The 142283-nt window shown below is 30.9% G+C and overlaps 16 protein-coding genes, 1 long non-coding RNA gene, 1 other non-coding gene and 3 pseudogenes across 25 annotated transcripts; 14 read left to right on the forward strand and 7 right to left on the reverse strand.

The window, feature by feature from the left end:
* The first annotated feature begins 404 nt into the window (after positions 1-404).
* On the forward strand, positions 405-4939 carry LOC111310242 (metal tolerance protein 11-like). 2 transcript variants are annotated; one of them, XM_022909495.2, is made up of 6 exons: positions 405-758; positions 2222-2331; positions 2427-2672; positions 3636-3716; positions 3836-4069; positions 4426-4939. In XM_022909495.2, the coding sequence occupies exons 1-6, from the start codon at positions 596-598 to the stop codon at positions 4774-4776; spliced, it is 1185 nt and encodes a 394-aa protein (XP_022765230.2). In that variant the 5' UTR covers positions 405-595; the 3' UTR covers positions 4777-4939. The 2 variants fall into 2 exon arrangements, with proteins under 2 accessions (XP_022765230.2, XP_089604473.1); XM_089748347.1 differs by lacking the exon at positions 405-758 and adding an exon at positions 1230-1378.
* A 3936-nt stretch (positions 4940-8875) lies between these two features.
* On the forward strand, positions 8876-16587 carry LOC111310243 (putative sulfate transporter 4.2). Of its 5 annotated transcripts, XM_022909502.2 has the most exons (18): positions 8876-9317; positions 10400-10435; positions 10537-10677; positions 10853-11054; positions 11653-11821; positions 12365-12430; positions 12546-12653; positions 12833-12940; positions 13035-13100; positions 13687-13747; positions 13909-14036; positions 14271-14312; positions 14524-14640; positions 14932-14983; positions 15151-15289; positions 15436-15524; positions 15770-15846; positions 15934-16587. In XM_022909502.2, the coding sequence occupies exons 3-18, from the start codon at positions 10632-10634 to the stop codon at positions 16249-16251; spliced, it is 1788 nt and encodes a 595-aa protein (XP_022765237.2). In that variant the 5' UTR covers positions 8876-9317; positions 10400-10435; positions 10537-10631; the 3' UTR covers positions 16252-16587. The 5 variants fall into 5 exon arrangements, with proteins under 5 accessions (XP_022765237.2, XP_022765236.2, XP_022765231.2 ...); XM_022909501.2 differs by lacking the exon at positions 10400-10435; XM_022909496.2 differs by lacking the exon at positions 10400-10435 and having other exon boundaries at positions 10629-10677.
* Positions 16588-16781: 194 nt separating this feature from the next.
* On the forward strand, positions 16782-16939 carry LOC149513339 (U12 minor spliceosomal RNA). Its single transcript, XR_016330533.1, has one exon. It is a non-coding gene; the product is annotated as a U12 minor spliceosomal RNA (small nuclear RNA).
* A 5494-nt stretch (positions 16940-22433) lies between these two features.
* LOC149513340 (uncharacterized) lies at positions 22434-23856 on the forward strand. The gene is made up of 3 exons (XM_089748991.1): positions 22434-22608; positions 22719-22824; positions 23578-23856. The coding sequence occupies exons 1-3, from the start codon at positions 22576-22578 to the stop codon at positions 23721-23723; spliced, it is 285 nt and encodes a 94-aa protein (XP_089605117.1). The 5' UTR covers positions 22434-22575; the 3' UTR covers positions 23724-23856.
* A 1603-nt stretch (positions 23857-25459) lies between these two features.
* Positions 25460-28765, reverse strand: LOC111310245 (glutathione S-transferase DHAR2-like). Its single transcript, XM_022909506.2, has 6 exons — positions 28574-28765; positions 28346-28436; positions 27995-28138; positions 27361-27478; positions 27118-27258; positions 25460-25719 (listed from the first exon to the last, which is right to left on the reverse strand). Exons 1-6 carry the CDS (start codon positions 28629-28631, stop codon positions 25633-25635), a joined length of 639 nt encoding a protein of 212 aa, XP_022765241.2. The 5' UTR covers positions 28632-28765; the 3' UTR covers positions 25460-25632.
* Positions 28766-30410: 1645 nt separating this feature from the next.
* Positions 30411-35298, forward strand: LOC111310244 (uncharacterized). The gene is made up of 5 exons (XM_022909503.2): positions 30411-30536; positions 31325-31404; positions 31529-33245; positions 33945-34113; positions 34201-35298. The coding sequence occupies exons 3-5, from the start codon at positions 31602-31604 to the stop codon at positions 34848-34850; spliced, it is 2463 nt and encodes an 820-aa protein (XP_022765238.2). The 5' UTR covers positions 30411-30536; positions 31325-31404; positions 31529-31601; the 3' UTR covers positions 34851-35298.
* A 490-nt stretch (positions 35299-35788) lies between these two features.
* Positions 35789-36915, forward strand: LOC111309821 (dirigent protein 25-like). Its single transcript, XM_022908823.2, has one exon. It carries the CDS (start codon positions 36478-36480, stop codon positions 36829-36831), a length of 354 nt encoding a protein of 117 aa, XP_022764558.2. The 5' UTR covers positions 35789-36477; the 3' UTR covers positions 36832-36915.
* A 1033-nt stretch (positions 36916-37948) lies between these two features.
* Positions 37949-39810, reverse strand: LOC111309822 (dirigent protein 9 pseudogene; annotated as a pseudogene).
* Positions 39811-41010: 1200 nt separating this feature from the next.
* LOC111309519 (dirigent protein 25-like) lies at positions 41011-41829 on the reverse strand. The gene has a single exon (XM_022908555.2). It carries the CDS (start codon positions 41802-41804, stop codon positions 41091-41093), a length of 714 nt encoding a protein of 237 aa, XP_022764290.2. The 5' UTR covers positions 41805-41829; the 3' UTR covers positions 41011-41090.
* Positions 41830-42303: 474 nt separating this feature from the next.
* On the forward strand, positions 42304-47515 carry LOC111310246 (spliceosome-associated protein 130 A-like). The gene is made up of 4 exons (XM_022909509.2): positions 42304-45404; positions 45703-46194; positions 46671-46833; positions 47141-47515. Exons 1-3 carry the CDS (start codon positions 42390-42392, stop codon positions 46806-46808), a joined length of 3645 nt encoding a protein of 1214 aa, XP_022765244.2. The 5' UTR covers positions 42304-42389; the 3' UTR covers positions 46809-46833; positions 47141-47515.
* Positions 47516-52378: 4863 nt separating this feature from the next.
* On the forward strand, positions 52379-54477 carry LOC111310248 (prefoldin subunit 2 pseudogene; annotated as a pseudogene). Its single transcript, XR_016330326.1, has 2 exons — positions 52379-52512; positions 53839-54477. The product of XR_016330326.1 is annotated as a prefoldin subunit 2 pseudogene (transcript).
* A 4335-nt stretch (positions 54478-58812) lies between these two features.
* On the reverse strand, positions 58813-62034 carry LOC111310247 (caffeoylshikimate esterase-like). Its single transcript, XM_022909510.2, has 8 exons — positions 61777-62034; positions 61644-61676; positions 61402-61528; positions 61177-61323; positions 60884-61014; positions 59647-59784; positions 59349-59447; positions 58813-59202 (listed from the first exon to the last, which is right to left on the reverse strand). The coding sequence occupies exons 1-8, from the start codon at positions 61777-61779 to the stop codon at positions 58909-58911; spliced, it is 972 nt and encodes a 323-aa protein (XP_022765245.2). The 5' UTR covers positions 61780-62034; the 3' UTR covers positions 58813-58908.
* A 5175-nt stretch (positions 62035-67209) lies between these two features.
* Positions 67210-69107, forward strand: LOC111309824 (large ribosomal subunit protein uL29-like). Its single transcript, XM_022908825.2, has 4 exons — positions 67210-67305; positions 67447-67582; positions 68349-68505; positions 68858-69107. Exons 1-4 carry the CDS (start codon positions 67302-67304, stop codon positions 68930-68932), a joined length of 372 nt encoding a protein of 123 aa, XP_022764560.1. The 5' UTR covers positions 67210-67301; the 3' UTR covers positions 68933-69107.
* Positions 69108-74086: 4979 nt separating this feature from the next.
* Positions 74087-77241, forward strand: LOC111309520 (exocyst complex component EXO70H1-like). Its single transcript, XM_022908556.2, has one exon. It carries the CDS (start codon positions 74363-74365, stop codon positions 76097-76099), a length of 1737 nt encoding a protein of 578 aa, XP_022764291.2. The 5' UTR covers positions 74087-74362; the 3' UTR covers positions 76100-77241.
* A 2264-nt stretch (positions 77242-79505) lies between these two features.
* On the forward strand, positions 79506-80554 carry LOC149513341 (uncharacterized). The gene is made up of 2 exons (XR_016330506.1): positions 79506-79967; positions 80145-80554. It is a non-coding gene; the product is annotated as an uncharacterized LOC149513341 (long non-coding RNA).
* Positions 80555-81864: 1310 nt separating this feature from the next.
* LOC111309521 (ankyrin repeat-containing protein BDA1-like) lies at positions 81865-83940 on the reverse strand. The gene is made up of 3 exons (XM_089748639.1): positions 83347-83940; positions 82575-83135; positions 81865-81945 (listed from the first exon to the last, which is right to left on the reverse strand). Exons 1-3 carry the CDS (start codon positions 83938-83940, stop codon positions 81865-81867), a joined length of 1236 nt encoding a protein of 411 aa, XP_089604765.1.
* A 13892-nt stretch (positions 83941-97832) lies between these two features.
* On the forward strand, positions 97833-99638 carry LOC111309825 (3-ketoacyl-CoA synthase 19 pseudogene; annotated as a pseudogene). Its single transcript, XR_016330507.1, has one exon. The product of XR_016330507.1 is annotated as a 3-ketoacyl-CoA synthase 19 pseudogene (transcript).
* A 9560-nt stretch (positions 99639-109198) lies between these two features.
* Positions 109199-113779, forward strand: LOC111310249 (ankyrin repeat-containing protein ITN1-like). The gene is made up of 4 exons (XM_022909512.2): positions 109199-109249; positions 109895-110770; positions 111292-111701; positions 112282-113779. The coding sequence occupies exons 1-4, from the start codon at positions 109225-109227 to the stop codon at positions 113110-113112; spliced, it is 2142 nt and encodes a 713-aa protein (XP_022765247.2). The 5' UTR covers positions 109199-109224; the 3' UTR covers positions 113113-113779.
* Positions 113780-118842: 5063 nt separating this feature from the next.
* On the reverse strand, positions 118843-120314 carry MAKR4 (membrane-associated kinase regulator). The gene has a single exon (XM_022908827.2). It carries the CDS (start codon positions 120082-120084, stop codon positions 118990-118992), a length of 1095 nt encoding a protein of 364 aa, XP_022764562.2. The 5' UTR covers positions 120085-120314; the 3' UTR covers positions 118843-118989.
* A 2992-nt stretch (positions 120315-123306) lies between these two features.
* Positions 123307-133404, reverse strand: LOC111310250 (uncharacterized). Its single transcript, XM_022909513.2, has 18 exons — positions 133088-133404; positions 132253-132474; positions 131781-131876; positions 130697-130749; positions 130292-130388; positions 130108-130181; positions 129545-129662; positions 128463-128573; positions 128144-128220; positions 127194-127260; positions 125975-126040; positions 125324-125431; positions 125081-125211; positions 124816-124882; positions 124631-124698; positions 124451-124544; positions 124001-124071; positions 123307-123901 (listed from the first exon to the last, which is right to left on the reverse strand). The coding sequence occupies exons 1-18, from the start codon at positions 133235-133237 to the stop codon at positions 123547-123549; spliced, it is 2025 nt and encodes a 674-aa protein (XP_022765248.2). The 5' UTR covers positions 133238-133404; the 3' UTR covers positions 123307-123546.
* A 2961-nt stretch (positions 133405-136365) lies between these two features.
* Positions 136366-139060, forward strand: LOC111309827 (chalcone--flavanone isomerase). Its single transcript, XM_022908829.2, has 4 exons — positions 136366-136511; positions 136608-136766; positions 137876-138099; positions 138616-139060. The coding sequence occupies exons 1-4, from the start codon at positions 136406-136408 to the stop codon at positions 138823-138825; spliced, it is 699 nt and encodes a 232-aa protein (XP_022764564.2). The 5' UTR covers positions 136366-136405; the 3' UTR covers positions 138826-139060.
* The last annotated feature ends 3223 nt before the right edge of the window (positions 139061-142283 follow it).

The following is a 142283-nucleotide window of genomic DNA, read 5'->3' on the forward strand; positions in this document are numbered from 1 at the left end:
TAAATATTATCGCTTATAATTTTTTTTTTTTAAGTTTCAGTTTTTATATAAAAATGAAAACAATAATTAACGATTAATTCATTAATTAACGAAAGGGTATTACATGACGTGGTACGTTTTTATTGGTTACTGTGGACGCTTGGACCAATAATGAATTGACAACTCATCACAACATTGAGAATTTAGGTGCGTTTACTGTGTACTATCATTTTCAGTGGATAAAACTATTGGGCCCACCAAACGAATTTCATCAGGAAGACGGCAAAGAATCTCGAGGCTCAGATCATTTACCCTAGATTCACTTCTCTAATACGATATATAGCTTTGATCTCATCTCAACCGTTCACGTGTCCTTCAAGTCCCACCCGTAAACCAAACTTTTATAAATCTTCCATTCACCCTCCAACTTTCCCGGTCTCATGAAGCGGGTGAAAAGATTATCACATTCCCAAAATACCCTCGTCTGTCAATCAAATTTGCAACCTCTGCCCCTCTGCTAAATTGAATAAAAAAGAAAAACCAAATTACACTCAACAAATCTCAAGCTTCTCTTTTTTTTTTTGTTCTTTTTTCTTTGGAAGGGTTGATTGGGAAAATGGTAGATACGGGGGCGTGTGAAAGCGAAGAAGAGCTGTCACTGTTGCCTCATCAGAACAATGGTGACCGGTCATGGCGGTTGAACTTCGATGGTTTCCAGTTATCTCCTGAACACAAAGACAAAAAGCCTCTTCGTAGCCATGATTGCCTTGGGGTTTTAGGTAATTCTCACTACTTGTTTTTCTTATTCAACTAAAAAATATTTTTAATTTATTAATAATGTTCTTCATTTTTGTTGGATATCTGGGATTTTATTCATTTTGTTTTAATTAGCAATATTCTATTCTTTTTTGTGCATGGTAATGAATTTACTTAAATGGGAACAAATTTTTTGTTTATTTCTTTGTTAAAGTTTTGTTTTTTAATTTATTGTCTGTGGATTGCTTGGCGTTTAGCTAAAAATCACATTTTTATTTTTATTTTTCCTTTTTGTTTTTTATATTGAAGTTAAAAACTTTTTTTGGTTCTTTACTTTTTTCGGGTATATGGGATTTTATTTATTTAGCTTTAATTTGCAATATTTGATTCTTTGTTATGCTTGGTTATGAATTTGCTCAAATGGGTATCTCTTTATTATTATTATTCTCCGTGAATGGTTATTACGAGTTTGAGTTATTCTTCAGTGTTTTTGAGCATCAAAACTTTAATAAATTTAAGAAAAGAGTGGTTCATTGTGAATGGAAACATTGTGTTTTTTGCTCTTTAAATCTGAGCTCTAGCTTGGTTTTATGAAGCAAAAGAGTGATTAAAGCTTGCTGGGTATTTTTCTTGGCTTGAGGAGGTATTTGAATTCTTGTTTTTTATGTTGTTTTTATCATGGAGTGTGCTTTTGAAGTTTGAGGTTTTGCAAGGAAATTAAGGTGAAATGGTTACTAATTTTATAGATCAAATGAAAATTGACAGTTGGGTTTGCTTTAGTTTGAGGTTAAAATTATGTGAATTCTTGTTGTTTTTGTCATTTTCTGCAGTTAGAAGTTTGCTTTAGTTTGAAATTTTGCGAGGAAAGTTTGGTAAAAGATTGCTAGTTTTATTGATCAAGTGAAAGTGAAGTTTGTCAGTTGTGCTCTTACTCCCTTTATATACATACATACACACACACACACACATACATACATACATACATTATTAAACTGCATGTATGTGTGCATATAAATGACATGTTTGTCGATTTACTTTAAATTGTATATATTGAAGTTATGAAATGTCTAGGAGTTTGATTTCGTTAGCTCTACTTTGGAAAGCATAGAGATATTTAGCTCTTTAGGATTAAACATGCATATGGGGTTTATATCAGGTTTCTTTTGCTTTTGAAGTTATTAAGCATTCTTTGGTCATTTTCCCATTTTCTTATACTCTGCATAGGTTGTGTTTAACTAGCACGTTCTATACCTTTTTGTACATAATAGTTTTTCTGTACTTGGAAAACCAAATGAGTGGACAAAATCATTTAGTTGGGATCAAAGATTTTATGCGTAGCTTATTTTGTAGTCTAAGGGTCTATTTGGCAATGCTCTTTGGTGAATGTACCACAGATGCTACATTATTCTTGAAGTGACAGACCTCTTACAAATGAACATAAATGAGTTACTAGAATGCATCTTATTGGTTTCTTTGATGGTTTCAGGACCAGAAGATAACGTGGCTGAATACTATCAGCAGCAGGTAGAAATACTTGAAGATTTTAATGAAATGGATGCCTTAGCTGAGCGTGGTTTTATTCCTGGAATGTCCAAGGTTTGAATCATTGTTATGCCTTCTGTTCTTTCTAGTTAATAAGATTAGTGTACTTGAAGAAGTATTAGATTAAACCTTGTTGCTGTGATTGGCAGGAAGAGCGGGAAAAGTTGGCTAGAAGTGAGACATTAGCCATTAGAATTTCCAATATTGCAAACATGGTTCTTTTTGCTGCAAAAGTTTATGCTTCCATCAGAAGTGGCTCATTAGCTATAATTGCATCCACATTAGACTCGCTTCTTGATCTTCTGTCTGGCTTCATCCTCTGGTTTGCTGCATTCTCCATGTCAACACCAAACCCGTATCTGTACCCAATTGGAAAGAAAAGAATGCAGCCACTGGTCAGTATTCTTGATGTCTCATATTGTCGTAATCAAATTCCTATATCAATGTTAGTGCATGATCAATGAAGTCACACTTTGTAGCTAAGGATATGTGACTGCTGTACTTTTATTGTTTGTTTTTTCCATTTTGTAACTGACCTTTTCTTTAATAGCAATTATTTGACAAGGGACGAATTCTGCATTTATACCATGATATTGGAAAACATTGTTAGCTAAATTGTCAATCTTCATGTTGTAAGGATAGTTCTAAAATCTTTGAGTCTGTTTTCTTTTCTACTATTAATAACAGACATTAATTAATTGATTTGTTACCTATGTTAAGTCACCATGCAGACGAGTTGTTTATGAGCAAGTGTTTACTAACTTAGATGACTCTTACAATGGGAGGTTAATGCAACATCTACCGGTTCTGAAGCAGCATTTGATCTGAGTTTGACATTCTGAAAGCAAACTCTTGATAATCCATTACTTAACAGTAATCTGAGAGATTACTATCTCCTATATTATACTGGCAAGAAACTGGAGAACGAGAATAGTAGTTGGCTTGTAACCTATTTAAGCAGGGTTTGTACCTTAGCTTAGGGTGCGGTTTATTTTCTGAAGGCATACAGGAGTCTCATGTTATAATCAATTCTAGCTCTTAGTTGTTGATGTCTCTTCTTTGATGAGTGATAAAACATGTTGATATGGTGGATGTTTTGATAATGCTGCAGTAACATTGTACATTGATATGGAGCATGAAGCGCCTTGACCCAAGAGGATGCTCTGATATGTCATAGACTGAAAGGCTAGTGATTAGATAGGAAACTGGAAATATCTATGCATGCCAGACAGAGGCATACAGATATATATGCATCATTGTATTTGTATGTGTGTGATATGCATGCTTCTGCTGGTGCATAGCCATGAACTACTGAAATGTAAAAATACTCAAAATCTAAAACTGGTCAATTTCTGCAGGGTATCCTTGTTTTTGCCTCTGTCATGGCAACTCTTGGACTGCAGATAATCTTGGAGTCAGGGCGAACAATTGTATCAGATGTGAGTCAACTTTGATTATGCATTAAAGTTCTCTTCTCTATTCATTAGATCTTTCTATATCAGAGTATGATTACTTAAATAGTTGCAATGGTAATGATATCTTTCTTTGTTTCACCCAGGAGGATGAATTCAATCTGACGAAGAAGCAAGAGAGATGGGTTGTTGGCATTATGATTGGAGTGACCCTGGTAAAGCTTCTCCTGGTGTTTTATTGCCGCTTATTTACCAATGAAATTGTCAAAGCTTATTCCCAGGATCATTTCTTTGATGTTATCACAAACATCATTGGCCTTGTTGCTGTGCTACTTGCTAATTACATTGACGACTGGATGGACCCTGTCGGAGCTATCATTGTAAGTAAAATCATCTCTCACTTCCCCAGTTTTTTTTTTTCAGTGTTGGTCTGTATTGTACTTACTAGCCAGCTGGCGGTATGTACAGATCAAGCCATAGGCAATCATTTATAAGATAAGTTGAGAACCTGGTCTTTAGAGATCTTGAACTGTAGCTGGGTAGCTTTTTGAATATTAGAAACCTGTTTAAATGTTTTAAATGACCATGGCTGATAAGATTGTCATTATCATCTTGTATGAACGTAAAAGAATTGATGCTTTGTAGATTTTTGGGAATCATCTAACTTGCAAATCGCGATCAACTTTAAAAAGTCGGCATGCACTTGTGACTAATGAGATATGCATGAATGTTGCAGCTGGCGTTGTACACAATCCGCACATGGTCAATGACAGTATTCGAGAATGTGAACTCATTGGTTGGAAGATCAGCAGCTCCAGAATATCTGCAGAAATTAACCTATCTATGTTGGAACCACCACAAGGCCATTAGACACATCGATACAGTTCGAGCTTACACCTTCGGATCTTACTACTTCGTGGAGGTTGACATCATACTCCCAGCAAACATGCCATTGCAAGAAGCTCATGACATCGGAGAATCCTTGCAAGAGAAGCTCGAGCTACTGCCTGAGATTGAGCGTGCTTTTGTTCATCTTGATTATGAATACAGTCACAAACCTGAACACGCGCGGGCACATACATTGTAGATAAATAATTTTACTTTATTAATGAGTAAATATTAATTTTTAAAATAAATATATAAAAAATAATATATTTTTAAAAGTATTATCTGTCAAAAAAACTTTATCAAGATTTGTAATAAATATACAGAGGTTTATAAATATCTATATGTGTTGTCAAAAAACATAATTTTGCATTAAATGTAAAGTTTAAAATATGTATAAAAATTAATTTAGCAAATCTTATAAATATTGAATATCAGAATATTACTAAAATTCATGCAAAAAATGTATATGCAAGTAAGCTATCATGTATATTATTTAATCATTTAAAATAAATATTTTTTAAAATAAATAAACTTATTTTAACTTGCAAATGTATAAAAATAATCACACAAGATGAAAATTACACAAATTGAAAAAAATTAATTTGAAGTAATGAAATTTTTAGTTTTTAATTTAACATCTTGTTAGTACATTCAATAATATTATTTATATATAAAATTTTTGGATATTTTATTTTTCTTGAAATATTATTTTATGTTGTGAATTTTTTAATTAAAATTTTTAATTTTATTATGTTTTTATATGTTAACTATATTATTTGTTGTTTACATATATATTGAAAATCTGAATGATTAAATAATATTAATTTATATATCAAAACACATTTAAATAAGTAAAGATAATTAGTAAATTGTACAAATAATAAGTTAGTTTAATTTATAGAATAAAATTTTTTAATTTTTTAATTTATTTTTTAATTTATTTTTTAATTAATCAATTTAATAAAAAATTTTATCAACTTCATTTAAGATACTTCATTAAGACTTTATTTGGATGATAATGATATTGTTTCGAGTGAAATTGAATATAATAATAAAAATTATTATAACTGTAATTAAAAAAAAATTTAATAAAAAATTTATGTTTAATAAATTTTATTAAAATTTACATTTAAATTTAACTTACAATAATATGTAATAAAATCCAAACCTAAGTTAAGTCTTTTCATCTCCTTTAATCCTTTTGGTTGAGGAAATTTCAAAAAAGGTCACCGAATTTTGACCCATATCCCATTTAACTTATCTAAATTTAATTTATATCAGTGAAGTCATCAAATTTTATATAAAAAAAGTCACATTCACAAATTCCATCCAAAATTTCGAAAACATTACATGGTTGTCATATTAACATCCACATCAGATGCCACATAAATTAATTACATTTCAAAGAAAAAATATTCATTTTACCTTTTTTCTCTCTCTACATTTACTCTCTCTACATCTTATCTTAAAAAATTAAGTTGTGTTTGACGATGGTTTTGGGTTGATAATAGTAGGTGATTGTAGATGAAATGGGATTTTAGAGTCACTATAAATAGTAGATATGATAATTTAAAATACGATATAATAATATGATATAAATAAAGAATATAAAAATAATATGATTTAAAATTTTAAAAAAATTATAAATAAGTTTAATAAAATAAAAAAATATATATTTTATATATTTATATCGATATAAATTATAATATATAATTTTCGTATAAAATATAATATTTTACATGATATAATAATACAAATTATTAGATCTAATCTAATGACTCAAGGACTGTGCATAAGGGTGGTTTTTGGTTGAACGGCAGGCAAATGGGCACCAACTTTTAGTAGTGGTAGACGGGATCGGCTGAATTAGAGAGGGGGAGAGAAGCAAATAAAAAATATAAGTAGCTTATGTGGCATCTCATCTGGTAATGACATCTTGTTTTTAGTAACTTGGATAAAATTGATAAGAGTAATTACTTTTGGTATAAAAAAATAAATTTTGGTAATTTTAATGTATACAAATTAAAGTTGAGTTAAATGAAATATGGGTCAAAGTTCAATAACCTCATGTGAAATTTACTCCCATTTGGTTCAATAAAAAATTTTCAAAATTGCTTTCAGTTAATATGATGACATAGATATGCAATCATGCAATTGAATTTGTTTTTTTTTTTCTCAAATCCCATCAAATTAAAAAAGAGATTAAAAAAAAAAAAGAATCCTTGGAATGTGGATTTTGTGGGGCAGCTAAATGTTTTTCTTTTGTTTCCTATCTTTGAACTTGTCCAAAATCATGTCCACATTCATTTTATTGCGTTGTATTCTAATCTTATTTCCAATTTATTTTCAAATTACTAATATTAGAATAAATTTTTGAAACATAGCATTTTAGTACAATGTGAATTGTGAAGTTTCCTTTCCCATGTTCTTGCTTGATTGCCAGCTTAGAAACCATGAAGGAAAAGTTGAAACTTATCTAATTGTTTTTTTTTTAATTGATGAAACATATAATATTGCAAAAAAATGTTTAAGGAAAAAAATAATTTATTTAATTTATCTTTATATTATAGTTAACATGTTCTTACATATAGGACATATCATTTTCTTTTATCTACAACCTTAAAATTGAATAATTAAATAATATTTTCCCTAAATTTTTAATCAATTTTTATGAACATGGTTCAATGATAATAATATAAAAGGTTTATACTTAATTCATTCTGTTAAATTTTTTATTTTTAATTCAAATGATCATTATTTAATTATTGATAATTTTAAATATATATAAAAAAACAAAATCCATGAAAATTTTTTATTTTATATATATACACTTTTCAAATATTCTTTCTTTATAAATAAGATTTGATAATGGTATTATATGTTTTATGCATAAGATAATAATTATTTTATATTATATTTAATTTATATAAAAAAATACTATTACAAATAAAATTAATCATTCTTTATTCTTTTAGCATAGGATGATTAAATATTTTCAAAGTGAAATTTTTTTTTTTAATATATGAAATTGAACTTGCAAGTCATATTATAATTTTAAAAATGATATCAATAATTTAAATTTTATAAATTTTAAAAAATAATAATTTTGACCAATAATAAAATTATTATATTTAAATATTTACACACATCAAATATAAGATAAGATGATATTATTTAAAATAATAATATTATATTTAAAAAGATTCATAAATGAACTTAATCTTAAATTCTTTTCTTTATATATTTTTTTAATAAAAAAATATAAATGATGTTATTATTATATTTAAAAAATTTATAAAAATTTAAATAAATAAAAAATCAGAATAAAATTAGATGCAAGGCAAGCAAGATGCCATTTGCAATGTTTAGCTAACAAATAGTTGATTTAATTGATTAAGATCATCTTTTTCGATGAAAAAATTTTGGATTTGAATTCTGTCGATGATCACTTATTAAAGTCATTTTGAATACACGATCTGTAACTTAAACTGTCAGATATGACACATATTATCTTAATTTAAAAACTTAAAAAATTTATCTATTTTTAATTTTTTAAATATATATATATATATTCATAAAACAAAGCAGTGAGCCTTTGCTTTTGATTTTTTTAAATAAAATTGACATTGAATTTGTGGCTCTATGATATGTCCAATGAATTGAACCTCAAATTCTTTTCTTTATATATATATATATTTCATAAAAAATATTAAAAACTTAATTATGAAGTAAAAAAAACTTATCTTATAATAGTTGGATGTATAAGTGCATTTTAAACAAAATATCATATTTAAAAATTATATTTATACACATCTTAATATTTAATTCAATAATAATAATATACATCCTTTATTGGAATACAATAAAAGATATATCATTTGATTTTGTTTTATTTAAAATGATCATAAATAGAATTTTTTTTGTATGCAATAAAAAAAATTTAAAAATAAATAGATTATTTAGTCCCTAAATTAAAATAAAAGATATCGTATCTGATAATATAAAATAAATAATTATAAATTAGATATTTGAAATGATTTGAATAAATAATCATTGACATTATTTTGATATAAAATTTTTTCAAAAAAAAAAAATTGAACAAACTACTTATTGATAAATAAAATTTTGATCATTAAAATTGTTAAAATTTGAAAATCTAAATACTCGTTCAATTCCATCACGTAATTTTTTTTTCTCTTTTGCGTAATTATTTTATTTGATTATTGTTTTCGCCACGTCAGAGCCGGGCCCCGGCTTCTTTTCTCGGTCATAAATCACAATTTGTCTAACTAGCCCGCACTTTACAACTTACTCTTCGCCATAAAACTCGACCACGCAGCCGCCCCTGACCGTTTCTCAATTCTATGAAGCACCGTTGGTGCGGTGCGCATGGAGATAACCTACGCATCCCCGAGTGCCGGCGATTTAACTTACCCTTCCTTTACCTCTTCCGGAGCGTCATCCATGCCTACCCGACCCGTTAAAATCATACCGCTCCAACACCCGGACGCGACGTCGTATGGAAGCTCGGGTGGTTTTGTTTCGTCTTCTTCTTCTTCTTCGTTTTGGTCTAATTCTTTGTTTTCAGGATGGTGGGGAAAGATCAAAGGGATGACGTTTATGGATTGGATCGAAATGTTCCTTCCTTGTTGCCGTTGGATTCGTACATACAGATGGCGGGAGTATTTCCAGGTTGATCTCATGGCTGGTACCACCGTTGGTATCATGCTCGTTCCGCAGGTGATTCCTTACAGAAGAAAGACATCGTCTTACAACGTTTTACTTTTGTTTGTTTGGTTACTGTGAAAATGAAAAGGAAAATGCGAGAAAAGAAAAGAAAAACGGAATTGCAACCGTTAATATACTGTTCTTTTGGCACCGTCAACTTAGCTTACTAATAAAACTAACTCTTTCCGGTTACGAACTTTTAAATTTTTTTCCGGTTCAGTGGTTTTTCGATGATCGGTTTAGTTTTAGAAAGTGAAACTTGAATTTATGATTCCGAGAGAAATTGTTATTATTATTATTTTTGATTTTTCAAACTAAACGGAGGTTTATATTCTGTTTGGTTGCTGAGAAAACATGGAAAAACAAACGAATAAGAAGAAAGAATTATTATTATTATTGTTATACAAATGAATTTATGTTTTTTTCTTCCAAAAAGTTGTGAGGTTTAAATCTTTGTTAAGTTCAGTTAAAGCGCACGTGAGCTAGCTTTAATTCTTTGTTGAATTATTTTTCATTTTTAGTTAACCAAACAGATTTGTTAGATTCTGGGTTTACCGTTCAGTTTCCGTCTTTTTCTTGGGGCAAGAAAAAGGACTGTTGGGTAGTTTTTATTTCAACTATGCTTATCTCATGCGGAAATATGGTTCTTAAGTTGACGTCGTGGTTAAATCAGGACACATTTTACATGTTTACAGTTTCTGATTGGTTGAGTAATTTGATTGGGTCATTGGACTGTTTGATTTCTGAATTCACGGATATTGCCAAATTACATTAAAGTAAAAAGAGAAAAAGTTTTACTTTAATCACTGTTTTAAAAGCTTAATTGGCTTCTTCTTTAGGTTGCCAATAGAAATCAAAGTGAAAGGGTCGGATTCTGTTTTAGCTTGATTTGCCTGTTCCCATAGTTTTTGCTGTATTGGATTCTAAATTCATGATTTTGTCAATTTCTTACTTGTAAATGATTCTGAAGTTAGTGGAATTAAGAGGATATCTATTTTTGTGGTACAAAAAATGGCCTTTTATGCTTGTTTATGAATAGCTGGACTCAACTATTCTTTTTGAGATTTATTCAACTGTTTGTTCATGTTATCTAGCTATATTATTTGGACTCGGGGGGATGTTGGATACAGGTATGTGTCTGACATGGGCATGCTCAATTTTCTCTAAATTTTTCCCTATGTTTGGAGGGTTGAACCTCTGTACCTACGTCTTTTTGATATTTGTTTAACAGGGGTATTGTAATGAAAATGAAGAGTCGAAGCAACATATCTAGTATGTGAATTTCTGAGTTGGGCTTTGACTGTTTATTGTATATGTCACCAGGCAATGTCATATGCAAAATTAGCAGGGCTTGAACCAATATATGGGCTATGTAAGTTACCATCAAATCAAAGTCTTTTGGATTCTGTTTATACTATAGAAGTTTAATTGAATCTCTTTACAACTCAACTTTGCACATAATTGAGCATTTTTCTTGGCAATCCGTTTATTATTATTATTTTTTAATCTTGTTCACTTTTAATGTTATGTGTTTTTTTGCAAGGCAGACTCTGGATTTGTGCCAATATTTATCTATGCCATATTTGGGTCATCTCGGCAGTTGGCAATTGGTCCAGTTGCATTGGTTTCCCTCCTGGTCTCCAACGTGTTAAGTGCAATTGCTGATTCATCAGATGCATTATACACAGAACTTGCTATATTGTTGGCACTAATGGTTGGAATCCTGGAATGCATAATGGGCCTATTGAGGTATCATTGTTCTTTTCTTAATCTAAATTTTGCTTTTGCTTTTGTTTTTGCATGTGTCAGTGAAGGATAATTTGTGTATCATGCAAGTATGCATGTGTATTCTTCCCAGCCATCTCAAATAGTTATCAACTTGCTGAATATTTGAACCTGAAAGTTTGCCATTCTTAGAAAAAATGGTCACTAAAATCAGCAGTTTGAAATGTAGCTGACCTATCTTGAGAACATAAAATGGCCTTGGCGACTATCTTACTCTTATACAGTTTTCAAGCTTTAATAAACTTCAAATGCGTATTATAGCTTTCTTCTAATATGGACAAGGTCAAGCTGAATTACCACGTTTTAAACAACTAATTGGCATGTAGCTTATCCTTTTTTCTTGAAGGGTGACAGAAATGGGGAATGGTGGCTTATGCAATTTGTTGACAATCATACTTACTATTTTTGTAACTTCAATGAGGTTGTGCTGCTTTTATCAAACAATAAAAAGGAGAAGTGGAGAAAGATAATCTAGAACCTCTTTCTGTATTATATTACAATCATCTATTTCCTTTGCCTATAAAGAGGAAAATTTTCATCCACTTTTCCTTCCTTTTTCCAGGCTTGGATGGCTTATACGTTTCATTAGTCATTCTGTGATTTCTGGCTTCACAACAGCTTCAGCCATTGTAATTGCTTTATCTCAAGCAAAGTATTTTTTGGGGTATGAAATTGATCGAAGCAGTGAGATTGTGCCGATAATCAAGAGCATAATATCTGGAGCTGATGAGGTAGTCTTTACATGCCGAAGTAGTATTAAATATACAGTAATATGTCTGTAAATTGATACATTCATTAAATAAGGCATTATCCTTATCACTGGCATTTAAAATCATCTACTTCTTAAATGTATAATTGACAAATTCATTCCAAAGTTCAAAAAGTTGCATTTATTCTCACTATTTAATAAAATTTGGCTACTTCCATATTTTATCTTGCATTGGAAAGAGTTTTAAACTATTGTGAACTGTGTTTTTCACATGTTTGGCATGAACAATTTTTCTCTTTCAATTTGAATGGCTACAATTGTTAAGTTTTTTTTCTTTGATAGATCATAAACTCTAGGAATCTTAACTGGAACAGGGTTTTGGCATGACACTGCATATTTGCTGAACTGTTTGTTAATCTTCCTTTGCTCTTTATTTGATTGTGTTGTTTATTGTGATTGGTGAAGCATCCGTGTTTTTTCCTTCAACTTTGGTAAGTGTGTTGTGCTTTCTGCTACAACTTATTCATTCCTTTCTTTAACCTCAGGTAGTAATTTTGTTTTGTAGTTCTCATGGCCCCCTTTTGTAATGGGATCTATAATTCTTGCAATACTTCAGACCATGAAGCATTTGGTACCAAAACTCTCTCTCTCTCTTTCTTTCTTTCTTTCTTTCTTTCTCTCTAATAGCCTTCTATCTTTCTCTTAAAATTTGTTTTTCCCTAATAAATTCAATGTTTAATGCATAGGGAAAATCAAGGAAGCACCTGAGATTCTTGCGAGCAATGGGTCCCCTGACAGCAGTTGTTCTGGGTACAACATTTATCAAGATATATCATCCATCATCTATTACTTTGGTGAGAATGATTTAAATTAACTTGCTTCCAATTATTGGGTTAAATCAGGCAACATTAGTCACAAAACACTGTATCTTAGCTTTATTACTTTAGTCAAATGACAATTGGAGCTAATGTTTATATGAAAGAAGGCATTCTCATAAGCAGAGCTGATAAAAAATGTTGTACTGTTGATTTAGGTAGGGGATATACCTCAGGGCCTTCCCAGCTTTTCCATCCCTACAAGTTTTCAGTATGTAAAGTCCTTAATTCCAACTGCATTTCTCATTACGGGTGTAGCCATCTTGGTAAGGAATTATATGAATCATTCTTCAAATAGGAATATACGCTTCCAATTAGAGTTGTGACTGCTGACGGTAATATGTCATTTTTGAATCTTAGGAATCTGTCGGGATTGCCAAAGCATTGGCTGCAAAAAATGGGTATGAGCTGGATTCAAATCAAGAGGTATATATAGTGAAAAAATAGCATAACTCCCTCTATACTTGCTGTTTTCATAAGTAATCATTTCTCCGTTAAGACACAATTTTCTTCTCTATATGAAATCACTCTTGCATGTTAATGTTCCCCTACATGCCAGGTATACCCTGCACAGGATCAGAGCATCTAGGTATATACTACATAAGCTGGCATTTGTTCTATGGCTTTTTTAGATTTCTACTTTTAGAACAAGTGAACCACCAGTTTCAACATCTCTCTTCCTCTCTCTCTCTCTCTTTCCTGGTGTAAGTGCTTTCTTTCAACATTCAAATTTGAATGTGTTCCTTGCTGTAGATTCACTTGGTTAAAATTGCTTTTAATTGGAACTAATGTACTTAGTGGATGTATTGTTATCAGTATGTGTGATGGATATACTGCTATATTTTACTGCTTGTAAGAACTACAAGTTTAAACGGTTTCTCAATAGGAATATGATGTCTCCACAGCTAAGTGAAAATTTTTTTTACATTTAGGAAAGTTAGCAATAAAGTTTTGTGTTTGCCAATTTTTCTTGGAAGGAAGGCTGTAATGAATTTTTCTTCTCTGTCAACAGTTGTTTGGTCTTGGTGTTTCCAATATCTTTGGGTCATTCTTTTCATCATACCCCACAACAGGTGAGAGTTCTTTGTGACCCTATGTACTGAAAAATTAAGTTTTGATTCATTGTTTGACTGTTTCTGTTGCTACTGTTCAATTCTATTCTTAAGGATTTGTTTACTGAAATTTTCGTAGCAAACTCAAGTTTATTGAATTTTTTGTTGTAAATGTCATGTAGGTTCCTTCTCCAGGTCAGCTGTGAATCATGAGAGTGGGGCTAAAACTGGCTTATCTGGAATTATAACAGGAATCATAATGGGTTGTGCTCTTTTGTTCTTGACTCCTTTATTTGAGTACATACCACAGGTAAGTTCTCTAGTTTTTGTTTGATTTATTTATTGGAATTATTACCATTTAAGTGCATCTGCCATTATGCCTTTTTTTTCTTACTATGTGAATTTGGTAGTTTATTGTGGGATCCATGAACTCAAATGTTAGATTCACATGCCATTTGTGTATGGCTCGATTTCATTTTACTATCTGGAAGAGTTATTATTAAGAATGCTAACTATTGGTATGTGCACTTCATCGCCTTTGCAGTGTGCTCTGGCTGCTATAGTAGTGTCTGCTGTTATAAGCCTGGTAAGCAAGAGACAAGCCTGTGTTAGAACATTTTTCAAACTAGATTATGCCATATTTTATGATTCAAAGGATGTTGAACCATATAATTTAGCGTTTGCAATGCATATCAAATCAACCAGATTAGAAAGAAATTGGTATCCTGTAAAGTAATTGATATGTTTAATCAAATCTTTGGTTGAAATTTGTTTCTTCTGCATTTTAATGATTCCAGGTGGATTATGAAGAGGCAATTTTCTTATGGGGTGTAGATAAGAAAGATTTTCTTCTTTGGACTGTTACAACTACTACAACATTGTTTCTTGGAATTGAGATTGGTGTCCTTGTTGGGGTATGTACTTAAAAATATCTGCATTAGAGGTGTTGATTTTTTTATGCCAATCAACATTATGTTTTTCGGCATTTTTATATTTACATGCTGAGTATGCATCTATAAGTTATATGCGGAATTTTGCTTAAAAATTTTACCCCCTACACCTTCTCAGCTGTACTAATTGTTATTATTATTATTTTTTCAAAAACAATTCATCTATCAATTATGAAGCTCAGAGTCGAAATTTTCTTCATGACCTTAGTCTCATATGACGTATAATTTTAATTTTAGTTTAGTTTGACATTGCAGGTTGGTGTTTCACTTGCCTTTGTCATTCACGAATCAGCAAATCCTCATATTGGTAGATGTCTCCTACACCATGTCTTTAATTAATTGTCAGTGCCTTAGATTATCTATCAGGATCGACTTCAATCAATTCCTCTTTACCTTTCCACTCTGCATAATTATATAATCTGTCATAAAATTCCAATTCTGCATTCCTTTTCTATTTGTCCACTGGTATTGCAGCTGTCTTGGGGCGTCTTCCTGGCACCACTGTTTACAGGAACATTCAGCAGTATCCGGAAGCATATACTTACAATGGACTTGTGATTGTTCGTATTGATGCACCTATCTATTTTGCAAACATAAGTTACATCAAAGACAGGTGAAGATTCATGCTTTCCTCAATAAATAAAATGGCTTTGGTACCTTGCATCCGTGAATATCCTTTGCCAAAATTTTTTACTGAAATGTACGTTTGATTTCCCAATTTGAGAATTTAAATTCACATAATGTTGATTCCTCTGTCAGGTTACGAGAATATGAAGTTGTGGTTGATAAATCGACAAGACGTGGACCAGAAGTCGAAAGAATTTATTTTGTGATTTTGGAGATGGCACGTAAGTCTTATTCATTCCATGAACACTACTCATCATGTCATAAGATGGTCATTTTGTGCCAAATGTCAGAAAGATGATTGCTTATGGTTCTGCAGTATTAAATATCTCTAATATTTGGGTGATTGGAGGGTTACTATAGTGTCCAATGATGCTACAGAACTTTTGCTTCTTTCTTCTGCATAAAATAAGATTTTGTTGGGAGTGCAGTTTGTTATAAGCCAAATGTTCCTTTGATTCTACTGCAGCTGTTACATACATAGACTCTAGTGCTGTCCAAGCTCTGAAAGACTTGCACCATGAATATAAATCGCGGGACATCCAGGTTGAGTACTCGTAACAACTAAGCCTGAATGTTTTAAACGAACTATGATTTTTAAGTCAAAGTTTAAAAAAGTCAAACCTTTTGCAGATAGCCATCTCCAATCCAAACCGGGAGGTCCTATTGACCTTGTCAAAATCTGGTGTGGTGGAGTTGATTGGTAAGGAGTGGTACTTTGTGAGGGTGCATGATGCAGTCCAAGTTTGCCTCCAGCATGTTCAAAGCATGAAGGAAGCTTCCAAGGCATCAGATCCATCACCTGAAGAAAAACCAAGTTTCTTCCAGAGATTACTGAAACAAAGGGGAGAGGATTCATTGGTTGCAGAGCTAGAGTCAGGTAATAATACACCTTCGGATTTGATACACGGTGACCCTCACTTGGAGCCATTGCTGTTTCGAAATTCTTGAAATTTGCTTGTACCTGAAGCAAATGTGACAATAATGCCATTTTGACAAGGCATTTCCGATATAGATATTTATTCAATTGTTCCGGCTGTAAAGGTCGATTGTTTATTTGTAACCTCTTGGGAAAAAAAAAAAAAAACAAGGGTTGATTGTTACCTTTGTAAGTATTCTTGTTTGTTATAAAAGATAATGTAATCAAATTAAGATTAGAACTAAAGACTTCAATTCTTGTCTGTATTTTGCTTGGAAACAGCATTGTGCTACAAGTCTTGCCATATTTGTTAGCTGTGTAAAACTGCTTCTTGTATAATTATGGGTCAATTACTTGTTATGGATGCATTTGTAACAAGTCTTTTTCTTGTTATTATCTTTTTAAAGTAGAAATTTCTTGCACCGAGGAGATGCCATAAAAGTGACAGTTTACAAAGGGTTACCAAGTTAGTTAGTATTATTTCCATCCCACATCGAAGGAGTAAAATAAAGAGAGATCCTGTTGTCCCATACAAGTATAAGCTGAGGTGTACTTGTAATACTCGCCTTAAACTAATGAGTAAGGAAAACAAAGCGAGCGGTGGGAGCCGCTCGCCGCGCCCAACCGAAAAGGTGCGCAAGAATTTGTGGAGGGGTTATAGGCTGGCCGAGTGTTGACGCTGCGCTTACTTCGCACAGAACTCGCTCGAGCGGGCCTCCCAATTTTGGCCCCAGCCCCCAATTCTTATATTAACTTTTATTAGTAAGATGCTCGAGATATTATTTTATATGTCAAAAGGGAGAAATAAATATAACTAAAATTGAGTGAATGGGATTTCAGTATTTTATTTTATTTAGTTCAAAATTGATTTCCTAAAATTAAAGAGGTAAATGAAACTCTGAATACTAATGATGTTCTGCTTATTCATAAAAAAAAAACTAATTCTATTTTGAGAGATTTTTTTTTTTCACTTTCTAACATCCCCATAGCTAAAACATTTTAATCAAAAAGAAAACCTTCTATATCTTTATCATTTAATATTTGATTTTCACATTGTAAATTTTTACTAAAACACTTCAAAGAAAATCTCAAATTGGGTATTATTTTCTTTAATAATAAAAGATCAAAGGTGAATTAATGATATCAATTTCTACCATTCATTTTTTGAATTGTACATTGGAATTTAAGTACTAAATTCTTTTTCCATTTTGATTGAAAGGAAAAAAAAATCAGATTGCAAAGTCAATCAATTTTATTCCATTTTCAAGAAGGTTTCACATTTTTTTTCCTGGCTTAGATTACAAATTTGGACTGTTGGAGTTAGCTCATCTTTACTAAATGACAGAAATTTGTGAATAGGAAAAAGTTGCTATCTGATTTAAGGAAGATTTAATTCATAGTATTAATAATTTTTGTATTATGGAATTGCTATCACATATATATAATCCTTAGCATATCCTAGGTAGATCCCAATGAAAAAAAATTTCCCATCTTCCCATTTTCCTTTGTCTCTAAAGAAAAAAGAACAAATAGGAAAAGACTTCCTTGATTTGACACTTTGTTTGCAAATGAGGCATCAATACGAGATTTGTATATATCTATAGCATTTTGTACTTTGAAATTTGTGGTGAACTTCATGTTTGTACAAAATGAATAGCATTTTTTCATGTTACATTTTTTTTTAAAACTATTTGTCATGGTCCCTTTTATTGGTACGAAAAGGCAATGTTCATTAATTTATGAGTGATACATCTTTAACTTGAATTGCAGAGTCATTGGCCTGTTATCTGAATTCTGAAACTGAACCATTAACAGTTCCGCTACAGGCATTGGATAAAGCTGCTCAGCTCAACCACTAAATGTGGATGATATGTAATTTCTTCCAGCCTTGTTTTCTATCTCTTACCTTGTGATCACAAGCAGATGAAGAGAAACCAGCTGCTGTCCTTCACAACTGTACACTCAAATTATCGTCTGTCCAAACTCCTTTTCTCTTTGGAAGATACCGCTAATCGAATCTCAAATTTTTGAGCCGAAGATACATGCACTTATTATTGAATCGCACTTTCCAATACTTCTTTTTCTTTTTAGTTTTGTGTTCCGATTAACTCATAATGCATATTTAATTATCCATAATTAAAGCGAACACGAATTCAATTGTTTAATTAAATATAAATGTAAGAATTTGTAGATTAGACTTTAAGTGAAACATTGAATACCTAATTTTTCATTCTTTAGTATAATTTCAATCAATTTAACTGTGATAATGTATGGGTAATGATAATGTTTCATATCTTAAATATCTGGCCAATATTTCATTCTTTAATTAGTACTATATATAATGATAGTTACTTGTCATTGTATTTTTTTCAAGTACTGCTTGAAAAAAATAATTTGTTGAATAATTTTTTTATATATTTTTATTGATAATTGGATAAATTAATCTTGTTGAAAAAACATATATATATATATATAAAACATATAAATTTATGTTGAATAAGAAAAGGGAAAAATCTGTCCAAATCCATCATTTATCTTTAATAATAATAATAAAGTTTATGTTTGATATATTATTAATATATAAATTCTATATACTATTAATAAATCAAATGATATCATATTATTAATAAATAAATATTAATTTTTAAAATAAATATATAAAAATTTTATTTATGACGTTATCTGATTAAATTTTATTAATGAAATAACATCATTTATTCATTAATAATATATAAAATTTTTATATTGATAATATATTAAATATAAATCTATAATAATAATAATAATAATGTCAAGATTTTTGCATTATTGCTACTGATTATATGGTTAAGTTAGGCTTAAGCTCATAGATGTAGGTTCAAAATCAATTGATTTAAAATTTTGATTTAATTTTATAATAATAAATTTGATAATACTTAATTATAATTTTTTTTATATAAAATGAAAATTCTAAGCTCATTTAAAAAACAAATCATTGAAGTGCAGATATGCTAAGCTGTCATTTATCAATAGTTATATGGATAGAAGGTTGGTACATGAAAATTCAATAGGAGTGGTAATTAAACAGGCTTGTCGATTCTGAACCAATGGGGAATCGACATGTCATGAAGAACAAATCTAAAATGATATCAAAATCATGGCTGTGGAGGTTGAGTTTGACAATGTCAGGCTGAAATATCAGCATCATTGGTTACGTATGCACATTTAGCTTACCCTAAACCTATACTTGCTGTCAACCTACGTTTTGTAATTATTGGATAACCACTTGTCGGACCACTTTCAAATTTGCTTTGATTGGACAATCTAAAATGATGTCACAGGAATTCATGATGATCAATCAGATTCAGATGGAGTTCGATTTAATTTTTTTATAATTATAGTATTATAAATTGAATTTAAATTAAATAAAAAAATCAATTTAGCAAACTAAATAAAGACACTTTATTTGTATTAAAAAATAGATAAATAAAAACTAAACAATCCCAATTTAGTAAATTTTATTTTTCTAAATGATACCTTGTAATAGTTGAAATTTCAATTTAAAAGTATGGAATAGCAGAGACAAATGAGAGAATGACAATTTGTATCATAATTTTTCTTTTTTATCTTTTAAGATTTTAATGATGGGTTATTTTTAAGGCTTTTTTTTTTAAATAATAACGTGCTTTATTGATAAAATGTTAAAATTTAATTTTATTGATTAAAATTTAAATATGAATTTTTTTCAGTACATGTGTCATGGGTAAATATTTAAGTTTTGAATTTACGTGATTTTGAGATTCGGACATTCACTTTTTTGACATCTCAGATTAATTTTTTTGTTACGGTTCATATTTTTGTGAAATATTATCCGTTCTAATCTCTTGATCTTATGATTTTATCTTATAAAAGATATCTCATAAAAAAAAATGATATGAATTCTTATATAATCCAATGACATTTTTATTATATTTGATGTGAGATTTAAAATTTTTTTTTAAATCCGTAACACTTATATGTAGGCAATTATTTCGAAGAAAATATCACAGAGGAAGGGGAAAAAAGTCTGATAATTTCCTTTCAGTATTTAATGCATTGTTGGTTTGTATTCTTTTTCGTGTTGCGGAAACATAGAGCTTTGATGATGAACCACAAGAAACAAGACAAACCTGTCCATAATACCACAAACAGTATACACCAACAAAAGCTTAAATATTTCTTTTCGACTTAACTTAATGCTCTTTTCTTCTTCTTCACAGGTTTTTTTATGACGGTTTTATTAATTTTATCAACGAAAATAATATTTAAAAGAAATTTTGAGATGGTTAAAAATATTTTTTTTATTTTTTAATTTATGTAGTCGTTTGAATATTTTATCTTTGATTCGATTAATTTTAAATTAAATTACTTAAAATCAAATTGACTTAATTGATTTATTTTAATTTTATTAATCGAATTAAATTTTTTAATTTTTAAAATTTTGATCGATTTAATTAATTTTTTTATTAATCGAACAATAAAATATATTTAAATTAAATTATAATTTAAACTCCTAATTTCTTACTTTTAAAACAAACTAAATAAAATCATCCAATAAAATATTAAAATATCAAATTATTAAATTATAAACTTTAATAATATATAAATAAAATGATTCATTTCATATATTTTACTTTTAAATAAGATTTTGTTATTTTTCAGTTAATCCGATTATGAAATCAAATTAATCAAAATTAAAAATTTTTTAAAAATAATTTGATGATTAATCAATTAACATATTTAGTTTAATTAAGTCAATTAATTCGATTTTAACTTAATTATAAACACTCTTACCATCTTCAAGTATGGATTTGTCATTAACAATTATTTTAAAAAAAAATTTAATTAATTTAAAATTTAATACCTTATAAATTAAATATAAATCTAATACTTCATAAATTAAATATGAGTATGAGATTAATATTACACCTCTAAAGTCTATTCACTATTTTTGTTTTTGGTCCGAATTGAGAGGTTCCAAACCTTTGACTTTTTTTTTTTCCATCGTTACCATCATACAAATTATACACTTTTTTTTTTAATCTAGAAAATTTAAAACTTAATAACATATATGTGTACCTGATTTAAAATATTATTATTTAATATTATTACATAAAAATTTTTATGCCTTTTCGTCTCCGAAAAGAAAATTTTCCATTTTTTTTCAACTCCACGTTAATTTTACCATAAAAATCGATTTGTATATTTACTATTAAACTCCACTCCACTCGACTTAACAATAAATTATAATTTGGATTGGCCCTGGCAAAGTAACATTGGATCAATTGTCATCAGAATGTCACAACCGAAGGAATAAAGCTATAAATTAAAAGTAACAGAAAGTAATTATACGATCCTGGAATTGGTAGGGGCCGCCTGGTTATTGCATGAAGGTGAAAGGAAAGGTGACTATGAGAAAGCAATGGATGTATTAATTTTGTGCTCTTTAGACCAATAACTGAAAGAAGCCAAGCGTTCAAATTGATGTTTTATATCAACTAAATTGTAATAAACTGCAAAGCCACATCACAGAAGTATGGGCAGCTTTTGTATGCTTCTGAAAACAGAGAAAAAAAAAATCATAGATGTTTGATCATATAGATTGTCAAGTATCCCTCCTTGTTACATGTTAACTGGAAAGGCCAGGAAAAAAAAGAAATGAAAAACATTGCTTTCGTTTGATGCTTCAGTTTAGAGGGGTTTTGAGTTGTGTAAGGGTACAATGTTGCTAAGAGATCAGTGACGGATTCAAAATTTTATTTTAGACATTCACTTATAGTACATATAAAATTATTAATGAATTTATTAATTTTGTCGATAAAAAAAATTATAAAATGCTTTTGGAGATGTTCATAAGAAAATTTTCTTTTAAATTTTTTTATTTTTCAGACTTCGAAAGCGTTCATTTATACTTTAAAAGGGCTGATCCACCTTAAGGGAGAGGATCATTCAAGCACTGTTGAAGGGTTCCAACTGGGACTGTAGGGGGTTTGTCTGTTTGGAGGAATTCTAGAGGGTTATGACCCACTTGTCACGTGGAGAGGGAATGCCTAATGGCAAATCCTAGAAGACAAGGCAATGGTCATTTACAAATCTCCCCTAATCCCCTCTCAGCCAATTATCATCTATCTCCCACGTGGGACTCCTGGCCCCTTCCCCACCTCCTCCACCCCCTCCCCCTCTTTTGGTTGCTCTATTTTATTCACTTGTGCGCCCCCAAGTTTGCTGCATCACATTGCACCAGGATCTCACTTCCCTTAATCATCAAATCACTTTCCCATTCTCTTCTTTTTTGAGTTATAGTTTTTCAGGAATCAGGATCAAGGATCAGAAGAATCATGGGAGATTCTTCTAAATCATATATACATATGGTAAAATTTATACTTATATATAGTAACTTGATATGATCGCTATTAGCTAGATTCTATAACTATTTAAGTCTACTTTTTGTAGGTAACATATTTTTGATGTTGTTAAACAGGTGCAGCATCTTATAGAAAAGTGTTTGATCTTCAGCATGACAAAAGAGGAATGCGTCGAAGCACTCTCCAAATATGCAAACATCAAACCTGTCATCACTTCTACTGGTTAGTTTTACTTTTCCAACTCTTCTTTTTCAATCTCTTGCATGCACACACACACAAAAAAACATGCACCAACAGAGCTGTTGGATGATTTGAAACAAACCCTGGTCAGGTTTTGACTTTTGCTTATTTTCATGATCTTTAGTAAGATTCTGATGCAGCCATACACAAAGATATAGTTTGGTGAATTGGATTTCAAAAGAAACCCTGTCAATGCATTTAGAATTCTACTTGAGCTGGCAGGGGTTTCATTTTTTTCTTCTGATTTCTTGATCTATCGACCCAACAACAACTCAGCCTCTGGTCTTATAGTTCTAGTAAGCTAGACTATAAGTTGAGCCTGTCAACCCAAGGTAGGGTTCTGTTCTAACTTCAGCTTCCTCATATATACCATGATCACCTGAGACAACCTTTGATCATGTCAAGCCTCCAGGTGAAATCTTGTCAAATCAAAGTATATTTCATGATCTTGAATCACTTTTTTGATCAACCAAATATGACAGCACCCCTACTAAAACTATTCAGGGTTTAATCTTGCTCTAAAATTTCAACATCCCTTAACAGAATTACAGCTTCCAATCATTTTACTTCTTCATCAATCGTCAACCATCTTGAACAGAATTATGAATGAGCTCAGCCTGATGAATTTGCTGGTTTTTTGTTTTCGTTTATTTTCTCTTGGTCTTTACGTCAAGATCTGTAGCATATAATGATCATGGTTCATATGTAACAAGAAATACGTTAATCCATGTACAGTTTGGAATGAACTGGAGAAGGAAAACAAGGAATTCTTTGAAGCCTATGCACAATCTCAAAGCAAACAAGACCGAATGTCCGAGGAAGAGACAAGTCAAATGATCCAGAAGATGATCTCAGATTCCTCTAAAGACCCCGACAAATAATATTGCCACCGAAAACGATGTGTCTCTCCTTGGTGTTCTGCTTGGTCCTTTAGCCCTACCTCCTTCTCCCTTTAAAACAGCGAAACATTCAAGACCAAAATTGAAACTATATGTTGTCCGTTGTATTTTGCTCCTATTGCACATGTTTAATACGGAAGATCAGGGTTCGAGTATTATCGTTGGTCCCCTCTTCCCAAATAAAATCTAGACTACCCTAAATTTGAATCACCAATAATCATATGCCATGTCAACATCCCACAAAAAATTCAAGGAAAAATACAAGAAGGTATTCTTGTAATTTCATGTTGGCGTCGTCGGGTTAGTTAACTAAACTTATGTGTTCAATGATGATTCGATAGATCATCATTATATTTATTTTATATATGTATATGAATCCTGAGGATTGTATCTATGTTTTGTTCTATGCAAATAGAGGATGATAGTTATGGTTCTTATGTTTTAAAAATAAAATAAAAGAGGTGGCAACATCTGAAAATCTGTCATTCTTTGTCTTTGCATAAATTTTTTTTTGGCTTAGCTTTCTCTGATAGTGTTGGTAGTGTTAAGTATATATGGCTGGTTCTGGCTTTCTTATAGTAAAAAAAGTAGTGGGGACTCCTTGGTTCTTAGCCTTCAGCAGTCAGGTCACAGTGATGAATTTTATACTCCATTAAAGTATGTGAAGGTGATGTTTAGGGTCCTGGAGAAGCCAGTGGTCTGAAATCATTGGGTGCTTATCAGGTTATTCACTTCATTTTTTTTCCTGAAAATTCAATGCATGGAAAGTTCAGTGTCTAAGGCTAAAAACAGGGGCCATGGCAGGCCTGTAAGAAAAACGAAAAAAAAAAGAAAACCTCCTTGGCCCAGCTCCCAAATAATGATATGTATCCTTTCGTTTGTTGTTTTGTTATGTTACTAATTTAAAATTTAAATTTGGTAATTTAAAACATGATATGAAAATATATGATGATATAATATGAATTCGATATAAAAAAAAGATAAAAAGAAAAATAATTTAAAATTTTAATAATGACTATATATAAATTTAACAAAAAAAATATGTTTTTGTATAGATAAAAATTATGACTTACAATTTTTTACACAAAACAAAAATATAAATATATAAATATATAAATATTAATATTTTATATCATATAAATATACAAATCATCAAATTTTCTAATATTTACTTATTTTCCCTCAATTTCATTTTGAAGATTTTCCTTCCATTTTTCTATTTGTTTAAGATATGACCACATAACTTTCAATCCAAGCCAAACACAGCTTTTCTCCAGTTGCTATCCCTTCTTAGAACTCAGAAAAAGGTGGACGAATAAAACAAATCAGACTAAGCAAGAGATTCTTGCTAAGTTTTAAGATCTGCCTTGTAGGCCACTGACCCTATCTTTCCATGATTCCATCATCTTTGTCAGAAAAAATCTCCCAAAAAGCAATCCCCTCCGGAATGCATACGATTAATAAAAAATAATTTAAAATTATGTAAAATCCGATACGAAGCCTACACTTACATGCGGTGAATCCCAACCCAACATTATTCTTTATTATGATTCGATAATCATAAAATTGCAGTAAAAAGAATTACAAGTGAAATGATCCCCTCCCATGCCGCTCAAAGAGAGGACACTTGAGCATTTAACTCAATTGGCTGGTGCATGATCCCTGCTCAAAGTCGAAGAATTCGAATCCCCTCTTCCCATCATCAGTAACCACCATTCAACATCAGACCAAAATTTACTAATTTATAGCAGCATGGATACTGTACTACTGATAGATTAAAACATTTATTTGATGACTAAGGCAATCAGTGTTCATCTGGTTTTACATAAAGTCTCACCCACTTCATAGTTGATACTCTAGAGTTTGAAAACCTTATTGTTTTTGAAGTAATTCATGCATTGACCTTAGGTGCCCATCCAGCAATCACGTATTCCTTGGCAGCCTGCGTTTTCACAAAGGATTCGCGAGAGAAAATTGACTGCAATGCAAGATACAAGAAATATATTTGACCATTAGTTAACAAAAAGTTTAATTTTCTTCTATCCAGAGTCAATATTAGATGAACACAGGCCAGCATACAGACATTTAAAGATACACAACAAGCAACAAAGGAGAGAGATTGGTTCGGAAATTTAGTCAGAGAAAACATGTAAATATTCATTATGTAAGAAAAAAGTGAAGACAAAGATCACGGCGAATCATTATGCGTTCATCAATTAAAACCATTACGTGAAGCCAAAAATTTGAGAGGACCGTGTTTCTTAAACATGGATGAGAGAGTCAAAACCCGATAAAAATAACAGAAGTTTGTTCAATCTCTCATTCTCTAAGGTGCATTCTTTAAGCTAATGAAAATGTAAATTAATGCCTGCATGCCCTGTTTAGGTGAGAATTGGCAATGGTTGCATACATGTAATAAAAATAGAAATATATATTCAGCATGATTACATGGCCATATTCAACGATAAATATTTCCAACTCATAAAAATATTCTTGATTGCATATAAGTGGAAAAGGGCATCGAATTTAATTTAATCTAGATAACCAAACTAAAGTTAAAATCTGAGACAGAAAGCCAGTCATGGACAAGTGTATTTCTAGAACAAGCACCTCTTTAAAAAAAAAGAAAAGTTATGGAGGCCATTAAAGGTGACAGATGCTAAATAAGGACCCGGCTAAACGACAACAGGCCAAAATGAAGGGCTTTCATTGGTTATACCTCCTGCTAAAATATGCTACTCTTGATGGCCACTGAAGAAAATAGTGAAGGATATAATACACCACCTGGCTATCATCACTGATTTATCATGATAACTACAAGCATAACATAACTTCCATTACTCTTTTCACATGATATGAGCCTCAAAATCATACCTACTTCTAGAAAGAACACAGCAAAAGTTCTTTTCCTTTAAAAAGGAGGTGGGATTGTGGATTCTTGATAGAAAAGCTTGATGTTGGAAACCCTCAAAATCACTAATTTGCATTCAAAAGTAGTTTAAAATCTATTAGATCAATCTATACGAGTCAGAATTATGTTCTTTTGCGATGTATATAGTCACTGAGGTATGATCATGGCAGCCACATTCTAGTGTGGCTACCTTGTAACATACTGCACCACTCCTAATTATGCATGTTATAACACTAAAAAACTACGTATCGCTATAATAACTAAGATAGGATCATAACTAATGTGATAAAAGAAAACCAAAAATCAATACAACCAGCATAACAAGCTTCCTAATAAGAAGGTTGTCCAATTTGATGGAACATACAATTTTTGTTGTTTTTTGAAAAGCTTTGATGGAACATACATGACAAACAAGGTCCTCTTATTAAACTGTTAAAATCAATAATTCTTTAAAAAAAAAAGTACCTTCATGTAATTGTGGACATAAGTCAAGCTTTCAGGAACTGTCCACTTCTTAAAATGGCCAAGGGCAACGTCAAGATGGTAGAGCTTTGGTCCCAAACCTAAATCAACAGCAGTGGTCTTTTCCCCAGCAATGAATGGACCCTGATGATACTCCAATAAATTAGGATAAATTTATATGGTAAAAGATACGAAATAAAATCATGAATCTACGCACGAAGGCGCATCAAATTTATTATCACTTACCTGTCCCTTAAGATGCTCATCCAATGTCTTTAATTCATTAAGCAGAGCCCGCTCAGATCCATCATTTGCATCCTTGCTCTTCAAAAATGTGATAAAAGTTCCAAATATTTTTGATCCACTGCAGTCACACAGTGAATAAAGATTAATAATCGAAGTGATTTCAAGAACAAAAAGCTGAGTAAACTTTTCTAAGAAACAAATAAATCCTATCAACAAAACCACTCCATTTTTTTCTTTTAAAACCAAAGATTGAAACCTTTTCCTCTAAGGTCAATACAAGACAAGTGAAACACGACAGAGAGAATCAACTCTATCTTTACATTTTCAAGGTGATAATTCACATGGAATCAATCATAAGGCAAAAATAATCCCAACATTTCAGAGGGCAGAAGACAACCAAAATGAAGTGTTCTCAGGTGATAATCAACCAAAACGTTTTCAGACTTAACTCAGAGAACAAATGTAGAAAGAAGTGTGATAAACAAATATTATAAAATCAAAAGAAAACAGTATAGTATTAATATGATCTCTCAGTAAAATCCCAAGCTTATAAAACTGTTAAAGAAAACACAATACACAAAGTAACTGAGAGATAAATCAAATGAAAGCAAAGGGAAGGCGAGAGGCAGCATACACAGAGGCAAATTCAGGTGGTGTTTTCAGAGAAGGCTCAGGGTACTTCTCTTCAAGAATTCCAACAATCACGTCAGAATCAGGTACCCATTTGTCATCAAACTTCACCACTGGTACCTTTCCTTCTGGACTTATCTCCAAGAACCTATCCAAATCAAATAAAACAACACATTTTTCACAATATTTGCTTAAAAACTCCAAACAACCCATTACCACAAACAAAAAACCACAATGTTCACACACTTCTACAATCAAAATCACAAATTTTCAACAACCCATCACCACAGAAAAAAAAACTTCAAAGTTCACATTTTTATATAAAAGTTTACATCTTTTATTAAATGATATATACCATTGAGGTCTATCACTAAGATTGACAAGGTGCATCTTGTAAGTAACCTTCTTTTCCTCCAAAGTAAGAAGAACCCTTTGGCAGAATGGACCTGGAAAACATTTTTAAAAGAGGTAAAAAAAAAAAAAACCCTTCTTTCCAAATTAAAAACCCAGAAATAAAATCACCCAAAAAAGAGAAAAACATTATTTTTTTACAAAGACAATGTGAAAGAGAACGGGAACATACAGTCTCCAAGAACATCAAGAGCACCAGCAGCAGCCTTGACACAGATCTCCAAAGCCATTTTTTTCTTGAGAAAGATTTGACAAAAAAGAAGGAACCTTTTTGGTTTGAGAGTTGAGAGATAATAGCAGTTACTGAACTCCCTTTGGAAGGGAAGGGAGGGGAGCTATAAAGAGAAAGATTGTAATGGTAGTAGTAGTAGTTGCGCTTGGTTTTTAATTGGCAATATTAACTCTAAAATTTTGGCATTGTGGACATGATCACAATGTCATTATCAATAGGCCATTTCATTTCCTTTGGATTGGGACCAAACAATAGTATATTCTAACTTTCTAAAGGCTTTTATGCCTCCATAAAGTTCCCACCTTTATTCCATCACACACTTGGTGAAAAAAAATCAAAATTTCAAAATTTTCAAGTTTTTAATTCTCACACTCAAATTAATTTTAATTTTGTTATTTTATATCTACAAATAAAAAAAATTAAAATTAAATGCACTGGCATAACTCAATCAAATTGAAATATATTATTAAAGTTCAACATTGCCTCATATATTAGACTAAAAAATTTAACTTTAATCCCAAAACAAAATTAAAAAATAAATTAAAAAATTGGTGTAAAAACAATTAATAAAAATATCAATCAAATTAATTTTTTGTAAGTTACTGAAATATCTTGGTTAATTGTTGAAAGATGTTGATAAAGAAGATACAATTCAATGGAAACATAAAGGTCATTGAATGACATTGGTTTTCTAATTTTCTAATTGTCATCTTACCTTTGGAGAATCAGTTCTTTTCTCATTTCACTTTCATTTCATGACTTCTTCTAAAATGAAAAAAAACATTATAACAGAATCAAAATATCTCATTGTGCTATTTTTTTTTCTTTTTTTAAAATGCCATTAACTTTTTTTTATTGGATGATTGCTTCTCCTTGTCTCTTAGCATTTTCAAGTCTTTTTCTTTTCTTGGATATGCAAACGAAGAACATGGGAGTTGGAACAATCTTAAGCAGAGTGACTGTGTAATTTTTTAGTTAGAAGAAGTTACAAGAATGAATGTTTCATATGCATATTGAATAAAAGATCACCATTAAACTAAGTATGCAGTGTTTGAGATCTACTATGAAATCTTCTCTCTTAGAATGCATCATCAAGAAATGAACTTTGTCCAAAGTGTTTTTGAGTTACTAACATGGGGTTTGTAGGTAGTTTTGAAAGGAGACTTCGTTTGATCTGTCAAAAACAAAAGCATCAATGACACAATTAGAATTACATGATACACTCTGACACTCGACACTCGACACTCGATACTCGAATGACACAATTTTTGAAATTCTTTTTATTACTACTATTTTCTGACTATTAAAGATAATTTCTATCAATTTAGAGTGAAAATAGCAAATCCATCTCATTACAAAAAACAAATTAAATTAAAAAAGGAACCTTTTTTTTTGGCGCCAAACACGAAAGAAAACGACAGTTCATATTTCGAAACGACAAAACAACACGAAAAACTATGTCCCACTAAAAGCCACGTGTCTCTTTTTTCTCACTTTTCTTCTCCGTGGTTCGTCCAATCATCAAATCATTTTCTCCGAATCAGAGACTGCAAATTCATCATTTCTTTCAATTTTCGATTCCATCTCGAAAAACCCATTTCCCAGAATTTTATTTATTTTTTCATTAACTGACCACTTTTTAAAATTTTTTTTCATGTAATACGTGGTTTTATTTTTTTAATAAAAAAAGAAAGTTTGACCAACCAGGTTGTTCAACATGTCGGCTTGTCTTTTGCTTTTTTGAATTATAAGCAAGACAAAAAAATTTTGATCCCTTATGTAATTAATTTAAAAATAGTATGAAATGAAGTAATTTAGATAAAAATTTTTTTATTTTGTTGGGCATCTAAAATCAAGGTCAACAGCAACAATTTTCCTCATAGAACTTCTCTTAGAAAAAAGGGTCAGATCATTTTTCCCATTTTCTTTTCCCTTTTTATGGGTTTTCTTTTCTCTTTCTTGGTTTTTGTTTTCTGGGCTTTTCATGATTTGGTTAAGCTTTTGATGTTTGCTTCTCCTTTTGTCAAAGTTGGATTCTTTTGTTTCTTTTTTAATGTACCAAAAAAGTTGTTTTTTTTATTTGTTTCAATGAGTTTATGATTCTTGATATTTGATAGTAGTATTAATTGGTTGATTTTTATGATACTTTGTTGGGGGAAAGGGGGTGTTTAAATATTTGATTTAGTATCAAACTTCTCTCTCTTTTTTTTTTCCTTTTTTTCTTTTTAATGATGGGATTGCACTTTAGACTTTGTATCGCGCTGTGTTCTAATTATTACTTGGCCAAAAAAAGTTGTTTTTAATGATTTTGTTTCTTGCATGTTGATTACTCTGAGCTCTACTTTGTTTGCAGTATGAGTCTCTGGACACTATATTTTTGGCTTTATCAGATGCTCATATGACTTCTTTTAAGTGAAATTCTTTACTGCTTTAATATTTTTTTTCCCATTAAATTTTAAAAATTTTAAGCTTTATTTCTCCTTAACAATTCCTTTCTTTTTTACCATTCAAAGTTGCCTAAGAAAATTCCTAGTACTTTTTTTTTTAATTTTTCCTTTTTAGTACATGCTTTTTGTGATTGGTTTAGGCTGAACATCCAATTTAGTTGATGCATATATGGAAATCTGTTATCCAAGTTCCTTTTTTTTCTTTGTTTAGTTTGTTTATTGAATATTAATATGGCATTTCCAGGTAGCAGGGAAGTCCTCAAATTGAGTATTTGGAGTCTTGACTTTAGTTGTTGCTGTGGCAGTAGTAAAAACAAATATATGGTAAGTAAATCACAAGCTATATCCTTCTTCTTCTTCTTCTTAAGGAGCTATGGATTCTTGGTAGTTGTTTAATTAGTTTGTTTTAGTAGTAAATAAATGGCAGTTTTTCTTTTCTTTGGACCAGGCTGCAGATGCATTTTTGCATTTTGTAGAATGCTATTGAATTATTGGAGTATTTACTTCAAGTAGATGAAGAAATGTCAAAAAACATGGAATCCAAACCTACCACACCAAGTGTCATTGCGAGACTAATGGGTCTTGATGAACTCCAATCTCAGCAACCTGTCAAGAAGCAGAAGCGGCAAAGAGTGCTCTCAGAGAATTATCTACGAAAAGTTGCTTCTATAGGTGTTTTGGAGAAGCGGTCATGTGATGAACACCGTTCATTTGGGTTCAGCATTGAAGAGCAAAAACAGTTCAAGGATGCATTTGAAGAAATAGAATCATTAGAGAGAGAAAAGGGTAGTGATTTGTTTGCGGAAAAGGGAAGAGTAGCCTTAAGATCATCACAGGAACAAGTTCCATCTTTAAGTGGAACTTTTGCCGATGCAGAATATGTTCCTAGATTTCATCTGGAATCAAACAATGAAAGATGTCCTTCCTTTAGAAAAATTGTTATTTTGAAACCAAAGACTGGAGAGGCAGAGAATGCTACTAACTGTCTGTCTTTCCCTAGTTCTAGTGAAGGTTCTTATTCAGGCGATAGGAAGGACAAAGGGTTCCTTACTTGCGGAAAAGGAAATTCACATGCTCAAGTTAAGGAGAGGAAGAACATTTGCAGTGGTGTGAAATCCACAGGGCATAGATCAAACCTTTCCTCTGAAACTGAAAAGGAAATCATCAGGAAAACAAGGCATAATATAAGTCACATTTCTTTGCAACCACCAAGGTCAGGATTCAGTGGTCATCACAGTCTTGCAAAAGAGCCAGAGATGATGATTGTTTCTTCCCCAAATTACTCTGATTTGAACAACTGGTACAAACCCTCATGTTTCTTCCTAGATGGATCATATGTGACTCAGGAAGCAAAGAAGCAAATCTCAGAAAGATGGAGAATGACTAAAGAGTTTCGGGAGAATGGACTCACTATTGGGGGAAGGAGCAGAAGCAGAACTCTTGGTGAAATGCTTGCTTTGCCTGACCATGATAAATGTGCAAACTTTCGTAGTCCTTTAGGCATTAGCAGTAGAGATGGCAGGAAATACGGGGGCATTGGAGACTTAATAAAGTCCAGATCTCCAACATATTTTACGTCTGTTGGAAGTCCTGTAACCAGGACCAGTCACAAAGCTTTCCATGATGATTCGTATATGACTATGAGGCCAATGTTTTCTCTTGATTTGTCAAAATTTAAGTCCTGTAAGCAGGGTTCCAGTGGGAAAGATGGTGTGAAACAAAGAAACTCAGGATCCAACTGCAAGAAGTCTCAATCTAGTCCATACCTAGAGTCAGAAAAGAATCACTCGCATGACGACAAATATGTTATCCATAATATGTTCAAGAACAACCTTGAGAAGCAGGATCCTTCTTCTATAGTTTCTAAGTCATTAAAGCACGATATCATTCAGTCTGATTCTGAAAATAAAATCATCCCAATTGATCAATGGAATGACATCAAGGATACAAATACATCTGCAGAGGGTTGTGTGGTACCTGAGTCATCAATGTGCACTGCTGAATTTCCAAGCATTGCCTGTGATATGGTGGTCGCTGTAGAAACTGTGGGTGTTGGCAAGTCTACTGGAAATCAAAACCAGCTGCAGTTTGAATCAACCAGCTGCACTATGTCTGAGAAAGATTATAATTCTTCTTTTTGTATCCCTGATGCTTCGAGTCAACAGGTTTGATGTTCCTTTCCTTTTTAAGTGTCCGATTAGTTTGATAGAATTAATACTTGTATTATGTGTTACTCAAAAACTTAACAGCCTGATTGTATTTTAAGTAAAAGGGTAGATGTGTCTTCCAGTCAATGTGTATGTTACATGCATACTATGTTTTGTCCTTGATAAGAACTAATTTAAAATTTATAATGAATCCCTCCTTAAATTGTTGAGAAACCTTGTGGAGAGAAAAAAGAGGGGCAGGAGAGGTTTGATTTATGTCCAGAAACAGTTTTCTGTTACCTTGAACGCATTAAAATAGTTTTAGGTTGCAGGACATGGTCTGATAAGTCCAAAACAAAAATGATGGATACTCAAAATAATTCTCAGTATGGCACCTGGGACTTAAGACATCAGGTTTGAAGAATATCCATTCCTATTAGGTGCCAATCTAATGTTATATTAGTTTCCTTTCTTGCTGACAGCAATAGTCAAGATTGATCAAACATTCAAGCACCCTTCTGTTTATTATTTATTCTTTTTCAGAAGTTTCATTGAGTCCAATCTGGCCTCCTACAAGCTTGTCTCATCTTACATCAAACATTTTATAACTTTCTTTGGATGTGCTTGTTATTCTAATATTTCTGCTGCAATTTTGAGCTACACTTTGTCTCCAAATATTGAATTTCCTCCCTCAATTTTTTCACTGTAATCTTGCAGGAAGATATATCAATGAAAATATCTGAAGAGTGTGGCTCAGACCCTGACTTTCTTGTGAACTTGGAGGCAGCTTATCAGCCCAGTCCAGTTTCAGTTTTGGAAGCACCATTCGAAGAGGAGAATTTTTCAAGCTCTAAACGCTTTGAGAGTGTCACTGCTAGCTTACATGGTTAGTAAGACAGAAGGATTCCTTGACCTCCTGATTTTTTGCCTCACTTTTATCTATTTAAATTTTTTTGTTCTTGATTTCTAACAGATGTGAGGCGGCAACTTGAATTTCTAAAATCGGACTCACTGGAAGGATACTCAGAAGGACCTGGAATGGTTGTGTCAAGTGATGATGAGGATGATAAAGGAGAAGAGTCTTTAGAGGATTGTGAAGCAAATGGAGATTCAACAAGGTTATTTGGAGTTGAAGAGAGTAGGGATTTCTCCTATTTGGTTGATGTCTTGACTGAGGCAGGTTTTAATAGTAGAAACCAGGATATAGGCTTTGATGGATGGCACTCTCCTGAAATCCCAATAAGCCCTTCAGTTTTTGAGACATTGGAGAAGAAGTATGGTGAACAGATATCTTGGAGGAGGTCAGCAAGGAGGCTACTTTTTGACCGCATAAATTCAGGTTTAATGGAAATTCTCCAACCATGCTTAGGAGAACCCATGTGGGCAAAACCTGTTTCAAGAAGGCTTGGCTACAGGCTGAACTTGAAGGAGATTGAGGAAGAACTATACATGTTGTCGGTTAGCCAGGAAAAGGAAGCAGAAAAGGAGTCATCTGAGAAAGTATTGGGAAAGGATGATGGGTGGTTGTTCTTAGGATGTGATATTGAGGTAATTGGTAGAGAAATAGAGAGTTCATTGATTGATGAGCTGGCAGCAGAGATTGTTAGCCTAGAGAGTTTTTGAAAGATAGTTTTCCCCACTTTTTGTTTTTCCTCATGGTTTTGGCAGATATTTATATGCATCATCAAAACCACAAGAGAAAGATTTTTTCTTTTTGCATTTTGGCATTCATACGTTGCATAAGCATGTCGTTGAGAGAGAGAGAGAGAGAGAGAGAGAGAGAGAGAGAGATGAATATAGGAAAAATTGATATAGAGAGGTTTAAACTAGGTTGGTCATGTTAATGTATAGAAATTAAAAAATGCATTACATGGTTCATTCTTTGCATTGGTGTGAAAACTCAAGATGTGTGGATACATACGTTGGGGTGATGGCAGATGATGGCAGATGCCATTAGCATTGCCATACCTGTTATTGTATAGCTGTTACTCTGTATCTGAAAGGAGATTATGTTTGTTCCAAAAAAAAAAAAAAAGGAATGAAGAAGAATGAAGATTTTATGTTAATACTATGTTCTTTTTCCTATTTTTTCTTTTTCTGTCCCCAGCCCAGTGATTAAGTTCCTTTAAATATAGGATTTCTTTCTCTTTTTGGCATCAATTTGTACTCATTTTTATGCATCACTCTGACTAGTGTCAGAAGTTAAAGGAAATAGTAAATACATTATATTCTGCTGAGCACTTTGATAGATTTCAGATTAAACTTACAAAGATTCAGGAAAGTATTAATGGGAAGACAGTTTGAAGAATATGAAAACCACATAAAAGGTATCTAGAATACTGTCCTGCAAGTTGAAGCAGATTGCAGGCATATATATCAATATTTTTTGGGTGCTTATTTTAGAAGTTGAAACCCTTTCTGGTGCAATTGGAGAAGTTCCATGAACTGATTCCTTAGGTGAGCTAAACCATAGGCCACTGTTCCAAATATTCCTTCTCATCCACTTTCTATAAAACTTGAAACACACCAATCCTGAACTAAATATTAGAAATAGAAAGACTTCAACAACTCCATTTCTTCAGGTAGCTCCTGCCAAGAACTCAACTTAGATATAAATACACTTGCATATCCTCCAATCCATCAAGAAAAATACTAAAGCAAACCTTCCTGAACTTTTAGGTGTTTTCCCTTGCCAGAAACATCAGATGGAATCGTACAAACTCATTTCTATACTTCTAATCTTCACAATTGCATTCTCCACTTCAGCAAGAATGCTTGATGAGCAACCCTCAAACCCGTCAAATGCAGTTGTGACACCTGTCACTAATGTACCACAATTGCCCACCCCATTAGGCACACAACCTAGTCCTAGTGTGGCTGCAGCCACTGGTGTGAATGTTGCCAACCCTGACCCTGACCACACCCTAACCTTCTACATGCATGACATTCTAGGAGGTTCAAACCCAACTGCTCTAGCGGTGACTGGTGTTGTTAGCAACCCCGCAATCAACGGTCAACTTCCATTTGCCAAACCAAATGGTGCAAACCTCCCGGTAGCAATGGAATAAACCAAAATAGTGGTAATACAGGTCTTATAAACAACAACAACATTCCATTTCTCACTGGCCTTTCTGGCAACACTCAAGCTGTGTTGCAGAACAATGGCAACAACAACTTGATCAATGGGGCATTAAACTTCCCAATCACAGCTGGAGGCCAACTTCCTTCTGGGTCTACTCTCCAAAAACTCATGTTTGGAACAATGACTGTCATTGATGATGAACTGACAGTAGGACATGAGCTAGGTTCTGGCTTCCTTGGCAAGGCACAAGGGTTCTATGTGGCTAGCTCAATTGATGGAACCAGTCAAACAATGGCATTTACAGCCATGTTCGAGAGTAGCCACTATGCTGACACCCTTAGCTTCTTTGGGGTTCATCGTACCGGTGTATCGGAGTCTCATTTGGCTATCATGGGTGGTACTGGAAAATATGTCAATGCAAAAGGTTTTGCCATTGTTAAGACTATACCAGCGACTAATCAACAGCAGGAGACTGATGGCTTAGAGACGGTCCTAGAGTTCACTGTTTATGTTACCTATTAGATATGACCTGAGAATTGAAAATACGTGGATTTTTAAGGTACTGCCTAGAAAAGAAGTGAAATTTGATGTAATTTATTTGGAATGTTTTATTGCTATGAATCTGAAAAAGAAAGAAAAATCTACAACTTGTTTGGCTAATCTTGTCTAAACTTTAAAAAACGAACTCATTTCTTCAATGCTATCCTTGAGCAGCTATAACTTGTCATATTTACATATAACTTGTCATACTTACAAAGTTTGTAAGATCTCTTCAGTTACTGTCAAATTTCTTGTGGTATGATTCTCGCTTAGGGTGCGAGAGGTCCCGAGTTCAATTCTCGGAATGCCCCTTTCAAAGAGGTTTACATTTAAAATAATAAACTTCAGTTTGTTCAACAGCAGGTACAGGTCCCGAGTTCAATTCTAGGAATGCCCCTTTCAAAGAGGTTTACTTTTAAAATAATAATGATGTTAGGGACGGCTGCAAATGAAGCTACTGAAAAATTTTAATCAAGTATAAAGAAGAACAAAGGGATGATGATTGAAGTTGGGGCATTGAAACAGATTCATCTGATTCATTCCAAGCTTTAATATGAAAAAGGGAAAACAACTTTTTTTTGGTATAAAGTAGGTTTCAGTCCGAAAATAAGAAAAGGGATTGTGAGTATTGAAGCTCAAATCTTAGATATATTGGATTCTATCTTTTGAGGGTGACTGCATGTGTATAAATTAATTGAATTAAGTTTCGAATTCAAAACAAATAACTTTAATAAACTGATGAATAAATTATTGATCTGTTAGTCTCTACCGAATAGTCAAAGTATAAAAAAAAATGACCCCCGCTAGTTAATTGGTTTCTTGTAACTTGTAATCTTCCTGTACATAATCAACTCTAAATTGAAAATGCAATAGTCAAGAATTCAAATTCTTTGCACAATTTATTAGGAAAGAAAATCAGTTTTAATAAAGTAAGAAAATAAGTTATCATGATTAATTTTTCAAGGAAAATTCGAAAACAGAACAAAAATTATACTCTTGGTTCAAACATTGATTTCAGTTCAAATATAAAAATTTATAATCAATCACTATATCCATTGCAACCCAAAGAAATTAAAGAAAGCCAGAGATTGGATTGAATTATCACAAGTTCACAAAATAAACTAATATACAGAAACAGAAATGCTTCAAAGACACATGAAAATCCACACTTAAAATTGTTGCATCACACTGTAATCAAATTGGTAAACCATGTTGAAACCATGAAACACCAGCTAGCCACAAGATGATCAGTCAGTGAGGTAAACATTGAAATGTAGGATTGTATCCACACCATCTGTTATGTGCTGATCCTCCTGGTGAAGAGTCTCAACCGTGGCATACCCTCTAGCATTCTCATACTTCCCAGTTCCACCAACCACTGCAATCTGTGACTCCAGCGACACGGTCCTATGAACACCAAAGAAACTAATGGTATCCTCAAGTTCATGACCATGTTCACTGCCATGCAATAGAACAGTCAAAGCAATGGTTTGGCTAGTACCATCCAAAGAGCTAGCCAAGTAAAACCCTTGCGCTTTGCCTAGTACAGCTGACCCCAACTCATGGGCTTCAGTTAATTCATCGTCTATGACAGTTATGGAGCCAAACATGAGTCTTTGAAGAGAGCCAGGTGGGAGCTGTCCAGCTGTGACAAAAGGTTGGTTGTTGCCATTGAGAACATTGTTGTTGTCACCAGTGTTTTGTAGAATAGCATTAGTTTGGGCACCAGTTAGGCCTGTTAGGAAAGGGACGTTGTTCGAGTTAATGAGGTTGTTAATGTTTTTGAGATTGTTTATGTTGTTACCATTTAGGAGTGGGGCTGCTCCTTGGATTGGGAAAAGATCATTGTTGGTCTTGGAGAAAGGGATGCCACTGATTTCTGAGTTGGCAATGATACCAGTTACCACCCTGGCTGATGGGTGGGATCCACCTAAGATGTCATGCATAAAAAAGGACAATACAGGATCATTTAGACCAGGTTTTGCCGCTGTGGCACTTGTGGCCACTGCCGCTCCTGACCCAGTTGTCACTGATGTGGCAGTGCTACTAGCTATTGGTGCCACACCAACAATAGGTGCTGCAGGAGTAGCTAGTGGTTCCTCATCAGCAGCAGGAGGTGCCACGGTGGCTGGAGCTTCAGGGAGTGGTGGATCAGCATTATCATCGTCCGGGCCACTTGGGGTGACAGCAGGGACTTGGCCACTTGGCAAAGTGTTAGGAGGGACAATTGTAGCTGTGGGGTTCAATGGCTGAGGTATGTTACCAACAACTTGAGGTTGTGCTTCCACCTCATCAAGGACTCTTGCTGAATTGGCACAAGTGAAGATGATGGACAAGAATAAGAGGTAGATGGTGGCCTTGAATGTTTTGCTTGTAAGCATAGGAGTTTCAGCCATTTGGGTTTCTCAAGAAGTTAAGATTGCTTTAGCGAAGACAAAGAACAAGGTGGATTGAATGATTTTTCTTTTCTGTTTCCAGTATATGACTTGATGGAGAAGTGAGAGGCCTCCAGGGTCATATATGCTTTAAGGAGTCTGATGAGAAAGTGGATTTGATGATATGGAGCAGTTCCAAGCCTTTTTTTTTATTTTTTTATTTTGTGGGATGTGCTTTGGTTGAAAAAAACCTAATTCACATGATGATAGAATAGCTGTTTGACTACAAAAGAACAAATATTGTCATAAGATGGTTGAACTATTTTCAATTTTCAATATTTTGAGCATTGCAGATGAGGGTTAAGCAGTTGAAGATTATATTATTTTTTTGAGAGAAGTTATTGGTGAAGGGAACAAGCATGCCTCCCCCAGACATTGAATTCTCTCTTTCAGGTTGTTGAAATTGGACCTGAGATTCTTGGGAAACTTATGGTTAAAAGAATAGCCTTTAATCTCATTGATAAATGTTTAGCCTCAATTGAAGTCTCAAGGAGCCACATAAAGTGAAGTCACTGTCTAAGTTAAAACAAAACAAGCAGGACTTGTCACAGTAACACCTGAATTATGTTGTTCTGCTTTTCAATGAATTCCAAGTCTCAAATTATCAGACCTTGGTTTTTTCCCCTTTAAATTCCCTTATTCATTTGTTTTTCATATAGTTGAAGTAATGAATGATGAGCTCTTTTCTACATATTTTTGTAGGATCTATGAAATGAAAGACTTTAAGGAATTAATGCAAATTTCCAGGTTATTTAGTGCCTAATAAGGTGGAGAAATAGGGCCAAAATTGCCTATCAAAATTCCAGAATCCTTTTGTTCATGATTAAAATGTAACATACAATATCACAGGTTTGGAGTGTCTTATCTTCTTACCATGGTAGCCATCTCCCAAATTCATGCCATCCAGATTCAATAACATTGCTGCTACAAATTCATTACAAAAGAAGTTTTAGACAGAAAGAGCATGTTGCAGTTCTTGGATTCTATTTTTAGTGCCTAAAAAATACAAAAACCAACAATCTCCAATATGTTTTCATTTCTTTCAAACTGCAAATGTTTGCATAAAAATTTCATGATTGAGGAACTGGATCTCAAATTTGCTTGAAAAATGCAGATGCTGATTTGACAGCTTCTAAAAAAAATGTGAAAGTAAAAAAAAGTTTCTCAGTTGGTAAAAGCAATCTGAAGCTTCCCTGCAAGTAAAGCCAACCTAGTAAGCTTTACTTGTTTATGGTTGAGGGTTTAGGATAAACGAATTTCTCCTTGACTCTGCATAAACTGTTCCACATAAGACCAAGTTAAGATGAGTTTCATTTCAGTACGTGAGAATTCTTTAACCCCGATAATAGTTTTATCATCTGATATTAACAAACATCATGCTACTAGATTCACTTGATAAAATCTTGAGCTGCATGGTGAATTAGTCTGTTATATCAAAGTCAGTGAGTTGATTGAGAAAGTTCTTTCATAAATGAAAGCAAAATAAAGTAAAAAAACTTGCCTAAAAGTTCTTGATTTCATTGTACAAAGAAATATACTCAAATTTTGTTTGAACTAAAAATGTTTGATCTTACATTTTGCACGCTAAACATAAGTTCAATTTGTTGCAAACAATAACCTTATAATATGTAGTTTTTTCTTTTTGTACAAAGGAGGTCGTAGTCTGGGATAGGGGAAGGGATTGCAGGTGAGGAATTTGAACCCTAGATCTGCTGGATGACAACTTTTAAAGCTGGCTACATGAGTTAACTGGGCTACTTGTTCTTATAATATGTAGTTGATCTGGCTAAAAAGGATTCTTAGCTATTAACTGAGATAAACATTGAACAAAAGAAGCTTGTTGACTCCTTGTTTCTCTGCAGCAGCAGCATTAGACCTTAATTCTACAGCCTTAACTGTTGCATAACCATTTGCACCAACATATTTCCCAATGCCACCAATTACAGCAATATGAGAGTCTGCTACATCTCTCCTATGTAAACCAAAAAACCTTAAGCCATCCTTAAATTTACTCTCTGCGAAAAAAGTAGTCATAGCCATCATATGACTAGTTCCATCTTCTGAACTTGCAACATATAGACCTTGTGCTTTTCCAAGTGGTGATCCATTAATTGAACCATCAAACAAGTTCTCATCAATTGTCATCACTGCCCCAAATTCCAGTTCCTGAAGAGTAGCTCTAGCAGGAAAATATAACCCAATGTTGGAAACATCAAACGTTTGAGTTGACAATCCAGACCCTGCAACTTTTGGATCAGATTCAGGAATTGGGATGCCTCCATTAGGAGGAAAAAAGCCTAGTGGCTTGGAAAATGGAAGCTGACCAGTGACTTTAGTGGTTGCAGGATGAGTAACATTGAGCAAATCTTGCATAAGGAACGAGATTTTGTGATGCTTGTGGTGATGATGATGACTTGAAGTTGGGTTGCCAAGATTTCTAACTGAAGATGATTTGTCGATGACGGTCATGAACAAGAAAAGCAACAAAATTATGGAAAGCCACGAGGAAACCATGGCCATTTTTTGGATGATAGATGTTTCTCTTTTGCACCAAGTAACTAAAAATTTGTTTTATTTATAATTATAACTACTAGGTGAAGTTGGAATTACTTTAGTTTTGGTTTAGTTGGAGTGGTTAATATGGTGTTTGGTAGTAGCCCAAGGATTTTCCAGTTCCATTATAGGACTTGAGCTATTTAAGAATAATTTTTTTGAGTTCGTTTTTTATACGTTTGTAGTGAAAATTTTTAATTTCACATAAATCACAAAATTTAAAAATTATAAATGAAAATGCATAAAAAAAATTTTAGTTATATAAATCGAAAACTTAACATTACTATTATAATAATTATAATTTTTCACAAACATCCTAATATTTTTGTTGAATTTATAATCGAACAATTAAAAAATCAAGTTTCATTTGGCCCCTTCAATTTTGCCTCCTAGGGTTTATTTTATTTTATTTTTTGAACTTTGCTCCTTCAATTAAAAAAAAAAAATCCCACTGTTCGCATTTCTCAATTCAGTCGCTCAAAGTGTCAAATGAATCTCTTTTAAACGAAAACCCCAAAACCCTGAAAACCCTAACTCTAACCCTAACGAGCCATGTATCTCTACAACTTAACTCTTCAACAAGCTACCGGCATCGTCTGCGCCATAAACGGGAACTTCTCCGGCGGAAAAATCCAAGAAATCGTCGTTGCCCGTGGTAAGATCCTTTCCCTTCTCCGCCCCGACGATCTCGGTAAGCTCCAAACACTTCACTCCGTTGAAATCTTTGGCTGCATACTTTCCCTAGCTCAATTCCGGCTAACCGGAGCTCAAAAGGACTACATTGTAGTAGGGTCCGATTCGGGTCGGATTGTTATCCTTGAATACAATAAAGAAAAGAACATCTTTGATAAAGTTCACCAAGAAACTTTTGGGAAATCCGGGTGTCGCCGGATTGTCCCGGGTCAATACTTAGCTATTGACCCGAAAGGAAGAGCCGTAATGATTGGTGCTTGTGAGAAACAGAAATTAGTTTATGTTTTGAATAGAGATACTGCTGCTAGGTTAACCATTTCTTCGCCTTTAGAAGCTCATAAGTCGCATACGATAGTTTACTCGATTTGTGGTGTTGATTGTGGTTTTGATAATCCTATTTTCGCTGCCATTGAGTTGGATTACTCTGAGGCCGATCAGGATTCCACGGGAGTCGCTGCTGGTGAGGCACAGAAGCATTTGACGTTTTATGAACTTGATTTAGGGCTTAACCATGTGTCTAGGAAGTGGTCAGAACAGGTTGATAATGGGGCAAATATGTTGGTCCCTGTGCCTGGTGGTGGTGATGGCCCGAGTGGGGTTTTGGTTTGTGCAGAGAATTTTGTTATTTATAAGAATCAGGGTCATCCAGACGTTAGAGCGGTCATTCCTAGACGTGCTGACTTGCCGGAAGAACGTGGGGTTTTGATTGTTTCAGCAGCTACACATAAGCAGAAGTCAATGTTCTTCTTTCTTTTGCAGACAGAATATGGGGATATTTTTAAGGTTACACTGGAACATGGAAGTGATGGAGTTACGGAATTGAGGATTAAGTATTTTGATACAATTCCAGTTACAGCTTCAATGTGTGTGTTGAAAACTGGTTTTCTATTCTCTGCCTCAGAGTTTGGAAATCACGCTTTGTATCAGTTTCAGGCTATTGGGGACGACCCTGATGTTGAGTCTTCGTCATCTACATTGATGGAAACAGAAGAAGGTTTCCAGCCAGTGTTTTTCCAGCCTAGAGGGCTTAAGAATCTAGTTAGAATTGACCAAGCTGAGAGCCTGATGCCAATAATGGACATGAAAATTGCTAATCTCTTTGAGGAAGAAACACCTCAGATATTTTCACTCTGTGGACGTGGTCCTCGTTCATCTTTGAGGATATTAAGGCCTGGTTTGGCCATCAGTGAGATGGCTGTCTCCCAGCTTCCTGGTGTCCCAAGTGCTGTGTGGACAGTGAAAAAGAATGTTAATGATGCCTTTGATGCATACATTGTTGTGTCATTTGCAAATGCGACTCTTGTTCTTTCCATTGGTGAAACAGTTGAAGAAGTTAGTGATAGTGGGTTTCTTGATACTACTCCTTCTCTTGCTGTTTCCTTGATTGGTGATGATTCGCTTATGCAAGTTCACCCAAATGGTATTAGGCATATAAGGGAAGATGGACGTATTAATGAGTGGAGGACTCCTGGGAAAAGGACAATTGTTAAGGTTGGCTCAAATGGGCTTCAAGTGGTTATTGCATTGAGTGGAGGGGAGCTTATATACTTTGAGGTGGATATGACTGGGCAATTGATGGAAGTGGAGAAGCATGAAATGTCAGGAGATGTGGCGTGTCTGGACATTGCCCCTGTTCCTGAAGGAAGACAGAGGTCCCATTTTCTTGCAGTTGGTTCATATGATAATACAATCCGTATATTGTCTTTGGATCCTGATGATTGTATGCAGATTCTGAGTGTTCAGAGTGTCTCTTCACCTCCCGAGTCTCTCCTTTTCCTTGAAGTTAAGGCATCAGTTGGTGGGGAGGATGGTGCTGATCATCCTGCAAGTCTTTTCCTTAATGCTGGTCTGCAAAATGGGGTTCTGTTCCGAACAGTAGTGGATATGGTTACAGGGCAGCTTTCTGATTCCCGTTCACGGTTCTTAGGGCTGAGAGCCCCAAAGTTGTTCTCTGTTAAAGTGAGAGGCCGACCTGCAATGCTTTGCTTGTCTAGTCGACCATGGCTTGGTTATATTCACCAAGGACATTTTCTTCTAACACCGCTTTCTTATGAGACACTTGAATTTGCTGCCTCGTTTTCATCTGATCAATGTGCCGAAGGTGTTGTTGCTGTTGCCGGGGATGCATTGAGGGTTTTCACCATTGAGCGTCTTGGAGAAACCTTTAATGAGACTGCTATTCCTTTGAGGTATACGCCTAGGAGGTTTGTTTTTCAACCAAAGAGGAAATTGTTAGTAATTATTGAGAGTGACCAAGGATCATATACTGCAGAAGAGCGTGAAGCTGCAAGAAAGGAATGCTTTGAGGCTGCTGGAATGGGAGAAAATGGTAATGGTAATTTGGGCCAAATGGAAAATGGTGGTGATGATGAGGACAAAGAGGATCCCCTCTCCGATGAGCAGTATGGTTATCCAAAGGCAGAGTCAAACAAGTGGGTTTCTTGCATTAGAGTTCTTGATCCAAGGACAGCAGCCACGACTTGTCTTTTGGAGCTTCAGGACAATGAAGCTGCTTTCAGTTTGTGCACCGTGAATTTCCATGATAAAGAATATGGAACTCTCTTGGCTGTTGGCACAGCCAAGGGTCTGCAGTTTTGGCCCAAAAGAAGCTTAGTTGCAGGATTCATTCATATTTATAGGTTTCTTGAAGATGGCAGGTCGCTTGAACTTCTGCGCAAGACACAAGTGGAAGGTGTTCCTCTTGCTTTATGCCAGTTTCAGGGAAGATTACTTGCTGGGATAGGATCTGTGCTCCGATTATATGACTTGGGGAAAAAGAGACTGCTTAGGAAATGTGAGAATAAGCTTTTCCCTAACACTATTGTCTCTATCCACACTTATCGTGATCGAATATATGTTGGGGACATTCAAGAGGTATGATTTCTGAAATTTTCCTTATTCTTACGTCTTTAGCTCTTTTCTTCGAAAATTTTAATTTTAATACTTGTATGCATGTCTTGTCTTATGATGCTTGATTTGTATAAGGGTTTTGTAAAATTGGTGGACCATTTCCTTTTAGGCTATGGCTGAAAGCAAGAAAGGTTTGCAGGGTTGAGTTTTAATGCTTCCTCTGTTCTTAAACTGTAGTCCTCTTTGATTTTATGCATTCCTCTCTTTTGCTTTCTTTGTTGATGATTCTCAGATCGATAATAAATATGGTCTTTTATTGCAGTCATTCCATTTTTGCAAGTATAGGAGGGATGAAAATCAACTGTATATATTTGCTGATGATGTTGTTCCAAGATGGCTTACTGCATCATACCATGTAGATTTTGACACCATGGCTGGTGCAGACAAGTTTGGGAATGTCTATTTTGTGCGGCTACCACAAGATGTATCAGAGGAGATAGAAGAAGACGCAACTGGTGGAAGGATAAAATGGGAACAAGGGAGGCTAAATGGAGCTCCTAACAAGTTAGAGGAGATAGTTCAGTTCCATATTGGAGATGTGGTTACTTGCTTGCAGAAGGCATCTCTGATACCAGGTGGTGGAGAGTGTGTTCTTTATGGAACAGTAATGGGGAGTTTGGGGGCATTGCTTCCATTCACTTCCCGTGATGATGTTGACTTCTTTTCTCACCTAGAGATGCATATGAGACAGGAACACCCTCCCTTGTGTGGACGAGATCATATGGCTTATAGATCTGCTTATTTCCCTGTCAAGGTGAACCTCTTGTACACTGAAATGAATTGTTTATTTATGAAGTTATGTACACTGAAATGAATTGTTTATTATGAAGTCATGTTCTCAGAGATGGCTCCACGATGTAGTTAATTATTTATTTGAAAGATTTTCAAGATGAATTCCAGGTGCTATCATGAATTAGAATCTTTTTCAAAGCCTCTTGCATTCTACTTTAGTTTGGAAGATTGAGAACTATGTTTGTATTCATCCACATTATCATCATTATATTATCAAAATTGTCATTATCATCATTTGGTTTCATTAGTGTATTGTCATTCTCATTCTCATTTTATCAGAAGGAAAAACCAATTTGTTTGGAAAACTATGTTGAGAAAGTTGAATTTTTTTGGTGCAAATAATTACCACCGATGCTAAATTGACTGAACTTGAGGGTTATAGCCCTATTTTATTTTTCGTAGTACTTCTGGTTTTGAAAATTTAGAATGATTTTGCAGGACGTGATTGATGGGGATTTGTGTGAGCAGTTTCCTACCCTACCTTTAGATTTGCAGAGAAAAATTGCAGACGAGTTGGATCGAACTCCAGGGGAGATACTGAAGAGACTTGAAGAAGTTCGAAACAAGATTATTTGAGATAGCTGATAGCATCAAGTTTAAGGTGGCTTCCCTGCACTCTCCTTTTTCAGCTCTTTGTATCTCTTTTGGTTTTTATATTTATGTAATTACATTTAGATTATGATTGCTCTAACCATAAATTAGGCCATTTAATCAGCGTCTTGAGTACTATTTTATTTTTGTACTTTTTTCCAGTTTGTATTGCCTTTATATATAAGCTAAAATATCTGCTTCCCATTTCCCCCACATTTAATGTTTTAGCTACATGCGCATGTGTTAATAGCCTGAATAGTTGCTGCCTTCTTATGGCATTGATCATCACTCAAGAGTAGTTTGTCCATTTTATATAGGTCTTATACCTGGAGTTATCAGCCTGGATAACCGTTTGCCACTTGCCAGTCGCCGTTGAGAAGGCTAAAGCTAGTCAGACTCCAAGGTAAATGAGGGAAATTGCATGGAGTTGAGTCGAAAGCACGAGGAACGGATCGGAGTACTGTATTAGTTTTGAAACAAACTAGATTTATTAGAGGGCAAAATTAGTGTTAGTTGCTGCAGAGATGACATTTGCTGTTGTTGTAATTAACGGGATCGTCTGGTGATTCTGTATGTGAGATTGATTTTCCATGCTTTCTCCTCTCCCTTTTCTTCGGAGTATGCGTTATAAAGTTAAAAGAGTTTTTAAATTCTATAAATAAAGATAAAAAAAATGGAAGTGTTTTTTATTATATTAATTTTTAATATCTATTACATAATATAAAAGCTGTCCTCAAAAATTTTATGGGGACAGCTCAACAATGTATTAAATAGGAATTGGATAGTTAATTTTGATAAAAACACTCTTCAATTGCGTTGAAAATTTCATAAGTTTTTAGAAGCTTCTCAAAGAAACTTTCACAAATGAAAAAGGGCTGAAGTTTTTGAAGAAATAAGTCTTTGAAGATTGACATGGATGAAAAAAAAAAGAAGGAAGAGGGAATCAGTCGTCGATGTTCAAAATTGACTTTCTTCTGGATCGACCCATCAGTCAGTCAGATTTCGAAAAGCTTGACCCTTTGTTCGAGTAGATCCATCGGCATCGGTACGATGGGTGATTGATTGGAAAGTGAAATATTTCAATTTGGATTCATAAAAAAATATGCTTTTATTTTTGCTTGTCACAGAAACTCAAAAAATTTAATGGTGTTTTTTTTTACTGGTTTTTGGTAATTTTTTTGGTTTTTAAATTTCTAGGTTTTGTTTTTTCGATGGTGGGTGATTGATTGGAATGTAAAATACTTCAGCTTGGATTTATAAAAAAATATGCTTTTATTTTTGTATCTCATAAAAACTTAAAAGATCTAATGATGGGTTTTTTTTATTGGTTTCTGATAAATTTCTTTGGTTTTTAAATTTTTGGATTTTTTTTTTTTTGTTCTTGATTTTTTAGCACATTTCTAAGATTATCAAAATTCATAACATTTTATACACAACAATGGTAAAGTTGTCCAAGTTATTAAATTTGTAAAATTGTGCTGTTTGAATATCTAATGAGATCAAGACAGAGATGAAACCGTATCTTGCTTGGACATATCTTTAAGGCATATTATGTCATTGTTTATGCACCATTGTCGTTTCAGACCTTTTGTTTCTTTCCCATGTTTTTTGGATTGTTTTATTAAGCATTACTATTGATATTTGATGCAATTTATAACAAAAACAAGAATCAAATTTTCTTCTTTCTTTATTCTATTATATGCTATTAATTATTTGGAATTGTATCGTTTAATATTTTGTTGAATTGATTTGATGTTGTCGGTCTCTATTAGATGTAACATAAAGGCATGAAAATCAAAATCTTTACATTTGTTAATATAATATGAATTGATAGACAAGTATAGTAAGGAAATAAACTTGAAAAATGAGATCTTGATTTGAAATTGTATTAATTTATTATAATTTCTAGGTGTGTTAATCATACTTGCTAATATTATGTTTTTTTATTTTTTTTGCATAAATTTTAATTATGCTTATGTTATATAGACCTTGAGGAATTAAAAACTAGACACTTGATTTTGTGATGCTTTTTATGTTAATGCCCATTGAGAACTTATTGTTCTTTTTATGCGTGAAGATGGATTATAAGTTGTAAGTCAAAGTCCAATCCCACCTTGAAGTATGTTATTCTTCATTTTTAATGTTTTACCATTGTCTATTCTATTTTATGCTATTAATTGTTTGGAATTGTATCTGTTAATATTTTGTTGGATTGATTTAATGTGGTAGGTCTCTATTAGATGCATATAAGGCATGGAAATCAAAATATTTAAGTTTGTTATTATAATACGAATTGATAAGGGAAAAAACTTGAAATATGAGGTTTGATTTGGAATTGTATTAATTTATTACAATTTTTAACACAGTTAACAAGTAAGTTGTTACTGATATATTAAGATATGATGAGATTTAAATATTTGACAGTCCTGTTATTATGGAATCCTACTAGGTCAGAAATATAAAATGTATACTCATTAAATTGAATAACTGACATGAAACACATGGCGTTCCATTCCATCTGAAATAGTTATGCTAAATTTTAAATAGTATGTTTGAAGATTTTTTTTTTAATAATTTTTTATTTCATAGATTAAAGCATAAGAGGGAGATTTATGTTCATTCAGAGTGAAGCATAATGAGTCCTTTTAAAATATATCAACATAGTTAAACATATATATAAGGGAGTGGTAACGAATGTGAGGATGGTTGGAGGCATGACAAATACCTTTTCAATTACCTCAAAATTACATTAAGGCTCAGCACTAAGTCAATTCCTTTTTGCATTAGTTACAGACGAACTTACTGAACGTATCCAAGATAAGGTACCATAATGTATATTATTTACCGACAATATATTTTTAGTTGCTAAAACTAGTGATGAGCTTAATACAAAATTAGAATTATAGAGGAGTACATTGGAGTTTTGAGGTTTTAAATTGAGTAAATCTAAAACTGCATATATGAAATGCAAGTTTAATAATCATAGAGAATTGGGTAATAGTGTGATTAAGTTGGATGGTGAGGTAGTATTGAAAAGTAACTAGTTTCAATATTTAGGATCAATTATTTAGAGTGATGTTAAGATAGAAATGGATATCAAGCATAGGATTCAAGTAAGATGGATGAGATGGTGAAATGTGTTGGATGTGTTATGTGATCGAAAAATATCTTTAAAGTTAAAAGTAAAGTTGTATAAAATAACTATAAAACCTGCATTGCTATGTTGAATTAAGTGTTGGGTTGTTAAGAAACAACATGAGAAGAAAATAAATGTAATGGAGATAAGGATACTTAGATAGATGTGTGATAAGACTAAAAGGGCCAAAATAAAAAATAAAGAGATTTGAGAAAAACTACGAGTAGTTCGAATTTAAAAAAAGATGAAAGAAGATTATTTACGATGGTTTGGACATGTGAAATATAAGCTTAGCTATGCACCAATTAGAAAAATTGAGTCTCTAGATCTATGAAAGATCAAAACCTTTAAAGGTAAACCACAAAAGATATAGAAACAAGTAATAAAAAAGTAATATGATGATTATGGAATTAGATGAAGATGTTGTTGTTGATAGAATCGAGTGACGCAAGAAAATTCAAACTACAACCTAACATAATTAATTTATTTGGTCTTTTATATAGTCGATCATAAGGAATGAGATATAAGGCTTAGTATGTTATTGTTGTTGTAGAGTATCCTTTCATATATGGTAGGGATGCTCCAAATACTAAAAAATGATATGATAGCTCCCAATCCAAGTATTATAAAGATTATATGAATCTTGAAGTTGATTCTTCTATTAGATTTTGTTAGCTAAAAGTAGTTATTTAGAATGTGATTATTCTATAACTGTTTTGTCTTGCTTTTGAAGTGTTCTATAGTTATAGTTGAAAATCAAAGATGTTTTCAAAGCATTCATGTGAAAACTCAATAAATAGAATGAATATAAGTAAATATATTTACTTATTAGTGTAACCCTAACATATAATATCATACTTTTTGTTAGTCAATTGCTTTTCTACATGATAATGATATTTTAATTGTGTTGTTATCTGGTTCAGCACAACTTTATAATTTACTAATGTCACTGTTTTATGAAATTAGAAAAATGCTTCTAAATTATATTTGGTTTTGCTATAAGATTTCTGATACTTGAGCTATGTCCATTTTGAATGAGGTTGCTAAATATTTTACTGTATTTTTCTTTTTTTCGACTATAGTTACATTTTACTACTGTAGAGTCCAGTTTAAAACTTTTACCTATATCTGCATTCTGATAGTAGGCTAAAAAAGACCTGTCTTTTGATATTACGAGAGAAAATGTATTTGTAGTTGATTCATCAATGACTAAATGGAGAAATGACATGGAAAATTCAGATGATCTAGGTAAAATTATGGTGCATGTTCTTTTTGGTTAGCACATTGTTATATGTTTTTTGCATTTTAATTACCTTGATTGATGAAAATTTGTCTTCCCCATATATATATATATATATATATATATATACTTGCATATTGTGTTGAGCATGATTGTGGTTGTAGCTAGAATTATTTTAAAAAAAAATTGATCATTGACTAATTTTTATGATTTCTGTCTCCCTTTAACTTATTCAAAATAAACTTATGATTAGTTGGGACTCGTATAATTTGTAAGTGCTATTATGATATTAATAGGTATCTCCATCTACAACACACTTTAGTACAAGAAACATGAACAACCTTGTTATCCTTGACATGGATAATGACAGAAGTTAATGTTTATCAAATTTGCAGAAGTGTAAAATTTGTAGCCACCTAATGCATGAAATGTTTATAATAAAACTCGATGTTCCTCCTCTATTTGCATTATTAGTTGCATTGTAGTTGTTTGATTATAAATTTTTTTTCTATATGTGAATTTGGATTGGTTTATGGTTGTATATAGATAATCATTAAATAGGACACAAACTTTGATTAAAAAAAAGGTTATTTCATTATGTGAAAATAAAATTATTTCATATCATTTTAATTGTTCAATACTTTATTTTATTATCATTTTAAATATTCTCATATTTTTACAAATTAATTTAATCAAATGTTAATGATAATCTCTGAGCAAAGTCTGAACATCATTCTAATATCCTATAAAAATATCTATGAGATTGTGACAAACAATTTTTTAACAAAATTTATTTTTATTTATTTATTAAATTTAATAAATAATTATAAATAATATTACAATATTTTATGATTTGTTAATTAAATGAATAAATTGTAAATATAATAAAATTTATTTATATTCAATTTGTATAAAGATATAATATAAATGAATATAATGTTTTAATGAATAATTCGTGGATAAATTTTATTTTTATTTATTTATTTTAATAAATAATCAAGAATAAAATTTTTAATTAAACAGATAGAAATAAAATATTCCAAAATTTAGGGATTAAACTTTCATAAGTTTAAAGCTAAAAATAAATTAAAAATGTAAAAATAAAAACCCGATGCTAAGTATTAAATGGGCCAACAAGATTATAGTTTCCATTAAACCCAGTCCAAATTCTCGTTCCAACTTCCAAGCTAAACTTTATCACCAGCCAAGTTCACCCTACCTGCCTCATATCTCTTCAAATCCCCTATTTCCTCTCCTTTCCTCTCTATTTATCTTCTTTTCTGATTTGTCACCTTGCCAACGCCGAGACCCAGGTTAGTTTTTCTTTTTCAATTCCGTTTTTTTCGAATCTCTTTCTAAGCCTAAAAATTGACTGTTTAACTTTGATGCTTAGTAACTTCTGTTTATTATGTAACCTTAGAATCTTTTGATGATAAAAAATTTACAGTATTTAGTTGATTTTAGTACTTGCTATATCTTTTTGATCATTTTTTTTAATTGATTTTGTTATAAAATTTTAGATATATTTTAGGGTTTGTTTTGTTTTATTTATTTTTATGTTTTAGCCTGAGACAAACTTTTATTTTTTATACTATTTCTGTTAAGAATTATTATGTAGAAATACTTGAATTGTTCTGTAGCTCAAATTTAGGATCTCTATCTAAATCCCACACCCACATCCACTCTTTGAGGTGAAGCCCAAATGGAACCAGAATCGTAGAGAGAAATCAGAGTTAAGATAAATGAGAAAGAAGCTAGAGTGAAGAGAGTGAAAGAGAGAGTATGGGTGATAGAGGGCACACTACCTTAATATAGGGTGTATCAAATTATTATGTTGTTCTTAGTGTAATTTATGTGCATAACAATTGCCAACCACTTGGGTCTGAGGTGCCTAGGTGCTGTGCAGTTAAGCTCCAATTTAGACTTTGAATGCTTGAGCCTTAATCTTGATGCCCAAGTCCAGTATTCTTACATAAGGATCCAGGTTCATAATGTTTCGGCCAAAAATGTTGGGTATAACACCTCCAAATTTGATGCTCTTGTAACAAGCAGCTTCTTTCTATAGAGTTTTTTCTTTCCTCATTACTGGATGTATGAGGCCTTTTCCGAGTAGTGTTTCCTTTTCACGTATTAGTAGTATCATTTGTGGAGATGGGTTTTCTTCTCCTTTTGGCTTTTCATAGGAAAATTTGATTTAACATTTGTGCAGATGTTAACTTTTTTCTGATTAAGGTTCTCAGTTGGCAAATAATCTTGGTTTGGGGTGGTTTGAGTTTCATTTTGAAATAGATTTTCTACTGTTTTAGTTTATCTGGAAGCATATTTCATGGTTTTTGTTTTCTAAGATTGCTACAAGTATCATTATGGTGGTTGTTCAAATAATAAGATTGCTACAAGTATCATTACGGTGGTTGTTCAAATAATCCTACTTCGGTGTTGGTCTTGCCATTTGAGGATCTTGCAATGTGGGTACTTTAACTGCAATGTTTAATATAAATCTTCATATTATTAAATCATAAAAGTTTGGTCTTGAAGATTTTTGCTCTTTCTCTAACCTGTTGTGTTGTGTCTCCCTTTACAGATTACTTATTGCTTTCTTTTCGTTGCAATGTTAATATCATTATTCCCTTTGTTTGCAGAAAACAATGGCCAGCAAATCTGAGAGTAAGGAACCTGTAAATGAGCAAGTGGTGGCAAATATGTATGGAGCTATGAGATCGGAACTAAATCAAATTTATTCTAAGATCACCGAGTTGGAGATGGAAGTGAGTGAGCATTCACTAGTTACAAATGCCATTCAGCCGCTTGACCCATCAAGGCGGTGTTACCGGATGATTGGAGGTGTGCTGGTGGAGAGAACCATCAAAGAGGTTCTCCCGGCTGTGCAGCGAAACAAAGAAGGTCTTGAGGAGGTAATTGCTCGGCTTAACGAGGCCCTGGAGAAGAAGAAAAGGGAAGTTGCTGATTTCGAGGCAAAATACAAAATTAGAATAAAAAAGTCTGATAGCGAGGTAAATGATGAAAGCAGCAAGAAGGAAGGCTCAGCTCAAGGAGTTCTTGTTGGCCCTGCAAGTTCAAGTGGGTGATTGGTCTAGTCTCTGTTTCCTTCTTGCCTGATATAAACGTGTCCAGTTATTGCTAAGATGTACCCAAATCTTCCGGGATAAAACTTTGTTCAGTTATTTCTAAGATGTACTAGGTTTTAGAGGATCAGATGTTTTGTTGATTAGGATTACATTCTGTAATAATTTGTGTTTAAAGTGTGTTTACTTTTTGAATTTTGCCTTTGATCAGATGATTAAGAGGAATGCCCTGGATTCGAATTCTTTTTGTTCAAATTGGGCAATTCAAGAATCAAGATTATGTTTAAACCAATGGCCAGTTAATTTAAAGATGAAATATAACTTGATACCATGAAATTATTTTGAGAAATCCGAATTTAACATGACATGAATCTACTTTTCTAAGAAAATTGAACAACACGATTTTTCTTTCCAATACAAATAACTAATCATTCGAACATTGCAATTTTGTGTAAGATATCATTCATTAATTACTAAACCAAATGTTTGGAATAAGAAATTATGTATTAATTATTAAATCAAATGTTCGGATAAAAAATAATATGATTTGGTGTTTCGATAAGCAAATATTTAGAGTAAAAAATTATATATTAATTATTAAACCAAATGTTCGGATAAAAAATATTGCGGTTTTAGGTTTTTTATAAGCATACCAAACTTACGAGTTATAGTTTAAGGATATTTCTCTTCCCATATAAATAACTTAAACTTCAATTGATCGATGAAACTACAGTTTATTGTTCTTGTTCAAATAAAAATTACTATCACTTTCAAGCTTTCTTTCCATCTCCAACCTTAAATTTCCGAGGTAAGTTCTGTCCTCCAACCATCTGACAATGTCTGCAAAAACGACTTCGATGTTTTCTAATGGTACAGCTTTAAGGTCTTGTCTGTGCTTGAAGCTTCATTGTATAGTTCTTTGCTAACTTGTTAATCAGTCACTTTGTCTTCTTTGCCATGGAACTACAAAGAACTGAGTCAAGATTATGCTATAGTTTTTTGTTTAATAATTTTTAATAAGAAGTTTCGTGAATTTCATTTGCATAATTTTTAAAAAATATGTACTAGACAACTTAGTAGCATGTAGGTTGATATTTTTTTTGAAAATATGTACTCGGTCCAAATTATTATTTTATTACTAAAAATTTATTTTTATTTAAAATTTAATTTAAAAAATATTTAAAATATTAATATTCAAACAAATTTTAAGTATATTAATATTATTTAAAATAATAAACGAGTTTATTTGAATAAAAAAATGTTGTCAAACCAAACCCTGAATAAAACATTAAAAATATCAATCGAATTTAATCCGAATATATTTAAAAGAGTAAGGTATCAATTTATATAAGTATAAAACTAAATATTTTTATGTGTATTTGTGTGTATGTGAATAAAGAAATTCAAATAAAAAAAAATACCAATGCCATGAAGATGATAAACAAATTTCTCTTTTGAGAGGGTGTGGGAAACTTCTATTTACTTTATAAAGGATATGGATCAACTTATACAAAAAAAATTTATATTTTTTTAATAATTGATTTTATCAAGAAATGAGATTAAATTATTTTTTTTCACTTATGTTTTTCATCTTTTGAATTTATTAAAATCAATAATAAAAAAATGTAAAATTTTCTAATTTTACACTAGTATCAATTGATCCCCTTTTAAATATATAAAAATCAAAATACATATATAATTCATAGTATTTAAAAGAAAGTGTCAAAGAAGATGATGAAAGATCCTTCGAACCTTGATTTTTTTTTTCTAAGTACTTGGTTATCTTGCTTAGATAATGCTTTTCCAATTTGCGTTGCTACTTGACTTATTAGTGACATGTATATTTATATATAGTAATTTTACAAGAATCAACTCTTAAATTAAGATTATGTATTTGTTTTTTGGAGCTAAATTTTTATACTTAGGGAACGTTTGGTTCGAGAAAATTTATGTATTTTTTTCGAAAATCCTACTATTGGATGTTTGATTTCAACATTTAATCCAAAATAATTTGATTCCAGGGAATGACAGATTTCAATAGTATCCAAAATCTTGAAATAAAAAATTCACCTATCTTTATGGTATTCTAGGATTCCGAGAGAAAAAATTACATTATTTCTAAATTTAACCTAAATAAAAAATTATGAAATGTCATTACTATTTTGAAAAATATGTTTAAAAGTGATTGTAAATCGGTTGTAGATTTCTACTGCTAAATTTTTTTTTAATATTACAATTAATGGCGTTTGACATTAAAAACATCTTAAATAATCTTTTTCATTTTTTTAAAGATTATTTAATGTGTTTTTTGGCTAAAAAAACTTTACATAATCATGTTCAAATTTTTTGAATTATTTAAGGTGTTGTTGGCCAATCTTAAATAATCAGCTACAAAAAATTGAATGAGATTATTTAGTGTGTTTTCTAGCAAAAACATCTTAAATAATCCTCTAAAAAAATTGATCAATATTATTTAAGACGTTTTCGGATCAGAAATGCCTTAAATAATTTTAAAAAAAAAGTAATCCTCCAAAATAAACGCTAAAGGGAGGAGTCAAACCTATAATCTTATAATTAATAATCATATGCTCTAACCAATTGAACTATTTTAATTTTTTTAATATTTTATCTCTTAAATCTTATTAGTAATGAAAGAGATTATTTAAGTCATTTTTTACAATAAACACCTTAAATAATCTATTTAACAAAATATTAAAGCATTAGAAAAAGGGATCGAATCTACAATTTTGTGATTAATAAGCATATACACTAACCGATTGAGCTATTCTAGTTTTCTTATATTTTATCTCTTAAATTTTATAAGTAATGAAACTAATTATTTAAGGTATTTTTAGTAAAAAAACACCTTAAATAATACAGTTCAAAAAAGTTAAAGGTATTATTTAAGACTTTTTTTTTTTATGAAAAACATCTTAAATAATCATTTTAAAAAATATTAGAGATTATTTAAGGCATTTGTGGTAAAAAAACGCCTTAAATAATACCCTTCAATTTTTTGAAAGATATTATTTAAGGCGTTTTGACCAAAAATACCTTAAAATAATCCCCTTTAAAAATATTAGAGATTATTTAAGATGTTTTTTTATTTATTAAAAACACCTTAAATAATCTTCTTTAAAAAAATATTAGAGATTATTTAAGGTCTTTTTGGATAAAAAAATGCTTTAAATAATCCCCTCATATTTTTTAAATGACATTTATTTAAGACACTTTTAGACAAAAAATACCATAAATAATTCATTTACAAAAATAAAAGGGATTATTTAAGGCATTTTTCAATTAGAAATGCCTTAAATAATCCCTCAATATATTTTTTATTGATGATATTTTATAAATAAAAATAACAATCAAATAAAATATTTGTTTTTTTTTGTTATTAAATACATAATTTGTTATTAGGATATATATTATTAATAAAAACTAATAAAAATTTGTCATCATATACATTAAAGAGATTATGATAATTATTCATGAATTAATATATGTGGATTCTCCCAACCGAATTAGTGAATTTGAATAACGAATGTCCTAAAAATAGAAAAAAACATTTAGTATTGCACTTTCATAGGAATCACACTTTTCTCTGAAATCTAAAATTTCATGAACTGAATGTGCTTTTAAAGCTATTTTATTACTTAAATTAGAAGTTCTTATTAACACCATAGACGCGTTCGTGGGTCGAACGACCTATCCGAACCCGAAAGTCCTTCAAAATTTTAAAAAATTTGGATATAAATATTAAACTCGTTAAATGAACTTGGACAAATAAATGAGACTTGATCACAAAATAAAATTGGATTTGAATTTTACCATTTAAAGCCTAGGTCTAGCCCAAAAATTAAAAAATATTTTTTTTACCATAATAGGACAAAACCTGTTTGCTTTACTTTTTATCATGGATATGGCCCATTTGTTTTATTGCTTATAATATGATAAAATTTATTTTTTTTATACAAAATAATGATTCAATTTTAAATTGTATTCAACAAAATTAAATTGAATTCAAGCTTAAATGACTCATAAATTTAATTAAAATTAATTAAATTAATAATTTATAAAAAAATAAAAAAAAATTTCTTAATTTTAGATATCAATGCTTTTAACAGATTTGAATTTTATTATCATATATAGGATCAAACTTTAGTAGAAAATGGAGCCCAAAAAATTGAGCCGACCGGACTTAGACTTGCTTAAAATACTAAATATCATATTAGGCTTGATCCAATCCTGTCTATCAATAAATCACATAATTATTAATACATTTTTATCTTTAACACGAGAAAATATGTATTATGTAAATATATCAACGTTAATATCATGGCCACATGCGAAAAAAGTAAATTTAAATTAATTGATCATCATTATGATAGCAACTCAAGGATTAATTAATAAATAAACTCTTATGTGTTGCAACAACAATTTTTTTTCACTTTTTACACATTTTCAGGCTTGTATAGCTTGATCTCATCCCTGGGCTTATCAGGCTAAAACTAAAACTCTCTCCACTGATTGAAATAATATCGCATAAAATTATTATTCCCTTAAAAAATTTACATCATGTCATTGTTATTTGCTGAACAAAAGGAACCTTGAGAGTATGCATAATTATTGATGTCTTCCATTGTCTTTTGAATTCAACAACTTATCATTTTGATGCTTCAATTCCCTCTCCAACCTTGAATTTCCTGATTCACTTCTCGGATTTAACCAGCTGATGATATCTGCAAACACAATCTCAATGTTTTCTGGTGTTTCCCCATATAGCAGGCCATGCCACATTCCAGGATACAGCTTGAAACTCTTGTCTGAACTTGCTGCCACATCATAGAGTGTTTGGCTCACAGCTTTATCTGTTACTTTATCATCTCCTCCATGGAGAACTAGAAATGGTAATGAAACCTGATAAAAATTAACAAAAAGATTAATTTCTGTTCACTTGCTCTTTTTTTTTTTTTTTTAACATAAATTGATGGTTTGATTTTTTTAATAATAGAGGTGAAGATATTTTTAGGTTTTGCCTGAACTAAATAAAAAAGAAAACAAACCTCACGAAGCCTTTGTTCAAGCTCAATGCTGGTATTTAGAAGTTGATTGCCTGTGTTCAAACGAAGACGTCCTTTGTAGCAATATGGGTTTGCTCTAACCTGTAAATCAATTAAGTTGTTAACATCAAATTAGCAAACATATACAGTTCAAATCTAACTTATAAAGAAGTTAAAACTGATAATTTTTAATCGAATAATTAAAAATTTTCAAAATATTCATTTATTTTTAATATTTTATTAACAGATTACACGTAAAAAAAATAAATATATATACAAATTAATGGGAGGGGAAAAATACCTGTGCTCTTATCTCAGGCTGTTTAAAGGCAGCATCAATGACATCTAGACTTGGAATTATTCTCCAGGTTGGAATATATTTGTTAAGCTTTCGTAAAGCACTTATGACTAGTGGATGGGGTTTCATATCATCTGCAATCTGTGGATAAAAAATAAAAATATTGTTAATATTCCTTTGGTTTGAAATAATCTGGATCTGATCTAAATTAAAGATTAATCTATTCATATAACATTTTTAAAAAAATTTTTTTGGTCTGACTCAAATCTGGGCTGGACCTAGAACGTGAGAATTGCAAATATTTTAGGCAAAATTAGCACATTAATCAAAGTACCTAGGATAAATTTATTCCATTATAACAGCTGTTCAAAGCTGTAAGTAAAGCCTTATTTTTTACTCTATATAAAGAATTTGTCTAAGGATTTCAAATTTAAAGGAAAAAAATGAAACCCATTTAAAAGATTTTAGAATTATATGTAATTGGTTACATAATTTTCATGTTAACAATGTTTAAATGAATTATCGGATGGTTGATTTAAGTAATAAAAATATATATTTTTTATAATTTGGATTTTATTATTTGAATTTAAATTCGTCGAGCTATCATGAGAAATTAAATTCTTATGAATTTATTAGATTCGACGTAAATAAATTTATTTAAATTGATAAAAAAATTACTAAAATGAACTAAAACATAGCTCCTTAGTTGTGAGGTAAGATTTGACATTTTAATAAAGTCAACAGCCTTTAATATGAGATGATGAAATCTTAGGGTCCTTATTCCAAAATGAGGGCTCAACAAAACCATGGATTTTTCAAATAAAAACAGCCCAAACAGTGAAGAAAAGTGTAATCAAATAATGGAAAAATGACATTTTTCAAACACTTCACTTTTTTTTTTTCAACCTTAGAATGTTCACTTTTATGAAAAAAAGAAAGGAAAAGAAAAGAAATTCCCCAGTTTAATAGGCAATTTCATCACCTAAACAAGCAATAGCACAAATTTCTGTTAGTCTATTCTCATAATCAACTTCCCCTTGTGATTACCAAAGTTTTGGGTCAACACAATTTTTCTTTTTTTGGCTTTTCAAAAAGGGTATCAGACTTTTAGATCTGCCTGTGCAAAATGTGTTATGTGTTAGGCTGTGGTTCCCACAATAAAGGGCGGTTGGATAGGAAAAACCAAGAAAAGGTCATGATTTGGTGAAGGACACAAAGCAATAAAATAAGGGCACATTACCTTACACATTGGTGCAACCAAGATCGCCCCATCCCAATATTCTGGATTTTTTCTATGAAGCAGCAACACTACAGCTCCACCCATGGATTCCCCTAACAAAAATCTCATCTTCTTTTTGTTCTCCTTTTTCTCTGAAAATTCCATAGAAAAATAACATGAAAATAAGTCATAATTGGAAACAATAGGATTGAAATTTCATATATAGGATTTGATCAAAAGGCTTAAAGTGTTTAATTCTTGATCTGTTAAAAAGGGTAGTAATTAAAAAGAAAAAAAAATTGAGTTTTAATTACCACATATTTCTGTGAAAAAATTTGAGCAATCATCAACAATATTGTTGAAATTTGACATATAACCCCGCAGCCCTGATGACTTTCCATGGCCTTCATAATCTATTCCATAAACTGCAAATCCTGCTTTCACCAGCCGAATCGCAGTACCTGGATTAATCATAATCAGGTTCATCAGAATTCAGATAATCAATTATACTCTGCATATATTCATATATATATACTTACTGTTCATAGTGATGCTGCATTCCATGGCATAACCATGGCAGATGAAGATTAAAGCTTTCGGTTCTTCATTCACTGGCATCCATTTGCATGTGAAAAGCTTTAGTCCTCCAGAATTCAAGATATATTCCTGGAAGATTATTAAAAACAAAGACAGTTTAGTAAACAAAAATAGATATATAAAAAAAAAGAAAACCAGATTGAGAAACTGATAAACCTCAAAACCAGAGAGCCAATAGACTAACCTCTTCATATCGAACGGTTCCGTTTTCAAGATCCTAAAAACATTAAAAAAAACAACCCGAATATAAATAATCATAAATAACAGTATATTACAAAAACATTAAACTGATCATGTAATAAAAAACAAGAACAAACCATGTTTTTTTCGTGTTTTTGTTGCAGTAAGACTATAAAACCCTGAAAGTTATGGCTAAACTTGGTTACCAGAAACCAAGGAAAAGAAAGGGTATTGGAAAGTGGTGTAATAAAAAACTTGAGAGAATTATGGAAGGGAAGTAAAGAAGTTCGTTGGGCTAGAGACAATTTTTTTTGGTCTAAGTCATTTGCATATATAGAGATAGGGAGATATGGATGTGGGGTTGCGGCTTTGGGTAGAGTTTCTTGACCACTATCCCACTTGGGATTCAATGGTTTGAAAATCTCAAAATATAATAATAACTTATTTGCCACATGAATTTTTTTAATTTAATTTGTATTTTTTTATATTTTTTATAAAAATTGCTGTTACTTTGGGGTTGTTTTGTGAAAGGGATGGATTTAATTGTATTTCTTGAAAAGTAAGAAATTGGATTCAAAATTATTTAGCTAGTACTAGTTAGTCACTTTGAAAGAAAATCAAGTTTTGTAGTGATTACAAGAAAGGAATGATGGGAAGACTAACTAACATTACATCATAAATAAAGAATTTCGTTGTAAGAAAATTTTTTTTTAATGTTTGAAAATAAAAAACATTGAAATTTAAATTCTAAATTTATTGGATGTTAAAATTTTTTTAAAATAGTTGCATAAAGATTTTTTTTGTTACTTGAAAGGCAATCAAATAAATACAAAAGAATGATGTAATTGAATTAAATATTGAAGAAATTGGAAAATCAAGCACCAACAAATTCTATCTATATGATGTCATTATTTTTATTTTTATTATATTGATTATTTCCTTTTTCGCAATTGGTATCATAATTTTTTTTGGCCAATTGGTGTATTATAACAATGCTGATTTCATATGGATTTCCAATTTGCAGTCTTTTGGGTTACATTTTCTTCCCTATATTTATTGTTTTCTTCATTTTTCCAAATTTGGTTGTTCATATTTATTGTCGTTGGTTAATGAATTTAGCTCTATGTGACTTAAAGGTAAGGTAATCTTTTAAAAACCAACCTTTAAACAAGGGTATTAATTTTATTCATACTCAAAGATAAATTTAATTTTTTATCTTAATAAATATTTGGATAAGTATTATATTATGAGAATGGAGATAAAAATTAATATGATTTTAAATTTTTATTAAATACGAGAATGAAAATGAGTAATATAGCATCCATCTTGTAATCGTATTATATATATATTTAATAAATATATTTGTTTATTAAATAATATAAATTATTATTTTAGATTAATTATAATTAATTTTTTATTAAAAATATATTAATAAAAAATTATTTAAATATACAAAATAAAAATAAAAAACTTAAAATATATTTTTTTATTTTTATTTTAAAAAAAAGTTACGGGTATAAAAATTATTCATACTCATTAAATATCTACAGGAATGAAAGGTGATAGATTTAAAATATCCATTAGATATGAATATGATTATAGATATAACATAAAAATTTAATGATGGAGACGAGAAATGCTCTACCATCTCCGTACCTTTAATTTCAGTTATTAAAATTTAAATTTTGGTAACTTTAAATATAAAAAAAAAAAAAATTGTCTTGCAATCAATTTTGATTAGAAATGGTTGCCGCGGACAAACAGTGGTATGATTACTGGACGGCAGCTTTGACCAAGCACTGCTGCTTCTCAATGTCTCAAATGGATGCCTATATGATCTCCATTTTCAGAAGTTTCTGCTCAGCTTTTCCTATTTGATTCATCCATTTGTAAGATTTAATTATAAATAATAATAAACCTCCCGGCATAAAACGTGTCGTTTTGTCACTCATTTTTTCGAAGAATTTTATATTTTAGATAACGTTAATAAAAGATTATTAATATTTGAATTCAAAACTTTTTTATTTCTGAAATAACAAATTGAATAAACCATTTTGTTATAATTTTTTTTTTAAGTTACAATTTTAAATGAAATGAGGGATTTGAAACTTAGCTTTTGGAGTAGAAGATGTTTTGACCTATTGGGTCTAAATCTAAAAATACAAAGTTATTGTTCAATAATATAAAAAAATTATATGCATATTATCATGACACTTATCAATTTTAATTATCAATCACCCTCATCATAATTATTTATTAAATTAATTTTAAAAGTAATACACAAATTAAGTGATGAAATAGATGAGATTAATTGATGTAAGTGAAATTTGATAAATAATTTAATATAAAATTAATTTAATTATTTCGTATAATTATATTTAAAAGATAAATTTTTATAAATTTAATATTATAATTTTTTATTCATTATTTACGATTTTTTATTAAAAAAATTGATAGTACATTTGATGCTGAAACTGTCACTCTTGCAACTTGCAAGCAGCATTGAGAGATTTTGTGAACATAATGCCAAAGTCAATACTAGATGAAAAAATCCCAAAGCGCGTCAAAATTGGAAAGAGAAATAATACACGCAAATGTTGAGGATTTTTTAGCACAAATTTGCTGAATTGGTCGTCGCCTTTAGCATTAAAGAATTGCTTTTATAAAATCCATGTGATAGTTTTTTTCAATGTGCAAATTATTAGTATCCTAATTTTTGCATCACAAAAATTCATGGGGTATTTTATTTAGGAAAGATTTAGATGAAATTTTTTAGGTGAAATTTATGAAATTTTTTATTAAAAATAATTAAATAAAAATTAAAATAAAAAATTAAAATTGATATATTTTAAAATTTTATTATATATATTAAGTGTGTAAAATTAAAAAAAAATTAATAAATTTTAATATATATTTTTAAATAAATATCTTTAATAAAAATATTAACAAAATTTTTATCGTTAACTAAGTATTAATCAAATTTAAATTATAAATAATTTTTTTAATAATTTTTTTATATATTATTAAATTTTACATTAAATTTTATCAATTTATTAATTTAAAATTTTTATTAAATTATTTTTAAAAAATTTCACAAATTTCACGAATTTTACTTAAAAATCTTTTCACATAAATTTTATCCCCTTGCCGACCAGAATAAATCTTAAATGGAAGTAGATTTCTCAATTATTGTTTCACTTTTGATGTTTTTTCGAGTTTAAGTAGAAAAAAAAAAAAAAAACACAAAATCACGTTTCTGTACTTTGTAGTTCGTACAGCTTGAAATCCAACATGTTTTTTTTTGTGACAGTTATCGTAAGAACTTACCTAGTGCACTCCATTTCAATTCTGTCCGTCAGATCACAGATGTGCTTTTGGGGGTGAATGTTGACAATAATTGACGGTGAATGCAACCGACTAAAAAGATAGGGATGAGAAAAAAATTAAAAAATTTAAAATTATGGGGTTAGGCTTGGTTTGATTTAGATTAATTTTTTATTTAATTTGATCAAATTAGATATTTAATGTGGATATTAGGTTTGAATCGAATTTTTGGATTGAAAGGTAAAAAAAAAAAAAAATCAAATTATATATATTTTTAAATTTTTGTAAAATAAAATTAATAATTTTATATCAAAAATTATTTAAATATATTAAAATTTTATATTAAAATAATATATAAAAATTAAAAAATTAAAATTTTAAAACAGAAATTAAACTAAATCGAATCAAATTAATAAAATTTAATTCAATTTAGTTTAAATTGTATGAAAGTTCAGTTTATATTTTAAAAATTCATAATATTATTTAATATATGAAAAAACTAAATAAAATCCTATCTGTTCTAAATTGTTATTGCCTTTATAAAAAGAGATGAATTTTAAAATGGAGCAAAGAATAGCAAAGATTGTGAAATTGTTTCAATAAAAAAATAAAAATTTGCAATTATTAACCTATCATTACTATATTTTCATTTTGTGATAAGGTAATATTTGGACCTATAATTTAAGACATTGATTAATTTACTATAAAAAATACATTAATTATTTAATTAGTATATTAATTCGGATGAAAATTATGTACATCTACTTTAGAACTAGGAAACACAAAAAATGTTAATTTTCAAATCCTAAAACTTGATCGCTAATTAGAACTTTCTTTTTCAATATCAAATGATGTGTTAATTAAGCAAAGGAAAGTTAATTAAACCACGTTGCTAGGGCTAGGCCTTTAAATTCAATCGTTAAAAATGGTCGGTAACTGAAAATGAGAGCAAGATCAATAAAAAATCCTTACCTGCAACGAATCCAACCCAATTAATTTATGTAGGCTTTTTCAAGAGATGGTCTTAAAAAAATTTAAATTAAATTTCAATACTGCAATTTTTTTTATTTTTAAGTTACAATTTTTTTCATACTCTAAAAATAAAAATTTAAAAGTATCATTTATCATTTATCCTTATCCTCTTTAACATCTTCTAAAATATCTTAACGGTTAAAATTAAAATTTACTGAATGTATCCATATCCATATCGTCTTAATTCAAATAATATGAAGAGATTTATAAAATGAGAGAAAAAAATTATCACTTTTTTAATATAATTTAAGTCAAATAAGCTTTCATATGTATTAAAAAAAATTCCCCAAATAAAAAAAAATCATTTAGTGAGAGAATTTTATTAAGATAATATATTATAAAAGAATTAGTTAAGTGGAGACATGTGAAGCACAAAGAATATTAATTTATATAAATCAAATAATTGCAATGGAACCTTGGTCAAAAGAGATTTTTTTTAAAAATTTTTTATGGAAGAAATCATATATTAATTAAATATTAAAATAACTCATAACTAAACCATTGTAGGTCTCAAAATTTTGTATTATATTTATAGAGTCACTTTCCTAACTTGATCATTTTGCATTATTTTAATTAAAATATCATTTTCATTACTTCATTTTCTTTAAGACACGTCCCAAATAGTTGTTTTTTTTTTTTTTTAATCCCTATTATAAAGGTGGTTAGCTAACGAAATAGTTTTTAAATCTATAATATATATATATATATATTTGGTAAAAGAAATCAATGCAAGATAGCATTTGATTCTAGATGATTTATAATAAGAATCAAAAATTTTTTTCCATCTAATAGCATGAGTATCTTTAAAAGGTATCACCAATATCTTTTAAAATATACATATATAACTTTATATATAGAAATTATCATATACGTTGACAGTTGAATTTTTAGATTTTATAAAATTAAAAGTGCGACACATTTTTTTTAGTATATTTAAAAAATAAAAGAAATTAATAAAAATAAAAATGAAATACGTGTTAATTTCTTAAAACCGTTTATAAAATTTACAATATCAACAAGACCCGATCCATGAACATTTCCAAAATCAATGCTTGATAATTTTTATTCAAAATCCAAAATTGAAAATCATATGGGAAATTGGACCCAAATTTTCATTCCTTTGGACCCAAAAATTTAACCCAATTTCTGAAAAGTGTAAAAAATAAAGCCCACTAAGGCCCAAATGAACTCCACACATAAAAGCCCTTCACTTCCTCTATTTTAGGGTTTCATATTTATTTATCAGAATAACAGAGGGAAGCCGCCGTTTGCAGTGCCAGGAGAACAACAGCGGAAGAATCAAGCAATGGGTAACTGATAATAACCCCTAAAAATGATTTTTTTTTCATTTTCTCGTTATTTGTAAGAAGGAAATTAAATATGGGTTTTTCATGTTTCTAATTTTTTATTTATGTTTTTGTTTGGAAATCCAAAAAAAAAAAAAAACACAGCGAGAATCAAGGTCCATGAGTTGAGACAGAAGTCAAAAGCTGACCTTTTAGCTCAATTGAAAGATCTCAAAGCTGAACTTGCTCTTCTTCGCGTTGCTAAAGTTACCGGTGGTGCATCTAACAAGCTTTCCAAGATGTAACTCTGTTGCTCTCTCTCTCTCTTCGGCTTTTATTTTTGTTATGGCTGTTGATCTTAAGTTTATGTTTAATTGGGTGTATCAAGTGGAATATAGTTTCCTAGTTTATTTGGAGAAATGGGTATTTATTTGGTTGATTGATTGTTGCTTTTATTTCTTGCTTTTTGCTTTGTAAAATGTTGTTATGTAGTGAAAGTGAATGATAGAATAATTATACATTATAGTAGTGATAATTGATAGAATAATTATGCATTAAAGTAGTGATAATTGATTAAGAATGAGTAAATGGTTGAAATGATATTTCTTCTGATATAAGTGTCAAATTGTGTTTTGATAGCTAAAATTTCAAATACTAATGGCTTTGAAGAATACAAAGTAAGAAATTTGTTTTCATGTATAACAAGCTGCATGATTTTACTTTATACATGAACAATTATGTTTGAATTGATGTTTATATTAGCTATATTCTCTCTCTCTCTTTTTTTTTACTCGAATTCGGTGATTTAGTGACTTTCTGAGAAGCAAAAAGAAAGTAGTGAAAATGAACTTGAAATGATTTGATGGGCAAGTTAACTATTTTAAGAGCAAGTTAGGGCATTTGTATTTGTGGGTTTGGAAATTTACATTTTGGAGTGCTTTTTATGAGTTTAAATTATGGCTTGTGAGTTCAATATTTTAGGCTTTATTCATTTGGTTTTTCTGTTCTGGTTCTGGATTTATTGGATTTGGTATGCTGTTTTAAGTCTGGTGTTTTTGTGGATGCAGAAAGGTGGTAAGGCTATCAATTGCTCAGGTGTTGACAGTAATCTCACAGAAGCAGAAGGCCGCACTGAGGGAGGCATATAAGAAGAAGAAATTCTTGCCTCTTGATCTACGTCCCAAGAAGACCAGAGCCATCAGGAGAAGGCTTACCAAGCACCAGGTAGTGACATCCTTTTGATAATGATGAATCCTTTCTGCTAGCTTTTTGTTGAACAAGTTAACCCTAATATCATGCTATTTCGGCTTACGTGCTACTTCTCTCCATCTTCTTGAATGCTTGGAACTTTGAATGACATGTTTTCAAGACTAATTGAATAGATGTTACTTCTTTAATGTAAGTAGGAACTTTAGAATATCCAAATTCTAAGGATGATTGGCCCAATGGATGCTGGGTAGCACCTGATTAAGATATAATTTCTCTTATAGAAACTTTTATTTCATTCCAAGCATTTTGATTATTGTATTTATAGCATCTTCTGTTGTACCTGAATATCGGTTGTTATGCTTGTCAGGCATCGTTGAAGACCGAACGGGAGAAGAAGAGGGAAATTTACTTCCCAATGAGGAAGTATGCCATTAAGGTGTAGGCATCTTTCAGATAGGATTTTATTTTCAAGTCCAGTTGTCCTTTACTTTGCTAGTATCATATTTATGAAACCCAAGTTGTGATTTTGTTCAATTGTTATGTTTGTGTGAACTTTCCCCTTGTCAAACCAGGATGCTGATCTTTTTGAAGTGGTAATTAAATGAGGGATTTTTCCATTTGTTGATGAGTTGATGAATGTTAGGTTGAGATCGGGAATGAAAGGTAAGATATGTTATACTCCATAGAAATGAAGCATTCCAGATTAGTTATCTAATCTCAATTGCTGAATTTTAGAAATAAAATTGAAGCAAATTCCACTCTATCTAGTGTTCCATGCATCTTCTTCGAATATGTTGGGATCCAAAAACTAAATTGGATTTGAATCAAATTCAACTACATTCAAAAAGTAAGCTCGTGTGCAATAATATAAAATAATAACAATTTTTTAACAAAACACGATATAATTATTCAAAAGTGTATCTTAAAGCCAGTTGTAACTCCTTATCCCTTAAAACTAACCAAGTCACTTGGTAAAATCCATTTTTAATATATATTTATTATTTTTGAGTTATGATTGAAACTTTCAAGTTAATAAATTAATATTTAATGCCATCTCTTTAGATTAAGTAATATAATTTTGACTGATTGATTTTTGAATAAATTTACATGTTATTAAAATTAATATTTGAAGGTTACGAGCATCAAAAAGTCTATACGATGTTAATACATAATAAAAAATAATTATTTAAGAATATATTAATAATTTAAACTATATATATATATATGTAACTTCGATTTTTTTTCATTCTTTGACTAAGTTATATGAGATGTAGCTTTCTCATCCATTATCCACTACTTCTTGACCAAATAATTTTTATATGGAGTGACATCTTATATTTTTTATTTGCTTACATATTTTTGAATGAGATCAGTTCTTTTCGAGAAAAAAAAAAAATTTTTCTTCATGCATGCATGCATGCATGCATGCCAAAACAATAATTTATTTTATTGGGTAGTGAAATGCTATTCTATTTCAATATTTTCATGATGTCAAACATACCCAATAAAGATTTGTCACAAAGTAATAAATAAACAACTGTCTTACACTTTGTTACATTTTACTAATTTATCTTGACCTATTCTATTAAATCATTTTCAATTTTTTTTTCCTATTGAATATCTGTTTTTAATAATTATTTCCAGATTCTTATCTGTGTAGTAAATAACAGTTTATTTGGTCAAAGTAGTGCTTATAGTTGGAATAAGTTTGAATAAATCTTCATTCCAAATCAATGAAAAAAATTATATGATTTCAAGATTTCATACAATTCATCATTTTTTAAATTTAATTTATATGTTGATGATAAGACTTCACAGAAAAAAAAAGTGAGAGACAAAATAAATTTAACTTTCAGTCAGATCGTGTACGACTTTATGTATGTAATTAGTTAGTTAATTAATTAATTAAATTAGGGTTTTCATTTCAAATGATTAAATAAAAACAAAGAACTGGTGTCCTTGACTGATTCTTTAAATTTTTTTTTTTTTTTTACATTTTTCTGATCTAAATTGGAAATATATAAAATAGTATTGCATAATTAATTTGAATTTTGGGATTAAAGTTTTCAAAAGCTGAAAGCTTTGAATATATATAATTTTGGTCAAAATCAGTCGTTTTGCATTTTTGGAGACTTAGAAAAAAAAAAAAATTTCTGGATTGAAGAAGTCCAATTGTTATATCTGTGACCGGACAAAATATTTGTACATTTGTTTATTAGATATGTGAGAGTGAATAACTCTTAATTAAAAATAAAAAAAATTGAAAGGAACAAGAACATATTATTTATAATAATTATATTGTAATTAATTAATCAAAATTTAAAATTATGTATAATCCATCAAAATATAATATGAAAAGTGTGAACTATATATAATTTTTTATTGTGATTAGATTATTATAAAATTATAGTAAAAAATTTATTAAGTATTTATCATATTTAATATATATTTAATAATAAATATTAGATTTAAAACATAATTAATGACTGCATTTAAACTGATGGATTAAACCCTATACAGAATCTCAAAATTTAACATTGAAATATCTCTGTGAAGACTGATCCAAAAATTATTTAAGAAACAAAAAAAGCTAAAATAATAAAAAAAGAACTTTGAATTTCATAACTTTACTCAAACAAATTTTTATACTTTTATTACATGTAAATAAATATTTAATTTTAATTTATACCCAAATAAATTCTTAACTTTTAATTTTAATTTGTATTTAAATAGTTCTTAAAATTTTAATTTATACCTAAATAAATTTCTAATATAAACCATTTTTTTATCTGAAATAAAAATTTATTTAGATACAAATTAAAGTTTAAAAGTTTATTTAAATACAATAAAAATAGGTATTTTTTTAAAAAAATTAAAATAATTCAAAATTTTTTTTTAATACTTTAGCCAAAAAATAAATTGTTTAAAATGATAGCTATAATTTAGTGATTCGTATATTCGTGTCTTATAAAATGTTAAAATTTATGTATTTATATTGTATTTTATACAAAAATTATATAATATTATTAACATAAAAACATAAAATATATTTTTTATTTTATTAAATTCATAAATAATTATTATTAAAATTTTAAATTATATTAAATTTATATTTTTTATTTATATTATATTTGTATCATGTCATTGTATTATATTTTAAATTATAAGATAAATTTTATAAAAGAAAATAGCCTTCAATATTGATACCTTAGAATATTGAAATTAAAAACATAAATTATGAAATGAATCGGAAAATCAAAGCCGCAAATTCTTACTTACCAATATTTTGTGTCTTCATCAAGAGTAATGCGGTTCGCGTGTTAGGGACCAAAATGCGAAAATTTGTGGCTCTCTTAATTTGAAAACTTTATTTGTTGAAAGTTTGAAAGAACATTAAATGTCAGCCACATTTACAGATTCTTATCACTCACAAATTTGAGGAGAGCTAAAATAAAATAAAATCTAATGCAATTTCATTCCCTTAAATATTTTTGGTCACATTAAAAATATTATAAATTTGAACAAAAATTTGTAAGAAGTCAACATAGAGTTGAACGAATAATCCCAAATATAAAATTATATATAATAATATTTCAATTCTTTAAACAGAACGAATATACATTAATTAATTATTGAATCAAGTGAGCTTTGAAATGAGAGTTAAACTTGGTAGGGGCCACACACATCAACCACCTATTAAAATCCTATCCCAATATTTTGAATACTTGATTATTTTTGTATTTGTGTAATATAAAATATAAAATTTTATGTATTTTTGTCATATTTTATATATAATTTATATATCATAATTCGTATTAACACGAAAATATAAAATATATATTTTTAATTTTTTTAAATTTATATATAATTATAATTAAAATTTTAAATCGTATTATTTTTATGTCTTATATTTATATTATTTTCATATTATATCATCATGTTATATTTTAAATTGCCTGATCATCTTCATTTTATTTCTTCTTATAAACCAAACTGATCCCCTTATCTTGTATTTATGTCAGATTTTACTTAAAATTTTAAAATTATATATTTTTATAATGTTATTAATATTATATCGGTGATTATAAAAAAATTGATATATATAAATTTATATGTTGTTTAACTTTTTGTATTATTCGTATTAATAAGTATTGATTTTTATCAACTATTTTAATCCATATTCATTGTGTCGTTTGATACAAGATTTTATTTTTTAATTTTTAAATCTTTTCATATATATATATATATACATATATATTGGCCAGACACATTTTATTTCTTTAATCAATTCCTAATACTTTCTTCCTCATGAAATTTTTTATTTTTTCATAATTTCATCTAAAAATAATATAAATTTATTAAATTAGAATAGTAAATAATAATTTATGATATATTTTTTAATATTTTTAATAATTATTTCATTTATTTGAGATTTGTAAATTTTGGATATTAAATATTTATAATATATTTGCATATAAACATATAAATATATGTAATGAAGATGTGTTAACATATATATACAAAATATTAAATAATATCGATAAACTTGAAATGGTATGCCAAAATATATGGATACAGAAAAACACTAATACGATAATAAAAACAATGCCAATCGATATAGTATTAATTACTTTTGTTTTAAATTCAAATTAATAATTAAAAAATAAAGAGAATATTCGTGAGACGACATAAATATTTTTTATTGAATAATTTTGGGAAAAAATGCAATATTGAAAAAAAAAAAAAAGAAGAAATATGTGGTTGGTATAAGAAGTAAATGGATAATTTAATATGGAAGGTTATGGAGTTGGTCCAATGTCCATTGGTTTTGAAAGACTGGCAAAGGGAGAGAGACAGACAGTAGCCTAATAACTAAAAGTGTGGGGTTTGAAATATTATGGGACACCTATTTCTTGGTTCCTTAATTGGTTTCATTATTCTTCAACCAAGTCTACCTTCCAAGAATCAATGGAGGAGAATGTTTAATAGTAGGTAGTTGTTACAAATAAATTTTTTAAACGATCTAATGTATTTATAAATGAAAGAACGATAAATTTTCAAGTCATAATATTCGATAATCTATGTTTTTAAGTTTCAGTTTAATTTTTGTTAAGATTGAGTTTCGACCAATTATATATTATATAATGGTTTGTTAGCTATTGATTTGATTTATTTATTGACTTTTTTTTTAATAAAAAAAACCGTAATTTAAGTGGAATTTGAATTTTAAATTGAATAATGTCATTTTTTTTAAAATATAATTGTATAAAACAATTAAATTGAATATAAAATTTTATTGATTTTTTTTTGTATATATTAATGATATTTGATTATAATATAACTTGTATTGATACAACTTAAACAATTTCATACGTGCTATAGATCATGATGTAAGACTTACGAATAAACCAATTAACAATCAAAATATAAGTGAACAAATCTAACATAAAATTGGATCGAACTCGCACATGATATTAGACTTCTTGTGTTATTAGTTTACAGTTAAACAAATTGAGTTGCTAGAGAAAACAAGAAGCTTCCATGGATTTTTTATGAGGTCTTTCCTTCTGAATTTGACATCCTTTGCCATATAAAGTCCGCAATTGAGTCAGTCAATGATTCATTGGTCTAAACATATGAAATAACCTCCCCCAACTAGAAACTTGTGGCTCCTTTTGCTCTATATAGTCTCCTCCTCTCAATACAGAAGCATCAAACCAAGACTTGAAAATAACAGCAAACTTCTTTGCCTCAGCCTTCCTTCTTTGTGCCCTGGAACTCAAAAACGGTGTTAGGTGAGACTTCAAAAACCAGCACTCTCATTCCAAGTTCTCCTACAGTTACTTCACCTGGACACACCTTCTCTGAGTCAATGATGGAAGAAAGCATTGAAAATGCAGAATCAATCATCACCAAATGGGATGGAAACACTTCATCATCAACGAAAGTTACCTGTCTCTTTCACCAAAGCAGTAAAGAAGCCCAAGAATACCTCAAATGTGTTAGAGGCCTTCGTCGAGCCATGCATTTTCTTGTTTCTCAAAATTCGGCATCTGATAAGCTCATTCTTGCTCAAAAGCTCATGCAAATGGCCATGAAAAGGCTTGAAAAAGAGTTTTATCAGATTTTGTTATCGAACCGTGAGCGGCTTGATCCAGAATCAGTTTCAAGTCTGTCCTCTGATGGTTCAGGCAGTTCTGATGATGAGCATGAGCTGAAAAAGGCTGGTGAATCAATCACTGAGGTGGAGAGAGTCTCAGCATTAGCAATGTCAGATTTGAGGGCAATAGCTGAGTGTATGAGCAGTTCTGGTTATGGTAAAGAATGTGCAAAGATATACAAATTGTTCAGAAAATCAATAGTTGATCGAGGGTTATATCTACTTGGAATTGAAAATTTCAAGTCTTCTCAAATCAACAAAATGCATTGGGAAGCACTAGAGCATATGATAAAGAACTGGCTTAATGCAGTGAAGATTGCTGTGAAAGCACTCTTTACTGGAGAAAAAATTCTCTCTGACCACGTGTTTTCAGCATCTAAGACTATCAGAGAGGCTTGCTTTGCTGAAATAACCATGGAAGGGGCAAAAAATTTGTTTAGGTTTCCTGAACTCATTGCCAGGAACAAGAAAGCGCCAGAGAGAATTTTTCGGCTGATGGAACTCCATGAAGCAATCTCTGAACTCTGGCCAGATATAGAAACATTATTCAATGTTGAATTGACCTCAGCTATTAAATTGCAGGCCCATTCATCACTGCACAAAGTTGGTGAGTCAGTTTGCACTTTACTGACCAACTTTGGATCATCGATCCAGAAGGACTCATCGAAAAGTCTGGTTGTCGGTGGAGGGATTCACCCACTTGCTAGATCTGCAATGAGTTTCATATCTTCCCTGGCAGATTATGGTGGAATGCTCTCTAATATTCTTGCTAACCATCCACCATCCGGAAAGTCACAACTTCCAGAATCTTACTTTGAGAATCCAACTCCCATTGACGGTCCAACACTCGCAGTGTCAGTCCATCTTGCTTGGCTTATATTGGTGCTTTTATGCAAGCTTGACAGGAAAGCCGAGATATATAAAGATGTCTCTTTGTCATATCTTTTCCTAGCAAACAACCTTGAATTCATCATCAATCAGGTTCATACAAGTAACCTGAAGTACATCCTAGGCGAGGAATGGGTGTCTAGGCATACCAAGAAGATTAAACAGTATGCTTTGAGCTATGAAACAGTGGCCTGGAATAAGGTATTCTCATCTTTACCTGAGAGGAGTTTTTCAGTACTTTCACCTGAAGCTGTGAAAGACTGTTTTCGGAGGTTTAATGCTGCTTTCGAAGAAGCATATATGAAACAGATATCGTGGATTGTACCAGATGGGAAGTTACGGGATGAACTGAAGGTGTCAATAGCAAGGAAACTTGTACCAGCATATAGAGAATTCTATGAAACGCACTTGGTGACATTGAGTGGGGAGAAAAACTTGGAGGTGTTAGTAAGGATTGCGCCTGATGATTTGGGAAATTATTTGTCAGATCTGTTCCATGGAACTCCAGTTTCATTCACTTTGTTATCATCATCGCATTCACGAGGATGCCTTCCAAGGTGAAAGCTATAGTTCAAGCTATATATAGTTTTGATATCTTCTACAGAATAGGAAGTTAAAGGAGTCAGCTTGTTCTGTCTGCAAATGTCTGTAGAGAAAATGTAAGATAAAATAATAACTTTTCTTTTAATCCTTTGTTTTAAAGGTTCGGAATTTCGTGAGGTTAGCCTTCCTTGACGGTTACCTAGTATTCCACCCAAAGAAGCATTCAGAATCAAGTCATGTTAATTGACAGCAACTCTTTTACTTTTTGAACTTAAAACATAATGCAAAAACAAAACCAAACATGCAAATCGAAGGAGGAATTCACTTGAGAAGCAACCATATCTCAACACATTTTTTTTAATCCACCAACTCCATATTTTGCTATAAATGCAGGCAACAGGAAAATGAAGCACAGAGATGTAAGATGCCTAGCATCTTTCCTATAGCAGATGATTTAGCAATCAACATCATAAATTGCCACTTATGTTCATAATCATGAAGATAAAACTTATATTCTTTTCTTTTTTGATTGGTTATATTTGGGGTGGGGAGATTAGAACTTGGAACCTCCTAAATGCAGGAAGGGTCTGGTTATCAGTGGGGTATGCCCTTGGTAAAAAATATAACACACCCTTTGCTGTTTGCTTCTACGCTTGCACAAACAGCATAAATGTCCCAGTTAAAGGTCCGCTCCAATAAGCATTGTCTTGTCATGTTGAGCAAAGTAACACTTTGGGACCAAAATTGCAGAAAACAAAATTAAAAACCCATCAAAACCCAAAATTCAATCTCATTTCATTGATTAGGAGCCAAAATAGAAGAAACAAAATGACAAAAGCAAAAAAAAACCACTAAAACTCAGAATTCAACCATCAAATTCAATCTCATTTCAATGATAATTGGTTACTAGGTTCAGAATAAGATCACTTCAAAGAATCCCCTCACAGGAAACAAAAATGCAGAAACACAAAAGAAAACACATAAAAACCTGGAATTCAATCAACCAACTCATTTCAAACCAACACCATCTCAAACATTAATTACAAAAAATAAAAATAAAAATAATAAATATTAGAAAAGAACAAAACTTCCTTAGAAACGGTAAGGTCATTGCTGTCAACCAATCCACATCATAATCTTTAAAACTACTCCTATCTATGGTTAATATTTGTTCAAATAAAATTATAATTAAATAAAAAAATAGAAGAAAAGAATATTATTGAAGTTGCCAAAGCAGGAACATAATTGAAATTGACATGGAAATTATGTATTTGCTGGTAAATGACAATATCATATACAACATACACTTAGTCTAACCCACTTTAAAATAAAGTATACCAAATTTAATTGAATTACCGAAAGTGTAGAAGTGAAAGAACCATTCTTTAGTTAACTATTAATTGTGCATTTGACCTGAAGAGTTTTATGAAAAGTGATTCCACCACATTTTAATTATTTTTAATTAAATATTAATTTCAAAATAATTTTAAAATAATAGTTAACATAGCTTTTCCCACTAATTATATTTTTTTTCATATTAGCTAATTTGTTTTAAATAAGAGTTAAAATAAAAATAAAAAATATATAATACATAACTAAAAGTAAAAAAACAATCATTATAAATGCTTCCTTTGTAATTTTTCATTGATAATGATTTCTAACATTTATATCATGAAGTGTTTTTTACTTAGATAGTTAGAATATTTACATAATTTAAAATATTTTTTTAATTAAACATTGATTGAGTCAAATGACCTAACAATTGAGCCATTGATGCAATAATTGATAGTCTTGAATGGGTCATTGCCCAGTTTGATTCTAGGAACTATATGTTGATCACTTTCTTCCATCATGTTGAAAAAGTTGCATGAAATTGCCTATAACAAACACTTCAATCTAAATATATAATAATAATATATACACACTGCTTCCATAAAATGGAACCCTTTCTATTTTTAAAATTCTTTAATGACATAATATTAATCAGGTTGTTTTAATTTAATACCTATAAATACAATAGGATGAAAAGAGTTTTTTACATATTTAACACTCTCTATATATATATATATATTTACAATTTTACAATTTTATTACATTTTTTATGTAATTCTAATCACTTATGAATGAAAATAAAATATTCCATTAATAATTTAAATTATTTCTTTAATTTTTATTATATGAAAAAGTAAAAATATTTTACATCAAATTCCAAGAAAGAAAAATATTAATAATTAAATAAAAATTAAAATAATTGAATTTAAAAAAATAAAAAATGCCACTAATTTATGTAATTTTTTTCTTTCTTTTTTTATTTCAAGCATTTTGGATGTTCTTAATGAAAAAATGCTCTATAGAAGAGTACATAAAGTTTTTTAGGTAAAATTTGTGAAGCTCTTTCTTAAAAATAATTTAGTAAATATTTTAATAAAAAAATTCAAATTGATAGATTGATAGAGTTTAATGTAAATATCAATAATATATAAAAAAATTATTAAAAATATTATCTATAATTCAAATTTGATCAATATTTATTCAACAATTAAAATTCTATTAATATTTTTACTAAAAATGTTCATCTAAAAAAATATAAATTTTTTTTAAAATTCTGTATACTTGATATATATAATAAGATTTTTCAATTTATTAGTTTTGATTTTAGATTTTAATTTTTATTTAATCATTTTTAATAAAAAATTTCACGAATTTCATTTAAAAAACTTAAGAAACTTCATCCCCATAGAAGATCATGAAAGATCAAGTTGATTATGGAATTGTGGTCATGCATATACAGTGTTTATTCATTATATCTAAATAATCTCAAATAATAATCACCAAAATGCTTAACAACATTAAAGAATAATGAATAAAATGATGAATCACAAAAGCTGGCACAAACAAACAAAAATACAGGAAATTATACTTAAAGCACCAGCAAGAAAAACACCCAAGAAACAAGATCACGTATCAAAAAAGGGAGCAATAATGCTCACGAGGCCAATGCTAAGACACAACAAAAATAAACCAAAAGAGTAATACAGAAAGGAAGGTAAGAAAATACATTTGGTTCTGATCACTTGTAAGCCTTTGCTTTTGAAACTACATTTGGTTCTTCAGTTATTCTATTGCAACAGGGTGCATTTTTTGTATCAAATTTTTCATGTGCTTGGGCTACAGAACCTCTTGGATCATGGGTGATCTGCACAAATTAAATGCAAATTAAATCATATATTTTTCATTAAAAAATATAGTAAATCATATCATCATGGTCACCTTGGAGAATTTCACTGCAGTTAAAACAACAATAAAACTATATATAGCAGATTAAATGCACCTCAAATTTAGATTATCTCTGCTAATTAATTAAATGAGTCTTTACTTAAAATATTCAGCACATACCAGCAAAATTAATTAAAGGGACCAATCTCTACTTAAGATGTTCAACCACTTGAACTGAAATAGTAACTTAAGTATAATGGTGGTGATCAGTTCTTGTATGTTGAAAATGATAGGAAACTATCACACTTAATTATTGAAATTGAAAGGCCAATTTGCATCAACATTCTGATTCTATAAATGCATTAGCCTTATAGATTCCCATCACAACTTGAAACAACTTGAAAAGAAAAAAGAAAACGCAAAGAGAAATGCATGCTGTCAAGCTTCTCTTCCTCTTTTTCCTTACTCATTGCTCTGCGCTGCTCTCGCACAGAGCAATTACAATCACCAATGGCTGGTTCAAACCTGACCAAATGGATACTGTTCCGGTAATCCTTGTGGCCATACAGTGCTTCCATGGAGGTTGGTGTTGCATGGCCTTTGGCCAACTGATAGTTCTGGATTGACTCTTACTCTGTGCAAGAATTCTGTCATTAACTCAAAACTTTTGGTATTTTATTTGTTTCATTTTTTGTTTTATTCCAACCTAAATTATCTGTCTATTTTTGCAGTTGTAATTATTAACATGTTAAATTCTTTTTTGCAGTTCAAATATTTCCATGTTGTAGTTATTTGTAGTTATTAACATGCATGTTAACAGCGTTTTCTTGTCATTTGATAATTGCAGGGGGAAATTTTGAAATAAGATGAAAAATGAAACAAATAACATACCAAAGCTGATGGTTAACTGCAGTATTCTTGCACAGCTTGGGAATCAATCCAGAACTATTAGCTGGTCAAAGGCGTGAAAGCACTGTATGCCCATAAGGGTTGTCGGAACAGTACCCATTTGGCCAGATTTGAACCAGCCATTGGTGGTCTAATTGCTGTATGCGAGAGCAACATAAAAGAGTAAGGAGGGGAAGAGGAAGAAAAGCTTGAAAGCATGCATTTCTCTTCGGGTTTTCCTTTTTCTTTTCAAGTTGTTTCAAGTTGTGATGAAACTCTAAAAGTCTAATATATTTATAGGATCTACATGTTGATTCAAAATGACCTTTCAATTTCAATAATGAAGATTTTCAATATATTAAGAAATGATCATCAGTTTAACCATTAAACTTGAGTGAACATTTCAGTACAAGTGGTTGAACATTTTAAATAGAGATTCATCCCTTTAATTTATTTTGCTGGCAAGTGTCTGAATATTTAAAGTAAAAATCAAAATTAATTTAATTAATTAACCAGAAATAATCTAAACTTGAGGTGCATTTAATCTGCCATATATAGTTTTATTGTTGTTTTAACTGCGCTGAAAAAATTTTCCAGGAAGTGTTAGAGATTATTTATATTAAAAGAATTGACAGAAAACATACCATTAGAAAAGGGATGAAAAATGCCATGGGAGAAAAAAAAAAGTGAGGGAATGCAGGACAACTCTTTCAACTGGTTTTGGTTTTACATCCATTGGCCATTAGTTAACATTAGGGGCGTTTGGTTTCCGGGAGAAATACAATTCTTGGAAAAGTGTGATATTCGAAATTTTTTTATTTTTAAGATATTTTGTGTTTAAATTCATTAATTTGTACAGAAAAAATTCACATATATTAATTTCTCTCAAATTAACGATAAATATTATTGATCATAGTAGTAACCAATCATTGTTATCATTCCACTGCACCAATTTATAAGTCTTCCAACTCTTATTCTTGCATTTACTATAGTGTCACTAATGAAACAAAACGAAACAAAGCAAGTGGGAGTCAGCTCATGCGTTGGTTAATTGTTAGGCCACCAAACCCAACAACTACTATAAATTTTCGCCCATGAAATTATGCAAATACCTTGTTCCTTTAGTGAGTTAATATTTGATACTCAGCTTTTATTAATTTTATATAAATTTTCATTAAATGAAAATATTTCATTTATATATAAATCTATTAAATATATAAAATAGTAAGCTACCAGCAATGAATTGCTTGTGTCGCTCGAAAAATTTAGCACTCTTCTACCTATAAATACTGCGACTGTTGGGCAGAAAAAGGTTTCAGCAGCATTTATCATATCTTAAATCTTTGATGCATTACTGTTCACTTCAGTATTTCATTTCCAGGAAGTTTGATTTGAAAGGATTTTAGTGTAAGTTTTTAACTGTTAGAAGAGTGATTTTGGAATGAGAAAGATAGAGGAGAATGGTTTCGTTATGAAGTATAATATGAACATAATCATTTATATAAAATGCCGAAGACTTGATTTGTGAAAGCATTGTCTAACTTAAATTACTAGTCGATGAATGAAATCACATAATCAAAAGTTGTTCGTATTCATAATGTAAATTATTTACACACCAAAATGCAAAAATTTCTCCGAGAGAATTTCTTCTATAATGCCGTATGCTGTCTCCCTTGTGTCTAATAGTGACTATTCTCATCATAATGCATAGTGGCCAAATGCCACAATTTATAGAGTGGAAGAGACATGGCGGAGGCTTCCTATATGAATTTAAATTTAATAGCCAACTGCCTCTTGGCAGTTTTATTACAGGAAGCAAACTGCCAACATATTATAGTCGGGTCACTATGGATCTGATACCCTTTCTTCTTACATCTTTATTTAAGAATTGGTGTTCATTGTATGAACAAGTTAATTTGTCAGTAAAAGAGAGAAAAAAAAAAAAAGAATTTTGGAGCAGCCATGGGAGGGCCAAAGGGCCCTTGACAGCCCCTGATTCGCCTCTCTGTACGACTGCTCGGAACAAGGTTTTGCTTCTTAAAATAAACCAGTAATCAGTTTACTTTATGCCAAAAACTAAATGTCTTAATTAATCTGTATTTCTATATACCCTTGTACTGATGGATAATGTTTAAGTCACAACTCTTACCTTTCCAATGATCAGGAAAAAAAAATGCTAATGATTATGAGTATTTATTACCTTGAACATTTTTTTTTTTGTATTTAAAGCATCTTGTTCATTCAAATTGATGATGATATGGATTTAATTAGAAGACAATTCGAAGCTTGCTTTATATAATTACAGTTGAGAAAATAAATTAAATCTAGACATATCCATTTTATATTATTTTTTCAAAAAAAAAAAACAGATACGATCCATTAAGAGAACAATGATGGAACCCGCACCAATAGTAACAAAAGCACTAGCAGTTGATGGTGCTATGATGGCCACTGCAGCCCCATAGCAAAAACACACCAACATATACAGTGGGGACAGAAAGCACATGATACTTTTGGCAACAACTCTTAAAAGGGCCATTGTTATGATCCAAGCCATGAAAAAAGCTACCCCATTTGGAATATAGAACCAAAAAAAAGTACGTGGGTTGACGACTGATTTCCCCTCGTTGTCTTTATCCGAACCACCTGCATCACCCTGCGAAACACCACCTGGAGGGCTGAGAATAGCTTGGTATGTCATTGTTAGAACCAGTGCAAATACCACTAGCAGTGCATTGATCGTATCAGGTGTCATCTCCCTAATAGTATCTGTCAATTTTGTTTCAAAGTTTGAGACCTTCCAAAGCCAAGAAGGAGCACAGTTCAGAATCTTCTGACTCTCCCTGTTGTCAACTAGAGTTTGTCCTTGTAAGACATCCAAAGCTGTTAAACCATTCTGATTAATCTTGTTCCTATTAACTTCCTTCCTTTTTATCAACAGTTTGATCATCTGCTTAATATAAAAAAAATCCACAATTTATTGAGAAAATATAATACAATCCTTCATTTAATGAAGGATGAGATAAAGAACATGGTTGGTTCAAGTAGTTACTCATAAGAGGAGGCATCCAGCAAGTCTGGAGCTCGAATTCCAGCACTTGCCTTATCCCCGGACTGCAGCCTCCTATGTGCCAAAAAAGTAAGGATGAGATAAATGATACCTGGGGTTGGTTGTTTGATGCAGCTATGTGCAGTATAGTGTTTCCGTCCTTGTCCTGTAAGTTCAGGATCCTTCTTCTCTGAAACTGAATGTCTTCGGGGGTCCTCTGAATCCATTGCAGTATGGCTTTGAAGGCTTCTAATCTATTGTTTTTTGCTGCAATATGCAGAGCAGTCTCGTTTCGAATAGTCAAATCTAAGATACAATAGGGGCAATGGTCCAGAAATAGAGACAGAAGAGGAACATTTCCTTCCCTGGCTACATAATGAAGAGTAGTGTAACCCTCCTTCCCTTTGACACGAACAAGATCTTTATCAATCGATAGGAGATCAACCACCATCTCCATTTGCTCATTTTGCAAGGCAAGGTGAATGGGGCTAAACCCCCCTTGATTCAACTGCCTAGCGAATGATGGCTTCAAGTTCATCATCTCCATTGCAAAATCAGTGTGACTTGCTGCTGCAGCTATGTGTAATGGAGTATCAACAAACTCCATCTGATCGATAAACCTCCAAACATCAGCATTATCCTGAATTAATGCATACAAGGCATCAATACTTCCTGATTGAGCTGCCTCTCTCAACCCTTCATCCATAGAAAAATTCAATAATAATCATATAGACAAATAATTGAAAGGCTTTAATCTACTTATATTCCGTTAGAGTAGACGGACAGAACAAGGTAAATATGGAGTTTCGTTTCATTTCCATATTGGTTAACGGCACATACTTTTTGTGGTTGAGGAGGGAGAACAATATTACATCCGCAAAATCAAAGTGGCCTCTGTCGTATGTGCCTACAGAAAACAGCTTTTTCAATGATATTTTGCACTTTGACACATTGCATTTATCGGGTATATTCCACTACCAAAAATCATCTGTCCTTATGCTTCCGGGTCCTTAGATAATGTGCTGTCCTCATTTGGGCCCTGAGAAGTGAGGTTTAGTCTCCTTTATTCTTCCAGGCAAGACAAAAGGAAGGTTTTTTTAGATTAAGGCTCTGTTTTGATCTCACCACACCAGAGGTGCGGTACAATTAAGTTCATTGCACTTTCAGTTGAATCAAACGCTAACTTCAATAAAATTAAATCAACATAAATTTTTCATTAAATTTTTTTTTTCAATCGCAATTATAATAATTTTTTTTTTCAATCACAGTTATGATAAAATTTATTACTGTTTTCAATCTCACCGCAACTAATATTATGGCTCATCTAAATAGAGCCTAAGTTGCAATATCAAATCTTCTATCCTTTGATTGAAAATTAACTACAGAGGCTATTCTAATGACACCTGATTTGGGACATGAATGAGTTGGGATGTTAGAATTTTAAGTGGTGATTTTTTTTTATATAAATTTCCCGGAGGTGGGATTGAACTTGAATCATGAAAAGTAACTGATAAAGGCAATATATTTTGAATTTTCCAAAGAAGTAGAAGTAATTTGGAGACGAAAGTGAGAGTGGAAAATGATGGACGCATTGAGATTTCCTCCAATTGCTTTAAAGTAAAGTGGGTGAAATTTTAATAATACTTAAACATAACTTTCTTTTTTTTTTTTTTTTCTTTTCTCGAATTTTCTATTCTCTTCTGTAGGTAATTTCTAATCTTCACAACTGATTACATCAGTTTGTGAAGGATAAGAAACGAAAAGAAAAAAAAAAAGTTGAAACATTTGAAATACTAAAAATTATAGAGAACAACATAGAAACAAGAAACAATTTCGGTCCATCACTTGGGCTGCTGCTCCAATGGTAAAGGGTAAGGGTAGAGTGAGTAAAGGATAAATATCTTAGATTGAAGCAGCTAGCATTACTCCTTGCACCTAAATAAATTGCAAACGCCATATATCGTCCATTTGGAGGGGACATGGTATGTTGCCATCCTCACTTGATATACGATCCATGTCATGAAAAATCATTGTTGATGCATTTGTCACGTACTAGAGAATTTGTTCCTGCAACTTATATGGAAAGGTTGAAGCTCCTGGAACCAAGCAGAATACTAATGCTTTCTTTGTTGCAACATCTAGTGCCGTTGAGCCAGCCTGATTAGTCTCATGCTTGTCAGCCTTGCATTTTTATAGCAGTTTGATCATCTGTTTAATTGAGAGTTTGAGATATGAAAGCTACAAATGGTTCACGTTACAATCTGAAAAGAATTCATCTTTTACTGACCTTGTGACAATTATCGCATGCAGCAGCTATGTGCAAAGCAGTGTCGCCATTCCTGTCTTTCTGATTCACCACATCATGAAAATAGTTAGTCTTCCTAAGCTTCTTGCATAGTATTTTAAGAGTTTCTTCTTTATTGTTTCTTTCTGCTATGTGTAAAGCAGTCTGGTTTTCAGTTGTCAGATCTCAGATATATTCAGGACAATCCTCTAGAAATCTGGGCAAGAGAATTTGAGGATTTTCTTCTCTTGTTATTACATATTGCAAACGAGTCTCAACCTTCTTTCCTTTGACACAGGAAAGATCTTAGCATTTTCCATGACAAGTAGCCCCAGCTCTTTATGTCCTTTTTCCACTGCAAGGTGAATTGGGCTTAAGCCTTGTTGGTTTAGCTTCCTAGCAAACGATGGTTTTAAGCTCATTGTCTCCATAGCAAAATCAATGCACCCTTCAGCAGCAGTTATGTGCAATGGAGTATTGTTCAACTCCACCTTATCAATTAGCTTCAAAACGTTTCCATCTTCCTGAATTAATCTCTACAATTCACTAACATTTCCTTCCCAAGCAGCCCTTTTCAAACTTTTCGTCCATGCGAGGAGGACCAATTGACAATAGAAGTGAAGCCATAATCTTTAAAGCTACACCTATCAAGCCAAATATATGCTTTGAATTGGGTTTTATTTGAATCCCATCAACATCATGTCCTCTTCCTCCTCCAAATTCCATATTACAAATGTCACATTTTTTCCTCAACCCTTTCCCTGTCTACTTTACCCTTTGTCCTCGTCTGTCACGACTTAATTGTGACTTGGTTAGGGTTTTTGGATTAAGAAGAGAACAAAAGAGAATTGGAAAGACAAAGGTCAGAACAGAGAAGAATTGAGGAGACTAAGAAAAGAATAAAAAGGGATTTAGAGAAGAAATTATCTTTTCCATTCATGAGAAATTAGTTATAGCCATAAATTAATTAAATAAAGTTATTGTGAAACTATTGTGTAAACTGTAAAAAATACAAATTTCTAGAGTATTACTAGTCACTAGATTAATAATTGACCCAAACCCCAATATATTAATAACTGACATCACCATCTTCTGCCATAGTTTTACTAATGCCACTATTGCTCTTTTTCATCAAGTTCATCACAATACCTTCCCCTTCACCACATCTTTGTCCCCAAGGATCAAAATCTGGAAACTATGACTTCAGTATTGTATAGTCTTCCCAAGTTGCGTTATTAGGCCTTAAATTTGACCATACCACTAGGAGTTGGGTGATAGCCTTATTGTGCCGCTTAATCATTCATTTATCAATCACAGCAGCGGGATATACAAGCAATTGTCCATCCTCATTAGTTTCTGATAGAGCTAGGCTAGAAACTACCTTGTTTCTAACTTTTTTTTTTTTTTTAACAAACTAACATGAAACATTGGATGAATCTTAGAAGTATAAGGTAATTGCAATTTATAAGCAACTAAACCAATTTTGGCTAATATGGGATAAGGACCTTAATATCTGGATGAAAGTTTTAAACCCTTTTGAAGCACCAAAGAGGTTTGTTTATAGGGCTGGAGTTTTAAATACAATTCATCTCCCACTTGAAATTCTTTTTCACTTTTTTTTTTCTATCAGAATACAATTTCATCCTCTATTAAGCTTTATTTAACTGATCAACCATCAACCTACTAACTTGTTTTCTATCTTTCAGTAATTCCTCCACATTCGCCATTTTTACTTGACTACTTGCATCCCACACTAAGGCTGGTGGTTTATAACCATATAAAACCTAAAATTGAAACATTCCTAAAAAAGTGTAATAGCTTGTATTATACCACCATTTGGCTAATGGTAGCCATTAAACCCAACTTTTAGGCTTGAAAAAACACATACACTGCAAATACTACTCCAAACACTAATTAACCATTTTGGTTTGCCCATCAGATTCTAGATGATAAGCTATACTCAAATAAACTATGATTTTCAATAATTTCATCAACTCCTACCAAAATAGACTAGTGAAGGTTGGATCCCTATCAAAAATAGCAATTCTAGGAGTCTCATGTAGTTCATGAATTTGGTTGAGATATATTTGAGCTACTTTCATATATGTAAAAGGATGGGACAAATGAAGGAAGTGACTATACTTAGTGAATTTATACACCATCACTATAATACAACTAATTTTTTTAGTTAAGGGCAACCCTACAATAAAATCCATGCTGATTACATCCCAGGCTTACTGTGATATAAGAATTGGTTGCAGAAGACCAAGATAAGGAACATGCTCATCTTTGTTCCTTTGATAGGTATTACATTGTTAGATATACTTACAGACTTGTTTCTTTATCCCAGGTCAATAAAAATTCAATTCAAGTTTGTGGTAGGTGGCATAATTCCTGAACGCCTTCTTAAGGTGAATCATGCAAGGCTTGTAAAATTTTCTCCCTTGATTGCCCACTATTACCTACATACACCTTTAAGTCTTCAAACTCCATTATTGAATGAATAGTAAGAATTATCAAAAGAATGGATGATAGAAGCCTTAATTTGCTCATGTGCTAGTGTATCACCATTATAACTATACTCGATCTCCTTCACCCATTCTGGTATAAATGTAGTGGATTGCAAGCTATAGTTTATATACTTTCTCCTTATATTGCTTGGATAGGGCATTTGTTGCTATATTCATCATGCCCTTTCTATACTATATAGAGTAATCTAGCCCAAGCAATTTTATTAGTCCTCTTTTTTGAATGGTGGTTGTCAACTTCTGTTCAAGCAAATGTTTTAAGGCTTCATGATTTATCTTGATAATGTATGGTTGTCTTTTCAAGTAATGTCTTTATTTTGTTATTGCCATTAGAATGGCTAGATACTCCTTTTCATAAATAAAAAGGTCTTTATGTCTAGTACCTAAGGCCTTACTTAAGTAAGCTATTGGCTTTCCATCATGGGATAAAACAACTCCAATCCCATTGTTGCTAACATCAATTTTTAATATAAAAAGTTTATTGAAATTAAGCAATGCTAGGACAAAGGCAGAACACATGGCCTCCTTGAGTGAATTGAAAGCTAATATTGTTACAGGTGTCCACTTGAACCCATTTTTTTTAAGCATATCTGTTAGTGGCTTACTGATCTCCCTATAACTTTTTATGAACTTCTTGTAATATTTAGTCAATCCAAGAAATTCTTTCAAAGACTTAAGGCTCTTAGGCTGTGGCTAGTTTTACATTGCTTTATCTTAGTAAGATCTGTAGATACCCTTTCAGCTAATATGATATACCCTAAATATTCAACCTGTCTTTGACCAAAAAAATACTTACTTTTTTTTACACATAGTTTGTTTTTTCTCAGTATTGCAAATGCAATGTTTAAATGTTCTGTATGTTCTCTCAAGTTAGAACTAAAAATAAGAATATCATTCATGAGAGACTGAAAAGGTTGTAGGTGCATTGGTAAGTTCAAATGGCATTACCTTAAATTCCTAATGTCTTTGATGAGTTTTGAAGGTTATTTGATAAATGTCATCTTTTTTCACCCTTACCTACCAGTATCCTGATTTGAGGTCTATTTTTTGGAAGTAATTGGCTCATTTCAGCTTATCCAAAAGGTCTTTTACTCTAGATATAAGGAATTTATTTTTCATTATCACTGCATTTAATTGTTTGTAATTGATACACATCTTCTAGATGCTATCATTCTTCTTAACTAACAAACATGGAGAAACAAAAGGGCTCTTGATGATTTGTATAACAGAAGAAATTTTACTATATGCCTTTCAATCTCATTCTTCTAATAATGGTTAAATCTGTAAGGTTTTAGGTTAACAGTTTGAGAGCTTGATTTTAAGGGTATGCTATGATCTTGCACTTTTTTTTATGGTAATCTTATAGGCTTCCTGAATATGTCTTCATATGAAGCTATTATTGGCTTAAGCACAATTGGTGTTCCATATGATCACACTTCCCAATGATCATGAACATTTCCCCCAACATCTCAAAATCCTTGCAAACTAGCTTTTGTAATTTATCTCCAAAAATAAGCTTTAGGCTAGCTTTGTTGGGACCACCTTTTAATGTAACTTATTATCTTTCTTTTTTTAAAGTCACTAACATGTCATTGAAATCAAATATAAGAGGACTATATTTCCTTATCCAATCAACTCTAAGCACCATGTCACTACCTCTTAATGCCAAAACTCTTAGATCATGAGTAAATTTATGCCCCTACATTATCCATTCAAGCTGTTTACATTTAGCTGTGCTATACAACCTCTCACCATTAGCTACAATTATAGCTAAATGATTATTACACATCAACTCTACCCCATCCTTAGCCAATCTGAGAGTCACAAAACTGTGAGTACTTTCGTTGTCTATAAGTATATTCAAAGGTTTCCTCTTCATATTCCCTTGTATCTTCAGCGTGTTGTACCCAGTGTTACTTGTTAGAGCATTAATAGAGATTTTCAAATTACCTTTCACTTGGTCTACTTCATTATGAATGTCCTGACTTTGTCAACTGGCTCCCTATCATCTTTTTTTTCTTTTGAAAATTTCTCCACCATCATGGAGTTCAACTGTTGTTCTTGCAAATGTGCCTAGGAAAGAATTTTTCACCACATTTAAAGCATAGGTTTTGTAATCTTCTTGACTCTAGAAGAGTTTGCTTCTATGTAGTTGACGTTGTATTGGGATGACTTTTTATGGTTGGGACCAGGGGTTATAAGGGTTTTTAAAAGGAGTATAAGTGTTATTAGTGGAATTGGGTTTAATAGGTGGTCTGTTTCTTTTGTATTCAACTTCTAAGGTTAGCTGGTGTAATTTAGCTTACCTACATGCTGCTGCCAAAGTTTGAGGCTCACTAGACTTAACTCTTGGTTTGAGATCTTTCTTTAGGCCACTTATAAAACTAGATACAAAATATAACTCATCTAAATGAGGGTTATTCTGAAACATGAATGGCCTGAGCTCTTCAAATTTCTCTTGATATTATTTTACTGTGCTCTTTTGAGTCAGCTTGTTGAATTCCTTAATCACATCCGAATAAGTCTTGTCACAAAATCTCTAGCAGAGATCATAAAAAAATTCTTACCATGTAAATCTTGGGTTCTGCATAAAGTATCCATCAAACTAAATTTTTTGCTTTACCAGCTAAATACATAATAGCTATCTACATTTTTTGATGATCTGATACTCCAAAATGGTAAAATACTTTTGACATTTTTTTAACTATCCTCTAGGATTCTCACTTTCGAATAATGGATGTTTGATTTTTGGCCGAAGGTTAAACGCATTTAAGCCTAGAGGGTAGATGGTTTTAGATAAAGCTTCAATATGTTTACCTGTTATCACGCTATTATGTATATTATTAATGTTACTGTCCTGTTGAAGTTTTGGTAGTAACCCTAGACCATCAAGTCTATAGATAAACTTATTATATTAATCAATAATAGTTATCTCAATAAAATTCTTACCCTCCCTTTTGGTTTGCTCCAATGGAGCGAAATAAGAACTCCCAACATGCTCCTTTCCTCCTAAAACTGGCTAGGTTGGAAATTCCCCTTTCTACAGTAAGGATTCCAACATCTTGGTCAAACTATTATGATTCTCAGCCATTTTGATTTTCAACTCCTTTTTTTTATCTTCCCATAATTTTGATATGAAAATTTATGTTGCCTTTATATTCTCCAATTGCGTCAAGATATTCTAATCCTATTCATGCAAGCTATTCAACTGAGTGTTTTCAACAATGGAGAATTGTTTGATACTCTTTGCATTGATATGAGATCTCAATGGGCTCTGATACCAATTTGTCACGATTCAGTTGTAACTTGGTTAGGGTTTTAAGATTAAAAAGAGAATAGAGGAGAATTGAAAAGATTAAGGAGAGAATAGAAAAGAATTGATGAGACTAAAAAAAGAATAAAAAGGGATTCAGAAAAGAAATTATCTTTTCCATTCATGAGAGATCAGTTACAGACATAAATTATTTAAATAAAGTTATTGTGAAACTATCGTGCAAATTGTAAAAAATACAAATTTGTAGAGTATTACTAGCTACTAAATTAGTAACTAACCCAACCCTAATATATTAATAACTGACATCACTATCTTCTGCCATGGTCTTGCTCCTGCCTCAATTGCTCTTTTCCATGAAGTTCATCACATTGTCCATCTATTGTTTTGTAAGAACCAACATTTATGTATGAAGAAAGTTGGATTACACCCGACATTTCGAACACGATCAAACCCAATTTCAGTCTCCGACAGTCGGAGAAAGCTTTGGAGAAAATGAACCAGATAAAGACAGGACCCTGGGGACACCCAATGGCAAATTGGCCAAAGTCCTCGGCTTGACCGATGATTTTTCTTAGGGTACTGTCACGTCGGCTTACGGAAGTGATGCCATCTTTTTCTTCTTCTTGGTTCGGTTAACGTTGTCATTTTAAGTGTTTTGGTGTCCGTGATGATTTGAAAAGTCATTACTTTCGGTTAATTAGGACGCCCGTTTGGTGGGAAATTCATTTTCTCAGGTGGGTTGAATAGGGCCAAGTTTGGAATTCTTAGGTAAAAAAAAAAAAAAAAAGGATTTAGCACTTTTTGTTTTAATTTATAAAAAAAATTAAAATTTTCTTTTGAAAGGATATCCACGTTGAAGTGTTCATAAACTGAATTCATATAGACTCAAATCAAGCTTAATCTTATCTAATTTAAGTTCATAATAAATTTTTTGAATGATCAACTAATTTTAATAGGTTCAAAAAATATTATTGTATCTTTTAACGAATGTAATATCGAAATTTGATTTATTTAAAAAAGATATCGGTCTTTAAAAAAATTATATGAACGATTTAATTTATGATTTCACTTTGACCTTGTCCATTGAAACCTGAAAAAGACGTCGATCATTTAACTTTAACTTATGAAGGAATCATATCACTTGAAATTTCAAAAAGTCATCATCTTCTCTTTCATATCCTGACCTTCGTAGAAATTGTCAAGTTTTTCAATGTTTGATTTTTTTACGGTACGTCTATTATAAATTGAGTCAAACAAATATGGGTAGCTCAAATTAATGGCGGACAACAAAATCAATGGACGGATGAAGAAAATTGATGAGACAAAGAAATATTAAGATGTTTACCAAAGAAACCACCGGCAGCATTTATGTCTGCATGTGTTTCCTGCTTTATTAGGACACTGGATACTATGCATTCATGTCTCCCTAGCTGGTGTGAAAATTTGTCAAATTTTTGGATTCAAAATTATAATTTTAATCTTAATGATAATTTTAAATTGGTCATATTATATTAGGGGTCCTATATTTTATTAAATTTTAAATTTTAGTTTATATATTGTAATTTATAGAAATTTAGTTCTCATATAATTTTAATTTAATAATCTTATACTGTAATTTATAAAAACTTAATTTGATAACATTATGATAATTATTAACACCATTAAATTTTTATTGTTAAAAATTATTGACGTGATAGTTGAATTAATTATGTGAACATTAATTTTATTAATATGACGTTGATTTTGTTAACTTCAACAAAGTTAATGTCTATATTGTTAAGTCAACTACACATTAATATTTTTAATAGCAAAAATTTATCAAAATTAATGATTAAATTAAATTATTTAAATAAAATAATATAAAATTCAAATTTATTTGAATTATAATACATTGATTAAATTTCAAATTTTAACATAATATAAAGATTTCTAACATAATTTAACATTTTAAATTCTTTTTTAAATGATTGAATTTTAAATTTATTTTAGGAAGAATGAATTTTAAATTTATAAAACTCAGATTATTATTATTGAGGTGCTCCAATTAAAGAGAGAAAAGAATTGATCATAATCTTTCTTTAAAATAAAAAAAAAAAGAAATGATTATATTCACCAATCAAGTTGACAAATTAACTTTTCAACTGTTAACAAATTATTATTAGCAATGAATGAATCCCTTGTCCACCAAGGCGAAGCTGTTAAAGGCAGATAGTAACTTTAAATAAAATTAATAATGGGCCATTACTGCTATTTTGTTTTTACTCCTATCATAAAAAATTTTGGCATAAAAATATTAATTTATTTATAAAAATTATTTTGGAGTAAAATTCAAGACTTTTTATAAATGCATTATTTTTATTTAGGGTTTTGTTAAAGAGTATCTTAAAGACATTTTTTAAAGTTATTATAAAAAGTAATGTCTTTTATTAATGTATTGAAAATCGACATATTAATTATTAATTATTATATTTAATGAAATAATATTATTATAAATAAAATGATAAATAATCTTTAAAAAAAATCTTAAAAGTATTTGTTAATCAAAATTTATTTATTTATAATTTAAAAAATTATGTTTAGCATTATAATTATATTGATGATTTTTTTTTTTAATTTTTCAATGGACTAAGGGAAATGTCCCATCTGTCAATCCACGTGACTCGATGCAGACATGTGGAATGATTTATCGTACGACAGGTGAGTTGTCTAGTTCAATACATCTTAAACATGTAACACATGCGAGATGGGTTGACCGTTAACTTTTGACAAATAATTTCTGCTTTTAACTTATTACATATGTCGTCAATTAACTTTTAGGTTAATTGGTATATTATTAAAGTTGATATTCAAAAATTATAAATTTTAAAAAATTTAAGCACATAAAATTTTTTAATTAAATATGTAACAGGATAAAAAAATTTAAAAATAAATTAAAAATTAAAAAAAAAAATTCTACACATGTCGGTGTGCAATGTGTTGTAACAAGCAACATCAGTATAGATATTTTTGTTAGATGTATATCTTTAAATTATAATAAAATATTTAATATAAAATTTAAATTTAAAAAATTTTTAATATAATAACTAAATTATAAATTTATTAATTAATATAATACTAATTTTTAGTGTAATTAAATTAAGATAATGATGAAATATGACGAATAAACATCTTTTAAGTAGATATAATAATTTAAAATATAACATAATAATAATATAACACGAAAATGATACGAAAATAATATGAAAATAATATGATTTAAAATTTTAATAAAAATTATATATGGATTTAACAACAAAAAATATTTTATGTTTTTGTATTGACAGAATTATAATATATAATTTTCGTGTAAAATATGATACAAATATAATAATTATCAATATTTTATACGATGTGAATATACGAATTAATAAATTACCTTTAAATATCACATTAATTAACATATTTATAATTTAAATATTATAATAAATATTTTAAAATTTTAATATATCATATTAAATATTTAACTTAATTTAAGGATTATTTTCTAATAATTTATGATTAATTTTTTAAAAAATACCAATCTATGATAAATGTAAATTTTTTAAATTATAAATGAAAATTATTTATAAAAACAAAAATTTACAGATTCCAATGAATTGCCTTTTACTCAAGTTTTTTACAAGTGGTTTAATTTAATTGTCAAAAAATTAAACATTTTTTTGATTACATCATAAGGGTAAAGTTTTAGTGTCACCGGTCAAGACTTAAGCTCCGAATTCGCGCGACTCCGGGATCCGGGCATTCACCCTTTCGACGTCCCAGATTAGCCTTTCCGTCATGGTTCACACCCTTGTAAGGTATTGTCCACTCTGGTCCCCTTGGCTTCACGGTTTTGTCTTACAAAAGGCGCCTCACAAGGCAGAGGTGGTGTGAACCTTTTTATACTCCATGGACCCTCCTATTATATTCGATGTGGGATTCAGGACTCTTATTTAGATCCGTGACATTCTCCCGCACTCAACCTCGTGACGCCCTCGTCACGGAAGCTGGTCACCCTGTCTACCTCCCTCGAGGTGCTTGACGTGGATCGAACGGTTTAAGGCTGTCTCTGATACCACTTGTCACGAGTCGAGACTTAAGCTCCGAACCAGTGCGGCTCCGGGACCCGGGCATTCACCCTTCCGACATCTCAAATCAGCCTTCCCGCTATGGTTCACACCCTTGTGAGGTATTGTCCGTTCTGGTCCCTCTGACCTCACGGTTTTGTCCTACAAAAGGCGTCTCACAAGGCGGAGGTGGTGTGGACCCTTTTATATCCCATAGACCCTTTTATTATATTCGATGTAGGATTCAGGACTCTTCCTTAAATCGTGACACTAATATAAATAAAAAAAAGGGAGAGATTTAATTCGAAACTAGGCTTTTAATATCCCTTTTAAGCGTTTTTAGCCGCTTGATCAAAGGTTTGGGACATTTTTCATAATAAATTAAACATTTTTCATAATAAATTGTCTCAAAACAAAACAAGTAAAAATTAATAATGTGTCTCCTTAACCTTTTTGTTTGCAAATTAAATATGGAACATTAGCAAGCAAGGTTAGATCAAATTGCAGTAAAAAAAACTACCCACATAAATGCGTACAAGAGGTGTTCCTTCTTTTTGTTTAGCTGTCTTTAATTAATAAATAATGATAAATAATTCCATATTTATTGGAATCAATTAGGGTTTGCAATTTTCAGCATTATTATAAACAAAGCCTTTTCCTTGGTTAAATGAATTAGTCCTATTATACATTAGGTAGAATTTTTTTAAGGTAAAAAGTTTTTGGAGTTTTCAATTAAAAATTAAAAAATGAAAATTAAAAAGTAATTTTAAAATATAAAAAATAAGAGTTTTATATATTAAAAAAATAAAACATAATTTTGAGATGGTTAAAAAAAAAGAAAAGAAAAACGTATTTTTGAGCTGGTTCCACGGTGAGATTAGACCACAAAACTTATGATACTTTGTTATGATGATATTAATTTTTTTCTGCAATTACCTAATTGTAATTAATGTGTCATGGCTGTGTTTTAAAAAAATGAAGCAAGTTGCAAGCGTGAATGGTCCACATATGCAACTTCAATGGTATGTCTGCTCTACTAGAGGAAATTAATGGCTTTTCCCACTTGCCCATGCTACTGGCTGACCATGTAGCAAAAGTTTTTTTAAAATTAAAATATAAATTAATAGAATTAAAGTATAGTAATAAATTTTAATATTAAAATATAAAATTTTAAATTATTTTTATACAAAGAAGATTATAATATGGGAATAAGAAAATAGATTATAGATATTAGAATTTGAATTTCAGACATGTTAAATATCATCTATTAAAGATGATTATATAAATTAATTGAACTAAATTTTAAATTTAAACATTAAATTAATCTACAGTACAATATTTATTTCTAAAAAAAAAATTAGATGAAATTTTTTACATGAAGTTTATAAAATTCTGTATTAGAAATAATTAAATAAAAATTAAACTTGAAAATTAAAATCAATAGATTGAAAGGTTTCGGTACATAAATCAAAGGTAAAAAATTTGAAAAAATTTTGATATATTATTTAGATAGATATTTTAGTAAAAATATTGATAACGTATTTATTGTAAATAAATATTGGTCCAATTTAAATTATAAACAACATTTTTAACTTTTTTTTGACATAATATTAATTTTCATATTAAATTCTATCAATTTATTAATTTAAATTTTTTATTAAATTATTTTTAATTAAAAAATTCACAAATTTCACGTAAAATTTGTGCTTATTTCTGATAATATAATTGATTGTATCTATTTATTATAGAGTTGTAATGCCAGGTCATTCACATGTAATTATAAAATTACAATTTTTTAATGATTATTTTAATGAGATAATATAAATAATTTGAGCATTAAACAGCTGTTGGGTATTTATTATTATCAGACTTGGGTTGCCAAAACCTGTGCCAAACTTAATTTCCAGAAGGAATTTCAATTTTTTTTTTCTTTTTCTAGAATGAAACAACTATTTGTAAATAGAGTGAAAAAATTTGTATCCATCTTATAAGATAACAAAAAGTAAAAATAAAAAAAAAAAATTGTCAAATATGATTTTTTTAAGCAATACATCCCTTCTTATAACAGATCCAAACAAACATATTTACAAAAAATAACGCTGCAATAATAAATTTCAAAGCCAGTTTTAGGGAAATTTTGCATTTTCTTTTTCTTTTTGTTTCCATCCAAGCACCCATTTTCCAGTTGCATAGCCCATGTCATACTCTCTTAATGCAACTGCTATCTCCTACTCTACTAAAACCTAGTAAATGCTCAATAGTCAATACCAGTCCCGTGCTACAAGTTGTTGAGGACGTTTCAAACCTTCTTTCAAGAGTCTATCTTCCACACCTAAATAGATAAAGAGCAATCCAAACTGTACAGCATTGCTTCACCTATTTTTAGGTTAAAACAGTGCCAAAAAGATTGAAAATTAAGTATAAATAGAGGCAAGTTAGGTTTCATATATCAGAGACAAATAGTTCTTGTACAAGCTCTGAAAAAAGTTCAGAACTTAAATTTTCTTTCTCTTTCTCTTTGTCAATGGAGTTCTTCATGACAATATGGCTAATATTTCTTTACTGCATCATATTCTTCATTTGTAAGTTGGTTTCACAAATGAGAAATCAATGCTGTTATATTTTGGCCTATGAGTGTTATAAGGCTCCTGAAGACAGGACACTTGATACTGAAACCTGTGGGAAACTCATCTTGAGGAACAAAAATCTTGGTATGGAAGAGTACAGGTTTCTGCTACAGGCTATGGTCAATGCAGGCATTGGGGAAGAAACTTATGGCCCAAAAAATGTCATTGCTGGAACAGAACAATCTCCCAATTTTTCTGATGCACTTTCAGAGATTGATGATATAGTCTTTGGTACTCTTGACAATCTCTTTGCTAAAACAGGAGTTTCTCCATCAGAAATTGATATTCTTGTTGTCACTGTCTCGATGATCTCTTCAGCTCCCTCTCTACCAGCTCGAGTGATCAACCGCTACAAGATGAGGGAAGATGTTAAGGTCTTCAACCTAACTGGAATGGGTTGTAGTGCAAGTGTTATAGCTGTTGATCTTGTCCAGCATTTGTTCAAGACATACAAGAATGCATATGCAGTTATTGTTAGCTCAGAATCCTTGAGTCCAAATTGGTATTGTGGCAAAGAGAGATCCATGATGCTCCCCAATATCCTGTTCCGGCTGGGAGGGTGTTCCTTGCTCTTGACAAACAAAAGATCTCTTAGGCATCAAGCATTGCTGAAGCTGAAACATTCGGTTCGAATCCATGCCGGTGCAAATGATGAAGCATATGGAAGTTGCACCAGAATTGAAGATGCACAAGGGTACTGTGGTTTCTTCCTAACTAAAAGCCTGCCAAAGGCTGCTGGTAAAGCTGTAACCATGAATCTCCGAGTTCTAGTACCCAAAATTTTACCGCTAAGGGAACTTGTTCGCTATGCAATAGCATCTTATTGGAGAAGTAAGAGCAAAACTTCAACTCCTGAAGCAGCAGGAGCAAGTTTGAATCTTAAGTCTGGCATTGAGCACTTTTGCATTCATCCTGGTGGAAGGGCAGTAATTGATGCAATGGGCAGAAGCTTGGGGCTGAATGAGTGTGATCTGGAGCCAACTCGAATGGCACTTCACCGATTTGGCAACACTTCAGCTGCTGGAATCTGGTATGTCTTAAGCTATTTGGAAGCTAAGAAGCGGCTGAAGAAAGGAGACAGAGTTTTAATGATCAGTCTTGGAGCCGGTTTCAAGTGTAACAACTGCGTATGGGAAGTAATGAAAAACTGTGAGGATGTCAATGTCTGGGAAGACTGCATAAGTCGCTATCCTGTAAAATCTACAGCCAATACTTCTTTCCTGGAGAAATACGGTTGGGTCAATGAGTCAAGGAATGAACAATAGGTGTGACCGCAAACCAGGATCAATCACAAAGAGAACAGCTTAGTTCGCTTGGTGGACCATTCATCACTTGCCAATTTCAGGCTTTAGTTTAAACTATTTCGTAAAATCTTTTTGCTTATTATATAAACTCTTTCTGATAAACTTTATTTGTGTTATCATTTTAACCATATTTAAGGAAAAACTGGCCAATGATAATAAAACCAGCATAGCATGGAAATTTTTATTCCCTAAGAAGGGGATGTACTAAACTATTCTTCAAATTGTTGATTCAACATTCTATTTTTTTGAAAGATTAATTGAAATAACAGCACTTCTGTGGAACTGCACCTGAAATATCAGGACTTTGGGGGCTGTGTCACTCAGCTGCGGTAGGCCCTTTTGTTCTTTACTTCAGGATTTAAACTTTCCATTCAAAGCTTAATATTTTTCTTCTTTCCTGCTTAAAATCATTACCCCACCTAAATCTGCACATGCTCTTCTTTAGCAGAAACTCTAACCCCTGATATGCCCTACAAAATATGTCTATTAGAGCTTGCTGCACTTCACACAATATAAAAATGATCTTACTTTTTCCATAAGAATACAGTAAAAGTGTGAGAATTGGAAAATCAGGGTTCTCCTTAGGATTTAGGATATGTTTTTAAGTTAATAGACCCGGGCGGTAAATTTTGGTTAACTTTCCTTGTGTAACCAAATTTTGCAAGGCTGTCAATGTTTTTAGTGGGAGAGTACTATATCTATATCAGGTTTTAAATGCCTCAAAAACAGAAGAAGGTAAAATAGTGATTAAGAAGAAACAACTGGTTTTCCTCCAAAACTAGGGGCATATGAAGACGGTAGCTTTTCAATGTGTCAGTTAGAGTGGTTTACTTTGCTTAGCCGGTTGGTCCTGCAACTTGATTAGCTCCAGCTTCCATAGCAGTACCGAAGATGAAAAAAGTTAAAAACTTTCAACTACTGATTCATTAATATCATTAAAGGCACCAGACTCTATGCCTTCACATTTACACACTTACTCTAGATAGGATGGTTTCTTTTCTTTTTGTATTGTTACCATTTGGGAGAATGAATGAAAAAGTGGGCACCAACAGTGATGCGGTTGTTAAACACAATGAAGCCATTGTTTATACATGTGAGACCTGATTATGTTCCCATTTATTTTTCCAGCAAAAAAGTGTTTCCGGTCATCAAAATTATAGCACTTTCTGAGTAATTTGTGAAGCTTCCAATGTCCATTCCATCTAACGACTCTGAAATGAAAGATAAGCAAAAGGTTTTCATTTGTCATTTTCATTTCTTTTGCTTCCATCTTGGTTGAAATGTGATTGTGTTTGCTTCAATGAAAGCTTGTCCTACTGCAGCTGCAGGCAAAAGGTCAATGACAATGTCGAACACTGGAAACAAAAGACAGAAAATACTAAACGATTAAATAAATTATCTACTAAACAGTCTAAACTATATGAGCCAAGCATGTGGAAAATATCAGATTTCACCAATGTTAGCTGCCTGATATATAGCATCCTATGTTACAACTAGACTTTGATTGAAAAACCAGTGAGATATCAGATATTCACCTTAGTTACTTTAGAACATGTGTAATTACAAGTACATGTGATAGCATCCATACAATCTCTTTTTCTTTATGCTACTTAATTTCTACTGATCTTTACCTATTATTTTCCTTTTTTTTCATTTGTCAGGTAAAAAAAAATGAATAGAGCTAGTAATTGTGAATCAATGGCTTTTTCACCACTAATACTCCTTACTCTTATAGTCCATTCATTTTGATATTCGACATGGCCATTGATACCATCTCATAGGGTACAGCATGCTGCCTGCTGCATGCCTGCCTCACTTATGATAGCAAAATAGGATTTTGTCATTGGCTTTTCACGCATTTGAAAGGATAATTATGATACTCTTGATATTAATGTTTGATCTTCCATTTCACAGGAAAGAAAAAAAAAAGAGAGGGATGCTCATCAAGCTTTTCAACCCCTCAGTAAAAATTCATCTCTGCACTACTGACAGGTTACAACTGTACCAGATAGTGGTTGTTGAGACTTGAGAATGTTATTGCTTTTACATATTGAAGGAGCATTTTCTTAAATAAAATTTTCAAGATATATAATGCCATAAAATCTGGTTTGAGGGTGTTAATTGGATGGCAAAAGTATAAGAAAGTGATATAAGTCGACATGTATGTTTTTCATATATAGAACTCACAGAATATTTTCCTCACTCACTCAATGGAGCTCTTCATAGCAATATGTCTATTGTCTGTTTTCTGCACAGTAAGTTTTGCATAGTAAGTTTTTATTGATAATAGTGACTCAAATCTCCTAAAAAAATTTATTTGAGTTTGATTAGATATTGTATAATGGATAAAAAAACTTACAGAAGAAAAATTTTAAGAGAAAAAAAATTATTAATAGGCAAATTTGACTAGCAAGATAAGAATTTTAAGAAAAAAAATTTTTTTGATAAACAAATTTGTATATTTATAAATAGATGAAGTCTCTATATTATGGGATAAACATCTCATAAAACTACTGAGGGCTACATAAATATAGGTACATGAGTGCATATTAATATATGTTTGTTTGAGTTGAGAATACTTTATAGAACTAGATAAAATTGAAAAAGTTTATGGATATTAATTATGAGTGTTTGATATAGATTATATGTTTGTAATTCTTTATAGCTAGTGGATCTTATTTCTCATCCGTAGACATAAGTCAGATACCATAGACATAAGTTAGATAGGTTAAACTATATTAAATTGTTGTCTCTTGTGTGATTGACTTATTGTTTGATTATGCTTCTGTTTACTTGATTGGATAGAGATTTTTTGGTCTAATAAGTGTTATCAAAACTGTCCCGATCCACAACAGCTTTTTCAAATGAGAAACCGATGCTGCTATATGTTAGAATATGAGTGCTACCAAGGCGACTGACTACAGAAAGATTGATATTGTTCTGCGGAACAAGAATCTTGGTCTAGACCAATACAAGTTTCTCATACAGACCTTGTTCAATTCAGGTCTTGCTGAAGAAACTTATGGCCCAAGAAATGTCCTTGCTGGCGGAGAAGAAACTCCAACTATAGAGGATGCACACTTGGAGATGGATGAAATTATGTTTGACACTTGATTAGCTCTTTGCTAAGATTGGAGTTTCTCCATCAGAGATAGATATACTCGTTGTCGATATGTCATTGTTTTCGCCAGCACCCTCGTTAACAGCTCGAATTATAAACGTAAACAAGATGAGGGATAACATTAAAGCCTTCAGCCTCTCGGAATGGGATGTAGTGCAAGCATGGTAGCTGTTGACCTGGTGCAGCACTTGTTCAAGATATACAAGAATGCATTTGCAATTGCCACGCCAGCCAAATAATTTTAAAATATTAAACAGTTGGTCTTCACCCTTGTAAAACTGGACAGCTTCTCAGGTTATGATTAAGAACTTGTAATTCGAAGCATAAACGGATTACCAATCAACTGAACATAAACAAAGCCTTCATCATAAACTATATATTGAATTGAGATGTAGTTGTCCAATCTACTGATAAAAACATTTACGACAGCATTAACCAAAGGCGTGATAGACAAGTGACTCTTAGCTGTTAGTAATCAATTCCATTTGCTAAAATTGATTAACTATTTGTTTACCTACCAAAACCAGATTAGTAATGTACCAGTGTTCTTTTGCAGTTTTAAAACCATGTGTTTGTCAATGTTATGAATCTGATTTCTCTTTGCCAAAATTTAAATATTTTACCAGGGTGTGACAATTAACATTTCAACTGCAAATACCTGTTTCCTAAAATTGATGAAAATACCTGTCTAACTACTGAAACTAGATTTGTGTTCATTTTGCTGTTTTTGTTTCAAAACCAAATACTTGTCAATGTCATCAATCTGATTTTTCTTTTTGGGTCCAAATGGTTGGTTCTAAGAAAGCCGAAACTGGCAAAATCCAGCTAGATATGGGCTCTGTAGTGTATGCCAGAATGGTGTTTTTATTTCAGCTTTGGTCCATGGATTTGAGTTGTTGTCTTTAATTATTGAACCAAACGTACTTAAATTGAATTTAATTCCATAGTCAATGGACTCTAGAACAAAGGCTTTTATCAAGAAAAGTAGATGAAAATGCAAGCGTTCATGCTAGGAATTCTTGAATAGGAGTAGGAGTGGTGGGTTTGCAAAATGAAAGAAAGTAAATTTGGTTTTCAACATCTCATTTTCATGAAGAAATACTTCAATGAGGGAGGAAAACTTATAGAATAGAATTAAAATGTGACAATATTGTACTCCTGCTAGATAAAGCTTAAGAAATATGGAAAGAAATTGTGGCTTGGTCGGTGAGTGAGGTGGGAAGATATGAAGAGAGTTTGAGTAGAAAAACGTAGCAAAAATCCCAAAACACAAAGGCCAAAATTCGCCTTTTACTAAGCAATACCGTGTGGTCGTTGTTTATAGTGGCATACGTTTATTTTTGGAAGGCTGTTTTTTTCCGAACGACTTAGTTCTGAAGTTTCGGGCTCAACCTTTGGGAAATTGCCGACTTAGTTTTGAAGTTCCCGGGGTAGAATGAAATTTAATCGAAAGTCAATTTTAACCTATTTCCATCAACAGATGGATTCCGCCATTTTTCACCCGTTGGATTCCCTTGGGTATGGGTTTGATTCTTGTAAATTTGCCGCGCACTTTCATTATCATTAACAGATGGATTCCCGGATTTGATCTCTAACATATGAAACTTTTTTTTTCTTATCATCACACTTGTTAACATCTCATATCATGTATTAAAAGTTGAGTGTTGACCGAATCAAGCTCAATTCACTTGCAAATAATTTAATTTGTCTAAACCCCTAAACAGTATCATAGTCAAATGGAATAATTTAGCAAAGAAAGTAAAGCCCAACGGAATGATTGTTGGGTTTTGTTAAAGTTGTCTGAAACCTAACAGCCCACAAGCTATTAGTCTTAGTATGGGCTAGAAGAAATAGGTCCATACCCAAAACTGCAAAATAAGAGGAAGTAAATTACTAGCATTACTCTTTCTTAAAGGAAAGGAAATCGCTTAGATTCGATGCATGAATCTCCATTTCAATAATTTTACTTCTATGTTGGCACGTCTTTACATAGTCAAGATAGTGAGAGACAAAGAGGAAAGAAGATGACAAAAGGAAAGGTGTCCATGTGGGTTGGGTTAGACTTGATTGGTACCTCTGAAAACTCATTTAAAATTTTATTTGGCGTGTTAGGTAGTTGTTTTCCTAATTTGTTGAAGTTTGGAATGATATAAAAAAAAAAAGTTGTTGAACACTTATCCATTTAAATATGTTTAATTTAAATTTATTATTAAAATATCAAGAAAATTCATATTAATATTTTAATTTAAAATAAATAAAAATTAATAACAAAAATATTCTAATACCTTGGTTTTAATTTCGATTTAACAAATTTTGTTTATTACTCGAATTTAGGGTTTGCTATTCATCTTTAGATTTAAGATATTAATATTTTATTATGTTTTTAATATTTGAGATCGTCAAGATTTAATATTTAATTATTAAAACGAAGAAATCAACATTCCAACGACCACATGCATCAACTCTTTTTCTTTTAATATAATATTTGAGATTGAATAATATTTTAGTCTCGTGATATAGATTATGCATTCAAAATTAATTTTATGAAAAATCACATTGATTTGAAATTAATATATCTTATTACGGAAATCAAATAAATCATAATCATTAAAGTATCCCTTTGTTTATAAGGCCAAATTTAATTCTCATTACAGCATCGGTGCGGTGCAATTGAAAATTTTTTTTTTGCTTTTAAAATTTATTTAGATGAGTGGTGATATTAAAAATAACAGTAAAAATAAGATAAATATATTATAACAGTGTAATTAAATTTTATATCAATAAAATTAAAATCAATAATGAAATATGTATTTGAGTATAAAAGCAATGATAACAATGAAATTAATTGTAATGAAAAAAATGATCATTAAAGATAATAGAGTAAAAATTATATTAACAAAACATAAATTATTTAATATTTATAAAATTAATAAATAATTAAAATTGTGAAATTATTCTTAAATAAATTAATTGTTTTGCTAATAAAAATTAAAAACAAAAAATAGTGTTAAAATTTAATAAAATAATTATTATATTAAATTAATACAAATATTTTGTAATTTTTAAATAAAAAATTAAAATAAAAAAATAAATTATAAAAATATTATTGTCTTTTTAATATAATACAAATATAAAAAGAAAAAAAGAAAAAAAAAATTCAAAGTTAAAACCATGCCAGTGCAGGGACAATACTCGACTGCACCACTGTCATGTTTTTCAAACAAATGGGGCCTGAATCACATGGTATGTCGTTTGGATGATATCTTACGGTGAGATTAATCTCACCATTCCTCCAACTACGCACTGGACCTGCCAAGTTGCAATAGGAATCAAAACCGCCAATTGAAAATTTTGGATTATAATGCCTTAGTTATTCTTTTTTTATGTCTTAAAGCATTACGTGATTTTTTTTTAATTTAATTTTGATGATATTTTGTCAAATGGCCTTTAAGATTTCAAAAGTTTCTAACATGAAAACTTGTTGAATTAAACTTAAATTCTAATGTTACATGAATACAATTTTAATTAGATTTGTTTTTTATTGAAACTTATAAAAATTTTTAAGATAATATTTATGAATATAGATAATTACAATTTTTTCAATATCCAACAATAACAGAAGTTATATGTTTTATGTTTATGTTTAATATTAATTTATTTAAATATCATTTGTAATTGTAGTAAGTATTATATTTTAAATATTAAATATTTTGAAGTATTTAAAATTTTAATTATTTTAATATAAAATTATATATATAAATTTTTATTGAATAAAATTTTTAAATTTTATTTGATATAACAACAATTGAAGTAAATTTTAATCAATTATTAACTCATAAATGCAAAAAATATACTAAAGAGTTTATTCTACATAAATTTTAATTTAATATCTTTAATATTATTTTTTTCTCATTATAATTCATTTTATCATAACTATTATGTTTGCATCTAAATACATATTTTTACATTAATTTTAATTTCACTATTATAATAATTAATTTCATCGATATCATTATTTTTAATCTCATTAGAATCAATCTCGCTATCCATACAATTGGATATTAAATTAATCACTTGTTTTTTTATCTTAAAATACCCTTTGAAATTTTATCTTATTATTGTAATTTCATCAATTTTTTTAAGAAAGCAAGAAATATTCCCACTAGAGTTTTCATGGGATTTTTTTTTTTTGTTTTATGTTTAATGAGTGTCCAATTCTCTCCTATATAATTAAATTATTTGTAAGTAAAATTTAAATGGTGGTTAATTCATATGTTTGATAATATATATATATATATATATATAAATACTAAGTAATGAGTTTTGCAAAAAGAACTCATAAATTAATGAGTATATTCATCAACAAATCATAAAAGTTTTAAATAAAATGATAAAATAAAAACTAAAATATAGAGTGTTTTTTTAGAGAAACAAAATTTAAATGGAAATTGAAGGATTAAAAATGAGCAATTTTTTAAAAAGGTTTCCTTATAAAGGCATTTTTAGGTTTAATGAATTAAACTTTTCACTTTTTCTTCATGAACGGATTAATTGTAATAATTAGGTGAAGAAACAAAAAATTGCTAAAATTAAATGCTTTATGATTTGAATATTCACTTAGAAAATTAATCACTAAATTGATAATAGATTGAATGGTTGAACAAGGAAGAGGAAGATGTTTCATCATCTTTGGATTTAATTAGTTAAACTTTTCACTTTCTCTTCATGAACAAATAAATTGTGATAATGGTATGAAGAAACCGATAATTGCTATAATTGAATGGTTTTTTATTTGAACATTCCTTAGGAAAGCATTATAAAATTGTGGACTTTTAATTTACAAGTTGAAAGATCAAACCAATTTGTGAAATTATATAGTCAAAAAAATTTTCTCTAAAAATAAAAGAATAACTTATTTATGAAATTGACATATGGTGACTTCTTAAATAATTGTACATCTACATTTACAAAGAATGGGCAAAATTATCTATGTACTCTTTCAATTTCCACCATCAAACAAATGAAGAATTGCACACTTTCGAATCATTGGCAAAGTTTGGAATTAGCAATTTTATGTCCCAATTCAGACTTTCAATTGCTTGCACGGCATTTTGCCTTAAAAAAAGTATTAGGAATTTTCTCTTATGAGAAACCACGTACTAGTGAATCTAAAGGAAACTAGAAAGCCTCTGTGACCAGCATCATCCTTTTGCTCACTGGGTGCCATTTTGTTGTACCGCCTGTGTGAGATATTGAGATTGAAAGAGATTGAAGGTGATGGTTTGCTGTGTGGCCGTGTGGGAACTTGGGAAAAGAGCGCCTGCAGCCTGGGAGGAGATCGTTGGGAGCGACGTGGAAGTCAAAGATTGAAATCAATTAGGTTCAGTGTGAGTAGATTAGAAATTGAGAAATAAGAAAAGATAAATTAGGCAAAAAAGTTAAAAAAAATAAATGAGTAAAAAAATTAAGTGTTTTTTTTTGGATTATAATCCACTTTTAAATTGAATTGGACTTTTGATTACTATTATTCATTCTCAATTTTTTATTTTTTAGATTTTATTTGAATTTTTTAAAATTTAAATAAAAAAATTCGAATCGATTTAATTTTTTTGATTTAATGATGTCATTTATTTAAATTCAAATTAAATTATTTAGAACTTGAATTAAATCGATCCAAACATATCGATTTTAATCGATATTTTAGATATTTTTTTTCTCAACCTTAATTTACATTTCTTTTATCCTTTTTATGAAGTGGGAAAGGGAACTATTGCTTTTGGCTTTCCACATTTACGACGTTTACATTATGATAAATGAAACGTCATCTTTATATTAGAAAATGAGTTTTTATTTTATTAATTTTTATATTCATAAATATTATATTTTTTGTTAATAAATATCATCAAATAATATATTTTTTATTTTAAAACATAATATTTAGTTTAAATTAATCATTTGTAGATAAAAAATGTAGTAAAATTTTTTTTCGTACGTTGATTTTTTAAAAGGTAAAATAAAATAAAAAAATTTATTCCGGTTAAATGTAAGATAAAAATAATTTTTTCTTTAAAATCTTAAAAAATTATAAAAAAATGAATTTTTTATTTTTAAATTTTTAAATATTATTAAAAATCAAAGATTACTTTATGAATCTAGTAATTGTGAATCAAAAATCGAAATCACATTCCCACGAATAAAATTTGAAGAAAAAGTCTCAAATTATTTTAAACCCAATATCTTAAGATAAAAATTTTTTAAATATTATTTTAGAATTAAAAAAATTATTAAATATATTAATAATGATTTTTTAAAATTTTATAAATGAGTTTAATAGAATGTTATATATTTTTAATGTATATATTTTAAAATAAAAAAATTAATTTAAAAAATTAAAACGTTTATCAGCCTACTAATTTCAGATTAAAAAATTTCACTAATAATATATAAATAATTTCTTTAAAATTAAACCCTCCAAAATTTTTTTAGTTGGTGGGAGCTGCTGAGTTCTGACATGGAAAGCAATCAGGACCACTAAAATCCAAAGGTTTTTTTTTTTTTTTTTTGTAATTAAGTATTATTAAAAAATGAAAAGAGGCAAAGAATTTTCCAAGCACCTTCCTCAAGCCAGCCTGTGTTTCTGTTTTACTCCGTTCTTTGAACTTTCTTCTCTCTAGTCTTCTCTCTTGTACGTTTTATCTTTACTTCTATTATAAACAATAATTTCCCAGTCACTTCTTTTCTGCTTTGCTTCTCTCCCTTCGTCAAGCATGGCCTCATCTTCGATCCATGAAGGTAACACTGTTGACTCTTTTTTTTTTTTTGCCAAAGTTGACTCTCCTTTGACCAATCTCTAAATTTTCATCATCATATCTCTTTATTTATTTATTTATTTTTTTACATTTTAGTGTTATAAAGGTTATTCCTTTTGCTTAAATGATCACTTTTTGATTCTGGGTACTGAGTCTGTCTTCAAAATACTTAAATGGGTTCTTTCTACAAATAGGAAATCAGCTTAATTCTGCTAAAAAAGATGGTTTTTTTTTTCTTTCTATTGTTCTTAATTGAATATTAGCTTAATTTTACTGTCTTAAGGAATATTGAATAGTATGGAACTTTGAGAATCTAGTGCCACCTATCAAGTTTATATCTTGATCCATTGGAGCTTAATTAAATAGAAAGAAAAGAGATGGGAAGTAGGGTGTTTTTTGTGTTTTTGGTAGATTTAGTTTGAATTTAAGAATTAAGGTGAATCAATGGAAGGTGGCATCTTTTTGTGATTAATAGATCGCTAGTAGCTGAAAAAGAAACTTTTTTCTTAATTTTTGGGTTGTTGGGGGTTGTATCATTTCTGTAATGGATTGTTGAAGATGAAAGAAAATTGTGATTTGTTTAATAATTATTTTGATTAATGGTTGTGATTAATGGTTGATTGTTTAGGTGGAGAGATGGATTTGGAGAAAGGAATAGATGCACTTCAGTTGGGTCCGAATTCCCTCATGGAGGTTTCAGTAACACCATCACCATCATCAACAGCAACAGCCCCAGCCCTGATCCTATCGAGTTATGGCAAGCGTATTGATAGGATGGGCAGTAGCCTCACCAGTTGCAGTTCCGGTATCACAGAATACTCAGCAACACCATCTCCCTCCTCTACAGCAATGGCCCCAGCTCTGATCCTTTCTAATTCTGGCAAGCGGATTGACAGGATGTCCAGTAGCCTCACCAGTTCCAGTTCCAGTTCTGGTATCACAGAACACTCAGCAACACCATCACCCTCGTCTACAGCAATGGCCCCAGCTCTGGTCCTATCAAATTCTGGCAAGCGAATTGACAGGATGTCCAGTAGCCTCACCAGTTACAGTACTGGTACTGCAGAACCGTCAGCAACACCTTCTCCATCATCTACAGCAACAGCCCCAGCTCTGGTCCTATCAAATTCTGGCAAGCGCATTGATCAGGCTGGCAAAAAGAAATATGTGAAGCAGGTAACAGGACGCCATAATGACACTGAGCTGCACTTGGCAGCGCAGCGTGGTGATCTGGCGGCTGTAAAGCAGATTCTTGCTGACATTGATTCGCAGATTATGAGGACTGCAAGTGGGGAAGATTTTGATACGGAGGTCTCAGAGATACAAGCAAGTGTGGTAAATGAAGTGAATGAGTTGGGGGAGACAGCCTTGTTTACAGCTGCAGAGAAAGGGCATCTTGATGTTGTCAAGGAGTTGTTAAAATACTCAAATAAAGAAACTGTTACTAAGAAGAATAAATCTGGGTTTGATCCCTTGCATATTGCTGCAAGTCAAGGGCACCATGGTAACGATCCTGTGCTTTTGGTTATGACATAATTCCAATATAAGAGCCATATTACTGATTATGAACATGCTGGCAAAATATTTAGGGGTATAAAATTTGTGCCTTACTACTTAACTACTACCTTACACTATGCATCTTATTGTGGCATTTATTTATATACTTTAACTTGGAGGTTGATTATGATGGAGATGTGAACCTAACTAGGTTTTTAATTTGTTTCTTTGGAATGTTCATGACAGCAAAATTCAATATTTTCATACTAATGAAAATCATAGCCTCTGCTATATGGTTACGGTTAGTTGAGTAAGCAGATTGACAAGGCATCTTCCTCCTTCAATCTTCAGGACAAACTATCATCATTTTTTTTTTTTTTGTATAATATGGATTATAGATAGTGAATAAATAAATTCCCTAGTTATTAGTTTGCTTTTATAGAGGTCAGTTGTGGACTTTATGGTCCTGTTTCTGTTGTGTTTTATAGATGCTAAGCTGGAACAGTCACCCTGGTTCTTTCCTTGCAGCTATTGTCCAAGTGCTGCTAGATCATGACCCTGGTCTATGCCAAACATTTGGGCCATCAAATGCAACCCCTCTCATCTCTGCTGCTACCAAAGGGCATACACAAGTAGTCAATGAGCTGCTTTCAAGGGATGGTAACTTGCTAGAGTGCACCAGATCAAATGGGAAAAATGCTTTACATCTAGCTGCTCGACCGGGGCATGTAGATGTTGTAAAAGCTTTGCTCAGCAAAGATCCACAATTGGCTAGAAGAACTGACAAGAAAGGGCAGACAGCATTGCATATGGCGGTAAAAGGACAGAGCTGTGAGGTGGTGAAGTTGCTTCTTGAGGCCGATGCTGCTATTGTGATGCTTCCAGACAAGTTTGGTAACACTGCATTACATGTAGCCACTAGGAAAAAGAGAGCAGAGGTACAACTATTTTCTCACTCCTTTTTTCTTTCTTGCCATAGAGGTTGGAGGGTATGTCTCAGTGGTGCTACATACTTTTTTAGTTCTTATACATCTTATGAAAATGTCATTGTTTTACCATAAATGAAATGGTCGGTGGAATATTATATAGTGATGCAAGTGTATGTTCATTAAGACCCTTCCACACTTTTCTGCAGTAGTAGCATCCTTGAAATAGTGTTACTAACACATATGGCATGTTAGAAAGACAAGCTTGAATTTAGAGAGAGATGAGGTTGTCATGTATTTATGAATTCAACTGAAAATTTCAATTCTAAACGTTGATTTATTTAGAAATGATGTATAGAAGGTTTTCTTTTTATACTAATTTAGATCACTCTTGGTGGTAGACTGATGATACTAGGCTGTATGGTTTTGTAAGCTAAGCTTTCTGTATTACATATCTATCTGTATGGCTCCTCCTTATGCGCCTTTCTTTATTTTTATTTTCACATTACCATCAATCTCCTATATTTAGTGTCATTCCTTACATTTTATCCTAAACAGTTTCATTTTATTGAATCTTCCCATTTCCTTGCAGATAGTAAATGAGTTGTTGTCCCTTCCTGACACGAATGTCAATGCACTCACCAGAGACCATAAAACAGCCCTTGACATAGCTGAGGGGCTTCCTCTCTCTGAAGAATCCTCAGATATAAAGAGCTGCCTTTCTCGCTATGGTGCTCTGAGAGCTAACGAACTGAATCAACCAAGAGATGAGTTGAGGCAGACAGTGACCCAAATTAAGAAAGATGTCCATACACAGCTTGAACAAACCAAAAGAACCAACAAAAATGTTCACAATATTTCAAAGGAACTTAGAAAACTCCACCGAGAAGGAATCAACAATGCCACCAATTCAGTGACTGTGGTGGCTGTTCTATTCGCAACTGTTGCTTTTGCAGCTATATTTACTGTGCCTGGAGGAGATCTAGATAGTGGAGTTGCTGTGGTTGTAAGCTCTTCTTCTTTCAAAATCTTCTTCATCTTCAATGCTATTGCTCTCTTCACCTCTTTGGCTGTTGTCGTTGTTCAAATTACATTGGTTAGAGGTGAAACCAAAGCAGAGAAACAGGTAGTGGAAGTCATTAACAAGTTGATGTGGTTGGCTTCTGTCTGTACTTCAGTTGCTTTTATGGCCTCCTCTTACATAGTGGTTGGCAGGAAACATAAATGGGCTGCAATTTTGGTTACAGTTGTAGGGGGTCTGATAATGGCTGGGGTTCTTGGCACCATGACTTATTATGTGGTGAAATCCAAGAGGACAAGAAGGAAAAGGGGAAAGAATTCACGGAGAAGTGGATCCAACTCTTGGCATCATTCTGACTTAACTAATTCAGAAGTTGAAGTTGATAGGATTTATGCTCTCTGATATGCAAAGCTATAGCTTCTGGAAAAGGGGAAGGGAAGATGAATGTTATAAATTACAAAAATAAAAAAGTCCTAATATGCCGAAGATTGGATTAAATAAGAATAGTAATTTTTCGCCTCTGCTTGGTAGCTAGTATATATGCATACCCTACTTTCATGACCATGGCTTGCAAGGTACGTGCAATTTGAACTACTAATTCGAGGAAGGCTTTTTAGTTAAGGAAGAAATAAGAGTGAGGAATGTGGCAATTTGTTGTATGTCCTGTGAGTTTGTTGTAGTACTTTCTTGGGTGGCAAAAGGCATGAGTTTTGATTCATAAGTTGATGGTCGTGTTACCAAATGGCTGTGCTTTCTCCATGCTTTTTCTTTCTATGCAAGAAATGGAAGTCATGAATAATATCAGCTTGAAATATGACTCATGATATCCTGGAGCTGACACTCATAAAACTGCTTCATATCTCATTTGGGATATTGATCAGCCATCATTGCCCTAAATCAGCCTGTTTTGATGGATTCGAACCACTGACGGCATCGATTAAAAGCCTAGCCTTGAAATGTATGAATGATTAAATTTTTCTCTGAGTAAACTGTGTTGCTACAAAACATTCTTGTTGTACTTCAGTTACAGTTTCCTGAAATTGAACAAAGACTTTCAGAACTTCTAGAACTACCAACTTCCAACTTGTTTCTTGCTTCCTAGTAAAGTCTTGACTCGGACAAGAATGCTAGATTCTGGATCTTTTCTGTGCAATTATTTTCCACGAACAAGTCCTATCACAAGACTAATGGTAATTGTTCCAGATTTTGCCTCAAGTCTTGACTGTTGTGACAGTCATCAAGCACGCCAAAATTTCTTTTTCATAAAGTTGAAAAGTAATGGACTACAACAACAAAAATGGGAAAATCTTTGTAGGTTGGTTGGACTATGTCCAAGAAATGGACTATTTTTTTTTTCTGTTTTGAGTTGCAGATGATTTTTTTTTTTTTTTTGTGGCTAAGCTCCAAAAATGGGTTCATTCATTGGGTGGCAAATACAATGAATGCCAAGTTGTGTTTATTGAGAGGCTTAGCCATTATTTCACATGTGAAAAGGGCTCCACCAAAGAACTTTAAAGAGAAATGGCATTGAAAATGATTGGAAAAGAGAATATGTTCTTTTGGGTAGAGAAGTTTCAATAATTAATAATTGCAGGACACCAATGGCTTATACAATAAGATAAGCATTTGTCCATAATATTTATGCATATATCTAACTCCCATTTGTTTATAGAGTTGGTTTTTATAAAATTTTTTAATTTCATTAATAAACTTAAAATATTATTACATGTTTTATTTTTAAAATTTTTTTTATTATACTTAATGATACGTATTATTGTTCTAACATTGACACTTGATGCATATGATAATTAATATATATATTTTAATTTGAAAATTTGAATTTGAATTTTTTTTTTTAACTTTTAAGGATAAAAAAAATTGTACATTCATCACATTGACGTAAAATATAAAATATATCTCATAAGAGGAAGATTGAGATGGTTTTATAAATTAGAGTTATTTAAGGGAGGCTGCTTGAATTTGGTTCAAAGTCTTCTGTCACATAAAATAAACTGACAATTACAAAATAATGAATTGTTAGGAACAACAGCCTTATTTATAAAATAATGGCTAAAATATTGAAAAAAATTATTAAATTATTTCACTGTTTTAAAATAAATTTTTATATTTTATTGTATCCAAATAAAATTTTATTCATTTATATTTAAATAAATCCTTATTTTAACTAAAAGATTAATTTATGTTAAGAATTTATTTAGGTTAAGTATTTACTTGGATACAAATATGAAAAGAATTATTTGAGGGCAAATTAAAAAAATAAGAGTTTATTTGAGTATAATAAAAATAAAAAATATTTATATAAACCAGTAAAATTTAAGAGAATTTTTTATTATTTAAGTCTAAAATAATCCATCTTAAGTTAAAAATTAAAGAGACAAAAACCTTAGAAGAGAATCCTTTGGTTGAAAGTTGGACTGTGTTTGGTTTCATATCCAAGACTTTTGTGAACAATCATAAACTGGGTGAAGCCCAACCCAATCCAACCTCTTAGACACAAGCAATAAAGGAATTCATGGCAAAATAATTATATCATTTGTAGTTTTTCATATTCAACATCTCTTAATTTAACTTAAAAAAATTAAGTCATAACGTGTACAATTAAAAAGAAGAGAAAAAAATGCAGCTTTATCATTACTATTAATTCATCATATTTATACCTTTTTTTTGGATATTTTATTTTTTATGAAACGCTTTTCGTCGAATATATAACTCTTCCAAAACAATCAAAGATATACATGCATACGAATAATTTGAAACCATGTTAGGTACTTTGTACGTGAATGTAAAGCTATAAAAAAAATCATATATATATATATATATGCAAAAAAAAGGAATATTAAATGATGTAAAAAAGATTGATCATTGAACATGAATGAGTTTATTTTCGAAAGTATTATATATATATTTTTGATTTAGAGAAAAAGAATTATTTAGATAAAAAAAATTATACATCAATCATTGAATCAAATGATAGAGTGTAAGAGTTTGTATTAAACAATTGTTAATTGAAAGAGTGTGAAGCATGACCGGATTTCATGGACTGGAATGGACACCACTTTATCATCTGGTTTGTCATATTTCTTCTATGGTGTTGATTACCTATTTCAATTTTGCATTTATTATATGATTTTGAAGTATGGACCAAAACATTTCTTTCATTAATTATATAAATTATAGTTATATATACCTTAGTTTATGATTTTTTATATGTGAAAAATGCATGAGAATGGACATAAAGAATTGACAACACTCTTTTTTCGATCATTAATTTTTCAGAATCTTAATGGTTACCTAACACATTTTTTTTTTTTGGGTTTTTCAGGGGCAAAGCCCTACAATAAAAAAGAGGGAAGAGATTGAAGTCGAACCTCAGTTTTGATGTTTTTTTAAGGTTATCTTGATCATCAGGCTAATAATAATTACCTAACACTTTTTATATTTCACTTCAGTAATAAAAAAATATATGAACATTCACAACTTAATATGACGTGATATATTAATAAATGTAAAACTTTTAATTTTAATTATCAGAATATAAATTTTAACAATCTCGTATATAAAAGAAATATACGAAGATTTATATTTGTATGATTAGATGATATTTGCATTTGAATCTGACTGCCTATCAGTACCAATTTCTCAAGTGCAGCAAATATTTTGCACTTGATTTAGCTTTTCAAACCAAGGACAGTCTTTTCTTCAAAAGCTCATCTTTCTTTTTTTCTGAACAGTCCAAAATCTCTAAAGCTGATCTATTGTAAATAAATATCATTGGAAAAACAACCTTGTATATCATCTGCTGCTATCTTCAAAGTGAGATACTTAGATAACCCAGGGCCTAGCTCGCAGGTTCTTTTTTTTCTACAGGCTCAAGCTGTAATGACTTTATATCAGTGGAATTCTTACTAAACCAATGAAAATTCTTAATTATGAAATGGAATTCTTAATGATTTTTACGGGCATGTGTTATGTAGATAGAACGTTGAAGTTTTAGTTTCACAATGTGATACTTGACAGCCTCAAATTCTCATATACAAAACAAAAAAAACTTTATATCATTAACTACGTATACAAGACAAAGAACAATAGTATTCACTTTGGTTGTTTATAATAATATCTTTCACAAACCAATGTAAGTAATTAAGCATTGCAGAAAACTGTATTTGCTTTTTTTTACAAAGAAAGTTGTAATTTGAATGTAAGAGAAGAAATTGTAAGCGTTAAAATTAAAATTTTAAATTTATTAAATATCATTTTTTAAAATTAATTATACGAGTGAATTGAGTTAAAATTAGGTTAATGCTTTTCCTTTCTTTCTCCTAGACTTTAAGGAAATTGGACAGAAGAAAGTTTCTTATAAAATGCTTATCAAAGACCCCTTAGTGCTTAGCAACATCAAATGAGCCTTTTTATTTGCATTTTTCTTTGGCTTTAATCCTGTCAAAACCGTAGCTGACATGTTCTCTTAGTTTAAGGTTTTTGGTAGACCCACTAAGAAAAGCAAAGAAGAGAAAAGCAGCCGACCTGAAATGTAGTTTGTCTGCACTTGAAGGTTTCACTGCCTCATATTTTATTGTTGATTGTCCTTCTTTTTATAATTTGTCTATATATATATATATATATAATATAATATAAAAATTTAAACACAGTTTATATATGTATAATATTATATTTGTATTATGTCAAAAAATATATATATATAAAATATAAAAATTATTGTATTAAATTCATGTGAATATAATAAATATAAACGTAATTTTTATTTTTATTAAAATTTATACATAATTTTTATTAAAATTTTAGATCATGTTATTTTTAAACCTAGTTGCAGTACAAGTTTTATCAATGTGTTGTTCTCAACTTTTTTCATATTTTATATTAGATTTCAGGCCTCTGGAAGAAAAACATTTTTCATTTAGATCAAGGCAATTTCAACGTATTTAATTCAGGCAGGTGTCTCTTAATTGTACTAAAGAGGCAGACAGGTGAGATTTTGTAATCACAGTAATGATTAGTTCTGTTATCTGATGATTGGTTGGTACAGAAATAATACTTAAACTTTGCCTAATTTATGATTACTTTGCAATATTTAGATACTTCAGGAAAACCATGTCTGCTTGTAGAATTGATGGTAACTGAGATTTATCTTCACTTTACATGTAAGCAAATGGAAAATTATGGCATTTTGAATGTAATTGTGATCAGAAGATATTTTTCTGTTTGCTTTACTTGTCATAATTTGAAAATGAAAGCGGCCAATGGCATTGGTTGAATTGAGTCAGTAAGATTTAAATACTTTACTTATAAAATTTAAATTAAGAATTTCACTCTCACATAATTTGAAAATTTTAGTGTAAATTTTTTTTGAGATTTGCAATTTACCCTAATCTTGGGACGGGAAGCCTCTCCCCACCCTAAACTTTTATATTAAAACAAAAAAAAAAAAAAGAAAGTGAAACCAGGGAGCTAACATTGGACAATGAGTTACATTGGAGACCCTGAAATACAGGACCCATGTTTTGTTATATATATATATATATTAAAAAAAAGACTATTTTCTAAATAACAATTATTGAATTTGTCTGTTTGTGGAAGATCATGATGGATAGAACCTTTCAACTAAGTGAATGCTTGAAAAGATAATATTTATCATTATGAACAGTTTGAATCCAAATCTGCATAACTTTTTATTGTGTATAAGAATATTAACTCAAGTTGTATGGTGAAATAAAAATTTTGACTGATGGAAAAAGTATCTGATAGGATTGCATTATTTCTGAAGCAAAATTGAAAACTAAAATGATGTTATCTTGATTCATATGATGTGCCAAATTCCTATTCAATGGTGTTTCAACAAGTTGCATTATGGAAGCTGAATTTTTGCTCTAACGGAAACTTTATGATGTCAAATCTGCAAGTTGAAACAAATATTGGCTAAAAGGATGGTTGTCCTTACTGAATCCTAATTGTAAGTCTTGAACTGACTGCGTATAGGTTCGTTTCATCATAAACAAAATGGCAACTTGCAATAAGAGAAATGTATTCTTTTGTTCATTTTTAAGGAATTCATTGGATCATTTTAAGAAACTCCCATAGAAGGTTATGGTCTAACAGTTCAAGACAATTGTTCAGATTTTTTAAATTTGTTTTGATTCAAAAGCATAGTCCTATCAAAATTATGAGATAGGAAAAGAACAAGGAAATAGATGAGCATCAGAAACAAAACTAAATTCTATATCATGTCATGGTTCTCTCTTTTCAGCCCCTGCAAAGGTCTGGCCTCTCTTGATCTTCGCAAACTGCAATACTAGAATCTGATAATGAGTAGAACCCAACTTCACTAACAGTCTTTCTTGATCTGATCAACTGCTGAGACTGCTTGCAATGTGCAATTGCTCCCTGAATTGGACTTTCAATCTCTGCATTCACACTGCTGCTTCTTTTAAGGAACTGCAAATTCTGATAGCCGTTGGAGGCATTTGAGCTAGAAGATGAAGAAGAGCCAGATGATGACGAAGAGGATGAAGACTTGTTTGTTGAATTTCGTTTGATAGCCAGAGAAAACGATCTCCTATGGCGATTGGCATTGTTCTGATCCGAAATCTTTTCTTTGTCGAAACTTCTCAAGACAGCAGTTGAGATTTGACAATTGTTCTGATGGATTTGTCCGAATGGATTTTTCTTTGTTGATTTCATGTATCTATCCAATCTTCCTTTTGCTTTTGAAACTGATCCTTCATCAGCAACTTTTGCTGCTGCACAGGACTCATCTGAGCAACCTGATTTACCAAACAAAGATTTGAGATAAGCCCTGGAAGCCTTCAGTTTTGAACCAATGGAGGACTGCTTGATCAGCTTAAGCTTTTTGGTCCAAGACTTCTTCTGGTTTTCACCAATGCAGCCGCTTACTTCAGTTGAGTACTCAAGGAAATACTCTTCAGGATTCAGCTCTCTACTAACACTATAGGACTCAGAAGGTGAGATATTGCAGGATTCGAATGGAGTACTGGTCGTAGTTGGTGCTGTGACAGTAGTGGTTAATGGGGCGCTACAGAATTCTTCAAAGTTATCTTTCCTGTCTTCATAAACAGAATTTGAATTTTGCAGAAGCTTTTCGACCATTTGTAGACGTGGTGGGAGGTGAAGTGGAAGAAGCTTCCCTTTGTAAAAGAGCTCATCAGCTGGGGAAGTTGTAGGCTCTCTTTCCATGGAGACTGATGACATTTGAAACTCAAACTCTCTGGGGTGTGGAGGAGAGCTTATGGAGTTGCAGAAGGAGTTGGAATATGAACTGACTTCCATGTCAATGTATTCCTCATCCTCAAGATCATTTGACAGGAGGCTCACTGCCATTTTCAGGTATTCAATGTAATGTTAATGGTAGACCTCTCTTTTTCTCAGTGTAATCTTAGTTTAATGGGGGAGCTGAGCTTTGAAGGAGTGGAGTGCACTCTTTAAATTGTTGATGCTGCCAAGTTACGGTAAAATAACAGTGGGTATGAACGAGGAGTTTAACTCAATTGATTCATAATATAAGAGATGGCAGTCAATAGATCTGGGTTGAAATATCAACATTTACAATTTTTTCTCTTATTTTAATTACGGCCTCCTTTAAGAAAAAATAACCGTGGAGTATTTGTTTGAAATGTTTGGAAATCTTCATATGCTTCCAAATATAAAATTCAAAACATTATGGAACCTCTTCTAATGGGGCCAATTCCTTGCTGATGTCTGTCTTATTCTTTTTTGAACTTAATATTTTGGTGGCTAATTCCTCATTGCTTTTCATTAAGAAAAAGCCCTAATAAAGTGATGGAATTCCTTCCTTTAATACTTTATATTTAGAACACAAAAGGTTATCATCAATGATTCCAAAGCTGAATTGTTTGTATATCAGCTTTTCATCATGGTGGCTCAGGCTACTTGTAAAGCACTGTAGCTTACATCATTAAGACTTGATTATTTGTTTGGACCAAAAGCTAGTTTTCATCATCCTTACCACAGAAGGTAAAACTATCATTAAGATTCTGCAAAGATGTTCATGATCTGATATCATTGTTTAAACTGTCCGGTAACTAATTGATCTGATTTTTTTTTTTTTTTATAAAGAAAATCGTAATCTGAAAATAAGTAAAGAGGTTACAGGTGTTGAGATTTGAATCTTAAACTTACTTGATGTCATATATTAAAGGTGATTATATGAATTAACTGGATTAAACTTAATTACAAGATCTGATTTCAAATGAAGACACCACCAATTTTGTTATTGATGCAGAAGAAATGCTATAATATTCAGGGGAAGTGGATAAAAATATTTAATGTGGGTCATAAGATATCTCACTGGAAGTCCACATCCTGGTAACATTTTTCTATTCTATCACTTATCGTTAACGCCTAACTCAATAATCAGTATCACGCCTCAAAAACAATTAGATATTTGTGGAATCTCTAAGCCATGTTCAAATTTGAAAGCAGCCCACATTTCAAAACCAGGTTTCCAGCATTCATCACCATAATATTATTTTTGAACAGCTTCTGTCTCTTTATGTGGCCAACAAAAACTAGAATCACTTTTCATTACATGTTTTACTACTTTTACTGGATTCCAGGGTCTGTTTTTTCATTTTGTATACATTATTTTCATTGGAAAACTCCCTCCCACAACTTTTAACTGCTTGTCTCCGAAAAATGATCGATATGATTCTATACCTGTGCATTCCATTCGATCTTTTCTTCTTCACCATTTGTTCATTCTTTTGAGTTGTTAATCTGTCTTTCTTTAGTTTTCTTTATTACTCTAAAATGATATTAGTAGTTAAAAAAGAAGACAATGAAAGAGTGCATGAGTTGACTTCAACTAGTAAAAGAACACACGATCCGACATTTCATGGTGGGTGGGAATTAAGGGAGGAAAATGTGGATGAAATTCCCTATGAAACTGGAGACTTCCTTTTCTTTTAATGCTTTATCTTCCCTTTTAATAAACTCTTTGCGTTTAACTATTAAACAATATGCAAAGAATTAAATAGGAGTTTCGTTCAATTAATTTATATAATTATTTTTAATTTTAAAAAATAATTTTTAATAAATTTAAAATTAAAATTTCAATATTTTTAATCTTTTTATTGTCTCCAGCTTTAAAAAAAAAAAAAATCCTTCCCTTATCCCAAAAATTTTAACAGTTTGGTTTAAGAGTACTTGTATTTCTATTATGATTTATGAAGAAACAAACATAAGAAAACAAAGTTTTTTCTTGGCCATGTTCATCATCAAATGTATTGTTAGGAAATCACGGAAGATATTAGGCATTTGGTCATTGGACTCTAATATTTTTGTTCGATTTCGATTAAGATTAATTGTAATCAAATGTCATTTCCTTGAACAACTATAAGCAAGTACAAGAACAAACGTAGCTTACCTGGGTAAATTATTCAAGTACAAACTTTCTATTATCCCTTGTTATTGTTTGAAAAGAGATCAGTGTTCTCCTTCCTTCTTATTCCCTAGGCTCCCACCTTTTTCCCCTCTTTTTCCTTCTTTTTGTGTGTAAAAAAAAAAAATTGTGTTCCAAACAAGCAACAAGAAGGGTATTGCAATGTTGGTATGCGACATAATTAAGATAAACTTCCCTTGGTTAGGACCTGGTGTCTTTTAACAGGGCAGAGTCACAGAACAAAGTTACAAGAAGGAACCAAAGCAAAAGATAACAATTTTGAGTCAATTTCATCACCTGAAATCAAACCATGGTAACCCAAACAACAACTGCTTGATAGATTTGCTCTGGTTGATTCTGAATTTCTGATACCATTTCGCAACGATTTCATGATAAGTTTGAAAGTAAAGTTACAAGAACTGTACTATGAGAGTAACATGGTTTGTTAACGTCACCATAGAACTTGAATTTGATAGTGAATACATGGGATAACTGATAATGAAGACAGGCATGTCAAATATCGAGCCAATAATATGATCAAGGGATAGCCATAGATGTATTAGTCCGAATGACCCACCACCCAGAAAATGAGGATTTCAGGGGTTCAAGCTCGACCGGAGGGACACCATTGCCGGGTATCCTACCAGCACCAGAAAAAGCAGAAAAACTCTTCAACAGCGACAACACAGTTGCTAGCAAAAACTTTTTTGCTAAATCATTTTGGACCTGCCTTTTGGAAGGAGATTTTGGGGTTCGAAAACTCACATCCCACTAGGTTCTGTACCCTGGTGTTGAAAGCATTGGAGGCCCCTTGCAAAATAATGTTGTTATTCTAAAGACAAGACAAATTGGAATTTCTATATCAGGAAACCTTTTTCCATACAGCTAATGTTCCTTTCATGTTGTTCACCATTCACCCAAAAATCACCGAAGTGACTTGTCCTTCACAGAAAACATATAATCATTTCTCTTTTCTTATTTTTTTTCTGGTGATGGATTACACTTTGAATCAAAGAAGCAATGTTTTGTGGACATGCTAGGGAAGAGGGCTGAACCTGTCATATCAGCTTAATCCAACCCCTTTCACATATCAGACCTGTAAGTTGCTAAAGGCTTGATAAATTATCCTGTAAACTGATAGGTTCCACAACCGATACTGATTCATTTGTTTCATAAATTCCATATTACAGGTTGAAAGTATTTACAGAAGAATCAACAAATTGGAACCCAATCCAATGTTACAGAAGTTACAGTGAAAAGCTTGTTTCTAAAATGCAGCTTTTTGGCAGATAGATATCGATACAGACTAGTACAGGTGCTTGCCTACATATCAGATATTTTTGACTGCGGATTACAGTTTCAACAAGGCTAATTTATCTGATCTATTTGCCTGACGCAAAATCACCAGATCTCAACTCCCTTTCAAGTTCATCAAATTCCCAATCACCTATCTCCTCCGTCGAGTAGTCTTGGCTAACTTTCCCAAACTCAGACTCCAGCCTTGCTAGTTCTGCTGAAGGGTCTAGCACCGGCTGTGTTTCAGGATTCTCCTTTGTATCAAGTTTAGGTTGTGTTGATTCCAGAGTTCGGCGTGGAGATAAAGTTTCCTCCGGCTTTTCTTCAGGAGTATCAACCTTTGGATTCTCCATTTCTAAAGTTGGCCTTTCAATAGCTTCAAATTCCGTTCTTAACTTTTCAACATCATCAAATAGCTCTTTAACCTTAGGATCATCCTTCCTGGATAGATGATGGGGAGATAAGCTTAAAAATTTCAGTTACAGGGAATCGAGTGCACAAGGAACGGATGAATTTGCATGCAAAAAGTATTTGTCTGACCTTGAAATTGCCCCATGCTTAGCATAAAACTGTTCTTTCATGTTATCCACCACACTGAAGGTGGTTATAATCTGAAACAAGGAACCAGTAAAAAGATAGCTCTATGAGCAGGCACCATTGCACCAATTTTTTAAAGACTAACTAAAAATAAACATACAGTTATAACATCTAGATTCACAAATCTTTTAACCTTAAATTTTGGATTAGAAAAATCTAGGATTAAAATGAAAAATGCTTAAAACTAGTTAAAAAAAACAGAAACTATGCAATATATGTTTTCATTGTTGCAAAAATCTGCTAAAAGAAAAAAGAATGTGAGAAGGAAAAAGGAGTAGGGAGAAAATCTGCATCAGTGGGGCATATAAGCTAGATAACAGCAACTTGGGACTTGATGAACTATCTATTTCTGAGTCGGCACCTTTTGAAGAATAAAAGCAATGACATTTGTACCTTGGCTTCATAATCCAAATATTCCTCCTCAAGATGTTTCCTGGGGTTTAATTCATTGATATACTCATTACTTGGGCTAGATGCCATCTCTGATCTGTCTTTACAGGAAAAAAGAATTAGAAATTCCAATAAAATAGGTCAGAATTATTTATGTAAAAAATATATATATATACAGATTACCTCTCACTCAACTTCTTCAGGTTCTCTACAAATTTACCAATACGGTCAATGGAAGGGCCCAGCTCTTTCTGCAAAAGTGTACAAAGATTCCAAGAACAACGCATGAGAGAGAGAATAAAGGTGAGACTTAACGATAACTTATGTTCTCAAACTAAGTATTTCTTCCAACAGAATGTATTGAGTACCTTGTAAGCAGAGAGAAGAGTAATGGCCAAGTTCACAAAATAATCCTCATGGTGCTCCAATTCCTCACTGGAAAATGCAAACAAGTGTCAACCAAAATGTTAAAATATTCAATATTTTAAGTATTAAATTTATAGAATTAAGAGCAGAATTCATAATATTTTCTTTCTTCAATGCAAAGAATTTGAAAAACAGATTCACTGAAGGAGGATATCTATAAACTTAACTGTCGTACTCAACAGAAGAAAAGAACGTTAGATTACATACTTGACTTGCTTGTTCTTTGTATCTGCATATGAGGACTGAAGAAGCCAAGTATCTTCCAAGAAATTAATCCATGTATGGAGAACTTCAGCTTCTACTCTACATGCAGAAATGGATTTTGACAGTTCTTCTTCCTGTCAATATATCAGAAAGAATTCTAAGATATTTGAACCATAAGACAGGGTAATTATAAACACTATAGCTTTATAAAAATAATATAGAAACTAGTAAAGAAAAAAATCACACCTTTGTTTTCAAATGGGCAACGATCTGATTGTTAGCTTCATCAAATTGATATCTTTCTTCCCTGACATTGCGTAGACGCGCATTAGCAGCAGCCAACGAGATATTAACCTACACATATTCCACCAAGATGGTAATGGTACAGGATCCACCTTTTTATACAAAAGGTAGTTAAACACAAATAGAACTTTCTATGGATTGAATTCTAAGGAGGTTTAAAACCTAAAAGTTTTCCACCACTTCGTAATTGGAAAATAATATCCATTCAGTACCAATCAAATGCAACAAATGATAATTAAAACAGATTTAACTCGTACAATGAAATAAAACATATGTTAAATCATTCTCATATCTTTCATAGTAATCAATTTACAAGCTTTAGTAACTTATAACTTCACCACTCATCCCCCAAAAGTAAATAATAAGTAAACAAAGAATCTTCTTCAGCAAAGCATACAGTCACCTCTAACAACTCAAATAAGTATAAGAATACTGAATAAAAGAAACAAAAATTATAATGTAAAAAGTAAAAAGAGGGAACAATACATTATACATGTAGGAAATCAGAATCAAACATGCAAAAACGTGTTACAGAAGACGTATAAATTTTCCAACATGTAAACAACAATTAGAAACGGAATGCAGTAGAAAGACCTTTTTCAGCTCTGCTTCAAGCTCATCTCTTTGTTTCTCAAGCTGTGAAATCTCAGCTACTGTTTCCTGGATATCGTTCATTAGAAGAAATATTCAGATTTCCCATCCAAAACAAGTAAATACACCAAAACTCACAAGCTGAATTGCTCAGACCTCAATGGCTTTCACTGTTTTGATAAAAAGCTTACATAGTTTACAAATTCCAATGAAAGCTTAGTCAAAAATAAATAAATAAATAAACTTCAAAGAATAATTCTTTTTATTTTTACAACATATATATTTCTTTTGGACACTCATTGTGCCTTACTCCTTAGGCTACACAAATGAAGGTAGCCTTAGGGTTGGCAACCCAACCCGACCTCATAAGGTAGGTTTTTTTTTTTTTTTTGAAAATTGGGTTTCGGGTCGAGTTTGGGTTTTAGGCAAACCCGACCCAACCCGATATTATATAAAAATTATTTTTTAATTTTTTATTTATATATATTTATATAATTATATATTTAAATATTTTATATTTTAAAAAAATATATTTTATTAATTTTAGGTCAGGTCGGGTAAGGTTTAGACAATATCGGGTCGGGTCGCGTCTGGTATAAAAAAAAATTTTGGTCTGATCGGGGTCGGGTATTATGAATACAAAGTCAGGTCGGGTTCGGGGCGAGCAAAAGCCCGCCCCAACCCGACTTGTTGCCAACTCTAGGTGGCCCTCTCTCATCCTTTAAACCCATCCTCAAAATGCAAACATAAGATCTCCTAGTTGAGTCTCATGTTCAAACCATTACCAATGTCCCCTAGGGTACTTTTTGAACAGCATATGACATCATCTAATCAAAACTATATTATTGCTATGCACTACCATGATGCATGAAATCATTAAAAATATGGACCTATTCCTTCATATGCCAGTTTCAGAGGAAATCAACCAGGAAATAATTTGATATGTTCCATATAAACCTGCCAATTTCATCAACTAGTTAAAGACACTGAATAGAAGATGTAAGAGTAGGAAGTATAGAAAAATCTTTCCCAGCAAATGTAACTAAACCAGTCAATTTTGACAATTCATTTGATTATAGATGGTAAGAAAACATCTAGCTATCAGACTCCAGAGACAACTTCTAGTAATCAAATCTTGTGCTCTAACCTAAAATTGCAAGATGTTAAGCATTTCCTTTTTAATCTAGCAGACAAAGAGAACACATCAGCACAAGTAAACAACCTTCTCTTTTCCATCAGCTTCACTGGCTTTGGCCACACGAACAGTTAAGGCCTCCTCCTTCTGAAGTCTGCCAATAATAAAACCAATGACCAGCTCTTATGCATCGAATACTTTTTTCAAGTAAATATTAGATAATTCTAATAAACTTCAGAATCAGTTATAAAGAGGCTTAAGATTGCTTTATATCATGCTTTAATGTTCTGTCTTTTAGGATTTCATCCAGAATCCAGATATTCTCTGAAGTACTAGTAGAAATATTCCAGGCAAGCATCCCAAGAAATCACCAGAGACCAGATGTGATCTCTTGAAACAACTTTGCCAATTAACACAGAAACCCAAGGCTAACCTTTTCATCATGAATGATAAATAAGATCAACAAGAAGGAAATTTTGGTTGAAGGTCATACACAAGTCATAAGAAATATAAAACTACACCAAACAGATCAGCAGACACCCTTGAAAGCAACCATGAATTCAGGCCATCAAATAGAGAATCCAACATGTTTTCAGAGCAATGCTTCATACTTTCTTGGAAAAATTCATACACAACTCATAAGAAATATAAAACCGCACCAAACAGTTCAGCATACATCCTTCAAGGTCATCGGATAGAGAATCCAATATGTTTTGAGAACAATGATTCATACTTTCTCAGAAAAATTCAAATAGAAGCCACCTAAAAAAGGCCATAGTGCATTTTACAATTTAGAACCAAAAATTAATTACTGCAATTTTTCTTATTGTAAAAACTAATGAGATACCAAAATGTGTCCAAAATATATATATATATATATATATATATATATATATATATATCAGCTGGTTCACACTGCACCTTTAATATAAAACAATATATCACATAAAAAAAATAGCCGTTAACTTTTATCTAGACTAACAGTATTGATAAAATCAAATATTATTCAGAGTAACTTTAAAAGATCCTTAGCATACCTGTGATCAGCAATTCGTTTCTCAGCTTTTGCACTGGAGTTGGCAAGAGATTCTGATAAGACCTTCAATTTATCAACCTGCACAAATAAACAATATAAAGCAGCTAATTTCACACTAAAGCCCCCCAGAAATGCTGCATTAGCTAAAACAGACACTCATCCTTCTTTTAAACTTTAAGCTTATATTACAAAAAGGTGGATATATGATATATCCTAAATGAAACATTTTAGATTAGATGAAGCAAACTTTAAGAAAAAGGAGGTTGCACATACATATTCATGCTGATTCAAACACAACCAAGAAGCAAGAAAGTTCATACCTTTTGAGCATGAATCTCAGGAGAGTCTCCATTGTTTAGAGACTTCTTTTTCAGCAAAATTCCTTCCAATGTGGAACAGATTCGTATTTCTGCAAGTACTTCTTTCAGAGCCTACCATAAAGATAGGGTGGTCAACTTTCATATTTTCTTTCTGAAGAAAAAATATTGGGAAGTTTAACATCTGTTTAAGGAGAAACATAGTTATGGTACAAACCACTAGATATAGAAAATCAGCTTGCAAATTGAAAACATGAGTAGCTTCAGCAAATTATAATATTTTTATTTTTCTTTGGGGAAGAGTATGCCTTGTCAACTTGATATCAAACTGTGGACAAGAGCCAGCTAATTAGATGTCACAAAGAGCTAGATAGTCATCAAGTGTGCCAACTTGACCTACTTAAGCTATATTTTACTCTATAGGTAATGGCACTTGGCAGACCTTCAAAATTTTCTTAGCTTGACTATGAGCTTAAGCTGGTTTATTGTTTCCTATATATGAATTATCAAGATGCACCAAAATGAGAGAGCTAATCAGATAAAAAGCCATCCGGATAAAGACATTTTTGCAGAGGCAATTAGTTTCAAACAATGATAAGAATATCACCATGCACCCAGGAACAGAAAATTAAAGTGATATGCCACAAGAATGAGGACAGAAACAACAGAAATCGCCAAAACACGAGTAAAAAGAAAAGTTTTGGAAACACCAAAAAAATATCATTTGTGGCAAAGGAACACCAAATAACATTTTATTTCTATAAGAACTCCCAGTGTTTCTACTTCATTTTTGTGCAGCTTTGTCAGTGACATTGGTTTATTTGATTTGTGACTTCTTAAAGGATTATAAACATGACCACCCACAAAGAAAAAGGAAATAAATAGCATCATGAATTGTAAGACAGAAAAGCAAAATGAACCTGTCATACTATCAATTTGGTTCTTTTGCCTTTGATTAACAACTTAACAGGAATTCCGAAAATTTTTCTTGGATGTTAGACTAGATACAACACCCTATAGCTTCTAAACTACCACAAAAAGCATAAGCAAATTTTACCATAACTCAAATCGAGCTCACCACTCACCTCAATAGTCACTTCAGTAGTCTTTTCAGAGGCATTATCATGACCTTCTTGAATAAGCTTCTGGGAAGCACTCATCTGATTGAGTTTTTTCTTCAGATCAGAAGCTTCAATATCCATTCTGTCATTGGAAATCAAATAAAAAGAAAGGTTAATTTCTCCTGCTTGAATAAGTGTAAGCAATCAAGCACTTCACATTTCAAAATCCTAAAATTTATGGCAGTCATGGTGGCTGCACAACAATTGAACTGAAAAACCATTATAGTAACACATTCCTACTTTCTTAAAATAAGATGAACAAGTAGCTTATGATAACAAAGATGCAAATTGGGTATGATTAAACGTAAATTTTATGCCTAACAGAAATATCTTAGTTAGAAATTAGAAGAGGTTAAAACTCATTTTAAGAGAAGGAAAATAAATTATATTTATAATTATGAAAGAAAAATCCATTTAACAAAACATAAGATTTCAGCACTGTCGCAAACATTAGTTGAGAACTCAAAGCCAAAGTATAGAAACAAGACAGGAAAATGTACAGGGCTGAAAGCCAGGAATTGAACTACCTTACAAGATCAGCACTGATTTTTAATCCTGTTATCGAACTTTGGGCAAATTGAAGCAGTTCCTCCCGCTTCACCTATATATACCCATGTTTGACAACATTGGGAAGAAAAAGAAGAAAGAAATTAAAAGTGAATCTTCCCAAATAAATTGCATTGTGAATGTACCATAGATTAGACTAGTTACCAGCACTTCATCTTGGTAGCTAGAAAAAGCAGTAGCTAGATCCTGTATACTACTCACTATTGCATTGTGAACTTCTTTTCCTCCAGTGAGGCAGAGCCTGAAAGTATTATTATATAATTAAAAGAAATCTCCAAATTTAATTTAAGTTTCAGGCTAACTATTCATAATAATACATTATTTGTCTTACTTAACCAAAGAAAACCTACAAGAAGATGCAGAAACTGCAATCATTGTGCAAATATGTTAGAACTTAGAAGCAATCAATTGTAAAATCTGTGAGGGTGGGAAAAAAAAAATCCTTTTGCAACATATTCAATGAGAATGAACTTAATTAAATCTGGAAAACCTTAAATGCTGGTGTTCCAGGCCATAATAAAGCAATAGTCATAAAGTGAGAGGACTAACCCAAACATCTCCTGGAGCAGAGAAATTTCTTCATCATTGGGTGCTTCAATAATCTGAATCATAGAAAATATTTAACCTGAGTTAATATCAATGATCAGATATTCCAAAACCATAAAAGTTCAATAGACAAGTTGCATATTTTTTAGAAACAATAATCTCTTTCTGTCATAACATTAACTCATTAAAGTTAGCTAATAATGACAAAAACATCTCCAAAGCCTGACCATGATTAGATGAAAATTTCAGAAAATCAAGCTTACATGAAGACATCCATGATACTCCAGCAGAAAGGGTAACATATCTATAGATAACTTAAATGTACTTAAATTATACAAAACACAAGAAACTCAGAACTTTCTGATAATCTTCTTTGAAAATGATTCAGACACTACAATTTCTACTTAATGATCTTTAAATAAATAATGGAACCATGACAAACTTTCATATTTAGTTCATTAAACGTGAGCCCTAAAGTTTCTTATTTGTATCATTTTTTTATCTCCTCATTGTCACTAACCCATTTTATTTAGTCAAAACTATATTGTTTTGTTAGCATAAGGCATAAAAGGCCTTGAAGCAGCCTTATAATTTACCGAGCTTGATAAGAACTCAATGATCTCAGACAAAATGGAGTAATGTTCAACTTCTTGCATAGCACTCGAGACCAAGGACAATTTCCAATAAAGCCATTATAACCCAGGTTTATGAAGAACAAAAACTAGACATTCATTTGCTTTTGTTCGGAAAATCATTATTCAACAGTTATCAATAGAAAATGTAAAAAACTTCATCAGGTTCATGATAGTGTTAATTTCTATTTTTCTTTATTCAAATAATCTACCTTGAATGTTTCTTTTATCAATTTTCAGGGCAAGATTTAGATCCAGAATGATCACACCTGAAATGTTGACTTTTCTAAGCCTTTATCTAATGCCTAATCATCTACAAAATTAGTCAAAAGCTACACTAGTGAAAAATGGCAATAAATGTTTACAAGGGTATATGATATATTCAAGATTCTACACTATTTTGACAAATTCTGATTAAAAAGAATATTGAACAATGACAAGAAACCAAATTATACCATAGATATTGTTATGCCCTCCAAAGCCTGGCTTTGAAGAAAAACCTCTTGAAAATTCATCGGTGCACCCCCAATATCGGAGTCATAATATAAGACCTATCGATCATTAAAAAGAACCAAAAGAGAAAGTCAGGATACAAGAAACTTATATGAAATATAATAGATTTTTAACACATGAACTTATTTCAGGCACACAATGATCGACTAACAGCAATAGTTTCAAAATCCAACTGAAGCAATACACTTAAAGGAAAATAAGTGGAATCACAATAAGGTATGCTATAATTGTTTAACAGAACTCATGCAACAAACATAATATATAATTTGATAGCAGACTACTTCGAAATGGACCTACCTTATCCTCTTGTTGAGCAGATATTAAACAACTCAATAAGTAAAGCAAGGCATGAATAAGCAACACATAAGTCACCGCATACAATTTGGTTATCATTAACATGCAGGAATAGCTTACCATAGATGGCCTTTTTAGGTTCTCCTTTGCTTCTTCATAAGCAAAAATTTGCTCAAGGCTCTTTTGACCCCCTTCTGATGAACCTCCGGATAACTTCTCAATTTCTTGGAGTGCAACCAACCATCTTCTCAGCAGCATAACTCTCTCAGAACCCCTACAGGAGATTACTGCTTCCTCCAATCTTTTCACAGTTTGCTTTACACTCTTGAGACTCCGAGACCCCTGCATAAGTACACAACTTAAGCAACTCCAATAACAATATTATAAGATACCCACAACAGGAAAAACAATTTCTATAGGTAAACAGAACAAATCTAGTAGAACAAAATCAAGTAAACAAAATATAGATCATAAAGCTCTAAACTACTACTGGTTTACATGTCACATTCCACATTAGATCAAAATTTTCTCTTCCAAGCACCATTACTTGAAAGAGAAATTACCAAATCTAATTAATTTACACAAAAAAATACACTAATATGTGCATAGAAAAATAATTCATTCGGTCAAAGAGACACCTTCGTGAAATTATAATCCAATTTTAATCCCATTTTCTTGATGTTGAAAAACAAACTTTTTTACATTATTACATATATTTCATTGAACAACCAAAATACACAAGCAATTGAAAACCAAAATAAAAACACTAAAAACTAATAATTGGGCAATTTAAATATAAAAAAAAAAGTTTCTTAAAAAATTACTCCGACATTCCAAATTAAAAAAAAAAAAAATCAACGTGCAAACCTTTCAAACTATTATATTCAGCCAGAAATTACAACATATATACCTCAACATGCAAATAAAAAATGAAAAAAAAAAGGAAAGAAATTACAATGTGATCTTGAAAGAGTTTGGCTCCTTCAGCAACAGCTTGACCAGCATGGTGAACAACGGTATCGGCATAGTTCTTGATGTTTCGAGTGAGGTTATTCTTGTTTCCAACCTCCACCGCTTTGTTCACCGCCGTTCTCAGCCACGACATGTCGTTTCTTTTCTTATCTCACCGCTCCGATAGATCAATGCAATTCGGTCTAATTAATTTTCGTCCTTTTCTTCTCTTTTGAAGAATTTTTAGGGTTTAGGTTTTCAACAAGAGGGAGAAATGGGGAAAAAAATTTTTGTTCGGATGATGAAGATGGAGATGGAAACAAAGTTTGAACTTTGGATTTGGACTTTTTAGGGTGATCGTATTTGGACCCCAACCTACGAGTCTTTTCCGTCTTCATAAAAGTCCCTTAGATTTTTTTTTCTTTTTTTATCTTTTAAAAATAATCAAAAATTCAAAATAATAAATTTACTCCATAATTTAACTTTCTTACGAGTTTTTGAAAAGAAAACAAAAGCTCCAAAGCAAATTTTGTCAAGTTGAGGCCAACCATATTTTTTAAATAATCATAATTGATCAAGATACAATGGCGACTATTTTATAAATTTCATTCTTTCATTTCATTTAGTATTTTTTTTAACTTTTTCCTATCAAAAGGCACTTGTTGTATTGATTTAAATTTTGGCATATTAATAAGTTTACTAGAATTCTTGAAAGTAATAATACTGAATTGCAATTTTGAAAAAAAAAAACATTTTCTCAATCACAAAATAAAAAATAAAAAATAAAAAAAACTCGAGTTTTGAGTTTATTGATGCATAATTCTACATTAAAAAAATAAAATATAGAATCTAAATTTTAATTCATATAATTATTTTTAAAAATAATATTTAATAAATTTAAATTTTAAATATTCTTTATTCCGTGCTTTTTTTTGTAAAAAAATAAATTTTGAAAAATTGTTTCTAAATAAAAAAATATTGGTTATAAAATTGGGATTCGTAGATCTAAACCTAAAATCATGGCTTCTATTTAAAAAAAAACCATTTTCGCTGTAAAAAAAAAAAAAAACAAAAAGAAATAAGGGAAATGCAACAAATCAGATGTTAGAGACACTGAATCTACCATGAGGAGTTAAAAGACGATGCTCGTTAGAAGAACAATGGCAGGCCCTTGGATTTTGGATACACAATCTTGGCCGTTCATACGATACAATGATAGCGGTGTGAATCTAATTACATGTATTGAGCTCATGTCATTAATTATTTTGGTTTATTTGTCATGATCCATTGTTTTTTTATTTTATTTTTTTTTTTAAATTAAGAATTCAAATACTTTAATTTTTTTTATAAATACAAATATAAATATATGTATTAATTAAAAAATTTTTAAACCCCAACTGATGGTCACGTGATAAAAAACAATTTCACGTCATCAGTTGCCAAATACAAATAATCTTGATATTGTCACATAAAATTAATATCATATCAACAAATCAATATGTATATTAATGTATTTAACGATAAAAAATTAATATTATTAATGATTAAACTAAAATTTTAAAATTTGAAAAGCAAAAGATAATGTCAATATTAAAATAATTGTATATGAACTAAATCATATTTACCCTAGTTATTTCTTTATGTATTAAAGAAAGGATTACCCTTTAAAAAAATTGATGGATTACAAAATATTGAAAATAACACATAGCTTTTTTTTTTCTTTTCTAATGATAACATATATGGCATACCTAATCTGAAGATTCCTTACAAGAGTTGCAATATATATATATATATATATATATAATAAGAGCTTATATTCAATATATGATCAATTTTATAAATTATAAATAAATTAAATAATATTATCTTATTTATTTTATTAATATTATTTAATTTATTAAAAGTATATAAAATTTTTATATTGATAATACATCAAATATAAATTCATATAATATTTCATTTATATTTGATGATCTATTGCACTAATAAGGAGTTTATATATGATGAACTATCTATATATATACACTTTAAGTCATTCGAGAATGATTACCATTTTATCAAATTTAAAAGTCAATGAAAGTAGGTACCCATAATTTAGGAGATGTCATTATAAAACTTTATGATATTCATTTTAAAAGTCAATGCAGCAGTACTTTTTTACTCATTAATAATATGTAAAATATGATAATACATTAAATATAAATTTATAAATAACACATATAATAACTTATTGAAAAAATTTTTAGTTGTTGAGAAATTTTTTTTAGAGTTTTAGAGTTTTAACTTCTTTAATGTACCAACTACTGACTTTTGTCATTTGAAAGTTTACTTTATCTATATCGTTCTTAATTTTTGAAAAAATTAGAATTAAAACTTAAAATTTCTAAGATTTTATCTTTAAATAATGATAATAATAAATTAAGTTTTATATCTTATAATTTGAAATCAATTATATGAAAAAAAAAATTATGCTAGACTATAATTTGGAATCTTAGATTTTATTTTTCGCTTAGAAACGATGATTTGATTTGCAAAATGGGTATAGACAACTAATTATCAAATTGGGTACTACAAATCAACAAGATATTTTTAAGTCAATGGTTAAGGTCCATTCAATCTCAGTAGTCATTGCCTGGACTTAAATTAGAATAATCACTCATTAACATTTTATGTCATTTCCTAATTATAAATAAAATATTCAGCTACATAATCAAAGCTAATTCTCTTTCATTTTATAACTCTTATATAAAAACTCGAACAAAAAAATGAAAGCTATTTTCAGGATTTAATTAAAAAAAAACATTTTGCAAGTATAGTTTTACTTCTCCCCTCTCTCTCTCTCTCTATATATATATATATATATATTATAACAAATTTTCACAATTTTTTAATATAAAAATGAAAATGTTACATACAATACTCCTTTTTTTTTTAAATTTAATTTTTAAAATGAAATCTTAATTTTATCCGTTAAGAACATACAATACTCCGTTTTTTTTTTAATTTGAAGTTCTTTTCATGAAAAAAAAAATACAAAAGAATAAAAAAAGGCTGTAATTGACTAGAATTTTTTGTTCTCAATTGACTAGGTTTTTTAGTTACACCTAAAATTCCTCTTCCAAAATGGCCAGTGGTATACCTTGCACGTGATATCTCAAACTCACGTGACTATAGCTACCATCCTCAGTCCCCCTACCTACCCTTCCTTTTCCCCTTAATTATACACCTACCACATCGCTTCCACCCCGCTATAAAACTCACCGTTTCACTTCCTTTCCCTTTGCCTTCCCTGAAGAAAAAGAAAGAGTTGATCCGTCGGAAAATGTCTACGTCACCGTCCGTCACCGAAATCCAGGTGGAGAACGTTACATTCCCTCCAACGATCAAGCCCCCGGGTTCCACCAAAACTCTGTTCCTCGGTGGTGCAGGTTAGTAATCTACGCACCTTCGCCTTTCGATCGCTTTGGTTTTGGTTATGTTTTAAGTTTTTCTTTTGTTGACGGGTTAGTGTTAATGTGCGTCAGGGGAGAGAGGATTGGAAATCCAAGGAAAATTCATCAAGTTCACGACGATAGGAGTTTACTTGGAATATAACGCCGTGGAGTGCCTTGCCGTTAAGTGGAAGGATAAGAGTGCCGACGAGCTAACGGAATGCGTTGAGTTTTTCAGAGACATCGTTACAGGTAAATTCTACTAGTAATTTTTTTAGTTCCTCTTTTTTTATTTATTTTTTGTGTTTGATGGACAAAGTTAAAGAGAAAGTTTTGAATAAGGAAACTGGGATGAGAAATTTACAATAATTATTTATGATATAATAAGTCGAGATTTTATTTGATCATGGGGGTATTATGGTCATTTTACAATCATTTGGTCGTGATGATAATTTCGTTTAATAACGTCTATACTCGATATTGCATTTAATATTTTTAAATAATTACCAATGAGGTCTTGGATTAGTGTCAAGAAAAAGGTCCTAGAACGTTAAGGATCCAAGTTCAAATCTCACTTTGTGCGGGTTTGGTTGTTTAATTAAGTTATAGTTCATTAGTTGATTACTCATGTAATAGTTGATTATATGAATGTAATTATTGGTTACGAGTGTAACTTAAATAAATATTTTTTTAAATAATTGAAAATTGTTACCAGTAACATTGTTTTAAGATGATATTTAAGAGAAGAAAATTGTAATTTGTTGATCTAATTCCTAGTCCAATATAAGAAGAGCTGGTTGGGGTTAAGCTAGATAGTTTGTCAAATCTGTCATACTTCTCTGAGACACATTTTAATGGTCAAGTCAATAAATGTTTTAATAGAAGGAAAGAGAGAAAGGTAACAGCAGGGAGCAGAGATTATTTATCATTTTGGTTTGAGTTTTTTTTTTTTTTTTTTTTTTCTTTTTCGAGTTATCATAGATTTCAAATAATTTGATTAAGATAGTTGATTTTTTTCTTCTTAAGTTAACATAATCCTTGTCGACTTTAGGTCAATTTTATATTAGTATATAATTATAATATATATTCATGCATAAGGAGTGACGTTATGATTTCAAGCATATTTTTGTGAACCTAATTTTTGCACGGACTGGCTTTTTTCAAATACAAATCAACGTCCTTCTGTTGCATCTAAGTTTTGATGAGCAATTTTTTCTCTAGTGGTTCACTTGATATGAGAGGATTGTCCGGAGTTGTTAAGTATAAGGCTTGTGATTTTTAGCATATTTGCTGCTTCGATGCACCAACAGTAAAAGATATCTTGGATGAGTAGTTGTATTAATTTTGATACGTATTTGTAGGTGCCTTTGAAAAGTTCATACGAGTGACAATGATCTTGCCGTTAACGGGTCAGCAATATTCTGAGAAGGTAGCAGAGAATTGTGTTGCCATCTGGAAATCTCTTGGACTTTACACTGATGCAGAAGCAAAAGCCATTGAAAAGTTCATTGAGGTTTTCAAGGATGAAAACTTCCCACCTGGCTCTTCCATTCTTTTCACACTATCAGCCCAAGGTTCACTAACAGTAAGTGCCAAAACCTTTGGAATGATTAAACAATCATTAGTTTTGCTTTATTAGGAAAGCATGACTGATTCACTGAGAGAAAAAAAAAAGTGAATTGCCAAAAGATTCTAGTTCTAATTATTTTATGTCAGAGTGCCATATACTTCATTAGTTATGTTTAGCAAAGATTGTTATTTTAGTGCTATAAAAGTAAGCTATGTTATTCAGACTCGGGTTTGAGTGTCAATTATAGGTATGTTTCCGATATGGGTATCTTCAATTTTTTTTTCCATGTTTTTCCCTATATTTCAGTAAGCTATGTTATTCAGACTCAGGTGTGAGTGTCAATTATAGGTATGTTTCTGATACGGGTATCTTCGATTTTGTTTCCATGTTTTCCCCTATATTTAAAGGGTCAACCTCTATAGTCTACATCTATATCCGTTGGATATAGTGTCGGATAGTAGCAGCAACATATTAGTAAACCTTCTACAAAGAACCTAGCTTGGCTAATATTTCGATGTCTCAAAACAACAGATTGGCTTTTCCAAAGATAGTTCTGTGCCAGAAGTTGGGACAGCAGTGATAGAGAATAAACTACTTGCAAATTCAGTGCTAGAGTCCATTGTTGGCAAGAACGGAGTTTCACCTGTAGCAAAGCAAAGCTTGGCATCAAGATTATCAGCATTGTTCAATGATTGCGGCGAGAAAGCGGCAGCCGACAACGGAAAACCAGAGTCTAAGTAGTTTCCCTGTCTCATAGACCAGATGATATGAAATTGTTGTTTTTTTAATCTTGTGTGTGCTTATAGCATAGAAGCAAATAAAATTTGTTTGTATACTGAATCAAATATTCCACGAATCATCTGGGCTATCTTTGTTTGGAGGAAATGATTCCAGTTGAGAAATAAACTCAAGTCTGTATTTTCAAGAACTGAAGTTTGAGAAAATTTAAGTTTCATTACGTTTTCTACCTGGTTAACTTTCTTGGCCATACTTCTATTTGCTAATTGCCATGGTATGTTTAGAAATGAGGAATGTCTAAATAAGTCGTTGCAAATCCAAATGTTTGTGTGACCCGTAGCTAAAATATTAAAAGAAAATTTGAATTTTATCATTTTATTTAGATAAATTATTATATTTTTATTGAATTTAAATAAGATTTTTATATTTTTATTTATATTCAAATAAATTTTTATTTCAAATTACCATAATTTTTTTCTAATTCTTTTTAATCATGTAAAATGTGACCATTTATATAATTTAAAGTTTTATTTAAAGTATTTGTGATCGTGAAAAATTGATGTTTTATATGTATTATGTATATGTTAAGATCTTATTTAAGCATAAATTAAAAGTTAATGTGATCATGAAAAATTGATGTTTTATATGTATTATGTATATGTTAAGATCCTATTTAAGCATAAATTAAAAGTTAAGAGCTTATTTGGATACAAATTAAAAGTTAAATGTTTATTTTAAAAGTTATGTGCTTATTTAAATATAAATTAAAAGTTGAGGATTTATATGGGTGTAATTTTTACTATTTAGCCCAATGATATCTTATTAAAAAAATTAATTTTAGATTTTTAAAATTACAAAAGTAAATTCATGTAATTCAAAAAATATATTTAAAATTAATTTTTTATTAAAATATCATTAAATAATTCACTGATATTATATAAAATTTAAAATTTTTATTATAAAAAATCCAACATTTTTGGTAGTTCTCGTCATCTTTTAACATTTGATTTCAAGCAAGTTTTACAGGTTTTTTTTCTCCCTACATTAATGCTTCTGAACTTGTTGAAGCATAATTTAATCAGACAAAATTATCAAAAGTTTGCAAAATTAGTATAGTAGTAATGCATTTTTATATTTTAATTAATGTATTTTGTTGATGGCGTTTTGGGTATGCGTTAGTAGGATAGTAGTGTTGCAACAATTATGTTACATTGAAAAAATTCTCAAAAAGTTTAATTATTTTAATAGTGCAACAGTCACAATACTCTTTCATCGTAATTTGAAGTTAACTCCAAATAAATGAATGTTGGTTACACAATTTGAATACGCAAAGATTATTGATTGTTTGATGCATGCAATGATATGAATAAGATGAGATATAGCCTATGCCTTTAGTAAGCTTAGTAAATAAATAAGCAACCCAAGTAATTTGTATTAGAATACTATTACAAGAGTCTTTAAATACTTGAAAAAGATTATGAATTAAGTCATTTGCTATTGTGGTGAACCTTCGATTTTAGAAGGATATATTGACTTAAGTTTGATAACTAGTACAGAGGATCATTCATTCGCAAGTGGATAGATTTTTGTAATTGGTAGGGTGCAGTTTCTTGGGATTCTAAGAAACAAACTTTTATAATTGATTTTACTTTGACCTTTGAATTTGTGGCATTAATTTCATCTTGCAAGGAAGCATAATAACTAAGAAATTTACTATTAGAAATTTTTTTATGGCTAAAACTAATGTCACCAATTTCTGTCCACTATGATAATCAAGCTACACTTGCAAAAGCATATAGTTAAATATATAACGGGAAGTCAAGATACATACATCTAAGACATAACTATATTAGATAACTCATAAAAGATGGTGAATCACCATTGATTTTGTCAAGTTGAGTGAAAATTTGGTTAATGCATTGACAAAAAGTCTCACAAGAGATATAGTGCCTAAAACTTCCATAGAGATTGGACTCAAGTCTATAAATTAAGTCATATGATGGAACCTTAACTCAACACTTGACTGCACATTGAGTCTTGAATTTTAATGAGTAAAGTATATCATTTACATGTGGCAAGTATTTTAAGTTATAAACCATCTCAAGATAGATAAGTATCTGAACCATATGTGTTAAGGTTGAGAATTAACTCTTAATGAATCCATAACATGATAATTTAAAGTTGAAATCCTTATGTAGTTGCATTTTTTATGGAGTTCACTTATATAAGTGGAAGTGATACCGCTTATAAGAGAATGGACTTCACTATAAAAACGCTCCTGAATATAATAACACAGCTATTAAAATTGTGTCAAAGTAAGGCTAAATGATACTTTGGTAAGATTTGAAATTTTGTGTCAAAACCTATGTTACAGGTGTGGAGAGAAGTTTTTTCCATGACATTTTTGTAAGAACAAACAACTTAGTTCTCTTACAATGGAAGAAGTTGGTGAAGATAGAAGTAAGACAACCTTGAGATATATATTAATGCTTTGAATAGCAGTACGGCATAGTCTTAGGATTCAAGGCAGTCTCAAGGGCAAACCACTTAACGTCCTCTTTGACAATGGTAGTACCACAGTTTTGTAACACTAGGGTAGGCTAAGGATGGAGTTAAATTGTTGTATACTCATCCTTTAACTATAATAGTAACTAATGGTGAGAAGCAATATAGTATTGCCAAATGTAAATAGCTTGAATGAGTGATGCAAGGCCATAAATTCAACCAAGACCTCAGAGTTCTACCTATGGGGACAGTGACATGGTATTGGGGTTGACAAGATGAAGAAGTTTAATCCCCTGGTATTTGACTTCAATACAATGTCAGTCACTTTTCAAAAGGATAGACAGGAAGTGACACTAAAAAAAGGTAGTGATTTTTTAGCCAGTCATGAGGAAGAAGGACAAAGTTATAGCTTGCATTCAACTATCATCATGCTAGAATAGGTGAAGAAAATAGAACAAAGTTATACTAATGATGCCTGGGTGATGAACGGATTCAAGCATTAGTTGTACAACCCCACTACTCAATCAAAATACTTTTTTCACAATGGTGTGTTTTGGTTTAAAGGAAGAGTCTAGGTGGGAAACTATGGGCTGCTAAAAGAGAAGATTTTGCAAGCAATGTATGATTCACCCTAAGGGGTCATTCTGTTGTTCAGGCCACTTATTATAGGTTAAAGCTTCATTTTTATTAGCTAAAGATGAAAAAACAGGTTCAAGGTTATGTTTTACAGTGTGATACATGCTAGAAAAAAAAGGATGAACATGTAGCTCATCGAGGACTGCTACATCCTATTCCTATTCCCACTCAAGCCTATGAGGTGGTAACCATGGATTTTGTTGAAAGACTTTCTCCGTCACAAAAATTTAATTGCATACTAGTCATAGTGGATAATGTAGACACTAAATATTGTTCGGGTCTGCTAGATTACATTTTGTTTTCAAATTCTGTTTATTAAT

The sequence above is a fragment of the Durio zibethinus genome, chromosome 19, assembly GCF_047325235.1.
Source record: "Durio zibethinus cultivar Kanyao isolate XHJ-2024 chromosome 19, ASM4732523v1, whole genome shotgun sequence".
In the NCBI taxonomy this organism is placed as follows: Eukaryota; Viridiplantae; Streptophyta; class Magnoliopsida; order Malvales; family Malvaceae; genus Durio; species Durio zibethinus.

Bases quoted from the DNA above. Each gene is read 5' to 3' on its own strand.
- LOC111309824 (XM_022908825.2), top strand. The intron at 67,583-68,348 runs GTAACTCTGTTG...TTGTGGATGCAG, and splicing joins TCTAACAAGCTTTCCAAGAT to AAAGGTGGTAAGGCTATCAA. The intron at 68,506-68,857 runs GTAGTGACATCC...TATGCTTGTCAG, and splicing joins GAAGGCTTACCAAGCACCAG to GCATCGTTGAAGACCGAACG.
- MAKR4 (XM_022908827.2), bottom strand. From the start codon at position 120,084: ATGGCAGTGAGCCTCCTGTCAAATGATCTTGAGGATGAGGAATACATT.
- LOC111309521 (XM_089748639.1), bottom strand. From the start codon at position 83,940: ATGGATGAAGGGTTGAGAGAGGCAGCTCAATCAGGAAGTATTGATGCC. The intron at 83,136-83,346 runs GTATCATTTATC...TATATTAAGCAG, and splicing joins CATCAAACAACCAACCCCAG to ATGATCAAACTGTTGATAAA. The intron at 81,946-82,574 runs GTTCTCTTAATG...AAATTCATATAG, and splicing joins TTGGTGCGGGTTCCATCATT to GAAGCCTCCGCCATGTCTCT.
- LOC111310249 (XM_022909512.2), top strand. From the start codon at position 109,225: ATGGCCTCATCTTCGATCCATGAAG. The intron at 109,250-109,894 runs GTAACACTGTTG...TTGATTGTTTAG, and splicing joins CTCATCTTCGATCCATGAAG to GTGGAGAGATGGATTTGGAG. The intron at 110,771-111,291 runs GTAACGATCCTG...CTTTCCTTGCAG, and splicing joins TGCAAGTCAAGGGCACCATG to CTATTGTCCAAGTGCTGCTA.
- LOC111310242 (XM_022909495.2), top strand. From the start codon at position 596: ATGGTAGATACGGGGGCGTGTGAAAGCGAAGAAGAGCTGTCACTGTTG. The intron at 3,717-3,835 runs GTGAGTCAACTT...TGTTTCACCCAG, and splicing joins GGCGAACAATTGTATCAGAT to GAGGATGAATTCAATCTGAC. The intron at 4,070-4,425 runs GTAAGTAAAATC...TGAATGTTGCAG, and splicing joins ACCCTGTCGGAGCTATCATT to CTGGCGTTGTACACAATCCG.
- LOC111309520 (XM_022908556.2), top strand. From the start codon at position 74,363: ATGATGGAAGAAAGCATTGAAAATGCAGAATCAATCATCACCAAATGG.
- LOC111310243 (XM_022909496.2), top strand. From the start codon at position 8,967: ATGGAGATAACCTACGCATCCCCGAGTGCCGGCGATTTAACTTACCCT. The intron at 12,431-12,545 runs GTACCAAAACTC...TTTAATGCATAG, and splicing joins TTCAGACCATGAAGCATTTG to GGAAAATCAAGGAAGCACCT. The intron at 14,313-14,523 runs GTAAGCAAGAGA...TAATGATTCCAG, and splicing joins TGTCTGCTGTTATAAGCCTG to GTGGATTATGAAGAGGCAAT.
- LOC149513340 (XM_089748991.1), top strand. From the start codon at position 22,576: ATGGGAGATTCTTCTAAATCATATATACATATG. The intron at 22,609-22,718 runs GTAAAATTTATA...GTTGTTAAACAG, and splicing joins CTAAATCATATATACATATG to GTGCAGCATCTTATAGAAAA. The intron at 22,825-23,577 runs GTTAGTTTTACT...ATCCATGTACAG, and splicing joins ACCTGTCATCACTTCTACTG to TTTGGAATGAACTGGAGAAG.
- LOC111310246 (XM_022909509.2), top strand. From the start codon at position 42,390: ATGTATCTCTACAACTTAACTCTTCAACAAGCTACCGGCATCGTCTGC. The intron at 45,405-45,702 runs GTATGATTTCTG...CTTTTATTGCAG, and splicing joins ATGTTGGGGACATTCAAGAG to TCATTCCATTTTTGCAAGTA. The intron at 46,195-46,670 runs GTGAACCTCTTG...ATGATTTTGCAG, and splicing joins CTGCTTATTTCCCTGTCAAG to GACGTGATTGATGGGGATTT.
- LOC111310247 (XM_022909510.2), bottom strand. The intron at 61,324-61,401 runs GTAAGTATATAT...TGATTAATCCAG, and splicing joins ATGCAGCATCACTATGAACA to GTACTGCGATTCGGCTGGTG. The intron at 59,448-59,646 runs GTATTTTTCCCC...ATTGATTTACAG, and splicing joins AGCCTGAGATAAGAGCACAG to GTTAGAGCAAACCCATATTG.
- LOC111310245 (XM_022909506.2), bottom strand. From the start codon at position 28,631: ATGGCTTTGGAGATCTGTGTCAAGGCTGCTGCTGGTGCTCTTGATGTT. The intron at 27,479-27,994 runs GTATGCTGCCTC...GTGTGACTGCAG, and splicing joins CCACCTGAATTTGCCTCTGT to TGGATCAAAAATATTTGGAA. The intron at 27,259-27,360 runs GTAAGTGATAAT...GAGTATCATCAG, and splicing joins ATGAGCATCTTAAGGGACAG to GGTCCATTCATTGCTGGGGA.
- LOC111309821 (XM_022908823.2), top strand. From the start codon at position 36,478: ATGTTTGGAACAATGACTGTCATTGATGATGAACTGACAGTAGGACAT.
- LOC111310250 (XM_022909513.2), bottom strand. From the start codon at position 133,237: ATGTCGTGGCTGAGAACGGCGGTGAACAAAGCGGTGGAGGTTGGAAAC. The intron at 130,182-130,291 runs GTAACTAGTCTA...GGGTATATATAG, and splicing joins GCTACCAAGATGAAGTGCTG to GTGAAGCGGGAGGAACTGCT. The intron at 124,883-125,080 runs GTATGTAATCTA...TGCATTTTCCAG, and splicing joins ACAAAGAACAAGCAAGTCAA to TGAGGAATTGGAGCACCATG.
- LOC111310244 (XM_022909503.2), top strand. From the start codon at position 31,602: ATGTCAAAAAACATGGAATCCAAACCTACCACACCAAGTGTCATTGCG. The intron at 33,246-33,944 runs GTTTGATGTTCC...GTAATCTTGCAG, and splicing joins CTGATGCTTCGAGTCAACAG to GAAGATATATCAATGAAAAT. The intron at 34,114-34,200 runs GTTAGTAAGACA...GATTTCTAACAG, and splicing joins TGTCACTGCTAGCTTACATG to ATGTGAGGCGGCAACTTGAA.
- LOC111309519 (XM_022908555.2), bottom strand. From the start codon at position 41,804: ATGGCCATGGTTTCCTCGTGGCTTTCCATAATTTTGTTGCTTTTCTTG.
- LOC111309827 (XM_022908829.2), top strand. From the start codon at position 136,406: ATGTCTACGTCACCGTCCGTCACCGAAATCCAGGTGGAGAACGTTACA. The intron at 136,767-137,875 runs GTAAATTCTACT...ACGTATTTGTAG, and splicing joins TTTCAGAGACATCGTTACAG to GTGCCTTTGAAAAGTTCATA. The intron at 138,100-138,615 runs GTAAGTGCCAAA...TCAAAACAACAG, and splicing joins CAGCCCAAGGTTCACTAACA to ATTGGCTTTTCCAAAGATAG.